The sequence below is a fragment of the Acinonyx jubatus genome, chromosome B2 (genome assembly GCF_027475565.1).
Source record: "Acinonyx jubatus isolate Ajub_Pintada_27869175 chromosome B2, VMU_Ajub_asm_v1.0, whole genome shotgun sequence".
Classification (NCBI taxonomy): domain Eukaryota; kingdom Metazoa; phylum Chordata; class Mammalia; order Carnivora; family Felidae; genus Acinonyx; species Acinonyx jubatus.
The window spans coordinates 124,060,977-124,205,155 of NC_069385.1; the positions used below are offsets into that span (position 1 = coordinate 124,060,977).

The 144,179-nt window shown below is 39.8% G+C and overlaps 2 protein-coding genes, 1 long non-coding RNA gene and 1 pseudogene across 11 annotated transcripts; 2 read left to right on the forward strand and 2 right to left on the reverse strand.

The window, feature by feature from the left end:
- Nucleotides 1-1,152: 1,152 nt before the first annotated feature.
- On the reverse strand, nt 1,153-85,311 carry MYLK4 (myosin light chain kinase family member 4). 5 transcript variants are annotated; one of them, XM_027040170.2, is made up of 15 exons: nt 85,079-85,311; nt 83,195-83,465; nt 25,335-25,413; nt 24,540-24,990; nt 23,037-23,335; nt 21,548-21,653; nt 19,190-19,283; nt 19,007-19,116; nt 17,914-18,055; nt 14,838-14,908; nt 13,908-14,036; nt 13,142-13,294; nt 9,878-9,956; nt 6,015-6,087; nt 1,153-3,318 (listed from the first exon to the last, which is right to left on the reverse strand). In XM_027040170.2, exons 1-14 carry the CDS (start codon nt 85,093-85,095, stop codon nt 6,040-6,042), a joined length of 2,049 nt encoding a protein of 682 aa, XP_026895971.1. In that variant the 5' UTR covers nt 85,096-85,311; the 3' UTR covers nt 1,153-3,318; nt 6,015-6,039. The 5 variants fall into 5 exon arrangements, with proteins under 5 accessions (XP_026895971.1, XP_014929049.1, XP_053079043.1 ...); XM_015073563.3 differs by having other exon boundaries at nt 9,869-9,956; XM_053223068.1 differs by lacking the exon at nt 85,079-85,311 and adding an exon at nt 84,026-84,999 and having other exon boundaries at nt 9,869-9,956.
- On the forward strand, nt 31,599-41,561 carry LOC128315670 (uncharacterized). 4 transcript variants are annotated; one of them, XR_008298680.1, is made up of 5 exons: nt 31,599-31,649; nt 34,319-35,818; nt 36,154-36,378; nt 37,565-38,381; nt 40,164-41,561. It is a non-coding gene; the product is annotated as an uncharacterized LOC128315670 (long non-coding RNA). The 4 variants fall into 4 exon arrangements; XR_008298679.1 differs by having other exon boundaries at nt 37,565-37,697; nt 37,954-41,561; XR_008298681.1 differs by having other exon boundaries at nt 37,565-37,697; nt 38,217-41,561.
- A 17,569-nt stretch (nt 85,312-102,880) lies between the features above and the next one.
- Nucleotides 102,881-103,514, reverse strand: LOC106976142 (NHP2-like protein 1; annotated as a pseudogene).
- A 1,426-nt stretch (nt 103,515-104,940) lies between these two features.
- Nucleotides 104,941-129,736, forward strand: WRNIP1 (WRN helicase interacting protein 1). 2 transcript variants are annotated; one of them, XM_015073565.3, is made up of 7 exons: nt 104,960-106,048; nt 108,222-108,413; nt 109,654-109,895; nt 123,021-123,250; nt 127,485-127,640; nt 128,340-128,419; nt 129,000-129,736. In XM_015073565.3, the coding sequence occupies exons 1-7, from the start codon at nt 105,233-105,235 to the stop codon at nt 129,273-129,275; spliced, it is 1,992 nt and encodes a 663-aa protein (XP_014929051.2). In that variant the 5' UTR covers nt 104,960-105,232; the 3' UTR covers nt 129,276-129,736. The 2 variants fall into 2 exon arrangements, with proteins under 2 accessions (XP_026895973.1, XP_014929051.2); XM_027040172.2 differs by lacking the exon at nt 128,340-128,419 and having other exon boundaries at nt 104,941-106,048; nt 129,000-129,189.
- Nucleotides 129,737-144,179: the final 14,443 nt, after the last annotated feature.

Consider the following 144,179-nt stretch of genomic DNA (forward strand, 5'->3'; position numbering starts at 1 on the left):
GATGAACTTTCCAAATGAGGTTCCCTCAGGTGGCCTGTAATCCTAACTAAGCAAGCACATGTAGGCATCCTGACACCATTTGCCTAATGCCTAGGGTGGGGGTACTGGGAGCAGAAGGAAGAATAAAGGAATGAAATAAAGAATAAGACCCTCATTTCCCTAATATCAAATACATATTTGGATTTTAAAACAAGAAAAAAATTCTACTCTAGTTTCCATAAAAATAGTGAAAATGTAATAATTCACGTATCTTTCAAAACACATTCACATCCAAGTATGCCACAACAATAGCAGCATGCCTATTTACATTTTTGAGGAAAGAAAGCAAAATAATGTCAAGTCAGACAAAAACTAACTAAAAAACAAACATGAGAATTACCCAATTTTGACTTGGAAATCTTTCCCCAAGGTAGTTCAGGTGAGAATCCATTTCAGATGCTTTTATGTAACAAATTAGGGCATGAGCTCTTTTCTCCCTGATTTTTTGAAATAGCAACAGGTTGTGGGTAAGTGTTGGTGTCTTACAAATTACAAAAGGGGCATGCTTTTTCTTTAATCCTTTGTGAGGTTTGTTTCTCTCTAGGCAGTGGGAAGTGCCACATCAGTGCTTTAATTTCTTCTATTTTCTAAAGCAATGGCTACTGCCTAATGCGAGTGAGTGAAGCCATAACGTCCATTAAGTGGGTGGGGGAGAAGTACAGCCTATCAAATCCTAATGACTTCTTGGAAAAATTGATCACAATAGCCCAAGTCTCGCCAGACTCAGCTTCTCTGGTCCATGCTTGCATCTGGTTTGATTCCTCTGCTGTGCAAAGCCCCCTTTCCCATCAAAGTGGCAATCTACCAAGTTACCAGTGCTTGCTGGAGCAGCCACACATGGGTGTGGAGGGAGGGAACAGGATGAACAGGAGACCGAAAATCTCCCATTTCACTGTAACTGTAGACTGTAATAATCAACTCTGCGATGCAAACTATCCTCAGCTCTCATATAAAAGGCACCCCGCTGGCACGGGGATACCTCCCCATCCAAATGTGGAAATTCAACTCCAAATTCAAAGGAGATTCGTTTTTAAAGTAGAGTCTCCTTTCTAAACCTCTTTTTAAAAAAAAATCACACCCACTGACTGCCTGTGTGGGTGTGAATTAATTAGTGGATTGATTTGTCAAAGAAATCGTTCCTTCATTTGGCCTAAGCTGCCTGTCCCACGTGTGTTGGGGTCTGGTGAAAGCTTCTCTGCCAGCGTGAGTCAGGATGAGAGTTGGATGCAAAAGATCTCCTGCTCTATCTGGTAGAGATTCCACACCACAGGACAGAAAACGCCCTTCCATGAGGGGTTTCAAATCAGACCCTTGCGTCTTATTTAGCATTTGAGTGAATGCCAGCTCTCTGTGGTCTGAGTATTAATGCATGCACGGACTTGTATTTTTCCAGCCTCAATGAATACCATCAGCTAAAGATAGCACAGTAATATAACACTTCAGTCACAAGGCTTTGTTGTGTTTGTGTGTGTGTGTGTGTGTGTGTACGTGTTTGTTTGTTTGTTTTTTTAAGGAAACCAAATTAACCATTTTAAGCACAGTCACATAACAGGAACAGGAGAAAACCAACCTTGGATAAATGCATAGGCCAAAGGAAAAAAGAAATGCATCATAATGTAAGAGCAAAGCTAGAAAGGAGTCAGTTTTATAGCTAGCATGACCACTAAATTGGCATATGGTCCTAACTAAATTACACATTTTCTTCTGTCTCTACTTCCCTTTTACCTTACACATGAGAATAAGAACATTGCACATTTAGTTATTCGTGGGCATGCTATAAGCATCCACTAGGTGCATATGAGCAATAATGGAGAAAAGTCAATGCCAGTTAAAACTGCCCTCACTAACATGGCCATCAAGTCATTCTTATTTCATGTCACTGCTATTGTGACTACCAGAGCCTAGAATGATTTACAGCTAAAAATAAAGACATTATTATAGCTGATCTCAACACAGGAGTTATTTGGAAATGGGAAATATGAGGAAAACTTAAGAGGCTGAATAGTGAGCTTGATGATGGATGTGTAATAGGAATTTAGTGTGGCTTTGTGTGGCCTCCTCTTCGTAAAGAAATGATGCACATGTTTCACCCTTGAGAGGCCCGATGCCCTTCTGTGCTGTATACAGTCAGGCTCATGTCCATTATTAAATATCTGTAATGAAATGCCACATGAGCTCCGGAGCAAGAAGAAGCTTCCAACTGGAAGTTATTCTCATATCCAAAGACTGAGCAGCAGTGTTCCCCTCACCGTTGATTTCTGGATGTTCTTTCTTCACAACCACTAAGCCATGTGAGACTCCACGTAGGTGAGATTACCGGTCTTCAGAAATGCTGGAATTTACCCAGAAGCCTGAGTGCTATTTCCCAAGTCATTGCAACACTGGAAGCAAAGCACTGTCCTTCCTTGGCATGCACACGGCCCATGTCTCATTGGTAATGGCAGCATGAGGAAAGTTCTTGTGACTATCAACATTTTTCCAAAGGTTGTAATTCCAAAGACTAACCATAAACAGATACCTCTTGCTCCACCTGTGAAAACCAGAGCATTTCATGCAAGCAAATGTACAATCAGAAGACAGCAGGGAGTGTCTTGTGAAATGCACGTCACGCATTTGAAAGTAGAATCAGCTACTCAGAAGAAACTGATGAACTTGGAGAAAGTTCAGGATATATGGAAGATATAACGTCTGATGCCTCTTGCCTCGGGATTCAAAAACAGTTTGTGTTCCAGAAAGTAAATTATTTATCAGTTGGATTCACCTGATTTCAGACCAAATAAAAATAATAGAGTCTGAGAACTAAATGCTCAAGGGTGTAAAAGACAGAATTTTTTTCTGGCGATATGATGGCCCCCTTTGAAAGGCATAGTTTAAGGACTAGAAGCAGTTTTCTCCCTCTAAATGTATCCTCCAGATTTAAATGTCTCAAATAAATGTCCGGTATGATTGCTCTAATAAGCTGAGAAAGAGAAGAAATAATGTACCCCCTGCCCCAGTGTCTAAAATCAAAAATTAAAAATTGAAAACTCAAGATGGCAGGGAAGCATCTTTCCCATTGTGCACTACCATGGGGTCTGGGGAGTTGAGGAAAGGGATGCAGGGCTTGTCTGCACCCCCTGGACCACAGGACTAGGTGTCCCCCTTAACTGGGCGCTCAGAGTTCAAGTGCAGCGGCTCCACCGCCCCCCCAGGGCCACCCGTCATCACAGGGGTCAAGGCATCAGAACTGCTGATTTTTCCAAAAATCTTCTCAAAGCAGCAGCAACCGCAGCAGTTTTCCTGCAAAGCAAACAAAATATGACTCTTGTTAATTCAGCAGGGCTTTTAAAATTGTAATTAGTTGGTTGTGCGCCTTAGGAAAACCACACATGATTTTTTTATAATGTATGTGTGCATGTGAGAGAAAAAAAGAAACCCCTTGCAGGATTCCACTGCTTACCCGAGTTGGGTTTTTTTTTTTCAGTTTATGCAAGATATTTTCGTACTATTTGCAAGATCGAAGGACAAGGCCTCTTTGTTTCATGTGAGGCACAGCCAGCTCCCCAGCTGCTACCACACCATCCATTCTGCCAGCCTGACCCCGCATCAAAGTAAGGCCACAGATTGCGCGTGGGAAAGATTTTCATTTGCTTTATGACCACGTTTGACATAGGCCCGCACAGGGTTTGCTGCCCTACATCAAACTCTGAGAAGGTGTCCTAAATTCATGGCTCTGAGAAAGTGTCCTAAATTCATAGTTCACGGGTTGGCAAAAGATGGAACGGAAACACAAACGAAATGCCACCAGGTTGATTTTTAGAGTATTTCCTCAATGCATCAAAAAACTCTAACAAATTGCAGGAGATTTATATGCCTCAATCGACATGATGGATCCTGCCTTATTCACAGGGCCTGGAAGTCATTCTTTTTCCACAGGAATAATCTTCAACCACCAGATTTTAAAAATCAATATTATCACAAAGTTGGTTTTACTCACTAGTAAAGCTTGCCAAAAACCCCATCTTATCCTGGCAGGAAATACTATAAAAAATGACTTAAAAAAAATTCTTCTCAAATGAGGCTGCTCTCAGAGTTAATGTCTTAAGCTTACATTTTAATTTGAAAAAAAAAAAAAAGAGTAAAAAAAGTAAACTGGGAGGCACCCACATCCCATGGACCTTAAACAATGCTTCCCAGGCCTGCAGTGCAACCAAGTTGAAATTCTGTGGCCCACTGGAGCTGAGGCCCCCAGAGAGGAAGGCAGCCAGCCCAAGGGACCGTCTGGAGGCAGACCTGACCACGCTCAAAGGTCTCATCAAGCAATTCAACAAAGACAGTAGCTAACTGTGCCAGTGTCATCAGCTCCAATGTTTTGTCCTCCACATAACTGTCACTGCTTGGGCTGCTACTGGCCTACATTGCCTTGGGTTCAAAGGACCAATGTGGCATGGAAGGATTCTACTGCCTCCCACTACCATTTCTTCCTCTTTCTCTCCCTGCCAGCCCCTGGTGACAGGCATGCCTTGCAGTGCAACCTCCAGTCACCCAATGAATTCATTCCTACCAGGCCTCAAAAGTGACTCCAGTGCTTAGGGTGGGAAGGCAGTTTGTGGCAAACCCTTGAGGTTTGTGGTCACCAGAGACAAAATTGCTGGGGGATGGAGGGAGGGAGAGTTCCCCGGAGACTCTGGTGCCCACCACTCACGGGTGAAGGCCAGGCGGTACCTCAGTGAGCCTGACCACCCAGGCCTGGGAGCAGGGAGCGTCCTTCCTTTCTCCACATTATCACAAGGCACACAGCTACCTTCTACTCTTCCAAAAACTTTACCGTCCTTGCTATCTTTGACCCATGATAGTGGCCTTTGTAAGTAGGAAGCACAAGCCTTCCTGCTGATGTTTCATAGATTTCTACATAAGTGGTAGACTGGGAAGGAATGACCCTTACACCAAAGGCTGAGTGCTTTCCTAACTCTGGCCTGGGACTTTTATTATGATATACTGACTTATTTCTACCTGATCTTATTCTACAAAAGATTTCAAGGCAGCTTGTAAGAATATAGAGTCAAACAGACAAACAAAAACCTCAGGACCAGAGTAAATACAAATGAGAATAAAAGAGTAAGACCAGCAGGCAGCAAGAATGCAGACTCACAAGTCATCAGTCCTACACATTTGTTAAAATTGAGCGGTAACAGTGGCCATGGACTTACTGCCCCAAGTGAGAGAACTGGCTTGCTGGAGGGTAAATGGCCCCCCAACAAGGACATATATGTTGAGATTTCTAAAAGTTCTCTGTAATAAGTACAAGGCTTTAGGCTTCTCCTTTAGGGCATAAATTAAGCTAGCTTTTGATTCAATCAAAAGTATTCATGTGTAAATCCATCTCTTAATAATTCTGACAAAATGCTAAGCAGGGTACAGGCTGTGTATGAAGTGGTATGGTTCCTCCAGCTCCAAGACTGGGCCAATACCAGGAAGCAGTTCAGGAAAGAAAAACAAGCATGGGCTTTAAATTCAGGGACACCTGAGAAGTCATGCTGTACCATTTACGTGACTTTGGGGGAGTTATTTAGTATGAGGGTCTCGAGACTGGTTTCCCCATCAACACAAAAAAGGTATTACTTCTTCTGATCCCAATTGTAAGGACTACCAGAGATGGTTTTGTTCAATTACTGGCACCTACTGAGATAATTATCAAGTACCTACTATGTGCCAGGCCCTGGTATCCAGGCTTTGCATGGATTATCTTGTTGGAGCCACTCAACAAGCATAGGAAGTAAGACTATCCCCAACCCACAAAACAGGAAATTGAGGTTTCTGTGCTAGAAAATGGCAGAGCCAGGCTGCACACACAGCAGTCCAAAATTGGAGCCCTCCCCCTCAGCAGAAACACTGCCCTGCTTCCCACATAGTCAGTGCAACACACATTTGGTTTCTTTCTTGCTACTCCCTCTTAAGGCTTGCACAACATCTCTTCAGAAAGACCTGAGACCAACCTTTCAAATGGGCACCTTCCATGGACTATTTGGTCACAAGGTCCTTCGCATTAGAGCAGCAATTCTTCTTCTTCTAGGGAAATCACAAGACATTTGAAGAAGAATTAGAACTTTAGAATTAGAATATATATATATATATATATATATATATATATATATATATATATATATAATTTCATTCCTCACTTCTGATATGAGAACACCTGAAGAGTCAATAACTTCCTACTGGTTGAAAATGCTCTTCAAGAGATGTTCTAGAAGCCTAAACTGTTCATGACCCTCCAACAGACACATTGAACCACCTTCAGGGACCAGCTTGAGCATTCCCCACTTTCCCCTGTCATCACTACCTTTCCTCTCAGAGTCAGAAACAAAGAGCTGAGCACCTAATGACACTTCATTTTTATGTGTGTGTTTGGTCAAAACTCCCTTCCACAAATATTCATGTTGACAAAGCTTGAGGGTCAAGACTGAGACCAGATGAGGACAAAAATGAGTCAGATACAACTTTTGCTTCTTCCAAAAGTTTTCAAGCATTATTTAAGTGCCACAAGAGAGGTTCAAGAAGACAAAAAAAGCACCTCCAGTTTGGGGGTTGAGAAGAACCATCTTAAAGGAGGTGGCATTTAAAGTAGGTCTCAGGCACTCACTAGGATTTGGGCTTATCTGGAAGCAGTAGCAAAGACAGGATGGGACACCTGATATCAGGGCATGTCAGAGCAGGCTGGACGGTTGGGTGTGTTAGTTTGGTGTGCACGATGGGGAATACTGGAAGAATTTATGGTGTGGGAGTAATATGATCAGAGTTGTCATTAATGAAATAATGATTTGGTGAATTAGAAAAGAGATGGGTAGATATGGAATATCAGCTCCTACAGTATTTTATTAGTTCAGCATATTGGAAAAAGGGCAAGAGCTGAGGTTGTAACACTGGGATTGGGAAGGAAAGGTAGAGGCTTATTAGTTCTGGCAGAAAAGAAACAATGTCATATTTGTTCATTTTTCTTTCCTCCAGGCCCAACACATTTATTAAGCCTGCAGTAGGTGCTTGATGGGTTCTAATAGATTTGTAATTTGGGAATGCTTTGTTCCACTCAAGCTGAGAGCTGTTTCTGATGGAAGGTGGTTTATGTATGGATGGTTGGCAATGTAAGAGCATAATACAGAAGGCAGAGAGCTACAGGGCTTTAATTCCTAAGGAAAAATCCTTTTTAAATTTACTGACTGATTATAAGCATGTTTAGTGGTTAATAAATTGTGTTTTAAGCATGAAACAATTAAAAGAGATAAATAAAAGTTTATAAAAGGCTTTTAAAATATAGTTTCAATTTGAATAGTAAATAGTTTGGGGTAAGAGTTAAATGTTCAACATAAAGTTACATTCTGATTTTATAAAACATATCAGAACCAAGATTATTCCAAAAATGAATCTTCTGGAAAAATCTAGTCTCAATATTTCTTTAAAAATAAAATACACTAAGCTTGAATACTGGCTTTCAAGAACACCAAAAATGTACTGTACAGGAAGAGTTCTGGAAATATCATCAGGCCTCCTTTGCCCAGAAGCCCATTATCCAGCAGGATAGTAGAGTAGTGAAGCTCTGCCCAGGTTCCAGAGCCTGCCTGTCTACACTGGGGAGCTAGCTCCATCACTTCCTCCTGGTGAGATCCTGGACAAGTACCCCTGTCTTCGGTTTTTTTACCTATATGAGAATAATAACAACACCTGTTTCAGAGAACTGGTATGTGGATTAAATGAATTATTTTTTGTAAAGCAGTGAGAACAGTGCCTGGCACAGTGCCATATAATTATAACTTTAATGATAACTGACTAGATTTATACAGTGGAATTTGTAATTTTTTTTCAAATCTCCATCGTTCTTGAAATATCAATTTACCTAGGTACCAACAGTTGGATAGAATAACAAAAAGGTGATTTTTGCTGTTGTTATATGGTTTAAAAAATATTTTAAGCACTTTTTAAACTATATAATGTCATTAATTATTGTTGTGGTTTCCATATTGTCCTACCATGTCAAAGTGTTATTTGGACACCAATAAGCTTGGATAAAAATACATTGGTGGAAAATTGGCCCAAAATAGGTTGGTAACCCTAATAAGCAGTTTATGTAGTCTGGGTGAGGTACCAACTAGGTAAAAAGTCTATTTTTACTTGACATCAGTACCAATTATCAAGGAAAGGTATATTCAGACACAAATAAAACTCAGTACTGATGCTGAATTTAGAAGTAAAGTTAATTTCAATAAAAACTGGATGTGGAAAAAATGAGTACCTGAAGCATAGTCATTCCAAGGTTTTTTGGTCACTGAAAAAGCTCCATTCCAAAACCCTGAGGAGTAGGGAGGATGGGGTGCAGAGATGGAGGAAATGAAAGTGTATCAAACGCATATGACTCCAGGGCATGACGGCAGCTATCTTAACCATGCTTACGTCAGACCTTCCCTGATAAGGCCTGAAGGCACACATTGCTTCTTGCCTCTCCCTACATCTTGGCCAGGTAAACATCCTAAATGTTTAGTTGAGTTACTTAAATGTTACACTTTTGCTTCTGTGTTGTTTGTATAATCCACAGGGATGTGGGTGGAGAAAGTCTGGAGGAGGCTGTTGTAGTAATTCAGATGAGGGGTGTCATGGGCCGGGATAACAAACGGGATGAACAAGGTTAGACAGATTCTAGAAGTAATTAGGGAAAATAATGTACAGAACTTGGATATAAATCAAATATGAGATGGGAGGATTGAGGGAAAGGAAGGAAACAACAAAAATGCCCTCAGGTTTGGTTTAGGTCATTCAGTGGGGGGCCATTCTGGGAGAATGGTGGAGGAAGAAGTGAGATGGAAAAGATGAGATCAGTTTAGGACGGAGGAAATCCAAGTGGAAATGTCAAGTGGATATATGCATCTGAAGCTTAGGGAAGGAATCTGTGCCAAAGGGACAGATGAGTTCTTGGACATAAATAGGAATTAAGGCAATAAGTAGATTAGGAATCTTATTGTATGAAGTTATCACAGAGTGTGGGCTCAATTTTTGTCAACAAGTACTTAGGAAAAAAGGGAAAAAAGAGACAAACCTGGAAACATATTCTTAACTACAGAGATCCAACTGAGGGTTGCTGGAAAGGAGATGGGTAGGGGGGAGGGTTAAATGAATGATGGGAATTGAGGAGGGCACTTGGGATGAGCACAGGCTGTTATATGTAAGTGGTGAATCACTAAACTCTACTCCTGAAACTAATATTCCACTGTATGTTAACTAACGAATTTAAATAGAAACTTGAGGAGAAAAAAGATTAAAAACAACAACAACAACACACCAGTACTTAGGTCATCTTCATTCAGTCTTTGGTAAGAGTCTCCTTCACATAGATTTACATTGTTCTCTGGATCAACCTGAGTAGAACAGTTTTTTGGTTCCCAGAGCATACTGAACCAGGTAAACACAAAAGTTAAAAATCTGAGTTCTGAATTAAGGAGCACTATTTATCCTGAATATACACTAACATGTATTTTCCAAAACATTATTTGTTTATATATTCTAGACTATGTATATAAGTATGTGTGCATAGTACAGTGATGTAATTTATTTTATAATAAGTATAATGATTGAATAATAAACACAATAGTTATGCTGAAAGTAATACTCTCCTAAACATCATATTTGACAAAACACAAACTGCTTAATAAAAGCATTTTAAGCAATTCAACACTAGCCCAAGATTTGAAGGCTGTGAGAAATGGAATGAGACAGAAACCCATATAAGGCTGGGATGCTTCTAGCCTCAGATTATCCAAAGATTGAGGTCAGTTAGAAAAGGAGAGGAAAAGCAACAAACCTTGGTTACCTGTGAAATGAGTCTGGAGTGGAGCTTGTGGTCTGACAGCCAGGGGTGCTTGAGAGCTTCACTTGCACTTATTCTCCAACTAAAGGGAGATTCAGAAGGCTGTTAGCAGAGATATACCAAATGAGGCCTGAATCTGCCATTCAACTTCAGCTCTGGCCATTCCCTTTGGGAGACGAGATGGCCAAACGTCAAATTCACAGGCAATTCTACTTTCTCTGGAACTATCATTGATGACTGTAGGTTACCATCAAACCAGTCAGGGTAACAACAGTGGTTAGACAAGTGAGACAAATCATTCAAAATTCTTGTTATTAATTGAACATCTACTTTCAAATACAAGTAACCATTTTTCATGCAATGTTTGAGCTTCATGGATTGAGTCAATGGAAGAATAAATGTATACATACTACTACAAGAGCAAAATGCTACAAGGATTCTTGATAATTGGAAGAGCAATTTATATATTAAAACTTTTGAATAATATGTAGCACTAATTTTTGAATTAAGACATTTTAAAGACTTAAATAGACAGAGAGTTAATATAAGTACTGAGACAGAGTACATTAGATACCTTTGCAAAGAAACTATATCCTTTTGAGACAGCAAACATTTATACAGCTTAAAAAAATAACATGAGAAAGAATTATAGAGATTATATTATATTCTAATTCTAAATTTGGTAAACTTGTCTTGTGTGCTAATGTTTATCACATTAAACTAAATAACCTTTCAACATAAAAACTACAAGAGAGTGTAACAATCTGGAGTCTACTTCTGAAAATGTATCAAGAAAATAATTTCAAGCAGTCATGGAGCTTCAGTTTGTAGATTGCTTCAATAAAATTGTTTCATCAGATAACAAATATTTAAGTATAAGATTTGAAGAGACGATAAATCTTTACCATGAAGGAAAGTTTAATAACTTGGTGAGAGCGTCACCATTGGCAGGACCCGAAGCAGGCAGATGTAATGTTTCTTAAAACTCTTGACCTCTACCAACCTCAGAGGGAAGTGCTATTTTGTTGAATATTATACATTTTCAGTATTGGACCCCCAGAAGCATTCCAATAGCTGATAGTGCCCAAAAAATTATTATTTCTGCACTGTAATGTCAAACTTGTTAAAGTTGACTATTAAAAAGTTAACACTAACACAGTACTAATAATTAAATTCTTAATACATTTCAAGTTTATTTTTGTACATGGAAATGTATTCTATGAGAGTGGTATCAGGTGTTGGCCTTAGTTTCATCCAATAATAATCAGCCAGTTGTCATTCTGCCCAAATGTGCAATTGTCCCTCCCATGGTATTAATGTGACCCTCAGACTGAAGGAGGGGGCAGGACATGGTGCTGGAGGCCAAAAGGCCTCGCTCTAACTCTGCACTGAACTAGCTGTGTGATTGCTTCACTGCTCCCAGCCTCAATTTCCTCATTTAATCCAGAGGATTAAATCAGTAACACATAAAAATATATCTGTAAAATAGATTCTTAGTAAATGTGGATCTTAGCCACCAAAAACTTGACAGAGTTGACACCTTCTATCTGTTCACTGCCTGGTGTTCAGTCATCTACAAATAATAATAGTAACAACAGCTTTGTGCCTTTCCATTAAAGATAAAACCAATGTATTTTCATTACCCCTGTCCTCATACTGACACCACCAGCCTGGCTAAGTTCTCCTTATCCTTTAGGACTCAGTCCTGACCCTTTTCAATATACTCTAACTTTGCATTAACTGCATTGGGTTATATCTTTTTTAAAAATACCTATCTCTTAGATCATGTGTTACCTAAAGGCAGGGACTGGACTTTATACATCTGTTCTCAATGCCCCAGACACATTTCCTGGCGGATTATACATAAAATGCCTCCTTTGTGTCAGGCACTTTTCCAGACCCAATGCCCATGATACTTCTTTAATCCCCTCTCCCCAAATACACCCTCCTATCTGCTCATGGTCATGTTTATTAATAACTTAAAAGCAGTAGAGATAATAAAACAAGGAAACAAGTACTGTTGGCTTTGAAAATCTTAAATACTATTTACTAGTATATATTTTCGATACAAAACCATCTGGGGGCACCTGAGTGGCTCAGTCAGTTAAGCATCTCACTCATGATTTTGGCTCAGGTCATGATCTCATCATTTGCGAGTTCAAGCCCCACATCGGGCTCAACGCTGACAGTGCAGAGCCTGATTGGGATTCTCTCTCTCTCTCTCTCTCTCTCTCTCTCTCTCTCTCTCTCTCTCTGCCCCTGCTGTGCTCTTTCTCTCTCCCTCTTTCAAAATAAATAAAATGAACTTAAAAAAATCTGAAAGAGTGTTTTTGACTAGTTAATCACAATGTCCTTCCCCAACCATAATTCTAAAATGCAAGCACCTATATTTCCAAATCACTCTTCTTCATCCTCTGAATTTTGAATTAATGTGGTTTGAGCATGACAGAAAATATGAGGCCATGTTATATATCACAGTTAAATGTACAGCCTTAGGGGAAGGTTGACATGACTATCAGTTCTGCCAATTACTGGCCATATGATCTTAGGAAAACTACTTAGAGTCTTATCCATAAAACAGTAATGACAATTCCAGCATCTTGGAGATGGATGGAGGTTAAAAAACATGTCTAGGGGCACCTGGGTGGCTCAGTTAGTCAAGCATCCGACCCTTGATTTTGGCTCAGGTCATGATCTCACGGACATGGGATCAAGCCCTTTCTTGGGCTTTGCACTGACAGTAAAGAGCCTGACTGGGATTCTCTCTCTCTTCTCTCTCTCTGCCCTTTCCCCATGTTCTCTCTCTCTCTCTCAAAATAAATAAATAAATAAACTTAAAAAAAAAAAAGGCATGTCTATAAAGCACTTGGCACAGTCTGGCCCACAGTAGGTTCTCAAATGAAATGATAGTTAAGTGTTCACCTACACAGAGCCAGATACATGCTTTGTAGATGTGAAAGGGGTTATGGAAATAACTTATTCCAAACCCTTCATTTTGAGGCCTAGCAAGAGCCCCTAATTGCTACAGCCTCACTGAAAAAGGCAGAAGGAGGGAAGTTTTTGTAGCCCCTTTCAAGCCTCAGGACCAAACCAGTCCCAGACCTCAGTAAATGAGATTAAGAGCATCAAATTCCTTCCATTTACAACTTTGCACAGGCATCGGAGATGTCACTAAGGGAATTCAGGGATTATCTCACATGAATTGTGGTGGCATGTGCTTCCCTATTATCCCTCCTTCTTCCAGAGCCCGGAACAAACTTGGATTACCTCTTCTCCTTAATCAGAAGCTTGGAGATAAACTCTCTGGCTTCCTCTGAGATGTCCTGAAATTTTTCATCCTGTAAGTCCCACCTGCAGGCCAGGATGTTGTTCAGGGTCTCAGCATCATTGTCACCCAGGAAGGGGGACAATCCACTCAGTCTGTAAGACACAGGATCCAGAGTGGGCATTGTTTAAATAGCTTCAAATCCTTTACAGATAATTGCTTTTTTGGGCTCTGTCATTTAGAACTGAGAGAAGGCAAATAACCTGATAATTAAACATAATTCTGTAATGTATTTTTGCAATCAAGAAAATGCTTACTCCCCCCACCCCAGCTCCTAATTCAACACCTGCAGCAATGGAGTCAGCAGCTACACTGAAATATGAATCTCTAAGGACAGCACAACTTCCTTTTTAAAGCATTTACAGCTGCTAAAGTCTGCCACACACTCAGAGGGCAAACACCAGAGCGTCACCCCCGAGGAATAAGGCTAGCATTAGTCATTTAGGAAATCAGGACACCCGTTGTTTTTTAATGTTTTTTAATTACTTTTATGGCATTAGGTGGTGTCCTAAGAGTTAAAGTGATTACAAGTAGACATACATTTACTTTTTCAGGTGATGTGCAGGAAAAGAATTTATTCCTTTCACCCACAGGATCCACAGAGCCTAGAAAGTGACTCAATATGGCACGATGCTATTTACTTTTAAAAGGCCTAATTTAAGGTTTTTATTCATATTTGTGAGTGTCAGAGACTGGAGAACTGCTTACAGCATATAGGCAATGACGCCCACACTCCACATGTCAGTAGGAAAGGAAACAGAATCATAGTTCACAACTTCAGGAGCAAGAAATTCTGGGGTTCCAAAATTCACCTTCAGCTTCTCTCTGGGTTTGTATCTAGAATTTAGGAGACAAAGTGGAGGGATGGAGAAGGTCAATCAAAAGTCAACAATCATAGAAACTGAAAAGATGCAGTCTGTTAGACAAAATAACTTCAGCCAAACAGCAAATTTAAAATACACAGACTTTAAAGGAAATCACATATTTAAGAAATAGTGTTAAAAAATTGTAAAAAACAAATTCCAGTAGTTTAAGAGTAATGATTCATACTCTAAAGCCTTAATAATCTAAAACAGTGGTGGGAAAAGCCAGTCAGAATAATTAGAACACCTGAATTATAACAAAAGGAAAACTGATAAAATCTTTGACATGTCAATGGCTTGAATAAGCCCATATTAATGAATAAATGAAATGCAATAATTTACAATCATTTTATATTCAACATTAATGTGCTGAAGTTTACATAAACTCTTTGTTCACTTAAGAAACTTATGTATACCAGAAACTTTTGCCATCTTGTGTACACTACCTATTTTTTAAAGTAAATCTTCTCTTTACAGATAGAACAATTATAAAAGACTAAGAGAAAATTACAAATTCTAAATTAACGTCTTCAAATTTAATAACTTTACTGTATTAGATTTTAAGTTTTTTATATTTTTTTCTTAGATGCACTGTAGAAACCTCTAAACATTCCAATTCCAAAATCAGCAAGGTAAGGCTGGGATATAATTTTTGTTAAGTTAATTCTAAATAACAGTATAAAACCAAGAGGTATATCAGATTTATCTTTGCAAAGAAAGGGCATCCATCATGCTCCCTACCTTCATTCATGTACCTATGTCCAAATACACATACCTTCTGGCCAATCCAAAATCAATAATTTTTATTTGTTTAGCATCCCGATTCACACACAGGATATTCTCAGGCTGCCAGGAGAAAGAGACACATTAGCAATGAAAACAACCATCATTCACTCAAATTGTCCTCGAACCACAACTAAAAATACAACGATGCTCAGGAAAAACATATCAGGCCTTTCACTTTGGGGCTGGCTTGTCTGTGTGGGTATTTTCTCCTTTAATTATGTGGTGGATGAGGTTGTGGGTACCCTGCCAACCTTGCATTACCCTGCCTGTCCCTCTCCCTGGTTCTGCAGTTTACCATAATGTGTGAGTTCAGTCAGAGGCCTCCTTGAGGAAAGAAAGACAAGGGGGCTGCTTCAGTACCTTTCAAATGGACTGGTGGAGGCTGTCTCAGACTTGACATCTGCCCCCCTAAAATTATTAAGTATGAATTTCCCCTTCTTGGAGGAATATCTTTCCCAAGGATTTATGAGTTCCAGGAGAAATGGCCTGATTCATTTAAACACCCACACTGAGTATGCAATATAAGGTGAACGCTCCTGACCTCCAGAATTTCCCTTTGTGCTTACTCTTTGAGAAAGTCATGTGTAAGAGAAAGGCTTCCCCCCCCGTTCATTCTTCATTCTCAGCAATTCCAAAGTTTTGCTGAGTTTTTTCTCAATGCCTAAACCCTTGACTAAGTGTTCCCTTGGAGTTTGACTCTGGATAGACTTTGCTCTGCCAATCCAACTGTCTTGGGTGAAGAGGGAGAAGCATAGATAGTAGCACTGCATGGAACTCAGTGTTTATAGAATGTCTTACAAGTGTGTCTGTACTTGTTAAGTCTGGAAAACTGAGGTCTGAGAAAAATAAGGAATTTCATTTGAAGTCAAGGTCAGCCAGGGTGCCTGGGAAGCTCAGTCAGTTGAGCATCTGATTTCAGCTCAGTTCATGATCTCATGGTTCATCAGTTCAAGCCCACATCAGGCTCTGCGCTGACAATGTGGAACCTGCTTAGGATTCTCTCTCTCTCTCTGCCCCTCCTGTGCTCCTTCTCTCTCTTTCTCTCTTTCTCAAAGTAAATAAACTTCTAAAAAATTAAAAAAGTAATAAAGTCAAGGTCATCCATAAAAAAAGAAATAAAGTGTTCAAAGAATTGCCTGGAACTCTCAAGGTCTAATTCCAACTCTTTCCTAAGAGCTGGGGTGCATTAGCTGAGTTGCTGAATCCCCCAGATCCTATGTCCTTTTAGGTGGCATCACGGCTGTCCCTCCCCTGTTTGTCTGGGTGGAGAGTAGGTTCAAATGAGATCAGAAACTAAGCACTTTATGAAATGATGTAGTAGTGTCTCCTTATCAATATTCAATGGTCCGTTTGGTTGGCATAATGTCTTTGGAGGCCCTTTTCTAGAATATCTCTAAAACTGATGTCTACAAGTAAAAGCTATTTATAGAGAATGGATGCTACATAAGAACATTTGGTTTCATGCTCAAATAACTGATCAATCATGTATAAAGCTGTTCAGTTGTCAAAGAATACTGTGACATAAAAATATGTTTGCTGAAGGTAAAGAAACAGTTTTGAGGATACTTCAAAAAGTTAAATTTTTTCTAATTATTAAATTAAAGCATATTCATTGAATGAGATTTGTGAAACACAGAAAAATATAAAGAAGACCATTTTTAAGTCACCTTTAATCTCTCCTCCATGGTAACAAGAATTCTTAATATTTTTGGCCATTTTCCTTCCAAGGAGACTTCTGCAAGGGATGAGTGGTCCTTAATGACTCACCCAGCTTTTGCCTTTACTATTATCTTTACCTACAAGCCTTAACTAAAATTGCCCATTGCAAGTCCTCAATCAATGTTATGAAGCCACATACAGAGCTGTTTGACTTATGATAGGTCAAGTCCTAGTTTCAGTTGCCAATCAAATCCCTTTAGGGATATCTGCAGAATATCTATACTCATTGAAAATGCTTCATGAAAATACACATTACAGAACTCAGTTTGTAGCCAAGGGCTTTGCTAATGATTTTTAACCTATGACATTGTCTTATAGACCACTTCCTCCTGCCCTGTGAATAGGAGAGGTAGTGCACATAAATCAAGACAGTGAGGGAAGCCAAATTATAAGAAGAGAGGACCATGGAAGCCGACTTAAGGAAGTTAGATTTGTTTAGCTCTACAATCCCCTATGACTTGCAATAGATGGTATGTTCTATAGAATATGTACTTTATATCATGGTCATGTTGTGCAAACAGGGAAATGAGAAAATGATTGAGCCACACAAGAAGAAGCAACTTATGATACTTAGCCCCAATATTAGAACTGATCAGAGTTATTGAGCTTGGGTCTTTCACTGGTTGTAACTATGTATAGTCCAATTCTAGGCACTTCATAATAGGAGAGAGATCAAAAGGGAAGGGTCATTAAATAAAAGAAGAAAGGAAGGTGGCTTGGCTCCCTGCTGTTCACATAGGCTCCCCACTATGTCCATCATAATGCCACCAGCCTTCTCTGCTCCTTAGCGTTTTAGTTCTACCCTTCTGGCTGCCCTGTATCCCACTCTGCCATAGGTTTCAACCCAGTGCTCTACCATGCCCACAAGAAAACAAATCCCTAACGTTCAGAACCTCCTAAAAATTTGTGAGACTGCTAGGGATGCTTGGGGAGATAGAAAGTTTGGCTACCACTAGTGAATTCTGAGTTAGCTAAAATCCTCCCACCTACTTATTCTAAAAATGAGAGGGACACAACAAGGAGACCATGGTGGTGGTGGTGGTGGTGGTTTTAGTTCTAAACTTTTAGGGAAAGCATCTCCCATATGGATTCCTTTAACACAAGCAAGTTATAAGAATCTGGATAATAGTCCCTAAAGATGCAGACATGAAAATATTAGGGGGTGACAAAAGTTGGAAATGAGGAGATGATATTAAGAATCCAGATTTTTATTAATTCCCAAACATAACACTTCATACCAGCATGGATTTCCCAAGCTGGTATATAGTATCTGACAGGGCCCACTGATCCAGAGGAGGAAGGGGAGGGAGGGGTTTACATTTTATACCATACAAAATATGTTCTACCTTCAGATCCAAATGGAGAATGTACATCTGATGCATGTGTCTTATGCCCTCACATATTTGCTTGATGAACAGGATGGTGTCAAACTCGGTCAGATTGTAGTTGTCATTGATGATGCGATCAAACAGCTCCCCTCCATCCACGCTGAAGAGGGAAGAGGAACAAAGTCCTGAGTCATGAGTCCTACAGCCATTTCTTATAGTGGCAGCCCGGTGTTTAAGCTCCCATAACTCTTCCAAGGAATGTGTGCACAGAGTGATTTCTTCACCTCTGTCACTCTCTCAGTTAGATGATGCTTAGGCTGAAGACCTTAACTTTAGCTATCATCAATTTCACAACTAGAAAGTCTTAAGGTCTCTGTCATCCAGTGGCTGCAGCTCTGGGGTGAGTCCACATCTGCCATTCTTTAACACATAGAAGATAAAGAAGACTCTACAAAGGCAGGGAGAGGAATCCCAAATACCAAATGAAGGTCAAACAGGGTCTTCTCAGACTAATTTCAGTGTTAAAGTGTTTCTATGTGCTTCTGATGCTGGACTTTTTATTATCCAAAATTTCTACTGTACAATGATAAAGAAACCCCAAGCAGAGGAAAGAATGAACCGAATCACAATACTAATTCAGCGTTAGTTAAAGCTACTCATTTTCTAACTAAATACCTATTAATTTTCTATAAAAGTGATTTAAATGAAACTATCTTAACCCTAATTATTAAGAATTTGTTGTGAACTTTGCATTAATGATTAAGTCGAAAATAAAATGTAGGTCAAAGGTCATGTTCCTCCAGGTTAACCAGAATAATATTTAAGCTGGATATTTGACAGTATAACTTCGATATAAAACTACATCTATGCTGTCATTCTACTTCATCTCAGTAAAGTCACACATGGAGATGTGTATTCCTAAGTAATTTTCCTTCTGAAACTGATGCAATTGTCTAATATACACCAATCAGAATCAGAGGTGCACCAAGCATGGATCTAATGACTTCTGAAGCAGGAAAGAGCTACAGCCGCATAGTCATGGGTTCTGTGGGATGATCTGGATGGGTGCATGCATTGGTTCAGGGGAGGGAGGGGCAAGGAGAACACTCACTACTCCATGACCAGCACAATGTCATTCTTAGACTCAAAGGCATCATAGAGCTGAATGAGGTTCACATGATCCAGCTGGTTCATGATGTTGATCTCGTTCTTTACTTCATCCTAAGAAGAAGGAAAGGTGCTTTAGTGAGGCGAAGATGAGGGTAAGGAGAGATCCACGTTGCACGGCCTTTACCTTATCCTTTGTGCCTCTGGTCTTGATGATCTTAGCTGCCAGCTTCAGACCTGTTGCTTTCTCTTCACACTTGTGTACCTGGCCAAAGCGCCCCCTGCCAGAGAAGAGCACGTGTATAGCATGAGGTAAGGCCAAGTGGAAGATGGGGTTGTCAGGGCATTTCTCCTTTGGGGTTTGAATGAGCAAACCTATTAGTGCATCTACTGTAGCCAATAAACTTCTAAAACAATGTCAACGTGTGTCTATCGGTCATGGTCATTGAATCTGCTGAGGGGTTTCCCGGTCCTACCCAGAACTATTGAGGCAAGAATACAGGGTGAGGCCCCAGACTCTATATTTTCACAACGTTCCTTGGGTGATTCAAATGCCCCCTAGAATTTAACAACTTGTGTTATAGAAAAAAATAGAATCTTTCTGAATACATATGAATGTAATAAGCTAGGCTTTGTAAGCATATGAATAATACAGGCTATAGGCGAGGATTGTAAAATTATTCTTGGAAACTGCATATAAATAAAATAATAACAATATTGCATATAGATAAATATAATAAAAATTCATATTGCATAATCACCTATAAAACGTTCAACAGTTTAGCTTGGATATAAATTTATATATACTATGAAAGACAGCTTCTTACAAATGTGATCACATACAGAAATACACAATCATTAACAATTTTAAAATGTGACTTCTTGGATTGTCTGGGTGGCTCAGTCAGTTAAGCATCTGACTCTGGATTTTGGCTCAGGTCATGATCTCACGGTTCGTGAGATCGAGCCTCACATCGGGCTCTGTGCTGACAGTGTGGGGCCTGCTTAGGATTCTCTCTCCCTCTCTCTCTGCCCCTCCCCCTCTCACATGCACACATGCTTTCTCTCTCTCCCTCTCTCTCTCAAAATAAATAAACATTTTTTTTTTTAAATTTGACTTCTTGCTTTGATTCCTGAGTTAGTAAAATAGAGCACAGGTGCCTGCTTGTGCAATGTGGCTATCATGGCAGGGTAGAAAGGGGAAGCTTCCTGAACAACACTGTGAACCTAAGGTCCACCACAGTCCTGGAGAACTGCAGAGGTGAGGGTGGTGGCAATAACTGACAAGGCAGGGTGGTGACTACCACCACATCCCACTCAACTTAGCCACACACCTGTGCAGAAACAGGTGGGTCTTAGAGAATGACATTACTGTAAACAAAACCAAGTGATGACTTTAATTCCAACTACTTTTCCAGATGCAGTCTCTTTAATGGAGCACATAAACACAGCCCCAGGCACCTCACATATGGCTACTGATTAAGAAAATGCCTTGGGAATTGTTGCAAAGCCTCTTCTGCAAAAAACTTTTCTCCTTCAGAGAAACAGTTGCTGGCTTGCCATTAATGTCCCCGAAGACCGAAATGAGCTGCTATGTGGAGTAATGCTAAAGACTCCCATGGCACCTATTCACATGTTAGAATTCCCTTTCCTCTCTCTGCTCTCCCTCACTGTCTTGAGGGGCGTTCTCTCTAATCAACAGGCTGAGGAGTAAAACATTCAGGTGGTTCCCCATGGTAGAGGGCAGAAAAAATATCGAACAGAAAGAGGAAGAAGGGACTTCACAAATATTGACCACACCCCCACTGACCAATGCAGAAACATTCACGATAGTTGCTACGCATATTTTCCATGTGTTGGTAAGGAAATTTGGGGCCTATTAGTAAAAATGGTCTGCTTCCTCTTGCTATTTCACATAGATATGCTGAGGGCAGTAAACTTTATACTTTAGACTTTAAATGACAAAACATCAAAGGGGGGTTGTGATTGACATCGAAGAGGAATATCTCCTAGGAATAAACTTGGTCTCTGATGGGCTTTACTCTTTCTTCCTTCTTCAGGGAGAGAGTGTACATTTAGATGTTTTTCAAATAAATTCTTCAGTGAGGGAAGTAATCAATTGAAGTGGATAATAATAATTAATCCAGTAAATACCTAAATGGAAAACCAACAACAGTGATAAAAAAGATATATGCCACAAGAAATACACTGTGTTCACTCATTTCTACATTTAGTGTCTCCGTTTTCAAGTTTTGGACAGCTTCTAAACCTTCTGGTGACTCACATGGGGTTTGTCCCACTTTCAGACATTACAACATGGGAAGTAAAGCAGATAATAAATGTGGAGTTTAGTCACTGTCCCCACATCAATCTTTCTGACATCAGTGGCGATTTTCAGAAATGGTTAAAATCTCTTAAAATGTTTGTTTATGATGTTTCTGGTTCTCAGGTCAAGACTAGCAAACACTTTATGAAATCTTCAGAATCTGTCTCTTTGAAAACGCTCTTCTTTTGTTGAAAGAGGATTAAATTGAGCATTACTTACCCTCCTAAAATTTCAGTTCTGCTCACAGTGTAAAAACTGTTGACTGCTGCTTGCTTGGCTGTCACGATACGGTGATTGAAGGGGGCAGGAGGAGCTGGGACATCATCTAGAAGATAAGAGGAAAAGAAGGGCCACTTGTTAAGCAGTCAGACCTCTTTCCAGCACCACGATTGGGTCTCAGAATAAAATGTTGCAAAGGGCGCCTGGATGGCTCAGTTGGTTAAGTGCCTCCCTTCAGCTCAGGTCATGATCTCATGGTTCATGGATTTGAACCCCACATCGGGTTCAGTGCGTCAGCTCAGAGACTAGAGCCTGTTTCCAATTCTGTGTCTCCCTCTCTCTCTCTCTGCCCCTTCCTCACTCTGCCTCTCAGAAATGAATAAATGTTTTAAAAAATTAGAATAAAATGTTGCTCATTTAATAATAAAATAAATGATCCATTTATTTTATTCCTAATAATCCTGAGAATATATGCTTTTATTTCATATTATGATCTGTAATTCATGTAGGTGATACCTGACATCTTTGAGAAAGAATATCAGGACCACAAAACTATGGTTTATACCATCTTCAGAACAACTTTTAGAAATGTCACAGTAGTTGAAAATCTCCAACTGCAATACGGTTCACATAGGTGATCCTCCCAAGCCCAAAATGAAAATTCGAACATGAGAAACTGAGCCACGAAAAAAAAGGCACCATTGATAATATCCATTATTTTGATTAAAGCAAAGAGAGAAAGATGAAAAGTTTTTTTTCATGTCATTGAAATGTTTGATATTATTATATATTACTTTCCAAAATATTTTAACCTTTATTTAAGGTACATTAAAAGCACAAAGATGAATTTTTCTTGGCTGGAAATAAAAGAACCAGTAAAGCTGGCTAAGGACGTATTATACAGCTCTCAAATTTCCCCTAAGTGTTTAAACTCTAGTCCACACCCCGATTGGTTCTAAAACACATACTCAGTAGTATTGCAGTATTCTTTCTACTTTTCCATGGCTTGCTTTCCATGAACCTATTCATTTCCCCATTTATTACTTATTTAAGCGTCTACCACAGGCAGCTTCTTACATGCACACAAAGGATAAAAAGGGAGGTGAGTAAATAATAACTTTGCCTTCAGAACTTTAAATTTATTCAACATATAATTCTCGAGCACTTATCTTGTGCTAGGCACTCTGCCAAGTGTTAATATTTTTAAAAATTCAGATAATAGAAGTCTCCAGGAAACTGACTTGATATAGACATTCATCTCTCACATCGTAAAAATGCTGGAAACTAAAGAAGTCATGAAAGAATTCTCTTGGTGGCATTCATCTCTTCAGACAAAAAAAAAAAAAGGTGATTGAGTTACAAACACAAATGGCATCAGTATGGCATTATGTCTCCTTCAGGCTGTTAGGCTAAGTGAAATTTAGTTGGAAATGCTTGCTGGAAAAAGGTTAAGAAGCTTCAAAAGACTGAAACAAAAGCCATTTCCTACCCAATGGGGTCACCAGATCTTGCTGTCTGGAGGTCTTAATTCCAGCAGATTCCAGGGGGTTGCCTTGTAAGCTCCCCTGGGCTTGTCTGGTTTCCTGTGTCCTAAATGCATGTCCTTCACCTGTACTCGCTACATCTATTCTGCTCTTTTTGTTGTCCTCTTTGATGAAGCACTCCTCCGTCACCCGCCGCTTGCTGCTGCCAATATGCTTCGCTTGCTCAGCATTCTGGAAAATGGGTGCTATTGCTGAATTTTCCGGGATTCGTGATGTAAAAATGGCTTTTACATTGCTGATACACCTGGAAAATAAAATCCAGCTGCAGCTCTCAAAGATTCAAGGAGATAACTTTCAGATGGTCAAAATTCTTAGAACTAAAGCTTCCTTAACAGGGTGTTTTGGTGAAGGGTCATAAGCTTCATGATAGAGAGTTGGCTGTTTCAGCATTTGGGATAAAATAGAGCAGTATGCTTCCCCATCAAACTAAGCAGCACAAGAACAGGTATAGATAACTACGATCCCAGAAACTCTCCCTGATGACCTCATTGTGCCCCGCAAGTTGTCCACTGGCCCTTTACAAGAGTAGTCATTTTATGAATACCTAGCTAATTAGATCTTCATTTTTTTCACTTCCTTTTCTTATAGAAGAAATTACTAAATTAAAGTATAATAAAGGATGCAATCATCTCTCTGAATATTAACAGAGAGATGTAAACCTTTATTGATGAAAGAATTGAACTAACTTCAGTTTTTTAACAGCTCCAGACCTTACCAAGCACATCTTTGCAGTGATGGATTTTCTTAATAAACAATAGTCTTTATGTTTAATTCTTACAAAATTAGATTTTTCTCCATAATTAGGTGTCAAATACATTATTAATAAATGAAATAAAAATTATATTGTAATTCCCTAAAAAACTCACATATAATTTGGACACTCTGTCCAGATAGATTCTGTGATCCATTATAACATAGAGTAGTTGATTATAATTGGCTGAATAATTCTGCATTTATATGTGAAACTTTGCAGTTGAGGAAGAGTCATTCAATAATCTACTTCTTACTCAATCCTCAAAATATTCTAGAAAACAGACAATTTATCATCTATAATGGGGTGGGTAAACTTTTTAAGAATTAGCTTTTTAACTTACAGATAAATCTGATCACTATTCAATTCCTGATCTTAGAAAGGATGTGCTCCATATTGCTGAAAATAAGAACTTTTTATTTGATCTCTAGAAAATATTGATTGATAAAAATCATTATCTTTGCCTATCAGTTGGTAGGAGAAAACAATAAAAATGCCTGAAAATTTCACGGGCAAGAAGAAAAAGTAATAGCAAGAGAACATGGCCAAGAAAAACCCACAGAAGCTGGGAAACCGTTTTCTAAACCATTGCTTTAAAAACTCACTTCAGTTATTCTTTTGATATGGCCTTAAGTTTCAACAGCACATAGATCTACCAAAAACATCAGTTGTAGGTGTGTGATGCTTTAAGCCCTACCTTTCATAGAATTGATCACCATTAGTTTTATCAACATACTGCTTTTTATTTGAACACTTGTCCAACACTGTTTCATTTGCAATTGCTGGTCCTCCTTTTTTCTCAACTTCTCTTTCACTAGTGTCTTCCTTAGAACGAAGCCCATTTTTCTCTCCTTTGAACACTGGAAGTTCATTTTTATCCACAGAGGCTTGTTTATCATCTCCAGCACTAATCTTTTCTTGTCTGTTCAGTCTCTCTGTGCTTGAAATGTCTCTTGTGTCTATATTTTCTCTTGACTCTATGGAATTTCTTAGGGCAAAATCTTCTACCTCGTCTTGAGGTCTTTCTGTATGAAATGTGACAAAACTTCTCTGAGCTAGAGAGGCATTGGTCTTCTCAGAATTTTTCTTGTTGAGTTTATTAACCTTTTCCTTCTCAGAGGAGAGCTGGTTCTTCTGGGAAGATCTCTCTAAAAGCCACAAAATATTTTAATGGAGGACGCATGTGATCAGTATAATTTTGTCTTCACATAATGGCATTTCTATTCATGTTTCTTTTTATCAGAAGATATAAGCTTTTGAAAAGCAAAGTGTAGGTGACCATGACCAATTGACTGACAGCTGGGTTCCCAAAGATTTTCTAGTTAGTAATTAGTAGGACCCAAAGCCAATCAGATAAAGATATTCAAACAGCACTTCTCCCGACAAAGGGCTTTATGAACATGTGACTCCCTCTGAATAAGAAGAATGACAACAGGACTGTCATACCAGAGCTTTCTTGATCCATAAATATCTAGTCTTCTAAAGATGTTACCTGTGAGGGCCAATGTCCTTTTGCCTTTGATAGGTGCCGTTTCCTTCAGCCCAGGGTGTGACTGGGCCTTCTCCTTACCCTGTAGATACACAATTGAGTAATTGAAGTCACATATTAATTACATCAGGGTTTCTCAACCTCAGCACTACTGACACATGGGGTGGGTAATTCTTGGTCGTGGAAAATGTTATGAGAATTATAGAATGTTTAGCAGCATCTCTGTCCTCTACCCACCAGATGACGATGATACCTTCCCTCCCAGCTATAATATCCAAAAATGTCTCCAGAAATTGCTAGTGTCCCCCAGGACAAAATCATCCCAGACTGAAAACCACTGTATTACATGATTCAAATACGGAAAAAAAAAAACCCACTAAAATTAATAGTAATTTAGAGAGCAGGACAGTCTGAATTAATGAAACCCTTCATTTCATGTATAGACTACAATATTTGGAAACAAATGGACTCACTATTTTGAAAAAAAATTCTGTTAAACTCTGGCATTGTTTGTAAAAGAAGGCCCATCTTCGTGACTAGATTAAAGGATGTTGATAATGTATGTGTCACTTGTGACCTCTGCTTGTATTGTCTTGATATGGTTCACATATAAATCAAATGAAAATGAGAGGATATATCTGAATAGGTTTTATAAACCAGAAAGCAGAAGACTAAAGTAAGTAAGCTTTCATAAATGAGCTTTCACACTGCTTAAAACAGATGACCCCTTTCCTAAGCAGATAAACATCCTTCTCAGAGTCCTGGCTTCTCTGAATTTGCTTAGCAAACTTTTCTTAAATGCCATATAAAAGGTAAATATTAGCCCCATCCACCCAAATAATCACAAAATTCTGAAGTTATGCAATGTAAATTAATGAAATTGTATGAATGCCCAAAGAATCAGTCTTCTTTTCTTTGGAAAGAGCAAAATTTGCCTTCGGGTGACTTGCAAGCATGAAACGCTGTGTAAGCGCAGCTTGGAGTCTTCAAGACAAACTGCAAATGTACTTTTAAATAATCCAAGGGACAATACCATAGGTTCAGAGCATTTCCATTTTTCATATAGAGACCTGGAAACACAGAGATATGTTTAGTAAATCTGTGTAAAACCAAAATTAGAGATGAGAACCTCGGAGTCTGTAACTTCTTTTAAGTGAAAGTGCAGGAAAAATGTTCTTCCACTTGCTCAGGCAAAGCCAGTTGCTCTCTTCTCTGCACACAGCACTCAGTTTATGTGCCCATCCCAGAATCACTTCCAACACTTTTAAACATTTTTTTTTCCTGTCAGTTTCCCACTAGCTTGTGGGCCTTAAATGGGCAAAAAGACTGATTCATCTTTGAGTCCTTGGCACTTAGCCCAGACACTGAAATATAGTGATTGATGGTGATGATGGTGGTGGTGATGATGTCGATGATGATGATGGTGGTAGTGAAGATGTCGATGATGATGACAGTGGTGGTGATGATGATGATGATGATGACGACAATGATAATGATAGTGGTGATGATTTTGATGATGATGATGGCTAATATACACTAAGCCCTGTCTTCATACTAGGCATATTTCTAAGCATGTTATTAACTCTGTTGATTCTCATAGCAACCCTTTGGGATAGAGACACTATTAGCCCCATTTTATAATGATATTGGGTAATTTCTGAGGGTTATATAGTTCAGAAATGATTTAACCAAGATTATTAATCAGTTGTCTACTTCATTCTGTGCTCTTTCATTTTTTTTTAATTTTTTTAATGTTTATTTATTTTTGAGAGAGAGAGAAAGAGACAAAGCATGAGTGGGGGAGGGGAATAAAGATGGAGACACAGAATCTGAAGCAGGCTCCAGGCTCTGAGCTGTCAGCACAGAGCCCAACACGGAGCTCAAACTCAGAAGCCGTGAGATCATGACCTGAGCCAAAGTCGGCCACTTAGCCAACTGTATTCTGTGCTCTTTCTTAATTACTACATTGTACTGTCACTTATTTAAAAAAGATAGAGGATTATAGGCAAGATACGTTGTTAGTATTTACTGAATATCTATCACACAGCACATACCACAAGAGATAAGAAAGAAGATTAAGAGACAAGGGTGTAAAATTGAAAGAAATTAGTAGAGTGAAGAAATAAATATTTGTCAGTCAAAAGATTGGAATTAACATAAAAGAGAGGCAAGAGAGAGATAGAATTTAAGTCCAACTTAGAAAATAAGTCAATTGGTCAAATAAGGTAGTTTAACAACTATCTTATCTGTGTTTAAGATATTGTATAATTTTGTCTTTTAGTGTCTTTCAGTGTTTCTCTTTTGAAATGAAAACTCCTGGTGGATAAGCATTGTGCTTCTGAATTTATTCTTGATGACATGAACATAGGTAGACTTAATAGTGAAAACTGGTATGTATCAATCAATTTCAGTTCATCAAAATATGTAAAATTGAGAATTTGATGGTAAGACTCCATGGAGTGCCAAATCGATGAACATTTGCCTCTAAGGTCATCGAAGTGTTGGTGGCAAATGACCACCAGTTGTGCCAACATTCTTTGGGTGGAGCAGTCTGAGGTGACCAACAGGAGAAGCTGTCGATTCTGAGGAATATTAGAAACTAGCTTCCAAATGAGGCTGTTATTTTTCTTTGTCAATTACATATCACATATGTTTTACCATTTAAATAAGGTAAGAAGGTCTTTATTCATTGCCATAGGCTATTATATTTTCATTTCTCTATGTAATACTGACATCTAGAGGAACTTTGAACTGAAGCGTTTCCAAAACACAGAGGTTGTATTTCTCCTTTTCTGTTTCTGGGCAGCAACTTCAGTACAAAGAATTTTCACTTTGTGTTTCTCTATTACACACAGAAGTTGCTAAAATAGGAAGCACAAGTCTGTAGATACAACTTATTCAAAGATGAACATATTTTCTACTGATGAGAGAGGACATAACAGTGCTATCAAGCATGATATTTCTGTAAGGATTAATATCACCCTCTGTTAATGGATAAAAATCGTATCAGAGACTACGTTCCTCTGCTAAATTCACACTGATTACCAAGATGAGCAAGAGGGCCTCATTTCACACAAATTCACTTATTCCTTCACTTAATAAATACTTCTATATCTGCATATGGATTCCTTTTATAATAATCCATCGATGCATTTAGAATGACATAGGGAAGAAAGGGGACCCAAAATGGGCAAGTATTAAAAACGTAGTTTTGCTCTCTCCACTCTGTACGGTTTTCTAGGCTGGTGTCCTGAGTGCAGAGTATGTACCCAGAGTGCATCCAAAATAGTCTTCAGGGAATGTAAAGGAAACGTTAGAACTCATTTCTATTTGTTTTCCATTCTTTTAAAATTTATACTTTACATATTTTTTAAAACGTGTTAATAAAATTGAACACATATATAATTTATAAGTATCAGTAATATATGTAAATATAAATGTAAATATATGTATAAATGTATAAATATGTATATATGCACAAATGTATAAATATATTTTATATGTATACAAATATATTTATATATATTTGTATACATATAAAATATATATAAAATACATATAAATACATAAAATACATATAAATATATATGTATAAATGTATAAATAAATGTAAATATATTTATATTTATATGTAAATATAAATGTAAATCAGTAATATATTAAATTTACTCATAAAAATAAATATACATGTACTGCTTATCAATGTACATAATTTATAAATAAACCTATTGGGATACACTTAAATGTATGTTACTGATAACAGTGAAAAATCAAAATAATTTGGAGACCATTTACCAGATAACACTATTCCTTACATTCTGATTTCCTGAAATATGTGTTTTATTTTATTTTTTAATTTTTTTTAATGTTTATTTATTTTTGACAGAGAGACAGAGAGAGAGAGAGAGAGAGAGAGAGAGAGAGCATGAGCGGGGGAGGGGCAGAGAGAGAGGGAGGCACAGAATCTGAAGCAAGCTCCAGGCTCTGAGCTGTCAGCACAGAGCCCAACGCGGGGCTCGAACTCACAGACTGCAAGATCATGACCTGGGCCGAAGTCAGACGCTCAACCGATTCAGCCACCCAGGCGCCCCTTGAAATATGTGTTTTAGAGAAGAATTATTCTTTTTTTAATTTTTTTTATTTTTTTATTTTTTCAATATATGAAATTTATTGTCAAATTGGTTTCCATACAACACCCAGTGCTCATCCCAAAAGGTGCCCTCCTCAATACCCATCATCCACCCTCCCCTTCCTCCCACCCCCCATCAACCCTGTTTGTTCTCAGTTTTTAAGAGTCTCTTATGCTTTGGCTCTCTCCCACTCTAACCTCTTTTTTTTTTTTCCTTCCCCTCCCCCATGGGTTTCTGTTAAGTTTCTCAGGATCCACATAAGAGTGAAAACATATGGTATCTGTCTTTCTCTGTATGGCTTATTTCACTTAGCATCACACTCTCCAGTTCCATCCACGTTGCTACAAAGGGCCATATTTCATTCTTTCTCTTTGCCACATAGTACTCCATTGTGTATATAAACCACAATTTCTTTATCCATTCATCAGTTGATGGACATTTAGGCTCTTTCCATAATTTGGCTATTGTTGAGAGTGCTGCTATAAACCTTGGGGTACAAGTGCCCCTATGCATCAGTATTCCTGTATCCCTTGGGTAAATTCTTAGCAGTGCTATTGCTGGGTCATAGGGTAGGTCTATTTTTAATTTTCTGAGGAACTCCACACTGTTTTCCAGAGTGGCTGCACCAATTTGCATTCCCACCAACAGTGCAAGAGGGTTCCCATTTCTCCACATCCTCTCCAGCATCTATAGTCTCCTGATTTGTTCATTTTGGCCACTCTGACTGGCGTGAGGTGATATCTGAGTTTGGTTTTGATTTGTATTTCCCTGATAAGGAGCGACTTTGAGCATCTTTTCATGTGCCTGTTGGCCATCCAGATGTCTTCTTTCGAGAAGTGTCTATTCATGTTTTCTGCCCATTTTAGAGAAGAATTATTCTAATGAGCAGGTACAAGGACAAGTACATAACTAGAATGATCAGTTCATTTCTTGCAAACTACTTTCTAGAGGTCAAGATTCATTGCTTAATGACCATTTTCACAATTTTGACCAATTGTATGCACTTTGTACTCTTGTCTTCATGCAGTTTCACTGACTGCCATAGAATCAAGAGCTGAGCAGGAAGGCAACATCCACCTAGAAGCATGTGCCCACCTACCTGGGTACACTCCCAGGTGCAGAGTCCTTCACTCCCGCCGCAGACCACAAGCCTGTCCCAGTTGTACCCTACAACTCTCCCTCCCCTCAAAGTTGTGGGAAACCAAAAGGAAAATTAGTTCACGTGAACAACTTTGCCTCATTCTTCTTCCATTTCCATTCAATAAAAATCAACTTTAAATAATCTTTCTGAGGGGCGCCTTGGTGGCTCAGTCAGTTAAGCATCCAACTCTTGATCCTCAGCTCAGGTCTTGATCTCAGGGTCATGAGTTCAAGCCCCATATGGGGCTCTGCACTAGGCATGAAGCCTACTTAAAAAAAAATCCAGGGCACCTGAGTGGCTCAGTTGGGTAAGCGACCCACTCTTGATTCTGGCTCAGGTCATGATCTCATGGTTCCTGAGTTCAAGCCCCACATCAGGTTCTGTGCTGGCAGTGCAGACCCTGCTTGGGATTCTCTACCTCTCTCTCTGTCTCTCTGCCCCCCACCACTTGTTCTCTCACTCTCTCTCTTGCAAAATAAATAAACTAAAAAAATAAAAATAAAAAGATCTTTTTAAAAAATCTATCCTAAAGTGGATTTAACTTTAAAAGAACAGAAAGGCGAAATAGCTGTAGCCTCCTCTGGACGTCCACAATGCAGTGATCACTTTCCAGGTTACTGTGTGTCACTTGACAGGCCTGTCCCCCTACTGGGGCATGGACCCTTCTCTTCACCTTTTTTCCCCCAGCACCACACGGGGGTCAGATTCTGAATATGCTTGGTGAACCCATGTGCAGTAAAGGAAAGAAGTGCCTGCAGGACCAGTGTACCCTCAGTCTGAGAACATTCTTTAATCAGGCTGCGTCACTGAAAAGCCTGACTACCCTAGGCACCATCTGAAATGCATCCCTGTCACTGATGCTCATATCCTTTTGCGTCACTTAACTGATGGTGAGTGATATCCACAGCCCTGCATTTGGGGATTACGGTTGCCATGGAAAACTGTTTTCTTAACATCACAATGGCACATGACTACACTAACTGCATACCCTGAGCTGAGGGCTTTTCATCTCACTGCTTGTGGAGATGCTGAGATGAACACTTTTTGGTAATTTTAACCTAATGCCTAGAAATACAAAAACAAAATTTTAACAATTTATAATGACTTTGTTAAACTTTTTTTAAGTTTATTTATTTATTTTGAGAGAGAGAGAGAGAGAGAGAGAGTGGGGAGGGGCAGAGAGAGAGAGATAGAGGGAGAGAGAGAATCCCAAGCAGGCTCTGCCCTATGCAGGTCTCGAACTCACAAACAGTGAGATCAAGACCTGAGCTGAAACCAAGAGTCAGATGCTTAACTGACTGAGCCACCCAGGTACCCCAACTTTGTTAAACTTTGATCAGGTTCATTATCAGGGAGAGGAAAAAAAACAGAGACAAAAAGAAATACAAAGGAACGTTCATAGGAAATATCAAAACTACATATCCTTGCTTGAGTATGGAAGATAATTTTAAAGTTCATTTGTAAAATCTATTTCTTTTCATCTTCAGGGCATGCTCAAATTCTTGCACTAAATGAGAAAACTCCCTAAAGTCCCTGACTGATTAAAGGAATGTTAACAAAGCAATAACCTGTTTCATGGTCCATAGGGACTGGCATGGAATAAGGCAGGACAGAATCCAATTGACTGAATCCAGGAAGGGAAAGTGTTAACCTCAGCCTCAGAACCTCCCTGTGCTACTGAGAACATCAGAGATAATCAAATAGTCACCTGAGAAAATAACCCTGCCAGGAAAATTAAAGTCTTATGATGTATCCACTGACATGGACAGTGCTTCATTCAGAAATCGAGTAAATAAAATTCCTCGAAGATATATATCCAAAAAAGGGCCTGAAATTAAAGATTCATTCAGGAAAGTCTAATTGGGCCATCTTTTCAGTTGAAGATACGTAGGTTATTTTACTTTATGATCTGTTGAGCAGTACTATATTAAAAAAAAAAAGTGTGCTACCACATTTAACTGTCTCCTCTAACAGGAAAAGACTGAATAGGGAATAGCAATGGTCAAATGAACTGTATGAAGTTATTCTTTATTGACTACAGACTTCCCTTAATTTAAATACACTTTCAGGTTTTCTTATTCCAATAACCCCCTTGTTCTGGCAAGACCATGCGGGCCTTATGTTCAATCCTGAACAAGTGTACAAAGACCAGCAGGTCAGGGAGTGGCAGACCCCTAATATTTGCACCGCCATCTCAGCGGCCAGGCTATGGATGGAGCTACAAATCAGTAAAAAAAAAATCTCTCTCTTCCACTCTATTCAGCCTGCCTCTGTCAATTTCAGAAGAACCAGTTCAAACAAGTTAAGAATCTTCACCTAAATATTTAGTCACATTAAGCACTTTGATCAAATAGAGTGTGCTTCTTCCTCATTTTATGCCTGATGGATAAGCTTACCAAAAACATCTTATAAATAGACTCATGTTTTTTTTTAATTTCCCTTTCATTGCCAACTTTCTGTCCTCCCCAGACAGAAAATGCTGAGCCCTCTGACTTAAAACTGCTCATTTTTCCCAAACTACCAACATGACTTTGGCTGGCCACACATGCCATCCCCCACCTTCCAGGCCCAACCCCTCCTTTGCTCTTACAAGGTCAAAACTTTGAGGGAATTAGGTGTTTGAAAATATTTGATGCCTGGGTCCTGCCCCTATAGAGGGGGTAGGGATGGACACTTGGGTTTTTTAATATCCTCCCCTGCCCCAGCCCCACAATCACAGACACACCCCCCAGTGACTCCAACGTTCTGCAGGTGTTGGGAGCCATTGCCTCTGTGTACTCCAGCCCAGCTCCCCTCTGGGTTGTTTTTTTTTTCTCCTGAGTCCTTCTTGCCACCCAGGCTGCTGTGCCACAGTTTTGAATGATAGTAATAACCCTGGAGATGTGGTGTTCCTCTAACTCCCAGATCCTCCCACCCACCAGCAATGGTCTTTGATCCTCTCCCCCACGGATTATCCAGCAAACCACTGCCTCTTCCTTGCCAACCACCCAGGGACACATGTGTGGAAATTAGCCTCAGGTAGACTGCCCCGGAGACCACAAAACCTCCCCTCCAAAAGTGATATCAGGGGCATCCAGGGAGGGCAAGCAAATAAAAAAAAAAAAAAGCCAGCATTTCCAACCACACCTGAAATCCTCTGCCTTGCTTCCTGGTCAGAGTTTAGTAATTGAAAGTGATTTAATTCCTCCACCAAAACGGAGGTGAGCAGAAGAGGAGAGGACTTGGGTTAAGTGGAGAATCACCACTTCACAGGGTGTAGAATTATTTATACCACTTTACACAAAAGCATATCTGAAACCATAAATGGTGGCATACCTCTGCCTTCTTGGGATTCTGCCACCAGAAAAGCAAGCACCTGAGCATTTCAAAAACTGTGCAGCGAGGTTCCTAAGAAAGTGCAACAATGTGTGTGTTTGTGTGTGTGTGTGAGTGCGCGCGCACCTACACGTGAGACACACGGAAAGAGAATAACCAATTTGAAATCCAGGTATAAATGGGATTATAGCTCCTTGATATTCATTTGATTAAAACGAGTCTTACCAAGTTTCCTCTTTTATATAAACTACACAAGACTCAACCTTGGAATGTTTTCACATGAAGTTTACAGTGTTTTTTCATCACCTAATAAAACTCTTCTATTTCTTCCTGCCGCAGACAGTTTTACAAGCATTCATTTCACATGGTGTTCTCAGTGTGCTTTTTAATTTTTATTTTAGGTTCACTTTTATCACTCCATCTCCTGTCTCCTGCTCTGAGTAAGCAATCTACGTTTTTGTGCAGCCTCTGGCCACAGGCTGGCTCATGGAGGTGTGTCTGCTGGCAGAGGCTCCCAGGAGCTCAGTGCTCCTCAGGTGAGGTGAGGTGTGGTCCCGCGGGTTGTTAGGGAAGTTCAGCGATCTGAACTTAGATTCGCGGAGCAAAATATTTTACCTCCTCGTAGTTTGCCTTTCCATATCTTGCCCCTCACGGCAAATTTGGCAAGCACGCTACAAAGTGGCTTTAAAAAGCTGTCTCTGAAAAGCAATGAGAAGCTGCAAAGCTCTTAAAAAGTCTCTGAATTTGGGATATGTAATCCAAATTCAGTAGCTATAAACTAAGCAGCCATGACTATCCCCAAACATTTCGTCTAGTCTGTCCCACTCAAAGTAGGTCCACGCACAACAGCAACATGGGAGCTTTTCAGAAATGGAACTGCTCAGCCCCTCCCTCCATTTATCCAATTAGAACCTGTGCTTCACCACTCCCCAGGTGATTTCCATGCACGTTCAAATTTGAAAAGCATTGGCCCAGGTAGCATCCTTAATGACTTTGTGGCATCCTTAATGACTTGGAAGAAATATTTCACAAAATATTCGTCATGGCCGCTTGTATTTGAATCTTGCCTCCATCCACCAAAAGACAATGTCATACTTTGTTAAGCTCTCGAGGGAGGATCATGGAGACAGCAGGAAGGAGCCAACAAACACTCAGCTGGTCTTGAGGGCAGTGGCCAGCAGAAGTCCAGGACTGTGTAGAATATCAGTGGGCTTTGGGGCGCCTGGGTGGCTCAGTCGGTTAAGCCTCCAACTTCAGCTCAGGTCATGATCTCACAGTTCATGAGTTCAATTCCCTCCTCAGGCTCTCTGCTGTCAACACTGATTCAGATCCTCTGTCCCCCTCACACTCTGCCCTCTCCCACTTGTGCTGTCTCTCTCAAAAATAAACATTAAAAAATATTTTTAAAAAAAGAATATCAGCTTTGAAGAAGGTCCAGAATATTGACACTGACCCAGGAGTCCTGGCAGGGACTCAGAAGAGTATGCAAGGCTTGATATCATGTGTCTAGAATGTTCCACTAACCTCTGGGGTCTCTGCCAAACTTAGGCCTCACAGAAAAGCAGCATTAAGGTGTAAAGGTTCTGTTATGGGCTGTTTGTGTCCCTCCTAAATTTATATATTGAAGCCCTAACTTCCGGTAGCATAGTGTTAGGAGGCGGGGCCTTTAGGTAATAATTAGGTATAGATGATGTCATGAGGGTAGAATCTCTATGATGAAACCAGTGTCTTTAGAAGGAGAGGATGAGACTAGGGCCTTCCTCTGTCTCTCTGCCATGGGAGGATACAGGAAGAATGCAGCTGTCTGCAAGACAGGGAGAGGGTTCTCATCAGAACGAGACCATGCTGGCATCCTGATCTCACACTTGTAGCCTCTAAAACCGTGAGAAAGAAATTGCTGTGTAAGTCACACAGTCTGCAGTATTTTGTTACAACCACCTGAACTAAGGTACAAAGGTAAACTCTAGAGAATCAGGAATATATTCTGATCAGCTCCAAAATGAGAAGAACACAGTAAGAATTATTAATAGAAGTGCTAATAACTTGGTTGCTGTAAAGGGGACTATCAACTTTAAAAGGAACAGAAGTAATTTTATTTAGCCCTGTTCTTGCAAAAGAAAGATAGTACATAACCTCTGATACCATCTTAAACCCTCAATTTATGCAGAACATAAACACCTTACTGAACTCTTCATGTTTTATCTCATTCTTTTGTTTTATTATGTACATATAGGAGAATATTCAGCTGGCACACTGGTACCATACCAGTTATTAAAATAGGGAAATACTTCCATACTGGTTGGTAAATAGTGGGTGTCCTGAAACCTCCAGGAGCCCCCTCTCCCAACTCCTGACATAACCACCCTCAGGACCCTCATGCAATAACTTGAGGGTCAATATTTGGCATGGCAGAGAACTTCAGTTCTCCATCCATCCATTCCAGTGCAGTCTGATCTGAAAGGTAAGTGACCATGGACTCCCAGGTATGAAATTCAGCTCTACACCAATGAACATGAATATAAAATGAGAGCCCTTGACCATAATAGTAGACACATAGCCATGTAATTTTTAATATTGGATTAAAACTTTTAAAATTATCTGTGCTACCCCTGAAAGCTAATTATTAGTAGGAATTGAAAATGTGCCTTGACACTCAAGGATAAAGCAATGGCTGATGAGTCAAAAGGAAGTAGGGGAGTCTCTACCAACAACAGCTTTGTCCACCTTAGACCTTGGGACAGTGGTCCTGAAGTTTACAAATCTCCTGCCCCAGAGATTCTTAGTCAATAGGTCTGGGCTGGAGCCCAAGACCATTTTTCATAAGCTTTGGATGTCGTTCTATTGTAAGTGCTCCAGGGTTCATACTTTCAGAAATGTATGAAATTCTTACTTGTTATGCAAGCCCTTACCTTAAGAAGTTTCCCTTTGTGAATTCTTCCTTGAAACACTCTGGTCCCACATCCTTCTACCAAAAGAAGAATCTATCTTTCTTCCACCTTTATTAACCATGCATCCGTCAGGTATTTATCATACTGTGTTGGCATTATTTGTTTGCAAGCCTGACTCTGCCTGGATATCTTGGTATCTCTGGCATCTAACTCAGCATATGGCAAACACTAATTGATACACTGGTTGATTAGAAAGTAGGGGTAGGGGCTGATGCTGGGCAATATTTACTGAGCATCTCAACCAATTATATAAAATGTTTCCTTAAGGGGTGCTATAGCACACCCTTTATGATATCTTCCTCAGTATCAGACTTTGTTGTCTCACCCTCAGGCTCCTGTGGCACCTAGAAGTTCCCACTTTCATGTAGAGAAACTTGTTGGCCTGAACCTCTAGGAGAAAGCTTAGAGTCTTCTTAGACCTTTGAGTAAAGTTTTAAAGGTTTGTTTTACCAGTAACATCTGAGACTCCACCCTCAGTGTAGGTTATTGAGGTAGTTTACCATTTGATTACCTTCTCAATAAATATCTTATAGCTAATAAAAATCAGAACATGTACTATAAACATTCATTTCTTAAAGCATATATTTAAGATCCATTATTCATAAAACTACAACTATAACTTTTTAAATATGCTTTAACACATTAGCACACAGAGACACTTGAATACTTTTTTTAAAAAAAGATTTTATTATTTTTAAGTAATCTCTACAAGCAATGTGGGGCTCGAACTTAACAACCCTGAGATCAAGAATGGTATGCTGTACTGACTGAGCCAGCCAAGTGCCCCCAGGAGACACTTAATGAATACTTTTGATGCTAGAAATGAAAAAAGGTTAGATATTGTTATTGCCACATTTTACTTCATTATGATTATGGAACTTAATTTTGCCACAAGACAAGAGTAAGCAGTAGCTATTTCCTTTGACATGTCTGATTGAACTTCTTTGTATATCACCTAACTCAACATTAAAATAGGTGTTAAATAAATGCCTTTGCATTTTACAACTGAAGCCTTCACAATATTTCTAATGGTGATTAAGTAGCGGGTCTAATTATACATCACATCCATTACTCTAATGCTCCTTTAGCTCTAAAGCTCTATGATGCCACAGAATCAAGAACAAAGCTTGCCACAGTTAAAGAGCACACTCTGAAGCTTCACATGCTGGCAAGAGACTGCTTCTCAGGTGCTTTTCCAAGTAGCTTCACTCTCAGCATCTATTTTCTGTTGTGATGATGATTTAGTAATAGCCAGTGTCTTTATGGCAGATCATGGAAAAAAAAAGTAATGTGTGTTTGTTTGGTTTGCGCTGTTTATTTAGGTCTCCAATTCTCCAATTCTCTCCCAAAGCAGGTGAGGGCTTTGCTTCAACCACAGTAGTCATGGTCAACATGGAAGGAGTTCTCTTGGGGATTTTATCAACAAACTTTCCAATTTGCCTTACTAACAAGGAGAAGGCAGTGTGATGGGAGTAGTGCCCCAGTTCTACTGTGTCTTCTTAAGCACTGCTCCGAGGTAGTAACAAGGGATGTGGGGGATGGGTTTGTAAGACAAGCCCCTCCAGTTCCCTTTCAAATTCATGGTCTCAGGCAGCTTTGGTAGTGTTTAAGTAGGGACCTTCATTTGCTGATTCATATAAGAACGATATTCTTATTCTCAAAGGCAAGAGATTGCTATTTCAAGAAACAAAGGCAAAACAAAGCAAAAAAAAAAAAAAAGGCAGGTTTTTTTTTGTTGTGGAAATCAGTTATTTATTAGCCATGATGGCTAATGGCAGGACGGAAAGGAATCTGAAAGACCACCTTAGATTTTACATCACAGATTTAAATTATATTTTAGAAAGAAATTAATGGAACGAGTTTGCCTCACAATCCAGTGGGTTAGATACATAACTGTTTCATATTCCCAGTCACACAATTCACCACACACACAAAAAAAGACAATATTCTAAGTGTTCCAAATAAGACAACAAAATAGAAAACTTACTAAATCATAAAATCCATTTTGAATTTGGCGAGACCTTAAAGAACATTGTGGTATGTGTTACGGATACCTAACTCACAATCAGAGACAGGAAGTCATGAAGGGAGAGCTGTCACACACACCCTACTCATTGCAGCTTACATAGTCCAGCAGGAAGAAGGAAGATTTCCTCTCAACCTGGCAACTGCCCTTACCTGCAGCCAATAAGAGGCCACCTCCACTTCTAAACTTTCTCCTCTCTATAAAAGGACACTCCTCCTGTGTTCTCTGTATTTACAATGAACTTGGAAAAACCACTCTCCAAACTGGAAATGAATCTCTGTCCTGATATTGGAGCTACACTTTAGATGTTCAACCTCACTACCATTAGTTTTTTCATGTTCTTTTATTTATTTTTATTTATATTTTAGTTAGTTAATATACAGGGCAATATTGGCTTCAGAAGTAAAATTCAGTGATTCACAACCTCACCACCATTAAACAGCCCCTACCTCAGAGTACTAAAACAGTTCAAATAGTGAAGGTCTCCAATAAACCTCAACAGGTTTCCTTCTGCTTAGACCCTCAAAGATATACCACCTTTCCTCCTTAGTTCCTCCACCATATTGATTTATTTGGGCCAAGATTTTTTAAAAAATATATCATGCTAGAAGTTCTTTCTCCTGAAAAGGAGAAATAGTTCTAGAATTTCAGAGCAGCAACCAAAATAGCCAACTAGGTAAATCCCATGACCCTCAGTATCTTTTATTTGCTCTGACCCTGATGGCCCTTAGAACTAATTCCAAGAACAGTAACCATTTGTCCCCTTTGGATGAGCTACCACCCTCCTTATGGGTAAATCCTCAGCTGATATTGACAGAATCCAGTGTACCTCCTACTAAGATCCAAATAGATCCCTCAAAAGCTCTCCCCATAATTTATTAATAAAGAGGCCTCTCAAGACATTAAGCAATAATAAAAGACCATAAGGGTCAGAGCCCCATTATCCCCTGTACCTATCCCTGCAACACTTGTATTTTACCTGTGAAGAAACCAAAGGGCCATAGATAGAGGCTTGTCCAGGGCTTCCAAGCTATAAACATTATTATAATCCCTCACCATTCTATTGTCCCCAACTCTCACACTTTATTAACCCCCAACCCTACTGAGAGCAATTTTTTTTCATGACTGATTTATGTAGTGCTTTCTTTAGTGTTGCAGTAGATAAAGCTGGTCAATATCTTCTTGCTTTTACTTGGGAAGGATAGCAAAGCTACTGAGCAGTAATGCCAGGGTTTCATGGAAAGTCCTTCTTATTTCTCACAAACATTAAAGGCTGATATCAAGTTCCCTGGAGGCTCCACTTTAATACAATATGTGGATGACTTCTCTGCTTCTCTTTCCAAGCCTCCTCACAAGAAGATAGCATCTATGTGCTAAAACTCCTAGCCAAAAAGGGATACACCATCTCTAAGGAGACATTACAATTTGTTCAAACTCAAGTTCAATATTTAGGACATCTAATCTCAGAACAAGGACTTCATTTGGATCCAGACAATTTTCATGGCATCCTGAACTTCCCAAAGCCTCAAACCAAATGTCAACTGTGAGGTTTTCTTGAATTGACAGATTATTATTGCAACTGTATCCCAAACTTCTCCTTATGGCCCAACCTTTATACACCTGACCCTATCATCTAGGAAGATCCAGATGACATAACTTTCCAATGTCAAAAGAAAGTTTAATAAAGCCCCTTGCTCTTGAACATCCAAATTATCAGCTCCCTTTCTCCCTTTTTGCATACAAAAAAGAAAGGAATGCCTGAAGCCTGGGCATATGCCCTCCCTATGCCTCCCAGCTTCACCTGCTACTTACTGTCTTTTTTTGTGAAGGCCACTGAGAAAACAGTCTTTGCATCCCCTTTGCTGTGAAAGCTCTCCTTACCTTTCGTCACACTCAGTTTCTTTCTATAGGCTATCTCACCTCCTATGAAATTCTACTGTGTACCGCCCCTTATGTTACTTTTGCTTGTTGTAATAACCTTAACCCTGACACTCTTCTCACCTCCTCTACCAATTAAACCACCCATAACTGCTTAATACTGACAGATCACCTTCTTGCCCACATGATGACTTACAGGAAACTTCTTTGGATAACGGTTGACTTTTCATTGTTCACTGATGGTTCTTAGTTAAAAGATGAAAATGGCAAATACTGTGTTGGGTATGCAACATCAACTCCTTCTGAAGTAACTGAAGCAGCACCCTTGCCTTTGGCTACTTCACCCTAACAAGGAACTACAATCACACACATGGGTCTATGTTCCAGCCAAAGGCAAAACTGCCAGCATTTACACCAACAGTATATATGCCTTTGGAGTGGCTCCCAATTTTGGAATGTTATGGAAACAATGTGGCTTCTTTACTTCCAGTGAAGATAAAATTAAAAGCAGCCCTTACATTCAGGAATTACTGGATGTCATACTCTTACCTGCTGCTTCGGCTATTATTAAAATCCTGGAGCATTATAAACTTGACTTTCTGGAAGCTAAAGGAAAACATCTCACTGACATTTCCATTTAAAAATGCTATCCTCAAAGGGTCTAGAAGTCAAATCTCTGTCATGGTGCAAAGGAACTCACGTCCAGAGAATAATCTGGAGAAACTGACTAGAGACACCCAACAGTAAAACAAGATTGGCAATCAAATGGTTGTTAGTATGATAAGAAGAGAAACTTCTCCAAATACCTTGGCCAAAAGTATTGCCATTGGGCCTTCTAAATCTCAGATCCACTCCCTTTAACTCATAAACTCTCACCCTTTGAGACAAATACTGGGTTCCTGATGCATCTAGCTTCTCCCTTTTCTGATCTGCACGTAATAAAGGAGACATATGTTACTGTTGCAAAGCTCTAATTACATCCCTTAAAAATAATCATACTCTAGTAGGGCAATCTTTTCACAGCGCACTCCCAGGAGACAAAGACATCAAACACCACACTCTGCAACCTAGGAATTTTGCTTATAGGAAGAGACATCTCAAAAAACCTCTTTTCAAGCACACTGGAAAGGCCCTTACCAAGTGTTACTAACCAATCCTCATGCCACCAAACTGCAAGGAGTTGACTCTTGGATCAATGTTCTTCATCTAAAGAAAGCCCCTGACTAGAACTACACACCAACTGGTGACCTCAAATTAAAGATTTCCAGGAACTTAAGCAGACAGCTTTCCCAAGATGACAGGATCAGGCCTGTTCTCCTTTCTGCTTTTTCTCACCTTGTTTTCTCTTTCTCTGTCCTGGAAAGACATTTCCCTTGCTTTCATTTCCCAATCCATCGCAGAAGGAGGAAACTTTTCTGATTGTTCGGAAAACCCTGATCTGGCCATGACAGACGTGATCCTTTAGTCTTCCCCATAGCAAACTTTTCCTTCATTCCCAATATGACCTCTAATAATACCTGCACCCCTCCAGGTGTTTCTTACTGAGTCAAACCTCAACAACCACGTTCTCCTATGCCTTGCTTTGACCTCTCCCCATTATAACTCCCAATGCAACTAACTGTACCTATTCCACCCATACAGTTTCCCATTCTCCCTAATACCTCAGGTCTGTGTGCAGTAGCAAAAGAACTTCCCTCTGTACAGCCATCAAGAATAAAGTCCACATAACAGAATGGTTTCTCCTTAATTATTCCCCAAACACCACTGACCCTTGACTTGGAAGAACCAATCAAGTAATTCCAAGTAATGGTACTATTAGTAATCAGCCCCCAATAGGAATTTTATGTGCACCACCTGGTTTAATCGTTGCATGTGGTGAATTGGCCTCTAAATGGGCCTGTGAATGTACCGGAAGATTTGATTCTAACTGTTCCTGTGGCCATCCACAATAAATTGGAAGCCTCCCATGGTCCTCCATTGGTCTTTTCCATTAAGCTTTTATCACCACCTCAAATGGGAATTCATAGGACATATACATGACTCTGTATTTGCCTCCTTTGGAAGGGCACTTATCTCTTCTGTGCATGTTCACGCCAATGAACAAATAATTAGAAATCTCTTTCTGGAATTGGGAAAACTTACTTATTCTACCACTATGGCAATAACGGGCCAACAATGATCACCTAGCTCATAAGTCAAAGTAGTTTTAAACAATTGCATAGCACTTGATTACCTACTTGCTGAACAGGGAGGCATTTGTGTGATAACAAACATGGCCTGTTGCACATGGATAAATTCCTTCAATTACATAATATTAGAGGAACAAGCACATTGGCCACAAAAAATTCCACCTGATGATCTATGGTACTTTGATCTCTTTAGCTGGCTTGGGCTTCTGGTTTAGGACTATAATACAAGCTGGGGTCACTATTCTGCTCCTCATCTTATTTTGTATAAACATGGTTAAAGCTTTGTACCTGTTGCCTGTTGAACCTTTGTAGTAACAAAGTACCCAATATGGTGATGCTGACTCAGCGCTTCCAGATGATCCCCAACACTTACAACTTTGATAAGATGTAGACCTTGGATGGGAAATGCCAGAAAGCTCTCCCTCCCCACCCTTGCTTGTTTTCAAAATATGGCCTCAGTGTCTTCCAGTCTATGTACTTTCCTTCCAGCATGGGATGTGACATCTGGAAAAGGTCCTTCCTGGCACCAAGGGACAAAAACGATTCCAATAAGGAATAGATGATCCAGAGAAAGATCTTTATCAAAAGGGGGAAATATGAAAATGTGTTAAGGAAAACCTAACTCAAAATTGGAGCCAGGAAGCCTGTAAGGGGGTAGTTCTCATGCTCATGGCACTTGTCACAGCTTGCAAAATCCAGCAAGATGAAGACTTCCTCTCCACTAGCAATAGCAAGCTGCCCTCACCTCCAGCCAATGAAGGGCCACCACTTCAATTGCCTGCAACCAATGAAAAGTTGCCACTACTTTAAACTCATCTTTCTCCAATGAACTTTTGTTCAAAACAACCCCTTCCTAACTTCCTCCTTTCCTCTATGAAGAGACACTTTTCTCCTTTGTTCTCTGGACTTGTCTATGGTTTGCCACAGTTTGCTTGTCCTGAATTGCAATTCTTCTGCTTTTCCCAAATAAACTAGATTTTGCTGGCTGAATCCTTTACCTTTCCCTTTTAAAAGATTGACAGCATGTAGCCCAGTCAGCTCAACTAGAGATGAGAAATGAGATTCTACCCAATTTCACCTAATTATAGGAGATTTTAATAACGTTAAAATGTTTCTGCTAAAAGGAAAAGTTGATATTACTGGTGATTTTTTCCACAACACCTTCATCCTTAAAAATGTAGAGGTGGCTCAGTTGGCTAAGCGAGTCTGACTTTGGCTCTGTTCATGATCTCGCAGTTCGTGAGTTCAAACCCTGTGTCGGGCTCTGTGCTGGCAGCTGGGAGCCTGGAACCTGCTTCAGATTCTGCATCTTCTGCCCTCTCTGCCCCTCCCCCACTCGTGCTCTGTCTCTCGCTCTCTCTCTCTCTCTCCAAAATAAACATTAAGAAAAATTGGGCGGGGGAGGGGGGAACCCCTGAGTGGCTCAGTCAGTTAAGCGTCCGACTTCGGCCCAGGTCATGATCTCATGGTTCATGAGTTCAAACCTTGTGATGGGTTCTATGCTGACAGTTCGAGCCTGGAGCTTGCTTTGGATTCTGTGTCTCCCTCTCTCTTCCCTTCCCCCACTCATGTTCTGTCTTTCAAAAATGAATAAACCTTAAAAAAATGTAAAAGGACATTGTGGCACACAGTCTCAGTCTTTATTTTCTCTCATTAAAAATCTACCACCACCAATAAATTTTTTGAATGTACACATAGTCTCAGCGTTTCATTTGTTGTTGCATACCAGTTTTCTATGATGTTTAAAAGTAGTAGGCAACTATAGATTATGTTAGGTATTGGCATAAGCATTAATCTATGTTTTCTTATTAGACTGCTATCATGAGAAGTACATAGTTAGGTCAAGTAAGTTTTAAAGTGACTACTTTTGTCTGGAGGAAAAAAATCCCTGTCAAATAAGACATAATGATGGATGGGATTAAGAAAACTCTTCAGCCTTAGACTAGACATCCCCTGAGAATAGGGAGCAGCCATTCTTTACTTTCCTTGGCTTGTGAAGAGTCCCTCTTGGAATTCTGTGTGAGGGGAGAGGTGAGCACTATCATGCACACCATATATTTCCATAGGAAGCAAAAAACAATTGCAGACTTGCTCTTCTGCCTTCCTGGAGACTGTAGGCTAGACTACACCCAGATAACAATAAATAAATAAATGCCTATGATGAGGTGACAGCTGGTCTCTATGGCAGAAATGCATAATCAGTGTTGGAAAGTTCAAGTGTGGGTATTCCAAGAACAGGATTAAAGTCTGTTTTCAGTTAGGAACCTCATATAAAAGTGTGCTCCATCTGTGTTTACTACATGCAGCTGCACCTCTCTCCAAGGGCGTAATGAACTTTTTCTTCTTTGTGAACACTGACTTACACTCAAATGTAACAACCTTAAATAATTATCACTAGGAAAATACTTGTGTGAGACAACGTAGACCAATACATGTGTGCTCTTCCCCCATTTATTGAAAGGTACTGCATACTTCATATTCATGCGCCCAGCTATTTAATCAGATTCCAGAAAATAAATCTAAAGTGTGAAATGAGAAACTGCTAAGAGAAAAAAAAATAGAAGTAACTTTTTCCAACTATTCTGATCATATCTCATTATGTTCATGTATTAAAATTTAGGCAATAGTCTAAATATAATTGAATTTCACATGTAATGAGAGCAGTTCAATTTGGCACTTAACAATCACTATAAAAATTTTCATTTTGATTTAGTTCAGTTACAAGCAATATAGTTTTCAAACTGACCTCATTACTGGTGGAATACATTTACACAAATATATAATGTACCAGCAAAATCGGTCAACTCTGAACATGAAAAGTTCTTCACATGCTATTACTTTGCTGTTGTTCATTTTCTGTTCACTCCCACAAAATTACTCATATTGGCACCAATTTCTCCTATCTAACAGAGAAGTAGTGTTATTTAAAAATAAGTAAGTTCCAGGTAGATGTTATAATAGCATTAAGTACATTTTATGAATTTTACTTATAGAATCACCTCAAAATTTTCTCTACTAAAAGTTGTTACAATAAATGTCAGTCAGATTCAGTTTTTCCTTTGAATTTTAAAGAGAATTAACCAGAGGAGAGTTACAACTCTATGAAAATCTACATTCTATAAAATGGAGACTCACCTGTAAAAAATCCTGAATTCAAAATCCTAAAATGTGTATTTTTTCAAGTGGTTAAATAACTAAGACTAGTTTATTATATAATAATGAAATAATTTTAATTAAATAGCATACCATTCATATACAGTTCATAATCATGCATATTTTTATTAAATATTGTTTCCATCAATAGTGATTTAACCAAATTAATGTCTGCAGAGTATACATAGCCTTTCCCCCTAGATGATCTAATATCTTTATTAAAACTTAAAAATAGGAATTGTGATAGAATTAATCCTACCCTAATATCTAAATAATGTTTTATTTTTATAATTAACAATGTTAGAATAAGTTCCCTTCCTAAGTTCAAGTTCTAATCAAACAACACCAGCTCCAAACTAGAACCTGAAAAAGTTGACAGTGAATATATAAACATACTTGTGCTTAGAAATAATAGAAGTGTATGCTTACAATTGATATTGCTGAATGAAAACTCCATTTTTAAAAATTTGCCTTTAAGCATTATATTTTGCTACATTCTCCTTCAATGATTTTATGGATCATTTTTCAGACAATATGAAAGAGTTGACTTCTACTTATCATTTAACTTCAAAAACTTGCCATATAATGTAGGCTTCATTGTCATAAATTTTGGCTATGGGGAAAAAAAAAATCATGGCTCACCCTTCCATTTCCTCTGCTAACACAACAGAAGCAATTATCCAATCTCAAAAAGTATCCTTGCTTTGACTTAAGCCATTAGTCTCATTAGCCTTAGGGAGCTCAGGGGTAAATTGGCTACTCCTCACCCACTTAGGGATTCTGGCAGCTCTCAGCTCCTCACAGGGGTTGTTGTTTTGTTTATACCCAGGACTATATGTTCCAGTCCACTTAATCTTTTGGCTTGTTACTTTGTACTCCAACTCATAACCACAAGTTCTGATTTCCTCCCCACATGGTTCCCTCAGCGCTGCAGTCTTTATATTATAGGAAGGCCTGGGTTCACCTTCTGGCTTCTACACCTCTGTATATTTTCCTGCATAGCACACAACCTTGAAAACACTATCTGGTTTCTTTCTAAATGAGCAACTCTCATATGGCACTTTTAAAAATATCTTAAAACTTTAATATCTCTTGGTAAGCCATGTACCTATTAGGTTTCTGATGGTTCCTGTTCTCTTAGAAGAAAGATCCTTTGGTTTCTTCAGCTTAGACCTACTCCCATTAACCGTACTTATTATTTATGCATAATCAGAAACTGATATCTGTGTGACATTTTTTCCCACTTTGGCCATCATAACACTCTTACCAGTCTTTTCATCTACTGGTATATTTGACATCTAAAATAAAAGCTGCCCTAAGGAATAGCAGAGAGGTCCAGGCAGCCTAGCAGTTCTTACTTTACCCCAAGCCTATGGATCCACAGCCCACTTGAAACCGAGGTAAATTATACACTTGTAAGTCATGGGAACAAGGTTCAAAACTGAAACACATATTATAGGGCAGTGACCCTCTATCCTAGCTGCATAATAGAATTACCTGGAGAGTCTTTGAAAAATAGCAATACTGGTTTTTCATGCCAGACTAATTGTATCCAAAACTCTGGAGGGAGGCCCACACTTTGGTATTTTCTAAAGGCTTACAGTTGTCCGATTTAGCAAAGGAAAACATAGGTGCCCAGTTAAATTTAAATTTCAGATAAAAAAAAACACTTTTTTTTAGTATAAGTATGACCCATACAATATTCTTATACTAGAAAAAATCATTATTTATCTGAAATTCTATTTTAACTTGTACCTTGTGTATTTTCTCTGGCAACCTATGTGACTGTAATGAGCAGTCAAGAGTTGGGAACAATTGTCCTAGGGTTAGCTTTCTAGGGTGCTATCCCTCTAATTTGCCATGTTTGTCTTGGTGGAAAGTGAATTCTGTTGCCCCATTCAAGACTCATCTTTCAGATTTGGTTAACTATGGTTTAATTTACCACACTTTAGTAGTATGTGTTGCAGACATGCTAGGATTTGACAACAGAGAAATAAACTAGATACTGTCCCTGTCCTCAAAAGACCATTCCAGAGGTGAAATCAAACCTTCCATACTTGAACCTATATTTGATTAAAATAAGAAATAATTTTTTAAAAATATTTACCTAAATAGTAATTGTGTTGACATTTCTGTTTATAAGAAAAGTCCATTTGGAGCAAGACTTACAGGAAAACGATTCTTTAGAGTTATCAAAAGTACATTCTTAAAAATGAACTTTTAAACACTGGTTTAAAGTTTCCCTCATCTATAGGTTTTCTGGCACTGATGGCCAATTCCAGTGTTAAATGATGCCTTCCTTCTCCAGGCTGCTTTCAGCTTTGGTGCTGTTACAAGCTCTCAAGCCATGCAGTTCCTTAGAAGATTTGAAGCACATTTTTTAATATTTTTTAAAATTGGTGTTTAAAATGTTGAACAGGATGAGATCAAGAGACAAAGAGCCAAGTATTTTGTAATAGCATCACAGCTGGTATCTTAACAGCATGACAAATAATTTGTTACCGACAATGTCCAAGGTATGGAAATCTGCAAGCCTTTTATTTTCCAAATCAGAGTGGTAAATTTATTCTCATATCTTGCACTAACTCATCTCCAGGTGTGTGTTCTTGAGGGGGACAGATAGGCTGGACTTGCGGCCAGTCTGCTGGACTATGCGTAACTGCACACAAGCATGTACACGGGTCTAAGACAGGACCCGTCACCCTCCATGTGAGCCACAGCAGAGAACATGCTGAAAGCCACAGGTCTACATTGGTATCGATCTGTTCATTCACACATATGGAGTATTGTTTTGTAATTAACCACAACTTCAGCTAGCTCTTCTGTTACCCAGTTTACATGCCTCTGAATTTCCCACAAGACATGGCAAGAAACTCAATTGCAGAAATTTATCTATATCATGGCATTCCCACACCAGCTAGTAACTCAGGAGAAAAAGGAATAAAATGAGTTTAGCATGACATTTTCTTGCAAGTTACAGATTTTCATTAGTGTTTTGATATGTTGGCAAACCCCTACCTTTACCCCCAGATGGTACTATATACCAAATATTCTTAACTACCAGTTATCCCAAATGTTTCGTTAATTTCTTTTCCATATGTCTCAGTATAGATGAAATAAAATGAGAGGGAAGAGTCTCTTTTTATTTTCAAACTGTGTGTTAGTATGATGCAGGAGGAAAATTTTCTGGTTGTCATGCATGAGATTTTCGGGGGGGGGGGGGCGCTCAGCCCCATGGAATGAACATAATTGGGTATGAATAAACTTTAACAGGGTGGTATTCTCTGAGAAGCTATGAGGTGAAAAAATGCATCTGAGACAGACATTCAACATGTAACATCCACTAATTAAAAACAGTTTTTAAGTAATGCTTAAAGTTGAGTATCTTTGGTTTAAAAAAAAATAAGCAAATTTTAAGGTATTTAATTTTAAAGTAGGCTCTGAGGATTTTGTTACACAGAGCAAGATACTAACATACTTGTTTCTCACACTAACTAATGCTCTTCTGTCCAATCACAGTATCCTTGACAAAAGGTACTTCTGTACCAATATAATTAATAAAAACAAAGATTATATATTATGAATGGGAACATGTATCAGAATACATATCAGAATTGGCCAGTATGAACTAAGTTTTTCTCATCTTTTTTTTTAATTTCTTTCAAATGTTTGTTTATTTTTGAGAGAGAGACAGAGTGAGTGGGCGAGGGGCAGAGAAAGAGGGAGACACAGAGTCCAAGGTAGGCTCTAGGCTCTGAGCCGTTAGCAGAGGGCCCAATACAGGGCTCAAACTCACAACCCGCGAGATCATGACCTGAGCTGAAGTCAGATGCTTAACCAACTGAGCCACCCAGGCGCACCATATCTTTTCTTTTAAAGCAGAAGAGGGACTGCTGTTAACTGATTTATTTAAAGAAACCATCACCATATTCTCATCTAATACTCACCGTAATCTAAAACCATCAAGCACTGATATTACTCTCACTGTAACAACAGCTTCATCATGTTCTGGGGCTCATATTCATCAGAGGCCACCTGAGCTGATGGATGACCTCTGTGGAGAGAAGTCTTAAGTCTCAGCTGGTCCCCTTTTGTCCATCAATGGTGTTCACCTGCTGTGTTCATAAGTATCCATGTGCTCTCTCTGACACGTAGGTCTCATTGGTCTCAAGTTGGCAAATTCCAGAAGAGGGACCATTTATGCGTAGGCTTGCATATTTGCAAATAGCCTGATGAGCTCCGCCCAGACCTGTGTGTCTACTTCAGGCCATTTAAAATCCAGTAGGAAGCCACCAGTTAGTCAAAGCATATCATCAGTGATATAAAATTTCAAGTGATCTCTGACTTGAGCTAAGCAGAACAACAACAAAAACCTAGAATATTCATTAGTCTAGCATATTCATAATTTGAGAAGTTGATTTTAATGATCAAGAAAATCATAAGCAATGGTTTCAAACTTAATTTAAGCAGAATTAACCAAACCTGATTTCTAAGGGTTTCGAGGAGTACTAAGTGGTACCCTGAGGTGAAGAAGGCCCCACTGAGGTATGCTTGTCTTCATAGAGTCAGATTTCTACTCCCTGAACACCAAGACTTTATGGCAAAAGGGCCAGATATAAGCTACTCTGCCACTGCTCAACAGAGTACCTTGCTTCAAGTCATAAACAGTCCTGAAGAAAGCAAGCTATTCAAATCCATGAAATTATAACTCCTAGATGAGGTCATCTCCATCAAAATCAATTATTGATCTATAGCCAGGATGCTGGGTTCTAGTCCCATTTCTGCTCACCAACTGTGTGCCCTGAGGAAGGCATTTAATATCTCAAAGACCATGTTTCTCTCTGCCAAATGGGCTTACTTTCTACTTTCTAGATCCAAAGATTACTGTGAGACTAAGATACAGTGACAAATATGTAAGTGTTTTTGGAAAAAGAAAAGCAACAAAAACACTAACTCAATTTAGTCTTCCTCAAACAAGCATTTTCAAGTGTCTGCACAAACTGTGTTTGCTCTGAATCCTCTCTCTACTGCCAAAGGGGAAGTTTCTGTGTGTCTCTACATCTAGTCTGTCACCACTGCTGAAATAGAAGGAGTGTCCATGCATGACCCTGACACTTGGAAGAACACTCTTCCTTTTACATAAGAGTTTGTACAAAGCTGCCACTGGCATTATGTTAGAGAGGGGGAGTTCCCCACCCCAAGAGTCAGGACAAGCTTTAACTGTCAGGAATCCCCTGGGGAGGTCACCAAGGACCAGCACAGCCAGGTGGTGCAGGGTTTCCCAGCCAGTACCTTTTAAAGGTCGTATTCCATATTTAGGCCCAAGGATAGGCTGGCAAATGTGCCCTGAGCTACAACTCAATAGAGAACTTTGTGTGTCTTCAAAAGAAAAATAAGTCACTGCCACTCCCACCTGAACCTAGAATAAAGAATGATTTTTTTTCAAGTGAAAAGTAATAAAAGCCAAAACCACCATGAGATACGACTCATCAGGATGGCTACTATCAAAAACAAAAATGGACAAACAAAAACCAGTGTTGGTGAGAATGTGGAGAAATTGGAACCTTTGGGCCCTGTTGGTAGAAATGTAAAATGGTGCAGCTGTTGTGGAAAATGGTGTAGCAGTTTCTCAAAAAATAAACATAGAATTACCATATGATCCAGCAATTCCATTTCTGGGTATATACCAAAATAATTAAAACCAAAGACTCAAAGAGATATTTGTATATTCATGTTCTCAGCAGCATTATTCACAATAGCCAAAAGGTGGAAGCAATTCAAGGATCCATTTACAGATGAATAGATAAACAAAGCATGGTCTATACAGACAATGGGAATATTGTTCAGCCTTAAAAAGGAGGGAAATTCTGACAGAGGCTACAACATGGATGAACCTTGAAAACTTGCTCAGTGAAATGAGCCCATCACAAAAGGACAAATAGTGTATGGTTCCACATATACAAGGTACCTAGAAGAGTCAGATTCATAGAAACAGAAAATAGAAGGGTGGTTACTGGGAGCTGGAGGACGGGGAAATGGGGAGTTAGTGTTTCATGGGTTCAAAAGTTTCAGTTTTGCAAGATGAAAAAGTTCTGGAGGGGCACCTGGGTGACTCAGTCGGTTAAGCGTCCGACTTCAGCTCAGGTCATGATCTCACGGTTCATGAGTTCAAGCCCCGTGTCAGGCTCTGTGCTGACAGTTCGGAGCCTGGGGCCTGCTTCAGATTCTGTGTCTCCCTCTCTCTCTGCTCCTCCCCCAGTCATGCTCTGTCTCTCCTTCAAAAATAAATAAAAACATTAAAAAAAATTTTTTTTAAAGTTCTGGAGATGGATGGTGGTGATAGTGGCACAACAATGTAAATGTACTTAAAAGCCACAGAGCTGTACCCTTGAAAATGGTTAAGGTAGTATATTTTATATTTTACCATTATTTTTTAAAATCATAAAAGCTAATATATGTTCTTCTGTTTGGGAATTTTCTGAAAAAAAGTAGGCTAACCAGACAATTGTGGACAGAGAAAAGGGCTATTAAGGCTGTAAAGGCATGTTAAGGTGTCCTGGCTCCATTAGAGGTCCGAGCCCAGGAGAGTTTATCTGCTCAAGGAAAAGGAGTATATCCCTACTGGGCATCTGTCAAAGCTTTCTGCTGAGCTAGTCCTGCGTCAAGCTCCCAGTCTATAGTTAAGGATCAAGATCACAAATACATTGTTCTTCTCTGGTTCACCTTTGCAGAAATTCATGTTCTCTTTCCATTTCTGCAAGAGGTACATGTTTGCACCGTATGGAAAATGAAGGTGTTTTCCCTGCCAGAGAAGGAGATGTTTGCACGGTAGAAGAACTCAGAGCATGTGTGAAACTAAAGTTCCTTGGCAAATCCAAGATTTATGGAAACTTTTCTCTACTAGCCAGGAGCCCATGGTTTGTAATGCACACCCACTGCCCAGGCTCCCATGACTGACTCCTGCCGCCATGAATTTTAGAGACTTCACACTGCTCAAAGGTCTCAGTTCCCCAGCTCCATTTCTAAAACAAAGAAACAAACAAAAACCCCTCTAGTAAATGCTTCTTTGTAAATGCAGAATAACAGAAATGAAAGGATTCTTAGTAAGCACTGTTGATAAGTGGATTGCTTAAGCTAGATAATTATCTTTTTCCATATTTCTTTTCTTCTTTCCCAAAAGATTTGAGGTCATTACCACGTAGTTAGAACATTTTAAAAGTTGGATTTGGTGTTATGGTCAATAATTTTAAATGACAACAGGTTTTTTTTATTTTTTATTTATTATTTTTGAGAGAGTAAGCGGGGAAAGGGCGAAGGGACGTTGGGGAAGAGAGGATCTGAAGCGGCTTCTGTGCTGACAGCAGACTGCCCAATGAGGGGCTCAAATTCATGAACTATGAGATCTTGATCTGGGCCAAAGCCAGATGCTCAACCCACTGAGCCACCCAGGTGCCCCAAATGACAACAGTTTTTATGGAAATTAAGTCTGTGGAGGCCTTTTCAAGGCATCATAATCAAAATATCATGAATCACCTCTTCTTTGTTTTTTGTTTTTTTTTTTTAAGTTGAAAATAGACTTGTACATACTAGCAAGGATGTGTTTAAGCATGATCCTTTTTGGATAAATCTTTAAAGCATTTGCATATGTGCTGAAATGTGCATAAAAACTTCTAGAAGAAAGCACAAGAAATGACTAACAGTGTTAACTGCATAGACAGAAACATGAATTGGGCCCACAGAGTAATCTCTGTCCATTTTAGAGTTTTCTGTACAGTTTGAATTTGTTATCCCAAGCTAGCACGTGTACACATATATATTCATTCATTCAAGATAAAATGTTGGGTATGCTCAGAGGAATAAGACAGAGCCCCTGACAGAAAACTCTTTATAACCTAGTAAGGGACACTGATAATAAGTACATTATTAAATAATTATCATGTATGTGCTATAATTGTTTAAGAGCCTGGGCTCAGGGGTGCCTGAGTGGCTCAGTTGGTTAAGCAATCGACTTCGGCTCAAGTCAAGATCTCACCATCTGTGAGTTCAAGCCCCGCGTTGGGCTCTGTGCTGACAGCTTGGAGCCTGGAGCCTGCTTCGGATTCTGTGTCTCCCTCTCTCTCTCCCCTCCCCCGTCCATGCTCTGTCTCTCTCTGTCTCAAAAATAAAATAAAACATTAAAAAAAATTTTTAAAAAAAGAACCTGGGTTCAAATTCTGACTTGGCCATTTTCTAGCTATGTGATTTTGGGTAAACTACTTAATCTTTCTGTGCCTCAGTTTTCATCTGGAATAGGATAATAATAGTTGCTACTTCATCAAGTTTTTATGAGCATTAAATGAATGAGCATATGTAAAGCACTTAGGACAGTGCTGGGCTTATGGTAAGCTCCCAATAAACCCCTAATATTATTATGGGAAAGATGCAAGATAGGCAATACACCAACCAGCACAGTGAAAAGAGGAACTTCTTCTGCCTGGGTCCTGGGTACCAAGGTTTTGAGGTGAAGATGCTGCTTAAATGAGGCCCTAAAAGATAAATAGGTTTTTGCCAGGGGAATAGGAGGAAAAGAACATTTTGGGGAAAGAGAACAGTGTGAGAAAGGGCAGGGAGGTGTGGCTGCCTGGACAGCAGCCCAAAATAGGCAATTTGAACTCCTGAACTTTCCTTCCAGGAGTGTCTCAAGGAAATGAAAAAGAAAGGGCAACTTTGTTCGTTTTTAAAGTCCAGTACGTAATATGTGTAAAGTCTGACCCTTCATATGGCATTTCAGACTCACTTGTTAAATTGCTTTTTTATAGTCTTCTTGGTAGAAGTTCACACCTGATCAAACATCTGTAAATTAACTAGTATAAAAAATGAAAATCGTGAAATATAAAGCAGATACCTATGCAGACCTCCAGAGCACAGATACGCAAGATAGAGCGGGCCTCACACCTCTGCAATCCAATTTACACCTGCTTCTGGGGTCGAGTCATTTGAGACACACTGTTTGGTATTGGGAAACAGACCCCTGACAGGTCCACCTCAGCACCAACTAAGTGGTATTCAAGGCAGAGGTCCAGCACATCACACTCCCCCAGTTGTCCCCAACTCTGAGTTTGGACCATGACCTTGCACTCCTCAACTCAAAGTCACATTGACTGGGCACCTACGTGTGCAAGACTCTGCACTAAGGGGTTTCTTAATATCTCAGTCAATCCTCACAAGGAGCCTCTGGGAAAACATTTCTGATTTCCTTCTTGGAGGGGAAAACTGAGCTTCTGAGAAGTTAAGCAATTTTCCCCAGTTCCTGGCCAATAGTTAGGATTTGTATCCATGTCTTCTTAATCTACATTCAGTGCTCTTTTCGCTATCTGCTTCCGCCTCGGAGAAATGCCCTAAGCTCAGCATGCCAAGATGTCATAGAATTAAAGAGAGTTAGAGATGGAAGAAATCCTGGACATCTAGCCCACACACTGAGAACTCCCTTGCTGCCCATGATTCCAGATGCACTCTCAGCATTGTCTACAGCCTGTGTCATAGATTGCCCAGGCAACATCCCTCTCCCATCTTCTAACAGAGACTTGTGCTCTTAGATAATGTGCTGCATTCTTCAACCTCCTTTGGGGTAGCCACTGAGATATAAGCATAAAAGAATAAAAATCTTGCAAGAAATTTTTTTGCCATTCCATTGTCCTTCTTTCCTCAAGCTTCAAGAAAAGCAGATATCATGTCAGGAGCTCCAGCAACCACTTTGGGACCATGAAGGAAAGGCCAGAGAATTTCAGAGATCTTGGCTATAAACCAACACATATGGGCTTCTTTATCATGAAGGTCTAAATCTTTATGTGTTTAATCCACCATAGCTAGAGCTGTGTTTCTAAAAACTACATAAAATTCCTAAGTGATATAGTGGCTAAAAATTAGCATGAACTGAATGCGTGACTATTGTTCAAATGTTTGTTTATACTGGTGTGGTTGGTAAAATTCAGACTTACTTGAAAGAATCGCTGAATAAAAATAGCTTTCAGTCATGTATTTTCTCAACAGGAAATAACAGAAGTATAGTTGCTATTATGAGTCTGTGAACTTTTTTCTTTTACATTAATAAGGTTGGAAGTCACTAATCTCATTAGGCCTTAAAGTGACTTTGTAAGGCTACTTGGCATTCTCTTTGCACCATTCCACCAGCATCACTTTGGATTGGTATTGCAGACAGATCTTACTAGTAAGGAGTGAGCAAAAGTGGGAAGTTAATTTTGAGCAAAAGTCTTGGGGCTTCTTAGGGAAAGCCAGAACTCCTCACAAAGAAGACTCTTCAAAGGGCAGGAAGTGCAGCTAAATCTTGGGTTATATCCTAGAGTCACACCCATCCACAAGGGAGAAAACACTCTAGTCAATTTTGTTCATAAAAATCAGCACATTGAATGTTCATTATTGAAGAATGAAAGAAGGGAGGGAGGGAGGAAGCAAAGAAAGGAGGAAAGGGGGAAAGGAGAGAGGGTGGAAGGAAGAAAGAAAAGAAAGAATAGAGGGAGGAAAGAAAAGACCAATGGGTAGTATTAAAAAGAAATAAAAGAATACTCTGTGAACTGGAAGACTGAGGCACAATTTCCCCATCTTTTATAGTAGTCCCTGAGAGTATGAAAAGAAGGCCACCGTTTCACAGGTAAAATTGTGAATTTGAAAGCAATTAAATATAGTAATTTTTCCCACCTAGCTACAGAATTGAATGTGCCAAATAATTAAGTATTAATTGACTGTGAAAATGCATGGCATTTTATAGCCCTTAAATTTCTTGCCTGTGTTTAGTGATTTATTAATTATAAATGACATGTTATATTTCACAGTTTGTCTTTCTGTTATTTTCATTAGACTAAGTTCTTAACAATTCCAGGTTCAGGTACCTGGGAAGTCTATTAAAAAAAAGTATGAAATTTGTTTAAAAAGAAGTGCAAATTTAATCCAGTTCTTTTAATTCAGTAATACAAATTAATAGCTAATAAAGTATGGTTCAAGTACATGCATATCAGATTCACATCAACAAGCAACATTTGTAATCAGAAGAACTAGTTTGTCTTTCCACATGTAAGTTCTAATAATATCTTTGAATATTTTCTCTCTTACCTAGGTTGCTAATCTACAATCTTGTTTACACTAATTTTTTAAATCAAATCCTCTCTCTGCCAAGTAGAACAAAAGTAAACTTTAACCAAGTCCATTATCACCAATTATTGGTTAGCAAAGTTTGACTACATGAGGTTTTACTGTGTAACTGACTATATGACAGTGCTGTCATATTTAATGAAAATTTGGGTTATTTTTGAACTAGTAACCCCTTATTAGAATAAGAAGTGAAATCACTGCTAATATACCTGAAAATATATCAATAGGACCTTTCCAGTTCAAAACTCACCTTTTCAACATACTCTTTCCTAAACTCCACACTCTGCTCCTTCCTTAAACTCCATTAAAATAACAGTAAAGGGATTTGTGAAATGACAAATACACAAACACACAGTAAAAAAAAAAAAGAAAGATAACACTGATAGAATTTTGGAAGCTGGAGGCATAAGCAGGAAAGCTGAATCTTAAGACAAAAGAGGAAAACATTGAGAAGTATCTTAAATTGTCCCACAAAATCCCATAACATCACCTGGAATGCTTCACATATATTGATCTCTAAGTCCTATTCCCAAAGATTATGGTGTAATTGGTCTGGCATGTGGCCTAGATTTTGGAAGTTTTTCAGATTTCCTAGGTGATTCTAATATGCAGACAAGTTTTGGGATCCCTGCCCTAACATGAAAAACAGAGATTTAAAACTAATGAAACAAAGCAATTAGAGGAAACAGAGATTATGCAGAGAAAAAAAATTCCTAAAAAACTCACCAATATCCTCAGAGAAATAACAGAATGTATAAAATCTATGTAACAAGAACAGGATTCATAAAAAAGAAACACTCAGAATTAAAAAGAGTTCTTGGAAATTAATACCATACAGGAGACAAGAAAATTTTTTAAAAGTTTCCACAATAAGGAAGTAATGTTGAAAGCAGAGCAGCCAGATATATAAAATAAAAATGAAAGGAAAAGATAAGAAATTTAGAAGCCTAGACTAGGAGATCCAACATTCAAATACTAGGATCTCCAGAACAAGAACAAAGAAACATGAAATTGTCCAAGAAAGTTTCCAAGATTGAAAGATGTAAGAGTCCAGCAAATATCCTGCACAGTGGATGAATAACATGTACAAAGTCTATCATTATGAAATTTCTGAATATCAGGGACAAATAGAGAGTCTCACAGATGCTAGAGAGAAAAATATATGCCTCATACAAAATATCAGAATTCTGAACTTACTTGGACATTTCCATAGAAATATGAAAGCTAGAAGACAAACTATAATGCCTTCCAAATCCTGAAAAGAAATTATTTCTAATCCAGAATTATATGCCAGATAAACTATTATCCAAGTGCTTATGTAAAATAAGGCATTTTCAGACATGTAAGATCTCAAAAATATTACATCCCTCCATCACTTCTCAGGAAACTACTAGAAGATGTGTTCTATCTAAACAAAGTCATAAAACAAGAAAGAAAAACAAAGCATAACTACCAGATGATACCCTATATAAGAGACAGGATCTCTCTACACTGATGGGGAGTAGAAATCCTAGGATATCAACTGTTCTTCAGGTTTAGAGGGCAACCAGTGTAGAATGGATTAAAGTTCAGATTGATCAAAAGTCTCTGGGAGAAATTCCTTTAAGAAGATAAAATTGATAGGATAACTAATATATATGAAGATTTGTAGAAAAGGTTTAGAAAGTTAAGTTTGGTTTTGATACATAATACATTTTTTTAAATAAACAAATTTTTAAATCAAGGCAACCAATAATCCAGGAAAAAGAAAAGGCTGAGCAAGAAATGAAAATACACAATGAAGCTCTACATTTCTCTGTCATGAATAGAATTTTCAAAATCACAATAATTGAAACACTGAAATTTTATTTAACCAAAAATTATAATTATATTGGGAGAAAAGGTGTGTGTGTGTGTGTGTGTGTGTGTGTGTGTGTGTGTGTGTGTGTTGGTGTGTGTGTTGGAAGTGGGAGACGAAAGAGACTTAATCCTTGTCTTTCTACAGCATTCAATGAAAGAAGTCTAACTATGAAATGAAAAAATAACATATACATGTTATTTAGACATATGAAAGTAAGTAACAAAAGAATCAACTAAAACAAATGAAAATGCTTACCTCTGATGAGGAGGAAATGGGGACAATAATGGTAAGGACTGCTGTTTCTCACCAAAAACATTATATAACTTTATGACTTATGGGAATGTATAATAAATATTTTAAAATATATGAAAAATATGAAGATTTTATGTAAAAATATTCTATGTATCTTATATATAAAACATTTTAACTCTGAGTGAGCCACCCCAGTTTTAGCATGACAACTTGACACCCTGTTATATAACCTTAATAATTCACTTTTACATTTAATAATTCACATTTTTTTCAATGATATACCAACTCCTATTTTTACTTCTCTAATTAAAAAAATAAAAGTTATGTGATATCTGATAATTCTTAAGATGACAAAGTAAAGTTTTAAATGTAAGCTTTCTTATCTCTGGAGCATCAAAAAGAGCATATATTAAAGCTTGAAGTGAATTTGCTCAAGCAATTCAGCATTCAAATATTTGGAAGTACAAAAGATGCAAAGATCTCAATAAAATTGGATGACTGCCCTCATCCTGGGCTATCTTGAGGTTTTCTTTCTCACTGGCACTCTACAGTTTGCATTTTTTTTATTTAGAATCAATTTTCCATAGTTCTTCATTCATGGCTTAGTCAAAACACCTCATAAAGTGTGGAATTTTTGCATCCTCAAGAAGAGCTCAAATAGAAGTGGTTAGGCTATGGGTGACTCTGGCTCTAGACATATCTGGCTAGACAGACACCTTTCGTTAAGTTGTTAGCATTCAGGGGAACCTGGCTATTTCTGGGCCTTTCTACACAAATTTAATTTTGACATTCCTGATATTCTTTACACTGGCTTTCTGCTCATTTTAAAGATGACTTTATCCTACTTTAGTCTCCCTGTAGCCAAGAATGATGCTTCTCCTTCTCACCTAACACCTGTGCTGGTGAGCTAGACACAGAAGGGACCAAACCCCCGGATCCTGATGTTCCTGCTCCTAAGGGTCCAGTGGGGGGTTGTTTTCTGTTAGGATTATGTTAAGGAAAAACAACAGAAATCCCAGAAGGTTTGGATTTATAGGAGCTATGAAGGGGTGCTCTGACTTTGAACCAGCTGAGAAGAAACCAAGCAGAAAGACATTTATAGATCCTTAGTCACCCTGTGCTGAGGAACAAAAGTGTGAAGGATCACTGAGAGCCATAAGGGAAATTATGGAGGAAAGAATAAAGTTTTTTTTTTTCTTTTGCCAAGTAAACTCACACGACAGAAATCCATCCTTTAGACCTTTATGGTCAGTTGCTAAGTAATACAAGACATTTTAACCCACTCCACAGTTCATTATTTTCTGGAGATCTGGAAGGAATCCATTTCATGGAGTGAACACATGTAGAACAATCTGGTCTGCCTAACTTTCTAAGTACTGTATGTAGCACAGCACCAGAGATGAAAAATTCGTTAATATCTTGATGATGATAAAGACTAACAGGGAAATATCCTCATGGAGAATCCTCATATTCTATTAAGAAACATAATATTTCAAGTTAAAGTTCATGACACAACTCAAGCTTACTAAAACTATATATAAAATTTTAAATATACTGTGTAGCTAAGTGAGATATTGGACTTAACATCTTTTGAATTAAATCTTGATATGCAAAGTACTTTTAAAAATAATCTCATGTGTACTGGGGGAATATAAATCAGAATTCAACATATCTCAGGATTCAATATTTTAAAAAATCAAAGAGTTTTATACTTTGTGACTGTGTCTCATTCAAACCCTTTTTATAATATCACTGACAAATGTTTGTACAGCTACAGGTTCATGATTTCATGATCATGTTGCAGGATGGAATGACCTCAGTGTTTGGAAGGTCTATTCTTACATACCTTGGTCAACATTTCTGGTCTCATCTTCAAGACACTGACATAGAGTTTACCAAGTAGCAAACAATGGCCATGGGTGCTGGGCTGCCTTCTTTTGGCTGACTTCTTATCCTTATTGGTTGCACATACTACCAAATGTTTCAAAGAGTTAAGGGGCACTAAAGCATTTCTAACAAGACTAGGAAAAAAATCAGCATCTCCAGTGTATTTAGGAAACGTATCTTTTAAAAGTCCAAAAATGGTACTGAGGGTCTACAACTATAGAATTGCAGAAAAGTACAATGTTTCAAGTTACAGACAGCTGTAATAAAAAGCAGAGAAGATGTAGGAGGTGAGAGGAAGGAAGGAGCTCTGGGCACACAAAGCCATAGCCATGTGCCAGGAAATAGTTGCAAGTGTTTCAAGACTGTAGGTGAGTGGTTTTCGTGAAACCAGATCTCAGTGTTAGGTGTCTGCTTAAGTAAATTCCATCCTCAGTGCACTCTCCTAGCCACTGAGAAAATACTTGCTCCAACTTAGAGGACACAAAAGCCCTATGCAGAATTGTAAGGATATTACAACAGATGAGAAAGCACATTGAAAAGTAGGAGTGAGTAGCTCAAAGGAACCCGAGACCAAAGTAGACCTCACACCCCTGGCTTTTCTTTACTATATAATTAACCAAATGATAACTCAAGCGAAAACAAAATTCTATGTAAATATCTTAAAACTGGATTATTACCTTACAGCAGGAAAGACCAATTTTGTGGTATATGATACTTGGGAATTATAAATATGTGTCAGATTCTGTTACCTGAAATGTGGCTCTAGTAAAGTCCACTGTGTGGTTTCAGAGAGCATAGATACAGGCAGATGGGTGGAACCCCAAGGACATGAAGAATTTGGCAATCTTTATTAATCTTAAAGAACTGGCCCCATTAACTAAATCAAAGGCAATTGCTGCTACTCTTTAAAACAAAATACAGTAGATCCAGTGTTCTGCCTCAAACACAAAAACTTTGTATTCTACTACTCCAAGAGTCTAGACACAAAGAAGGAGAAAGACACCAGGAAGCCCGTTTGGGGTAAAAATGGAAATTGAGAAGAGTGGGGAGCATGTCAGGGAAAGAGGCTGCCCTGGAGCTGGTGGCAAGGAGGCACTAGAAAGTTCCTCTTCTCCTTCAGAGTCTCAGGGACACAACCTACACTATAAGTAGGTGGGAAGCCCCCCAAGGACAGGCATTTTTTCATAGAAAACAAAAGTCAGTGTTTCTAAACGTTTAGAATACCTAAGAATCACTAGATTCTTAAACATAAGGATCAGAAATTTTTCACGTGTCTGGGATAGAGCTCAGAAATTAAAAAAAAAAAAGTGACCTGGTTGCTTCATATATTCTTCTCCTTTTTTTTCCTTGTTGTTGTTGTTGCTATTATTATTATCCAGCATTTACTGAGGACTCAACAATGGCCTGACACTGCCCTTGTTCAAGCCATCCCAACCTTTTAAATGTTCATTTTTCTTCCATTCCACACACAAGTAAACTGAGGCACAGAAAGGTTAAGTCATGACTCCAAGGCAACTTGGGTAGTAATTAGCAGAGCTGATACCTCTATTTTTAAAAGTTACCCAAGTGCCACAGTTCAAAACACAAAGTCCTAGCAAGTGGCATCAGACAGTGGGGGGCAAATCCTGCTGCAACATGCTTTGTTTCTTCCTATTTGTTTCAAGGTTGTTTTTCGTAGGTAAGACACAGGTGGTGCAATGAAATCTTACTCTTTTCTGTACAATGGGAGGTTTGTACCTTTCCCCTCTCACACCTGTATTTTCTTGATCTTCAATTAGTCGAGCCCCCACCTTCCAATCAGTAGACTCTCTGACTTCCTCCACCCATACACACCCCGTTCCAATGAGAGAGAAATGGAGAACATTCGCAGTGCACATAGTTGCAGGTTACTGCCCCTCTGCCTTCTGTAGCTGCCTCCCCATTGGGCTAGTACAGTGCCCAGCATGACAATCAAGTCATTGCTGGTCCCCCATTGGTGCCTTCGAGCAATGGGTCCTCGGTGCCCCCACACCCTCCTGTGGTCCAGTCCACCAACTGCCCTCACACCTGGGCTCTCCAGGCTCCAGGGCCTTCCTTTCACAGCCACAGTCACAAAGCACATCATGTGTAGCCTTACTTATGGGCCACACCCCATGACTGTGCAAATAAAAGTACAGGAAGCCCAGAGAAATTTGAATTTCAGATAAGCAATGAGTAACTTTGGGGTATAAGTATGTCTCAAATAGCGCATGAACATACTTATACTAAAAATGATGCATTGTTTATCTGAAATTCAAATTTCACTGGGGGCCTGAACTTTATTTGGCAACCCTACCCCAGCCTCTGCCTACAGCAGTGGGCCAGACCCCCTCAAGGAGAGGTTCTCTTTCGGCTTCCTTGGATAATTTCCAGACTGGAGATTTCAGGTCATCAGATGTGTTTTAATAACTTTGGGGAGAAAAGCAAAGGTCTCATTTTGTTTCTTTCTAGGAGGCTCCTCCTCAGGGGCATTTTTCAGCATTTACCCACCAAGACCATTGGGAGAGAAGTTTTTGACCGACTACAAAGGAACTCGTTGAAACCTATCCTAGAGGCAGTGGTTTCTGTGATTTTTTTTTTATTATTTACATAACCCAGAAGGGGTTACTCAAGCAATTCTCCCAGCAGGACCACTGGGCCCAAGACAACTTTTTACCTCCATCCAGATGGAGATGCATTTGGCAAACGCTAACTTTTCTTCTCCCTAAAGCACTGCCTTACCAGGAAACCCACTAAGCTTTTGCAAATGCATGATTTAGATTCTCAAGAATGAACTCTTAGCAGTTCAACAAGAATGAATGGACAGCAGACTAAGAACAGGTTCTACATTCCAGCAAGACATCCACGTTCAGTGAGTGGTTCACACACCGAACAAAGTTGCCCTTCGAGGAGGCAAATGGACTGAAAGCCAGTGTGTTCCCTTGGCTGAGCCTAAGAGATGCCTTTTTCTTCTCTCATAAGTGAGGTCACATGACCAAGATGTCAGCTCAAGGGGCATATAGAAGAATGTTCCTGCAAATCTACTGCCCTAGAGGGAACACTTGTTAAAATTTTGCACACAGGTACTTTTCCAGCTTGGAGTGACTGCATGTTTGAGAAGAATTGCCCAGCATAGGGGAAGAAAGAAGGAGAAAACATGGATAGGAGGCAAGTCTCAAAAACCCAGTTTTGCTTAGTTGCAACATTGAATAAAGGACTCCAAATAGCCACAGGAGCAAGTCCTTATGTGGTTAAAGGCTCTGGCGTTTGCTTAAGAGCCTAATTTTCAGTCCACATTCTCTTACTCAGCACTTTTAATCAAAATAATCAGTCCAGTGTCTGAGGAGGAGCAGGGAATGAATAGGGCAGTGTAAGAATCCCTTGTTGCTAATGAAATATTTAAAAATCCAGGACAGGGATGGCCTGTACTATTTAAGACAGAGGAGACTCTTACCATGCCCCTCCATACCCTGTTTTTTTTATTTGCAAGAGGAAAAAAATAGAATTTATGCACCTTAAAAAAATATGAAGTGAAAAATTATCCATTAGCACAGCAAAGACCTATTTCCAGGAAACAGGTTTTAAAAGAAAATTCTTGACGTCCTGAGGTTAAAACCAGGAGGTGTCATGACTTTGAAAGTGAACGATGAAAGAGCCACTGTGTCCAGGTGCAGTGCAGGCTTGCCTCGTTTCATCTGTTAAGGGAGGCTGGTTAAATCCCTGGTTGTGGTCCAAAAATATCCTGGCAGTTAGCATCTTACATTAAAATTTATAAACCACGAAAGACCTTTTCTTAAAGAAAAGTTAATTCAGACTGGATAGCCTGGAAAAAAAAAAAGCATTTAAAAGGGGTAGTCATCAGAAGTGGTTATATGGAAAACTAGAGGTAAGTAATGCTTTTTACTCCTCTAAAACATACTAAAAATATAGCAATAGTAATTTCAGAAGGAAGGGAAATGGCACCAAGTATAATTTCATTTCTAAGAAGTCCCAGGAATGAGCCCTGGAACTGCCAGAATTAACTTTTAGGGGTGACAAAATAATGGTAGGGATATTAGCAGGAAATCAGACTTGTCAAAAGGATGGAAACAGGCTAACCTCTGGTATCTCCACTCAAGCCAGCTAAGAGGTTCTACTCTAAGATCTTGGTTAGGCAGGTCTGGAAGGGCACTCAGCCTTTCCCCTCCAACTCTTTCTGCTATGCCTCCTTCTTTAATTCACCTTTATTGACCACCTCCTGTGTGCTGCCCTGCTCTATGTATGCTTGCTCATCCTACAGGTGCAAACTGAAAAGCACCACACGCTCAAAGATACCTTCATGAATTACCTACAGATTAGGTAAAATCCCCCATCTGTGCTTCTCTCCACCCTCAGCACTCTTTTTAATGGCCTGACTTCCCTGTGAGATTGTGGGAGTGGAGGGGAGACTTTCTTTTACTCACCACATAACTACACTCTCCATCACCCGCCCAACACCCACCCATTGGGGTGCCCAGTGAAGACTGGCAAAATGAATAAACTCCAAGCTCTGTGATTCCAGTTTCATAGGCCTATTTTATCTGTTTTCATTCCAAAAGGACTTGGAGATTCAGCTCCTGAGTTGGAGTTTTAAGGGGGATTGGTAAAGTAGAGAAAGTGACAGCAAGGGGAGGGTAATCATAACAATACATGGCCATGACATGGTCCCTTCTACGTGGTAGTGAGCTTGTCAACAGGGAATCTAACCCATGGCCTGTGGGTGACTCCATCTCTGCATAAACCCAGGTGAGGGGAGAGAAAGCCCTAAACAACAGCCCCCTGCAGGTTCATCCAGCAAGAGGTCAGCCTGGAGCAGCCTGCTGGCTCCACTTGGAGAATTACAGTCCCCAAGCACCATGCATGAATTTCCCAATCTTGTTTTCTTCCTGATTCATATAATCAGACATTTCAACCCCAACTAAATGATCAGCTTCTACAGTAACAGTAACAACAACATTAACATTAGCTACCACTTAGTGAGTACTCACATATCAGGCATAGTGCTAAGTGTTTCATACACAGTCCCTACATATTCTGCATAGCAGCCAGCATGAGAGCAATATTATTAACCCCATATTTCAAATACCTACTCAGCAAGCTACAGGAATTGATAGAGGTCCAACAGCTAATCATGATGGGTACTGTAAATCCCATTTCTTTGGCCTCCTCTATAGATCCTAGCAGGTATCTGGGCACTTGGGAAGCATTTCATAAATCTTTTCCAGTTGGCCTGAGCAGAACGGTACATTTCCTTACATTTCTGGTGACAGTAGTTCCCACGTGGGCCCACACACAGCCAGAATCCATCTGAGCTGGACTCTGGTCTTGACAGAGTTTATTGGACAGCTCCACAGTGACCCTAGGAATGCTGTTCTGTGCCAGGCCATGTGGAGTGAACCCTGAAGCTGCTGGAGCTTTGGGAAGAGGTGGAATCAACATTCTGGGAGGTGAGTGGAACCTTTACTGCTAATGCCTTAAAACTGAAAATCTAGAGGGTTTTGCAGGAATGGCCAAAGGGACTGCACTGGTGCTTTATTTCTGCTGAGAGTGACCTCACACTGAAGAAGGTTTGAGCTTCACTCCACCTGACCTTGGCTGTTCCTCCCAAACATTCTTTCACATGCAACCTTCCTTGACCCTCTGTCCCCAACTGCTCTCTTGATCTATTTGTGGATATGTTTAGGGCTAATAACCCTGGGGTTGAATTTCATTCAGTGTCTCAAGTACATTCAAAGAAGGCTTGCTTTATTATAATTATTTAGACAGGGACAGGTCCCTCTACCAGCTTGCACATCATGCAAAACAATTCTCAATTCTTCTTTAAACCTTTTATTATATCTTTCTTCTTTTCACATTATTTTTAATCTGTTCATTTTATCCTGAATGAATCCTCTTTTGCTACCTTAACTACCTATTGCATCTTCTACCAAACTGTGAAGAAGCCAGACTTCTCTCTTATCTCACTGGATATGAGAGAACCAAATTTTTAATCCTACAAAATATTTTTTATCTTAGTCTTGATGTGACTAATATAAAGACATAAGAGTTATGGTGGAATGGTAATACATATGTAAATTATATATATATTTTCCATGAATTCATAATCCCCAGAGACCAAGATACCTGAGAGACTTAACAAGCAACAGAGGGGTCAAGAAACTCAATAATATCAGCTGACATTTATGTAACATTGATTCAGAGCAAAAATCAACTGTATGTATAATTTCCAGCTTATTCTATAGAAATGGAAACTCAAGTGGTCACAACACTAACTTAAGAGGTAGGGATTATGAGTACTCAAGCTAGATATTTCTTTTTTTTATTTCATCTTTAGATAGAGTGAGCATGAGTTGGGGGGAGGGGCAGAAGAAGAAGAAGAAGAAGAGAGAGAGAGAATCTTAAGCAGGCTCCACACTCAGCATGGAGCCCAATGCAGGGCTCAATCCCACAACCCTGGGATCATGACCAAAGCCAAAATCAAGAGTCAGATGCTCAACCCACTGAGCCACCCAGGCAACTCTAGATATTTCAAAGTTTAGTATCTTTTTATGGTCTAACCAACCCGCAGCAATGACACAACATCACCTTCTTTGTTGCCACTTGGCATTTCCTGATATAAACAAATTTAGGAATTGAAGAAGGGAAGTGAGCTGGATATTAATCAAATGGCTTCCCTAGAACAGTGCTAACCACACTTCTTACAAGAATCCCCTGGAGGGTTATTAGAAACACAGATTCCCAAGCTCCACTCATGGAGATTCTGGCCCAATAGTTTTAGGGGGGCTAGGCATCTGTCCATTCACCAAGAATCCTAGGTGATTCCCATCTTCAAAAGATTTAGAGAAATGCTGCCTTCAAACAGTGGTTGTCATCCCAGACAAACAAATATCAGAGAGTTACATAACGTGCTCAGAGTCAAGGTCACTTATCTAACATGAATGGCAAAGCCCAGATGGACCGACAAACTCCAGATACCAATGACCTTTTCACTTGACCCTGAGAGCTTCTGAACCGTAAGCTATCCTAAAACTGGCAACAGCAGAAGGGGATGGATCCAGTCACTCCACACCACACGTGCTCATGGTTACGTGCTAGAAAGCACCTGCAGAAATAACTCAGTTATCAGATAGATTCTCACGGATTAGTCCTTTACTCAGCACATATGTGGCTTTCAATTATACTGCCTGCTGCTTTGCCGACAAGAGCAGACTAAGGAATTTCCATGACGCAGAGTCTCATCAGAGGGCTACAACTTCTCAAATGGGCAAGGAACTTGATGTCCACACCCGTCTCTGAGAGGACCAATGTGACCTTCACAGGGAAGGCAGACCATGCCTGGCACTTCACATGCTCTCTCACCCAGCTAATCTTACTGGACAGAGTGCAAGTTTTGTGTTTTGTCTGCCTGGGAAATCAAATGGAAAGAACTATTATTAGACATATTTATTTTATCAAGGAAAATATGCTCTTAAGATGTTCAGGAAAGGATATTGCCTGGTTCCCAAGAAACAGCTGGAGAGACCCCTTGGAGGATACACACATATACACATGTGTCCTGAGTAGATATGCATGTATGCATATGTAACATACATATCTGCTACCTAGGTAAACATATACTCATAAGTGCAATAGTAAATGTTTATTTCAGCAATTTTTTACAGTAAACTTTAATTAACCCTTCATTTTTCAATTGCAGGAGGTAACGAATATTCTAGTGCTTCTCAAACTTTGATGTGTATGTGCATGTGCATCCAGAGACCTTAGTAAAATGGAGATTCCTATTCAGTAGGTGCAAGTTGGCCCTAACAGTCTGCATCCTAACAAGTTCCCTGGAGATGCTGATGAGTCATGGATCACGTTTTAGGTAGTAAGATTCAGGTTTGTGGTGAATGACTATCTTCATCATACATAAAATAGCACAACTGTCAAAGGTTAGAATATATAAAATAAATGAAAAAAATAAAAATAAAAACTATATTCACGGGCTCCTAGGTGGCTCAGTCGGTTAAGTCAGGTCATAATCTCACAGTTCGTGGGTTTGAGCCCTGAGTCCGGCTCTGTGCTGACAGTTCAGAGCATGGAGCCTGCTTTGGTTTCTGTGTCTCCCTCTCTCACGTCCCCTCCTCTATTCTTGCTCTGTCTCTCTCTGCCTCTCAAAAATAAATAAGCGTTTAAAAATATTTTTAATTTATCTTAAAAACTATATTCAAATTAACTTTTTTGGATAATTAATTCCAAAATGGGTTTCAGAATCTATGAAATGTCCCTTGGATATAATTATACACAATTTTCACCCAATTTTATTAGAGCAATTTCAGAGTACAAGTTGATAGACACTTTCAACTTGAGAGAAAGAGGTGGCAGATAGCCTTCTTCTCCAGAAGGAGGCAGCAAGCACCAGAACTCCTGGTATTCTCTTATCTCAGACATTCTGATCTGTGGGTAATGAAGAATGATGCAGTACATCAGATCATGCTGACCTCTCAAAATTGGTTCTGCCAGTCTAGAAATGATTAAAATTCCATTCAAACACATCCTCTTAGATATTTTTGAGAAAATGTCCAACACCAATATTATTCCAAATATTCTGCAATTTGGAGGTTGACTCTACTCATTACTTTGTTTAAATATTTGAAATAAGGATATTAATAATTATCTTCACTTCTAAGGCTTAAAATATGAAATTGCTCCTAAAATGTGTTGGTAATAACTAGAGCACAAATGAAAATGGACGTGCATCACACAGTTGCTATGAAGGATACAAAGAAATCTAAGGAATGATCCCCACAGGCAAGGAGCCCCAGCTTTTTTACAAGCAGAGACCCAACCTATGAAATAATTATTGCCAGAAAAGACACCAAAAATATCCACACAAATGGCACAGGTTGTGATGTAGTCAGTGCATACTTGGTGGGGGTGGGGAGGAAGCAAGATGTCAGATAAGAATCAATTGTGGGAGGATTTGAATCTAACCTTGAAGGACACGAAGGATTTCAAAAGGCATAGAAGAGAAAGAATGAGGCAAGGTGTGGTGAAAATAAAGAAGTGGGAACAGATATTAAATATGGAGGCCACATCTCTGTGCCAGGCACCAAACCATTTGCTAACAGATTAGCTAATTTAATCCTCCCAATTATTCTGCAAGGTTGGCATTCCGACCCATTTTGATGAACCAAGGACAGAGATTCAGGTTAAATAACTAAGGTCACACAGCTGGTAAGGGGTCCCATAGGGATTTGAATCGGGGCCTATTTGATACCAGAGTCAATAATGAATCGTCTCTAAACCAGTATTCCCCAAGGTACATCTTAGGGCACCCTAAAACATGAACGTGAGTCAGGAAACAGAAGAGTTCAGTGGTCAGATCAATTTTGAAAGCTCTTAGGATAAATTAGAATGCTAATGTTTCAGATATGACCTAACATTTATTGAATGCGTCCCATGTGCCTGGTTAAAATGGTTTTGTTGTTTTAACAAGGGACTGCTCAGAGCCTTTAATACTGTAGGTGCATCCAAGAATTTCCAACATTATGTGTTGGGGAATAATACTAATAAGCCCACAGAAGATGATATGATCATGCAAACACAGTATTAAAATAGAATGATTGGAAATAGATTGATAGGCTTCAATTAGAAGTCATTACCTTCTGGTGCACAAGATTAAGAGTTAGATATTGTTCCTGGTGACTTTCCATTCTTCCCTTTATCCCCTTTAACCCCCTAATAACTTCACTGTAATATACAGCTCTGTTCGTAAACTGTGTGGCCTTCTGAGCTTGGGACCAGGGATGGTCTCAGGGTTGAAGACTGGACAGGTGGAGAATGCAGCTTGTCCTGTGATATCGGACAGCTAGGTAAGACAGTTATAGTCACTCACCATTTGAAGTATCAAGAGACAAGGGTGCTGGACAGCACACCAGTAGAGTCTCTCCTGCCCCTTTTGTCATAGGGGTGATAGTACTTGTTGTAATTTGAGAGTTTGTAAATCTTTGTAAATTGTATCTGTGTCAGGCTTGACGGAGTCACACATTGCCTGTCTCCTGTGGCATACTGAGTAATGTGTCCAATCAAATAAATGGGCTCTGTCTTCTCTCATGTCCTAGTAAGCCCATGTTACTAAATCCTTCTGTATGTCAAATACAGTTGACCCTAGAACAATGTGGGGTTGGGGCTGCTGATGCCCTGACAACTGAAAATCCACATATAACTTTTAACTCTACAAAAAATTAACTACCAATAGACTACAGTTGACCAGAAGCCTTACCAATAATACAAATAGCCAATTAACACATATTTTGTATATTATGTACTATATTCTTACAATAAAGTAAGCTAATTTAGTTTATGATTTTCCAACCTTACTATATGTTTGAGAGAATAATACTTCCAATGTATTCTCTCTCCCAGCTTCCACTGTGTTCATGAACCAATGCCTGACAATGGCTGACTGCAGCCACAAGACAGTTTCTTCTGATCATAGGATCAGAAGGATTAGCCTCAAGTGCTGTTAACGTCACTGCACTGCCGCAGTGACTTTTGCAACTTCTCTCCACTGGAGGCCACTGTTACATCACAGTTCCAGAAAAAAAGCCTGACTCATGCAAAAGAAAGTGGATCGTTTTTTATCCATCAAGTCTGACTATGTTGGAATAAATAGAACAAACAAGCAAAACATCATCAAATGTGAACTATATTTCAGATAATGTGAGGATAATACAAACTGCCCTTAGAAAATTCATCAGAGACCATTTGTTTTCAAATACTTCATGTTTAATTTTTTAAAAATTAATTCCAGTTAAATTTCCTACAAATATAATTTTCCTTTTCATATTATTGGGAAAGCTAACCCATCCACGGGATATCATGGTATATAGTTGCATAACTTTGGGCAAGTACCTGACGTCATTAAGCCTCAATTTACTTTTCTCTAAAACAGAGGTAACAATTATACTAAATCCATTGGACCATTGAGATTTAACTGAGATGCTCTATGACAAGTGCTTAACACAGTGCCTGGGACACAATAAACATAACATAAATGGTAGCACTCATTATTATTATCCATACTGCCAAACAGGGTAGTGCCTATAAGCCTTAAATGAGTCCTTATTTATTTGTAAACAGCTTAGAACAGGGTCTGGCACACATGTAAGGGCCACTTTCATACTTGTTAAATAAAATAAGTAAGTAAATAACTAGACCCAAGTTAAAGTATAAATCCTAAATTGGCAAATGCAAACACAGCCTTAAGAATGGAGAAACTAGGGGCACCTGGGTGGCTTGGTCTGTTAAGCATCCGGTTTCAACTCAGGTCATGATTTTGCAGTGCATGAGTTCAAGCCCCACATCGGGCTCTGTGCTGACAGCTCAGAGCCTGGATCCTGCCTTGGATTTGTGCCTCCCTCTATCTCTGCCTCTCCCCCACTCGCACTCTCTCAAAAATAAATGGACATTTAAAAATATTTTTAAAAAGAATGGAGAAACTTACCTATGTTATCATATTAATTCAACATACCTATTCTGGAAGGTTGGGAAGAAAGTAAGACCTAACACAGGTCACCATTCATGTTTAAATTTCCAAATAGCTAGAGATTTCCAAGTGGTCTAAGGAAGATCCTAATATCTCTAATATGTGGAGTTCAGACTGAACAGAAAAGAGCCCTTTGCAACCTAAATGCATATCTTATGAATGATCTTGTTTCATCAGTTTCTGCCTCTTTTTGATACCATCAACCATCAGTAAGTGAAACTATGTGTGTCTTTGAGTTTCAGGTATCTTCCCTCCAAACCAGAACCATATCCTGCAACGATTTGGGGACCGTCCCCACAGAATCAACAGGGTGTCTTCATGCAGTAGAAACTCAGCGATTCTTTTTTTTTTTAATTTTTTTTAACGTTTATTTATTTTTGAGACAGAGAGAGACAGAGCATGAACGGGGAAGGGGCAGAGAGAGAGGGAGACACAGAATCGGAAGCAGGCTCCAGGCTCTGAGCCATCAGCCCAGAGCCCGACCCGGGGCTCGAACTCATGGACCGCGAGATCGTGACCTGAGCTGAAGTCGGACGCTTAACCAACTGAGCCACCCAGGCGCCCCTCAGCAATTCTTTATTGAGTAAAGTAAAACAGTATATACGCACGAATATCTAAATGACTTTGACACAGGCTGATTAAATACATTTACATTCCTGTTTCATCAAGTACATTTTTAAGGAAGACTGGCTCTTTACAAAACAAAACAAAAAATTCAAGTGTCTGGTGGTGAAAAATGCTATGATTACTGGGACATTTTGGTGCCACTGCCTTATTTTGTGCTGAGGTGCTAGCAGTTTTACCCACCACAGCCTTTTCATCATCAGTGCAAATGTCAATGCAGTGAAAAAGGCACAAATATTCAAGTTATTATGAAAATAGTTTTGAACTTGCAGACCTCTGAAAGAGTCTTAGGGACCCTAGGGAGGCCCAGGAATTTCACTTTGAGAACTGCTGGCCTAGTGGATGATGTTCCAGTGAAAGACAGTGCCAAACAGTGTAGACTCATCATGTGTTCCCCTTGCCTGTTCCATCCCCTTGCTTCTCTTCCTTGGGCACCGTGGCTTCTAGGACCTTCCTTAGGGGAGAGGCTGGAATGGGGGGATGAGCACTTTCTGAAGCCACACCTGAGACACTTTCTAAAGCCCTCTCCAGAGAACTGAAGGGACTTGAGTGATTCAGGGACATGCAAAGCCCTCTGGCAGAGTCTAGGAGACTCAGAAACTCCAAATAAAATATTCAGCTCTTATTTCCTCCTCTCTTCTTGTGTCTAAGGGAGCTCAAAATCCCTTTCAGAATCTGGAACGATCCTGTAGACCAAATATATGCTAGAGACAAAGATATCCAACCCGGAAGTGGGCCCCAAGAATGACAGATGCTCTGGAATTGAGAAGACAGCAATTCTTGCCAGAAGTTGCTTATTATGGCCCACATATAAGAACTCTGCAGTTAAAAATTCCAGTGGTATACCTGCAGGCTGGCACTCCAAAAACAGCAGAGCAAAACTCAACTTAGAATTGAATGGCTGGATGTGGGAAATACTATTATAACACTTGTATATTGCACAGAAGGTAGAGTCATTTCTTTTTTTTTTATTTTTTTTTACATTTATTTATTTTTGAGAGACAGAGTGAGACAGAGCACGAGCAGAGGAGGGGCAGAGAGAGGAGACACAGAATCTGAAGTAGGCTCCAGGCTCTGAACAAGCATTCAGCACAAAGCCCGATGTGGCTTGAACTCACAAACCATGAGATCATGACCTGAGCCGAAGTCGGATGCTTAACTCACTGAGCCACCCAGGCACCCCAAAGTAGAGTCATTTCTTAAGGACACAAGAAAAAAACACTTAGAAATTAACATCTTGTCTCTATAATTCATCTTGGTACTCACCCCTCACCCCAATTAGGTTCAGATAAGCCCTAAACTTTATATAAAGTGGAACAACAGGAAAAGTTTACAACCCTGTTCACTGCTTACATTTAGAATGCCCAATTCTAGAAGCTAGAGGTCTAGTAGACAAATCAGAGGTTGGGCTCACACACCACTCATTCTAGCTTGCTCACTGCCTTATTTTAGAATTTCCTGACACCTGGCCACTGACAGGAGCATTAAACCTGCTCTGTCACAACCTGAATCTTCTTTATTATTATTATTATTTTCACATTTATTCCTTTTTGAGAGACAGAGCATGAGCAGGAGTGGGGCAGAGAGAGGGAGACACAGAATCCAAAGCAGGCTCCAGGCTCTGAGCTGTCAGCACAAAGCCCGACATGGGGCTCAAACCCACGAACCCTGAAATCATGACCTGAGCCAAAGTCCAATGCTTGATTGAGCCACCCAGGTGCCCCACAACCTGAGTCTTCTAATTGGGCTCCTTGCTGCTCAGATTCCTGGCTCCTGAGCTGAAGCTTTGGGAGAATTGTTCATAGAGGGAGAGCCTGAGGCACTGGAAAATTAAGAAGCAGGATGCTCCTGCCTAGAAAGAGGTGGCGCCAAGACAAGATGCCAGCAGGCCTGGCTGATGGCCAGCCATCCTTCGAGGCAGGCCTGCAGGAGTCGACACGCTGCCTTGCTCTGGGCCGGCTGACCCAGGTAGCTGCTGTGCTGTGTCCACGTTGGAAATGGCCAAGAGGGAACCTTAGCAGCAACCATGCAAAGTGCTGCCCACCCTCTCTGAAAAAAAGCTGGCTCAAATAAAACAAAATGTGTAAAGAGCAGCATGGAAAACACAGTTGGAAGGTAATTCTGGTTTTAAGAAAGAATTGGCCCTCCACGTACTGAATCTTGGGCAAGTCCATTTTACCTCTCTTAGACTTTGAGTCCCCCTTTCAAAGAAGGATTTGGATGAGCTGACTGCCAAGATCCCTTAAGAACTATGTTTCTAGGTCCCTAATCTTTGAGACACTGACTCCATACTAGAGCACAGGTCTTTAGTGTCCCATTCATTATGGAAATACCACAATAACCTGCACTCATTAGAACCCTCAAGTAGGCAGAGCCAGGATTGTGCTGGTATCCAAATGAGCACGAATCACGTCCACGCAATCAATGGACTAGCAAATCAGACACTTTTCCTGAAGTCAAAGTTGTAAGTGAGGTTGAAGCATTGTGTGGGATGTCCCCTGAGAACCAACAATCACCTACGTGCGTGCAACTGAAAGTGCTAGGATTTTAGTCACCCCATGTGACAGCTCTTGACCAGTGGGGATGGCCCAGTGCATCAATGCTCCCCACACCCCAGTCCTACCAGTGGGCAGCTCTGAGGTCATCCAGCCCGTCAGTGGTCAGCTTGTCAATGTGAACTTTTTAGGTCTTCTTTCCTTATCTATTTCACACTCTCCAGGCCCCTACACTTAGTTGCTGAAGTCAATTCCAAAAATAAACCATCTATCTACATGCTTTTGTCTTAGCTCTGCTTTCTGATGGGATCTCAAGACTGACAATGTGGAGAACATGGGTCCAAGCACAGAAAAAATGCTACATAAACTTTACCTATTACCAATTCTCTGTGTATCCACTATCTAGAGGAAAGACTTTGGATTTCTCTTCTCTCCATGCTGTCCACTCATTACCAGTTTCTCTGGTCTTTGTTATTGTTACTGCATGCTGGGCAGAAAATGAGAAATAGAGTAGAAAGTACAAAGTGGCACAGGGCAAAGATGTGGAAATAGCTTCTTGAGTCCAGGTGTCCAGAGACTGACTTGGGATCATGTCATTGCTAGGGATTTGGGGTGATTTAAGGTTGTAAACTAACAAACCATTTTTTAAAGTTTATCTGTGTGCATTATTGTATATCTGAATATCTAAACCATAATTTCACTCTAAAATTTTTGCTAAACATTTTAAATGATTTGATATTGTGAACATATTAATTGATAGGGGTTAAAGTAGTATGCAGATATGGCAAAACCCATGAAGGTGTATGTGAAAAACTGAAGTCCTGGAAACACTAATAGATAAATATGATTTTTACAGCTATAGTGTTTTAGATAAATGGATAAGGACATATTCTGATCAATTATATTTAGGAATTTCTCTATCAATATGTTACGCATTTTCTTACTTAGGAACACAGACTTGATTTGCAATATTTATATTTTTTACTATATTGCTATAACTTTTAGAGAAAATAAGATTTTTTTCTCATATTACACCAAATAACATAAAACTATCATAATTTTAATTATTCTGAGAACCTGAAATGACACAAACAATATGAATCATCTGTGTGTTTGGTCCAGGACACCCAGAATTTTACATGGGCAAGTATCTGTACCTAATGTGTTGGAAAAAAAACTTTCAACTGTTTTATGTTCTGAATGGAGACAGAGTACATTAACATCACAAATAGGATTCTCTGATGCCCCTATAAAAGGCAGTTTCTAGAACTTCTGTGTTTGTAGAAATTTCTAAGACAATAGGTTGTCCACATTTCTAAATAACCATTAGCAATGCAGAAAAAAAGTAAGAGGATATATTATAAAATCTGACTTAAAAGACATTTTCTTTACAGTTCAAAAGTTACAAAAACTTTGAAATACATACCCATAACACTCCCAATTAGCCCATATATCTTATTGACCTTGTCATTGGGAAATACTACGAGGGCTACTTTCTCAGAGCTTGGGTGAATAACTCATTCTTTTCCATATTGAAGATGAAAGCCCTCATGGTATTTCCCATAGGAATCTGTTAAGCAGCCAAAAATGAGTAATGTTTGGACAACAGTGACCAAGTCTGAAAACGCAAACCTAACGGTGCTATTAGGTCAGAACTAAAGAGACTTATAATGTTTTATGATGTCTTACTTTAAAAAAAAAAGTCTATTCCTGTCTATCCATCTTTCTCCCATCTCTTTTACCTTGTCCTCAACTAAGATATATCAGATAATAAACTATTCCAAGGTTTGGCAATTCCTCTGAAAGTGAACTTAATGGTCCCCGAAATACTTACTGTGTCAGGGTCCCACGGAAAAAGGCTCAGGGCCATTATGAAAGCCTGACACCTGGTGCTCTGCATCCTCCAACCCCACAGGGTACTGAGTTGGTGGTTTCTTATTGAATAAATAAATATAAAGAAGGCATTTGCATACAGGTATACGGATATATTGCCCAACTCCCCTGGAGACATTTTTTTTTAACTATAAATCATGCGTTCGTAATGAGGGTGTAAAAATTGGTTGTTTAGGTAGGGTGAAAAAAAACCTTATTCTTTTTATGTATAAAACAGGTTGACCTATAATATGTAAACAGGTAACAGTGTACCTGTGTGGTTCAGATTTCATGGGAAGGGTTCCACCAGGGGGAGAAAAGTCTGAAATCTCTGCAAAAGGAGTAGATGGTAATGAAACAAAGCTGAGAGACGCCACTATAAGTCCCCTTCCTATGATTCACGCTGGTTTCTACATTATCTTCCAAACTGTTTTACACTGAATTGAAAATAACGTATCTTATGCTAATTGACAGAAGAATTACATCCGTGGAAAAAGCTGTTTCCCCAGCTACAGATACCCTCTCTTGGGAAGTGCTAAAATCCTTAGAATCTGAATTATTTGTCTTCTTTCAGAATTGTACTATTCTCCTGGCTGAATTCCATTCCTGGAATAGCTGCGGCATCACGTGAAAGGCATTATCGGGCAACAGTTCAAAAGAAAGAGCATATAGACTGTGCTAGCAAGCTCTCCCAGGGGAGGTGGTCACTCTTCAGATGCTGGTTTCGCCATAGACATGATGAGGGGCATGGACGTTTTGCTTTTGTGTTATTTTATTTTCGTTATTAAGTCATATAATAGTAGGGTAATGAAGAGATGTTGACATTATTCAGCTCTCAAAACAAAAATAGATCACCAACTTTAATATGCGCCAGGAATGGCTGCTTTGAGGTTCCCCGAAAGTTGGGGCAAGTGTTTGGAATGTTGAAATGTGCCACATGCCACTATTATTATCCCAACCCCTCCTAAGGCAGTAGTAGTCTCAGGCAAGGATTAAGACGGGACATGCATTCCGTCTCCTCTGGCAAGCACCACTCCCTGGTTGGAAATAGAACAGTAAATAGAACAGCAAAATGAATCTGTCGTAGTTAAAAATGATGTTACTACCTGTGTGTCCTCAAGAGCAGGAGACTGTCTGTGACCTCCCCGTGTCATCATGGACCGGAACACACGCCAGAGTAGGGAAGATGAGATAAGGCACACACTACCTACAATCCAGATGTCTTTTCTTCTAAGTGCTAAGTCCATTCTCTGGGAGCAGCTATAGAAGTCACTTGGCTTATATGTTCCTTCCCTCCCCTGATCTAGCATAAGCACGTTTCCAAGCACATGCTTATTACATGCTCTGTTCTGAGGAGTAGGCGTTGCCGAATTGCAGAAGGTTCTTGCAGGGTCCTGCGATACGTGTTTCCAGTTACGTGATCAACAGATAATCTGCCTCTTTAAAAGGAAAAATATGATGACCTGTGTGACAGATCTGAAACAGGTGCAGGGGCAGAGAGAGACCCGCTGGTGACAGTTGACACCAACTCGAATTCTCTTGTCCCCAGTTCAAGGACAATTAGCACCACAGAAACTGGCATCTGCCTTGATGGCTGGGCTACTGCCAAGGAGCTTTCTCCTGCCCTTACGGGCGAGGAGCAAAGAGATGGGGGTGGGGAAATGCAACCTTAAAAATCACAAAACCTCCACCCTCAGCTATGTTATTTTGATATCTAAGTAATTCATTATGAACACTACTGATGGTACAATTTCACAGTGGTTAGTCAGGAAATGCCACCTGCTATTTAGCACACCAACTGCAATCAAAATAGGGAGATCCACACTTTGCTCCCACCCACTCTATCCCCTTCACATCCTGTCAATAAACATTTTATTTTGTTTGTTCTTTGGAGAATTTGCACCAGGCATTTAAACATTCTGCCTCTGCTAGGGTTATCCTTATTTTCTTCCCCCACATCTTTGCCTTCCTCTCCTGGTTGGGACAAAGCCTTTCAGATGGAGGATTGGAACCAGGGTTATTCAGGAGGGTAGGGGCAAACCAAAGGACAAGGATGTGAGCATAGATAATCTCAGGCATAAAAAGTAGGTATGTGTACAATAAATAGGGGCAGGCAAAGGGAGACAGACAGAACCAAATGGAAGAGTGGAACTCTGCTTGGTGGGCCCTTTTGTCTTTTATTAAACAAATAAAGTCTGTGTGTGTGTGTGTGTGTGCGCGCACGCGCGCGCGTGCACACACACAGACACTGAACAGTAAATTATATCTTAGGGAAATATAGCAGGGGCTATTTATATGGGTAACAGAGAACTCACAAAAGAAGAAAACTTGAATTTGATTACATATAATCAAATTATATGTAATCAAATTTGATTACAAATAATCAAATTACTAATAATACTAATTAGAGTTATGGGAGTCATTTATCATTCGTGAGTTCATGTTATATACACAATAGCTAGTAAGCTCATCACTCATTTTTTTGTTTTACTTAATTTCAACGCCGTATTATATAGGCTTAGAACAGACTTATTATGGCATATCTGCTAAAAGTTTTTAAAATTCAGGGGCATCTGGGTGGCTCAGTCAGTTGAGCGTCCAACTTCAGCTCAGGTCATGATCTCACAGCTGGTGAGTTCGAGCCCCACGTCGGGTTCTGTGCTGACAGCTCAGAGCCTGGAGCCTGCTTCAGATTCTGTGTCTCCCTCTCTCTCTGCCCCTAACCCACTCACATTCTGTCTCTGTCTCTCTCAAAAATAAATAAACATTAAAAAAATTTTAAATAAACAAATAAAAGTTTTTAAAATTCTACATTATCTAAGTGATTTTGAACACCCTCTAGAACATAATACAACAAGAAAAGTCATTAGAAAACAGAATAAGAAAGGAAGTAGAAAAATAAAGTGAACAAAACATAGTAGAAAAGTAGAAGATGTGGTACTTAACAACTTCAACAAAAAATAGAGGAAAAGAAAGAAGATAGTCAAAATTAGTCTAGTGGAGGAAAAATAAGTGAAATAGAAAAACCTGGTTAAGTGCAAGAAAAGAGAATGAACCTGAGCTTAACCAACCTAGACTAAGGAGTAAAGACTCTTCTAGAAAGAAATTGCATCTCAAGCCTTTAAAACAAAGCTCCCACTTCACTAGAGTATCTGAAATTCAGAGTGAATTCTTTTTAATGCACCACAGTGAAGTTTTCTACTATGATCAGCAATGCTAAGCTTCTCAAAAAGAGAAAGAATAAAAGAAAATAGGTCTTCTCCACTTATGGAAAATTACGACAGGCATTTTTTATATAGTCCCTGGAGAGAAAAGACTGCTATTGCGAAGATTTACTGAGGCTGCAGCAGAAGATGGAGACATGTCAATCTAGCTCTGTCTACATACCTGCAGACATCTGAGCTGCTCGAATGCCCTTCTCCACCCACCCACTGCCAAAACCTGCTCCTGACCCTGGCACCCACTGACTGGGCAAGCCAGAGCCCTCCAACACTGCAGCCTTGGCAGCCACAGAAAGAAGAAGAGCTCTGTGTCTCCCATTCGTGTCCCATCCCTCCTCCACAAGGCAAGAGAGAGAGGCAGGCAAATTTATTGCTGACATCTCTGGGCTCTCAGCCATTTACAAAGAAGAAACTGAATGGGACATAGGGAGCAACCAGTCATTCCTTTCCACCTTCTGAACAGCATCCACTGCAGAAGCGAAACCAGGAGGCCCACATCACATGGGATATCAGAAGATGTTCTTTTAGGGTTTCTGAAAAGCAACATTCTCAGTCTTGTCCTCAAAAATATCCTAAAATATTTAATTTTCAAATCATGTGATATCTAATATTCTGGAGCAGTTTATCATGAAAACAATTCTTCCTAACAATGTTTCTGTTCCAGCTTAGCACCATCTCACTCTTTAAAGATATTTCCTACCTGTAAAAATTATAGCACAGAACCCAGAGAAAAACTGTACTAGAAAAAATAATCAACTTCTTATAAACTATTACCGGTAGTTGGTTATTTCAAAGTTATCCAAGAAGATTGTTTTGTCTTCTCTGTCCTACCAAAATTAATGAACATAAAAAAGAATGCTTCTATTTAATTATTTGTGTTTTAACAGCCCTAAGGAGGAAGTTCTTCATATGTGGCTTCAATTTTGTCTGCGGAAATTTCTTTTTGGTGTATACTGAACAAGATATTAACTCATAGGGAAAGTGGAATTCTCAGAAAACCTAAGCTTCAGCCCAACTCATTTCTTCTCTCTGGCACATTCTATCATTCCATATTCACTGACAATGAAAAGACTCGTCTGCCCTGTATACCTAACAGCCCTATTCATTGTCCACAGCACAGTTAGAAATGTCCTTCCTACCCGAACAGTGCTTTTCAGAACAGTAGCTGAACAAAGAAGGATGTTTCCCAATCCTGCCTAATAAGAATCACCTGCTCTGGTTTTTAAAAATAATCATTCCTAGCCTTCAATCAGAATGCAGAATTCACCTCTATAGATCTGTTCATTCTACAGACATTTTGGGGACCTATTCTGTGCTAGTTACCAGGACAGTAACTAAGAGTCCAAGTATGAGTGATTCAAGGTCTTGACCTTGAAGGGTGGTGTCTAGAGAAAAGTGACAGACGTTCAGAACAATTGCCTGTACTAGAATAAGACACAGGCAACATGCTGAGAGGCCAATGCTGGGCCAGGAGCTGCACTTCCATGGACCCATGAGTGGCAATTACTGAGTCAAGGTAGAGAGCAGATTGTTGCTGGAATGCATTTCTAGAATGCTTACCATGGTGACAGATACTGTGCTACATGCTTTATATACATTATCACACGTAACTTCCTCAACAGACATCATCCCATTACTCTGATGAGGCAGCCTCTTCTTGATCACCAAAGATCAAGCAGCCCGAATCAGGCTCAGAGCCTCATTGTGCACAAATGAGGACACAGGCATAACCTTCAGGGAAGGCTTGCTTGTCCCCATCTCTGACTGTCACTGTCAACAGCTATGTCACCTATACTGTGAGGAGCTCATGGTCTTAAGGAAATTAGAAGCTTCTTCTGCAGAGTGATTGTGCCCCTCATAATGCTTCTCTGAATTTCATGCCCAAAGCAATCCTTTTAAATGATCCTTTTCAAGAAAGATGTGTTTCCATAAGTTCAATTTCAAAATATCAAAGCCACTAACCACAACGAGGAGTATCCAGCTAGTAGAGATGCATATTCAAAGGCCTCTCAACTATTTACCAAACTCAGTCATATAATCTACAACACATTATCTTCAGTGAAACAAAATGAAAATTTCTTACCCATAAATGTTCGTTAATTCTTCACACAAGTAACAAAAATAAAATTTGTTACTGATTCATGTAAGAATAGATAAAGTAGCACTGATACTTTTTACAAGACGAAATTAGCACGTAATTACCTCATTCTTTCCAGATCTTGAATCCTGTTCACTAGAACTTTCTTCCAGAAAACATTTCACTTTCTCAACCTTTTCCATGCAGTGGAAAAAGGCCATTTTCTCCAGTGTGTTACTGTTATAACATGTGTTGATTTCTTCCAGCCTCTTCACTTTTAACATCTTGGTGGTGAGACCGATTAAGTTACTGTCTGGAGTGTGGTTTTCATCTCCCTCTGTCTCTGATTTGTAAATTAAGACGCAATCATGAGCTTTGAGAGTGCCTTCCTCTTGACTGAAGAAAGAAAGAAAGAAAGAAAGAAAGAAAGAAAGAAAGAAAGAAAGAAAGAAAAGAAACAAAAGTTCTCATCAGTTATTCACATATTTGACTTTTGGGGAAAATGACCAGTGAGAATTTTGAAGTCCCTTCTATTTAAACTGGAGAGGAGATCAAAAATTAGGAAGAGAAATGCTAATGTTAATATCAAATTTCAAATGCTAGGACTTAGAAAGAAAAAAGGATTCTCCCCCACCTTTTCCTATAGAAGCAAACAGTAAGAAGCAAACTTCATTTTCACTGGGTGACTAAATATTTCCCTCATTGCATAAAATAAGATTTATATCAAGTGACCAGGTTAAATATAGAATATAAAGTTTCACTGAGGTTAATTGGTATTGCAGCCCACCCCCTGAGAGGGAAGGGCTTCTTCCTGTGGGAGGATTCTCTCGTGTTCCCTGGGAATTTTGTCCCCCTCTGGGGAGTGATCTCCACCAAATGAGCCATTTCCAGAGCTGTTCTCTGCCTACACCAGAAAAGTTTGGTGTTTATTTTAAAAAAGAAATTTCCTGGGGCACCTGGTTGGCTCAGTTGGTTAAGTGTTGAAGTCCAACTCTTGATTTCGGCTCAGGCCATGATCTCACATTTTATGAGATGGAGCCCCTTCCTGGCATGGTGACAGCAAGGAGCTGTTGGGATTCTCTTTCTCTCTCCCTCTCTCTCCGCTCCTCCCCCTGACCCTAAATAAATAAATAAATAAATAAATAAATAAATAAATAAACATTTAAAAAAAATAAATTTCCTCGCAGCCCTCTCACGCAGATAACAGATAGATATCCAGATAGCTTTCTTTGCATTGTCATTAACTGCTAGTTATCAAGAAGTTCAAATCCTCGTGCTTTCCTTGAAATACTTTCATTACAAATTAAGTAGTTCACCTAGTACTGCTCTGATACTACAGATCTACACTTAGGTATGTGTCCACACACTTGATAGTGGGGGACTTGGGGAGAAAGATTGATTTGAATTTACCGCTGGTACCCCACTGCTGACTGCTGAGGCCCCCTGCTGGAGATGTTCTGAAAATTGCTTCCAGCTTTTGCTCCAATTAACATCATCTGCACTTATCTCCACAAGACTTCATTTTTTATTTTCTCAACTCATATAGTAAAACTCATACATACTTCGAGTTCCAAATTATTAAAAATAGATGCTCTACAAAATTCTACTTCACTACACAAACACCTTACTTCAAACATTAAAATGTGAATAGTATCAACCAGAGTTCAATACTACCTAGATTAATAGTAGCATTCCTTCAAATTGCCCTGAAACAAAAGTCATTAAAATAAGGATAAAGATACATAGTTATTTCTAAGGCAAACTATGACTTAAATATAATATATAATTGCAGATGGTACCCACATTGGATCAGGAAGCCACATAAAATTAACATATTAAAAAGAAAACAGGTCCAAGATATAATAATTTTGCAAAGAAATATTAAATGCTAAATGCATGGAGTTTGGAAATATTAAATGCTAAATAACATACAACTTGTTATTTAAGGCAACATAGAAATAGAAGTAAGTGTGAGAGGTTATAACAATGTTTTAAAATAGAGTAATTACCATTTATAGGAGGACATCCTAGGGTTTGGACCACTTCAAATGCAGAGTATGATTTCTGGCAGATAACGGGAAGTTTCTCAGAGTTCAGAAAGACTACAAAGTTCTCTGGTAAAGGTCTTTATTCTCAGTCAGTATAAGTCTTCTGAAAAGACAAGCATCCACTCTGAAAGGAAGTATCCTCTCTCTCAAATGCCACTTTGAGCCCCTGTTTAAACTAATATGGTCCTTGATCTCATGTTGCTCAGCTGTTGCCTTCTTAGTCAGATGGGGAAGAACATTAATTTTAGACACTAGGCTTTTCAAGGCCAATGGCTCCATTTCAGAGGTCAGGTAAGGAGAGGATGTACTGGGAACAGTGGATGAAATATCACCTTCACCTTTTCTTCTCATCAGTGTGGTAATACTCTCAGAATTACCAAGCTGCATTTGCCTTTGGCCCTGTTCTTCTGCCCCTTTTAGACTCATGATGATTTAAGTGCTCATTCCCAGCCAAGAAGATTCTGGGTGTGAGAATCCCACAGCCACCTTTGTTTGCCCATGTGACACTTTGAACATACACAACTAGAATATGAGAGATCTTTTGAAACCTTGACTGATTAAAAAAACAAAGCTAGTAATACAGACAATCACACAATTCATCAAGACCTGGAAACTTTTCACCTCTTTGGAGGCTTAGCTGATCCCTCCACTCCTCACCCCAACACCAGCCTCTAGTGCTCTCTTACTTTTCCAAAAGAAAAAAAGTTATTATTCTTAATTCAGATCCATGTGTTCCATAATATAAAAATATATGTTTCCATTTTGAGTAGCATATAAAAATTATAGCAAAATCTTTATAAAGTAAAACTTAGGTGTTTTTCTAGGATTGGAGAACTATCCTTTAGGAGGAGTAACTAAGCAAAATTAGACATTTTTTAAAGATAGATTATTTAATAAGGTGATTATGAAAAGACAACAGATTTGAGGTTATCAATTTTTCCCAGAATAAATTGTGAAAAAGTGATAAACTGATAAAATGACAAATCTCCTGCCAAAGAAAACAACACATGTGGCCTTCAGCTGATTTGACTGTAATTTTCACCTAGACCATCCAAACAACAGGATCAGATTTTCCATCCCCTCTGTTCCAGCAAACCAGCCACAGGCTCCAATGAACCAGAAAACAACAAAATCTTCACCTTTGCTTTTTTTTCTTAATAAGTTGTTTTATTTTAGAGTAGTTTTAGATCTACAGAAAAGGTGAAAAGTGAAAATATAGTACAGAAAGTTTCCTAATGCCCTGTACCCAATTTCCCCTATTTTTAACACCTACACCGGTCACGATTAATGAACTAATGCTGATATTAAACTCCACACTTCACTAAGAGTCTATGAGGGTTTTTTTTCCCTAATGTCCCTTTTCTGTGCAAGAATCTCATCTAGGATTTCAGATTCCATTTAGAACCACTAGAATTTGTGATGAATTGGGTCTGGGGTGTGAAAGAAAAAGGATATAGACAAGGGTGACTTTCCAAATTTTTTGCTGAGTATTTGAAGGAGGGAGTTGACATTAACTGAGATGGAAGAGGATGTGAGAGGGAGCAACTTTTCTTGGGTGGGCGGGGGGGAGGAATCAGGAGCTCAGTTTTTGATACGTCCATTGGACATTCAAGTTGAATAAATTGTGAAATAGAAATCTAGACTTCAGGGAAGAAGTCCAGATTGGAGATAAAAATTTGGAAGTCATCACATGTAAATAGTTCCATGCACAATATGTATTGAATAAATATTTGTTGATTAATTACTAGAGGGAAGCTTTTTACTTGTGTCTATTTGTTATAAAAAAGAAAAACCAATTAAAATAATCCATGCTACTTGCCTTCTAAAATTAAATGACAGTAGTCCACTTATGCTATGTCATACTGTCTCCAGCTTCTGATAGCACAGAGGACAAGCAACCTGGTATAATACTTGACCACCAAAACAGAACAAAACAAGACAAAAAACCAGGTAATATATGCATGTCCATTATGATCTATCTGCCTAATCTTAGCACCCTAAGTCCATACCCATAAAATAATTGGAATCTCTTAAAGATACTTCTATGCTTGAGAAAGTTCACAGTAAGGCTATCAGCAGATTCAGTGATACGTTTCCTGGATAGCCCTGATATTTTGAAGATATAAACCCTTAAAAAAAAAAAACCAACCTCAGAAAAACCATATTCCACAGAGTCATGGGAACTGCAATTCTTTTCAAGGGACATTTTCATTAACTAGCAAGAAACTATACTATCAGAAAAGCCACACAAAGCCACACAAAGTCACACAATGACTATGTTCTGGTTGGCATTCAAACAAGGCTAGATAATGCTTATCACTTCTATTTGTACACAGCATTATGAATATTTCCAGAACAACAAAGCCTCTTGAACATGTATCCATAAAAGTGGAGCAATCTTCACAAATACCAAAATGCAAACAAAAGACTTCCCTGTTATCCACATAACTATTGAATTTTCTTCCTTTCAAAAACCACCATTGAGAATGACCCATAAAAGCAAAAATGGATAAGTTGCACTTCATTGAAATTCAAAATTTGCTCTTCAAAAGGCGGCATAGGAAAATGAAAAGACAAATTACAGACCTAGAGAAAATACTGTGAAGTCACACATTTGATAAACGACTTGCATCCTGAATATACAACAAACTCTTACAAATCAACAATATAATAACAATCCAATTGTTTAAAATGGACAACTGATTGGAAAGACATCTCATCAAAGAAGATATATAAATGAATGGTTACAAAGCACACAAAAAAATGCTCAAAGTCAGTCATTAAGGAGATGCAAATTAAAATCACAATGAAAACATTTTACACCCACTAGAAGAGCTATAATTAAAAAGACAGACAAGAGTAAATGTTAGCAAGGATTTGGAGTGCCCAGTACCCTCATCATACATGTTGGTGGGAAAATAAAGTGGTACAGGGTGTTTTGGAAGACAGTTTAGCAGTTTCTTTAAAAATTATCTCCCATGTGACCTTACAATTCTTTTTCTGGGTATCTACCCAAGAGAAATGAAAACAGGCACACTCAAGGCTTTGCTCATGAATGTTCATAACAGCAGTATTCACAATAGCCAAAAATCGGCAGCTACCCAAATATCCATCAAATTGGTCCAATGAATAGAAAGAGATGATGTGATACATCCATTCAAATGGAATACTACTCAATAATAAAAAGGAATGAAGTACCAATCCCTGCTACAATATGGATAAACAAAAATATTGTACTAAGCAAAAAAAGCCAGAAATGAAGGCCACATACTATATAGTTTCATTTGTTTGAAATGTCCAGAGAAGACAAATCTAGACACAAAAAGTAGATTAGTAGTTGCCTGGGTCTGAAAACAGGAACAGGGATTAACTGTAAGCAAAATCTTATTGGGGAGATAAAAATGTTAAAAAAAAAAAAAAAAAAAACCACTGTTCTGTGGTGGTAATTGTCCAACTCATGAAGCTTCGTAAAACATGGCTGGATTGTATACTTAGAGTGGGTGAATGTTATATGCAAGTTATACTTCAATAAATTAATTTAGAAAAAAGAAAGCCTAGTAATACGATAAATAAAAAGTAAACTTGTTCAAAGAAAAAAGAACAAAGCACTGCTGAACATTTATGGTAACCAAGCTTTTCCAGGTGACTGGAATCCAATTATACCCAAACTTGTTGGGTTATCTGGAGCCAAAGAAAGGGAAAGGGGAATGGTGAGTGGGGAAAAGTCAAGACTCTTATTCTTCTGGGATGAGCACCACATAATGCATGGTTTTGTAATTAATAGAAAAATCAATGGCAATTTAAAACTAAATTCTATCTCATTTTATCTCAGAATACTTGAAAGGCTAATGATGTTAGAGAACATCACGATGTATTTACAACCCAGTTTGATATTAGGCCCTTAATATTTCCAAGTGACAGTGAATAAGTAGCTAAATTCTGTGCACTAAAAAATAAGAGGGTTTAAAAAAACTAGATAAAAATATAAATGGAGCCATTTAAAAATTAATCTCCTCCAAAATATTAAGTAATGTTTTAGTTCATTACTTCTGTAATGGTTTCACAATTTGTTCATCTAGTTATATCCTTTTTTTACTTTCATATAAAATGTAAATGCACGTCACTGAGTAAATATACTGTGGATAAAATAATACGTGTGAAATTCAATAGGAACAAAGTACATTGTGAAAATACTATTCATAAATAAATTTCCAAGGCTGACATGACTTTCATATAATTTTTGTTAAATATTTTTCCCTTTCTCTGACTTATTTATTACAACTTAAAATTCTCTACAGAGAATTTACATGACTAGAACAATGAATCTCCATATACCCTTCACAGAGATTCACTAAATGTTACACTTAATGTACTATATTTGCTGTGTCTCTTTTCTGAGAGTAAGTTACAGACCACATGAACCTTTATCCCTAAATACATTAGCATATGTCTCCTGAGAATAAAGACACTTTCTCACATAACGGGATCCATTCACAAATTACACAGCACATTTAGCTGGCATGTCTTTTTAGTCTACTTTTATATATTCAAGAAACAATCACGCAGTCTTTTTTTGTTTTTTAACCCTTCATGACATTGACATTTTTGGAGACTCCAGAACACTTTCTTCACAAAATATCTCTCAATTTGAATTGCCTCATTGTTTCTTCATGTTTGAAACTGGGCAAACCATTGAGCACGAAAACCACACAAGTGATGTGTCTTTCTCAGAACGTCACAACAGGTGGTACATGGTGCAGCTTGTAGTATGATCGGTTATGTTAAATTTGGTGGTCTGATTAAGGCGGCATCTGCCAGTTTTCTCCAATGTAAACTTACCCTTTTTCTTTTTGTAATTAGTAAGTAACTGAAAATTTATGGATATCCTATTCTCCAATAGTCTATCATCCTAAGAGTTTAGTGTTTACTCTTGCCTATATCAATTATTCCCACAGGAATTATTAAGTGGTGATTTTCTAATTCTATCGTTTCTTCTACATTTATTACTTGGTATTCACCAAGAGAACAGCTCCCCAACTCTATCCTGGTCCCCTTTGCTTATTAGTGTCACCATGAACTTGTGGATTTTTAAAAATGAATATATGTCCCCTATATTATTCATTTTGATGCTCAAAGTTTTCCAGATTTGGTCCATTCAGGGCACATCTGAGTGAGGTCCTTGTACTTCTGACATGCCACCATTATTTTTTGAGTATTTGCTTACTTTCTGGCATAACAAGTTGTTCAAAGCTCACATTGTATATTTCCAACTCTATTTCTATAATCTGCCATTTCTCAAAGGAGTCCTGGTTCCCTTTAGAGAATGGTATTTAGAAATTAAGAGAAAGACGATGGGAATGTTCTTTGATACTGGGATGTCATTGCTTCTAGCTGGTTCAGGGACAGAGCTAGGAAATATAACTTTTTAAAAATCATGAGTTCATACCTGTATATTTCTAATTCCAACTCAACACTATAGGATTCTTTCTTCCCCTTCCCTCATTCCTTATATGTATCTCCCTCTCATTATTTGGCCCTGAAAATGAAAAAACACAATAAAATGCTTGCTACAAGGTAAAATTCATGCTACTGTGTGACTATTCTAAACAATGAGGGCAAGTCTAAGAGTGTTCACACCCAATTTTTAAAAACTCCATTCTACAGCATGAATCATCATTTTCTTAGTTTTTGGAATTGGAGGAAGGGTATATTTATGTTTACATTCTTGGGAATGCTTTTCTGCCTTCTAAATTAGAAGTGAATTTCAGGAGCTAGAAGAAGCTTATGATAGTAACAGGGCATGAAATTACAGAAGTGCAAAGCCTAAGTCATGCTCTTCTGACCAAATGTTGGTCTGCTTTTCCCAAGAGAGTAAGGTTCAGGCAAGGAATTTTCCATAGGGAAAAATACTTCAGTACAGAGGGTACTAGTGGCTGATGGGGAGATGGCTGAAAACTTCACATACTTTTAGGGATGTGTTATTTCCTGTTAAAAATAAAACTTGTATTTTTAGGTAGAAAATAGATAGCTATTATGTAATGGTTCATAACAGGTTCTTAGATTTTATGCTATATGCTCAAAAGCATTGAATTTGTGTGTGTGTGTGTGTCTGTGTGTGTGTGTGTGTGTGTGTGTGCAAAAGGACCATAGCAGCTGGCAAAATGGTAAAATGGCATTATACAGAAACATTTTCTGGGTGGGCATAGAAGGATGAATACCCTCATATACTTCTGATTGGAATGGAAATTGCTATAATCCTTATGGAAGGTAATTTGGCCATATCCTCTGACTCACAGTTGCATTCCTAAGAATTTTGCCCCAAAGAAATAGAGTTGTAAACAAAAAAAATCTTTGAAGTCATCCATGATGATGACATTATTTATTATATTTCAAACCCTAAAAGAGAAGTACAAGTTGGTTAAGTAGATATGGTACTTCCATGAGAAAGAATATTATGCTTTCATTAAGTCACATGTAGAAGAATGTTTAACAATATGAGAAAAGATGAATGCGAAGGGAGGAGGGGGCAGATTATAGAATAGTATATGAATGAGATTCCAGTCTTGACTAAAAAAAGATACTCTATAAATATATAGATGAATGCTAATACAGATAGACACAGTTTGGAAAAATGGGTAAGGTTGCTACACCCAAATATTAACAATGGTTATCTCTAGAGTAGGGATGAGAATTAGGTTTACACTTTTCAAGAATTGCAAGTTTTTCTAAAAACATGTATTTTCTTTTTAAGCTGAAAAAAATTCTATTAAAATAATAAATGCCATAATAAAGAGACATCCTAGTGGGTAAAGCTTGTGCTTTGAAAACAGCTTAGGCTTGCATTTGAGATTTACTTGCTGTGTGAACTCAGAAAAATTGCTCTGTTTTCCTGAAGCCAGGTTTTTTTCATCTGTTAAATGAAAATAACATTTACCTTACAGGGTCACTTAGATATAAGAAATGAGATAAAAATAGCTGATGCATCAGAGAGACTTGATAAAATATCAGCCTTTATCGTTATCATTGGTAATATCATTGTTATTAATATTACCAAATCTCATTTAAAAATAAAAGATATCAATTGAAAAACTTGAAGTTTAAAGTCTAAGGAAGAAAAATACTCCTAAGTATCTCAATTTTCTTAACCACAGTATAAGATCACTTACTGTTACTGTATGCCAGGGCCTTTTCAGCCTATGGCTACAAACTTGAAATATATTTTTCATTCATTGGAATACACACATTTAGAAAGTACATACAACTATACATACAGCTAAGAAATAATTATAAATCACCACCAAAACTAGAATATTACCAGCATCCCCAAATCCCATTCCTTTGTCCTCTTTCTTGAATTAACCACTAATTTGAGTTTTTTATAATTATTTCTTTGATCTTCTTTGTAGTTTTGCCACTTACATATGCACACTAAATACATCGTTTTGTTTTGCCAGTTTGGGATTTGTATGTAAATGTATTCATACTCTTTGTATCTTTTCGTCAGTTAAAGCTTTCTGTGATTCGTCATATTATTGAGGATAGCTGTCTTTGTCATTTTTCATTGTTGTGCAATATATCAGGGTATAAATACTATAAAATTTATACATGTACCCTACTAATGATGAACATTTTGGATACTTTCGGTGTGGGACTTGTATGAATATTATTATGTATACATGATGTATATGTATATTTTCAATGTATACACCAGCATAAACTCCTGCCAACACTATAAGAATGTTTCTGTTGCTCCATATCTTTAACAATAACTCTTTTTTTAATTGTTTTAAATATATTTATTTTTGAGAGAGAGAGAGAGAGATGAACCGAGACAAAAAGTGAGCTAGGGAGGAGCAGAGAGAGCGAGGGAGACACAGAATCCGAAGCAGGCTCCAGGCTCTGAACTGTCAGCACAGACCCTGACATGGGGCTCGAACTCAGGAACCGTAAGATCATGACCTGAGCCGAAATCGGACACTTAACCGACTGAGCCCCCCAGGTGCCCCATCTTTAACAATAACTCTTACTGATCTAGTGGATGTACAATAATACATTATTTTTTGTTTATATTGCACTTCTGTCTACTGAAGGCCTGAGAACACTTTCATGTGTGTATATAATTTGGTTTTTGTCTTTTATTAAGTGCATATTTCTTTGCTCACTTTTTATTCAGTTTACTATATTTTTATTACCATGTATTTTTAATGTATTTTATTATTACTATTAATTAAATTTAAATATTTTTAAATAATTTTTTAATAATATAAAAACTGTGCTTGACAGTAATGTATATTACAGATATCTTCTCCCTAGAAGGCTTATAAAGTCAGAGAAAGAAATAAAGGGTGTGAGGATTTTTTGGAAAAAGAGAGAAGGTCAATATCACTCAATAACCACATAACGTTGATGGTGTGCATAACCATGAACATAGATGTAACACTGAGTAGAAATGATGATAGCAGACATCCTGCTTCTGTTCCTGATTTCAAAAGGAAAGGTTTCTCCATTTCACAGTTAAGATTAATATTCGCTGTAGAATTTTTGTGGATTCTCATTATCATATTAAGAAAATTCCCTTTTAGTTTTCTAAGAGTTTTTAAATGAATGGATGTTAAGTTTTATTAAGTGCTTTTATTTTTGTGAGTCTTTTGAGATGATTGCATGATTTTCTCCTTTAATCCATCAATGTGGCTATTTATATTATTGATCTTTTAGTGTAAATCAACCTTCAGTTTTTGGAATAAATCAACTTGGTTATTCGTTATTATCCTTTTCATATATTACTGAATGAGATTTGTTAATATTTTATTTTTAAGATTTTTCCACCTATAGTTCTTGAGTAGGATTAGGCTGCAATTTTTCTTTTAAAAAAAGTCCTCATGGGATTTTCAGCCTTCTTTCCCTTTTAATATATGCATTTAAGGCTACAAATTTATCTCTGAATATTGTTTTAGGCACATTTCTCAGGCTTTGAAATGTAATATTTTTGTATCCTTGAGCTCAAAATATATTCTTATTTCCATTCTGATTTCTTCTTTGACTCATGGGTTATCCAAAATGTGTTTCTTTCTCTAAAGAAGGTCTCTCTGTCCCTTTGCCAAGCCCTGGGAGCACTTCTCAGAAATTCAGGACTTAACAAATTTTCGGCTTGAGGCTCAACCCAGGAATGCATGACCAGGCTGCAAATTTCTCACAAAACTGAGCCTGCTAGCACATTACTCAAAGATAGGCACTTTTAACATTATTGTCTCTGTGCTCTTGCTCAGTGCCGAGGCAACCTTCCCCAAGGTCTCACCGGAGTAGTTATGGGGAGCTGGATTTACTTCTCATTTACTGTCAGCATCAGGGTATTGCACTTTGGAGGGTGCCAGCTTAATGGAGGAAGGTCTAGTAGACCCCTCAGCTTGGGCAGACCCCAAGCATGCCTACTGTCATCCTCACCATGAAATCACAGTCTATGCTCTTTTGTGTCTGGCTTTTTTCACTCAACATGATGCTTGTGAAAGTCTCGTATGTTGTTGCATATATCAGTAGTTCATTTTGTTCTATTACAAGGTAGTATTGCACTGTGGGAATTGACCACAGTTTGTTTATCCCTTCACCTACTGATTTACATTGTTTCTAGATGTTTTTTGTTTTAGTTTGGTTTCGAGTTTTTGCTGTGAAGAATAAAGATTCTATAAACGTTCTTCTACAAGTTTTCTTGTGGACAGGTTTTCATCTGTTTTCAGTAAATACCTAGGAGTACAAGTGCTAGGTCACAGGATGAGTGTATATTTAATTTTATAAGAAACCAAGAAGTTTTTCAAAGTGCTTGTACCATTTATGCTTCTACCAGCAACGTACTACCAACGAGTGAGAGTTCCAGTTGCTCTACATCCTCACTAACATTTGGTATTGTCAGTCATTTGAATTTTAGTCATTCTCATGGTCGTGAAATAGGATTTCACCATATTTTTAAAAATCAACATTGTTGAGATAAAATTTACATAAATAGACTGCACTCATTTTAAGGGTACAGTTTTATGGGGCGCCTGGGTGGCTCAGTCCGTTGTGTCCAATTCTTGATTTTGGGTCAGGTCATGATCCCAGGGTCATGGGATTGAGCCCTGCATCAGGAACCCGCTTAAAATTCTCTCCCCACTCTCCCCTGCGCGCTCTCTCTCAAAACAAAAAAACAAAACAGGACAGTTTGATGTTTTTATAAATATATACACCTGTGTAATCATCTCCTCAATCAATATACACCATGTTGCTATTGATATCCCCCCAAATCCCTAATATTCTGTCACCATTAGTAATCCCCACCTCTCTGCCCCAGATAGCCACTGATATAATTTCTATCACTAAAGATTCGTTTTGACTGGTTTAGAATTTCACATAATTGGAATCATACAATATATACTCTTTTGTGTCTGGCTTCTCTTTTATTCAGCATATGTTTCTGAGACTTATTTATCTTGTTGTATATATTGGCAGTTTATTTTTTTACTGAGTAGAATTGCATTGTGTGACTAAACCAAATTTTGTTTTTCCATTCATCTCTTGATGGGCATTTGGGGTATTTCCAGTTTAGGGCTATTATAAATAAATCTGCTATAACCATTTGCATACAAGTCATTTTGTGGACATGTTGTAGACATTTTTTCATTTCTCTTGGGTAAATTTCTTAGGAATGGCATCAATGGGTCATGGGGCAAGGGTATGTTTCACTTTTTAAGAAAATTGCCAAATGATTTTCCAAAATGTTTGTACCATTTCATACTCTTATAAGCAATACATGAGAGTACCAATTGTTCCTTGTCTTCTAACGCTCAGTATTGTCAGTCTTTTTTTTATTTTCAGTCATTCTATCAGGAATGTAGTGGTATTTCACTGCCATTTTATTTTGCATGTCCCTGTGCATGTATCATGTGTTTTTTTGACGATTCACGTATGTATTTTTGTGAAGTATTCTTTTATACCTTTTCCCCATTTGAAAACTGGGGTGTTTTGTCTTAGTATTGAATTGTAATAATTCTTCATATATTCTGTATATAAGTCCAGTTCAGATATTTATGTATTGAAATATTTCTCTCAGTCTGTGGCTTGTGTTTTTACTTTCCTAAAGGTATCTTTTGACAAGCAGATGTTTTAAAATTTTGATGAAGTCCAATTTATATATACATATATTTTTAAATAACTAGTGTTGTTTGTGTTCTTCCAAAAAATCTTTGCCCCAAAGTCATGAAGGTATTTTTCTATGTTTTCTTGTTGAAGTTTTATTCTTTATTCTATTCTTTTATTCTTTCTTATTAAAGTTTTAGCTTTTACATCAAGGCCTGTGATCCACCTTGAATTAATTTTTGCCTGTGGTGTAAGGTAGAAGCCAAAGTTCATTTTTTCTCTTTTGTTTAATCACATTTTGACAGGATCATTTGTGACCTTCACATTAATCTTTAATGCCTTTTTTTAAAGGTCTCTGAGATTCTTCTTTGCAATGCCTCACTCTACCAACCAGTCACTCACTAAGCAGCTCCCAATGTATCCCTTACTTATTTCTGAAAATTCCTCAAAGAGTTCCTTAAATGTGCTACAATCTGTTCTATCTGCTGCAGTCATCATGTTGTGCCTGCAGGGCTCTACTATCCTCGCATAGTGAAGGCCAATCAAAGCTCAGGAGCCTCCTTAAAGAAGTCTGACTGCTGGCACTGCTCATGGTATCCATGGTGCAGACATCAAAGTCTGTGCTGTGAGTGCTGTCCACAGTTCTCCTTAAGGTGTTCCTTAAGCTGCCCATCCACAGGGGCCAGAGCAGAGCTGGGGAATATGGCCTCCTCTCCAACTCAGTGATGCTGGGTCTTCTAGCTCCCAAAGAAGCACCATTTATGCCCAGAACATTCAGTTTCTCACAAACAGTTTGCTCATCTTCTGGTCTTCACCCTTCTCACCATAAGGTTTCAAATGCAGTTTGATTGGCAAGAAAGAAACAGATGTCATGGTATATCCTCCACGTTCTCTTCTGTCTTCCATTAACAATCCATGTCTCCTGGGGTGCCTGGGTTGCTCAGTCGGTTGAGCGTCCAACTTCGGCTCAGGTCATGATCTCACAGTCCGTGAGTTCGAGCCCCACGTCGGGCTCTGTGCTGACCACTCAGAGCCTGGAGCCTGTTTCAGATTCTGTGTCTCCCTCTCTCTCTGAACCACCCCCATTCATGCTCTCTCTCTGTCTCAAAAATCAATAAAGGTTAAAAAAATTAAAAAAAAAAATCCATGTCTCCCAAAAGCAAGTTAGTCTTACTTCCCAGTGGCGATTCTCCACTGTTCTAGGTGATCATCTTATTTTCAACCTGAGAAAAAGAAGTATCTTTTTTCTTTATGGAAGTTTGTCTAAATACCTCCATATCAGCAGAAAGTCTTCACCAAGACTTTCCATACCTAAAAACCTACCCAGGTGATTTTTTTTTAATGTTTATTTATTTCGAGAGAAAGAGCACAAGCAGAGGAGGGGCAGAGAAAGAGAATCCTAAGCAGGCTCTGCACTGTCAGCACAGAATTCGATGCAGGGCTTGATCCCATGAACTACGAGATCATGACTTAAGCCAAAATCAAGAGTCGAACACTTAACCAACTGAGCCACCCAGGCACCCCTAGTCAGGCCCCTAGTCTTTTTACAAAAGAACCAGAATGCTCCAAATGTGAACCTTAGGAGAAAAGAGTTAAGTCTGTACTTTAAGCCTGCCTGATTGGTTTTATTCATGGATTCCATTCAAGTACATTCCTAGTGTCTACTACATGTCAGGCATGGGGCCTGGCCCTGAGTGTGCAAGGTGAAAAACTCTATCTTATAATGGAAGCACAAACAGGATGCAAAGAGACATGTAAATGGGCAATTATAATGCTATGAGGTATCCATTATAATAGGCAAGGTGTCAAAGGGCACCAAAGCATATGGCAAAGAGCATCAAAGCAATCTGGAGGGTCAGGGCAGGTTAACAGGACTTATTTAAACTGAAGAGTAAATAGTAACCCAGATATAGCAAAAGTCTAGAAGGAAACCCTAGGGTGAGGAAGATACATATGTGTGAAAACATGATGAATATCTTTAGTGTTTTTACCATTAAACATAACAATGGCTGCTAGTTTGTGGCAAAAAAAAAATCTTTTTAAGGAGGCATATTTCTCTATTTTATTGGAAGTTTTTTTTAATCAGGTATTAAATTAGAATTTTGCCTATGTTACTTCAAATTTCACTTTAGAAGATTAAGAGACCTGCTTCCTCCATTAATTTAATAATAGCTAGTACTGGCTAATGTAATTCAAAAAGAAAACAAAATAATAGATAAACGTATTGAAAAGAGACAAGAGTATTGTTCTGACATCAATTCTCTGACACCAACTGGGTGTCCTGTAATTCTTTTTACTTTATTTTATTTTATTTTAAATGTTTATTTACTTTTGAGAGAGACAGAGCATGAGTTGGGGAGGGGCAGACAGAGAGGGAGAGAATCAGATGCAGGCTCCAGGCTCTGAACTGTCAGCACAGAGCCTGATGCGGGGTTCGAACCCACAGACTGCAAGATCATGACCTGAGACATCGGATGCTTAACAAACTGAGCCACCCAGGCATGCCAGGTGTTCTGTAATTCAATTCAATTCTGACAACCATTAACCAGGTTAGTATCAGACACCACAGGCTAAGGGAAAGTTCTCCACAAGACTGCCCTCACTTCAGACACCACCATCAATCTGAGGAGCTGCACTCCTGACCAACTGAATACAAATCTGAGGGTTCCCATGATCCCCTCAGTTTTGGTAAATCACTAGAACAAATCACAGAACTCAGCAAAAGCACTCTACATGATTACAGTTTGTTGGTAAAGGATATACATAATGCAGCGTCTGGAGGGCACCAGATGCAGAGCTTCCATGCCCTCTCCTACAGGGACAGGGCTCATCACACTCCCTGCCCATCAGTATGTTCGCCAACCAAGAAATTCAACTGGGCCTTTGTGTCCAAAGTTTTTACTGGAGTTTCATTATGTAGGCATTATTGACTGAATCCCTAGACACGTGATAGAAAATCTCCAATGTCTTCCTTCGCAGGTCAGTCTGAAGGTCTAATTATGTGTTTGGCCTTTCTGGTGACCAGCCACATTCCTGAAGCTATGTAGGAACCCATCAGAGGCAACTTCATTGGCACAATAAAGACTCCCCTGTCATTCAGGAGATTCCAAGCATTTTTGAAGCTCTGTATCAGGAACTAGGGACAAAGTTCAGATATATCATTTTTATATTATATCCATAGAAAAATCACTTAAAACTAATAAAAGGGATTCAAAAAAGGCCAAATATGAAATGAATTAATAAAACTCAATGCATTTCTTTTATACCAATAAGACCAGTCAGAAAATAGAACAATCCAAAGGCCTTATTACAATATCAGGAAAATGTATACAATTTATCAGAATAAATTTAATAAAAGATGCGGCATACATTCCAGAGGATACGGGGGAATGTCAAGAAAAGAAAGGAGCATGAGGTTGGGTTAAGGGAGAGGAATCACAAAGCAGGAAGAACAGATAACCATAAAGCTCACTTCTAGGATGGTGAGTAAAGGTGTCAGGGATGTTTCACGGTGGGATTAACGGGATTCGGAATGTCCAATGTACCTTGGGTATGAATATGAGGAGGCAAGATGAGGAAGTTCAATAATACTTGTGGCTGCTGAATGGAGGGCTTATTTGATGGGAATACATCATTCCCATACTGACTCTGGAGAAGGGGGACAGGGAAGATGGTTACACTGCTCAAAGTAGACTGACAAGGCCAGTTGAAAACAATAAAGTTAAGCAGTGGGTTATTAAAAGAGAAAATTTAAGCCTGGCTGTTATTGCTTTACAATGTTCTCATTTCCTGCAACCTTATAATACAGTTCAAATTTATCTGTATCTCTGATTTTAAAAGAAAGTTTAAATTTGGTTAGAAAAGTTGGTATGGTAGATTCATTTTATTTTTCTACCATCACCATCTAGTGGAGAAAACTTTGAACTTCAGACAGAATGAGCTAGGGTTCAGGAAAAGAAAGAATAGAGGCATTGTGTGTCAGGTACTACACTACACACTTTATATTTATAAAGTCATCTAATTCTCAACTGCAGGTCATGTAGTGCCTCATGGAGGTAGGCATTGTTGTTCCTCTTTTAGATTTGGAAACTCAGTCTGAGAAGTTGAGTACCTTGCCCAAGGTCACACTGTGGCCAGCTCAAACCCACATTCCTGAAGTCCAAGTCAAGTGCCATTTTCACCTCACAGTACATCCAAATAGCTCAGTTTTATTCATGGAAGTAAAATATACAAACACATATGGAGAATTTTGTCTTTTCTTTATATTTTTCCCTCTTTCTTATTATTTCTTATATACATATGTCAATATATAATATATATGAGCAAAGTATATATGTTAAAAGAAAATAAAATTATACTATAGAGTTTTGTAGCTTCTAATTTTTACTCCATATTACATATTTTCCCATTACAATAAATACTTTAGATTTACTCATATATACATACTAGGTAACAATAAAGACAGACCATATGTAATCATATGTAATGTAAATATACAGTGTAATCTTGAAATGCATTTCAAAAGACTGGTAGAAGCTGCTAAAATATTAATAAAGCTGATCTATGAGTAGATATTTCTATAATATGTATTATTTCTAAAAACAAAAACAAAAAGAAACATTTTAAGCCTTACAGTTACCAAAAGGAAAGAGAGTCAAGAAACTTCACAGTTGTCTAGTTTATTGTCATTATTTAAAAATAATTTGCCTGTGTTAGGGGTGACCATATATGCCTATCTTTCTATAATTGTTTAAAATTAAGATACCATATTACATTTCCATCTTTAGTAATACTTTTCTCACAATCTGTTTTGAAAGCAGCCCTACAACCTGAAGGGTAGCAGGATTTGCCACACAAAAATATACCACTTTGGCAGAAGGATTACAGTTGACCCTTGAACAACAAGGGCCTGGATGGGGTGAGTTCATTTACATACGACTGGTATGTGGAATTTAAGAAACAAAACAAATAAACAAAGGGGGGGGGAGGAGAGAAGCAAACCAAGAAACAGACCCTTAACTCTAGAGAACAACTGATAGTTATCAGAGGGGAGGTGGGTGGAGGATGGGTTAAATAGGTGATGGGGATTAACAAGGGTACTTATGACAAGCACAGGGTGCTGTATGGAAGTGTTGAAATCACAATACTGTACTATACTGTAAATGGATTTTCTCTTCCTTATGATTTTCTCAATAACATTTCTCTAGCTTACTTTATTGCAAGAATACAGTATATAATATATACAACATATAAAATGTGTGCTAATCCACTGTTTATGTTACTGATAAGGCTTCCCATCAACAGTAGGCTATTAGTAGTTAAGTTCTGGAGGAGTCAAATGTTATGCATGGATTTTCGACTGGAGTGGGAGTGGGGTGCTCCACTGCCCCTAACACTGCAATTGTTCGAGGGTCAGCTAAGTGTATTTTGAGGTGAAGGCAACTAAGAAGCAGCAGATACAAGAAAACTCTCTACTCTCCCTGCTATTTGCCTAAAAGCAGAACAAAAATTTGTAAAGGTGCTCCCCGCTTCCCTCTTTACCAGAAAGGACACACAGTATATTAGTTACCATAGATAACTCTAGACCCTTATCAGCCCACAGATGGCATGAGAGGATCTACATAACAAACTTTACTTACTGGTCCTTATCTTCAATTAGTTTCCCATATATTGACCTCCCCACAATTTGCCACTCTTGAAACAGTCCTTTTCCTTTGTCTTGTCACTCCTCTACAAATTTATTATTCTTTTAAGATGCTATATAAGCCCAAGTTCATCACTAAGTACTTCATGTGTATGAGTGCTGTACATGTTAATGCATTTGTTTTTCTCTTTCTTTTTTAAACTGGAATATGAATGTATTTCTTTATTAGGATGCTCACAAGAATGGCACACTAGCACTGTCCTTCTGATGTGATAAAGAATACATACATCTGACCCATATTGTGGCAGGGAGGGGTAAAGGCTCTCAGAACTGGTACCAACTATCCACTGAAGACATCTCCATTCACCAGAGAGGATGCTTCTTGAATCCGAACATATCTGCTGTAGCTTCCACTCAGGTCTCCATGACTTGCCCAGACTGCATTCCAGCATCAGTTGACTCTCTTTACTCTTGCCACTTTGGAATCCTTCAAGACCTAGGTCAACTTCCCCATGTCTAACTGGCCCAGGTGCAGCCTCTGGAATTCTGCAGCACATCTTTGGTAGGCTGCTGCCCTGGCACCCTCAGGGGCATGTTTAGGAGTTGGAAGGAGAGATGGAGGAAACACATTACCAAAGTAAATGGGGCAGATTAGCAAATGACACTTGGACATACACCTAACAATCTCACAGGATACATGCTTTGTCCCCAAATGATACATAATCCCCATAGAGAGCAAACGTGTATGGAATGATTTTGCACACCAGGCACAGAGGATAGAAGTGAATGGTGTTTACATCCATCATGTCCTACACACAAAAGGAAGTTAGTGCCTGAAAACTGGAACCAGATCTCTATCCTGGCTCTTCCCTGCCTTTGAATGGTGTCACCACTATGTTTCCGCCTGTGCTCGGCATTAGTTCATTTTTCAAATGAAGGATAAGATGGCACACAGAGTAGAATGGGAGATTGGGCTGGGGTTAATACATGCATAACAACCTATAAAACAAAAATAATACAAAAAAGCAAAAACCATATTTAGTACTATAATGCAACAAGAGAAGGTAGCTGGAGATACTACATGCTAACACAGACACTATGACACATGTCCCCAAGGGAAGAACTCAGTGTGGAAGGAGCAGAGGCCACCGTTTTAGACTGAGTCTTTGAATGGACAGCTGAACGGACTGGATTTGCTGCTTCAGCTGTGAGCCTTCTTTGATGGTAACAGAAGAGGTGATGATAGTCCTGGAGAGCCCACAGGCCCACCCCAGGGCCCGCTTGGAGCGCACAAACATGTAGGGCACGTTCTTATCCTCATATAGCAGTGGAAGGTGCAGGATCATCTCCAGCGGCTCAGCATCTGCAGCCATTACAATGAACTCAGAGTTGCCTCTGCTGAGGGTTCTGGTGGCTTCATTAGCTCCTTTCCAAAGCTGTTTGTAGTTACATGACTGCTGAACAAGGCCCAGTAGTTTTCTTGGTGAGGTGGGTGTCTGTGAGGGAGTAGGCCTTTGGATTTATCTCAGCCTCAGTCACTGCAACTCCCAGGTCCTGCCACCCATCTGGGAGAGCAGACACATCAGAGCAGCAGCATGCGCCTAGGAGCTGTTTTTCTCTTTTTAATCTGCCTTTTGTAAATTGAATTTACAGGGGCCAATAAACGTAAGATGGATAGAGGGAAAGACGTTTTCTCTCCTTCAGAACCTTCTTTTCTAAGTACTTGGCTTCTGTGATGTTCCTGTGATGGTTGCTCTGGGGATAGGTAAATTTCAGATTATGACCACCAAAGAATAAAGATTCTTAACTCATTTTAGCATACCTTTTCTATTAATCTTATTTTTCCTTTGGGACTAATCTAGTTTGAAAAACCATGAAAAATCAGATCTCACACCTTTGCACAATTACCAGGAAGTTGGGCCACTACACACTTTACAGCCAGAATCAACTGAAACAATGCTTCCTTTACTCTCTCTTTTGATTACCACCTTTTATCTAATTCTGGTTCTTTGTGAGTCATTCCTCTTTTTGTAAAATCATCTTATATAAAAGACTTATAAAATCCTTAGGTGTTTGCTTTGGGACAAGTTTCATGGAGATGTTCTTGTGCAGATTAAATAAAAATCCCATACTTGTCAAGTTTTAGAAAAGTGCACCCTTTCCTACAATTCATTATTTTTTCATTCATTCCCCCTCAACTTATTCTCTTCCAAATTATACAAAAAAAAAAAGAAAAATGCATGCTTCTGATACATTTTTGAAGGAGAGCTTTACAGAAAGTAGAAAATCACAAAAAAATGGTAACCCTATCATTCGAAGATACACAATACCACACTTGGATGTTTTAATCTCATTTTTTTTCCATTTATGGTGGGCATTTTCTATCACTGCCTATAATGTAACTTTAACTGGCAATAAAATAACATTTTATTGCTATGGGGGTAAATATGCCTAACTTGATTAACTCACCTCATTTAGAACTAAGTCTAATTTTTAACTATTAAATATAGAAGACAGGAGACAAGCATCTAAGTTTGTGCTTCAGGTAAACGGCTCGTGGGTAAAAAGGTCAAAAATCTAAAAGAGAGTGAGGTGTAGGATGTTCTCCTTATTTGCATTTCTCTGAGGTAAACATTTTTTTTTTCATACGTGTAGTTGTTGCATTGTTTTCTTTTGTTCCGGTCCTTTGTCCAGTTTTCTTCTGGAGCGGTTTGGTATTTCCCAATTTCCCTTTAATTACCAACAACCTGAGGGGCCTCCTCTCCCCGCCCGGCCGGCCCCACACGCCCGCTGGGTGTGAAAAGCCGCTTTCCCAAGAGCAATCTCGGCGCCTTTTCACCGACTCCTTTCCGGTGTCACCGGCCTCGAAGGGCGCGGAGGGAAGCCGTTACCGCCACCGCGCACTTCTGCGCACGCGCAACCCGCCACCCTCACGGCCCCTCACAAAGGTGGCTCTAGCGACCGGCCGGAAGTGGACGCTCAGCGGTCAGGGCGGGGTACTGTGTACTACACTTCCCGAAAGGCTGCGGCAATACGATGCCAGCGGCGGCTTGGTTGAACTGCCGCGGACTACACTTCCCGACGCACCGCGCGAGACGTTTCCAGCGGCTGCTGAGGTAAACGGCTGCGGACTGCTCTTCCCGACGCGCCGCGCGAGACACCGCCGGCGGCCGGCCGAGGGCGGGCCGACGCGGGAAGCTCCGGACGTGAGGCATGAGCGGCGCCCTCCCTCGGCCCGCGCGCGTTCTGCTACCTCCCCGAGCGAGGGTCGCGCGGCGCTGGGCCTAGCGGCGGGCATCTCAAGCCCTCGGCGTGAGCAGGGGCTGCTGCGACCGCGCCGGGAGCCGGCGAGGGCGGCGGCCACCATGGAGGTGAGCGGGCCGGAAGACGACCCCTTCCTGTCGCAGCTGCACCAGGTGCAGTGTCCTGTGTGCCAGCAGATGATGCCCGCCGCGCACATCAACTCGCACCTGGACCGCTGTCTGCTGCTCAACCCCGCCGGGCACGCGGAGCCCACGGCCGGGCCACACCGCGCCGGGGAGCGGGCCAAGGGGCTCTCGCCGCCCAGCGCCAAGAGGCGGCGGCTCTCCGAGAGCTCGGCTCTGAAGCAGCCGGCCACCCCGACGGCGGCCGAGAGCAGCGAGGGCGAGGGCGAGGAGGGCGACGACGGAGGCGAGACCGAGAGCCGGGAGAGCTATGACGCGCCGCCCACGCCCAGCGGCGCCCGCCTCATCCCCGACTTCCCGGTGGCCCGCTCCAGCAGTCCCGGGAGGAAGGGCTCGGGAAAGAGGCCGGCGGCAGCGGCCGCCGCGGCGGGCAGCGCATCTCCGCGGAGCTGGGACGAGGCGGAGGCGCAGGAGGAGGAAGAGGCGGTGGGCGATGGCGACGGGGACGCCGATGCGGACGGCGAGGACGACCCGGGCCACTGGGATGCCGACGCCGCCGACGCCGCTGCCTTCGGAGCCAGCGGTGGGGGCCGCCCGCACGCCCGGTCGCTGGCGGCCGAGGAGATTCGGCAGATGCTGGAGGGCAAGCCGCTGGCGGACAAAATGCGTCCCGACACGCTGCAGGACTACATCGGGCAGAGCAGAGCCGTGGGGCAGGAGACCCTGCTCCGGTCCCTCCTGGAGACAACCGAAATCCCCTCTCTTATCCTGTGGGGACCGCCGGGCTGCGGCAAGGTGAGTGCCGCCTTGACTGAAGGGTTCCGAGTATTGATCTCTACGGGGTCGGGCGTGCATCTAACGGTCCCAGAGCCCTGGCAGAGGCCGTCCCCGAAGAATCCGCCCGTCCACCCTGGATATTGAGATTGAGGCCTGAGTGCAGGGCCTCAGGTACCATCTGAGCCCGGGCAGTGCCTGGCCCACAGGTGGAATCAGTGATGGGTGTAGAAAAGACACACCCCGCCAGATTTGTAAGACACGTTTTCTGGTCATTTTCAAAATGAAGATGTCTGAATTCATAGGTTTACAAAAATATTTGGACTCTTAGATTTGATCTTTGTGTTCCAACGTGCGCCCCCACCCTCCCATTAATGACCCAGTTCTCAAGGAAACGACATGTTATAAATTGCAGAACATTTGTATATTCTATTTGTAGGTATATGGGTTCAGCTTTGGGGTGGGGGGGAATCAAAATTTGTTTTTGTTTGTTTCAGTTGTGTTTCCTTCCCCTCCCTGTAGCTGTTGGTTTATTTTAACTGATTTTTTTTATCTTTGAGAATCTATTTATTTAACAAGACTAATAGAAAACTCTTTTCCTTTTGCAAATTGTTTTGACCTAGCATTTCCATAACTCTCCTCATAATGCCTTCTACTTTAGAGAAGAAACATCAATGCATTTTGATGTCCATCTTGTTAGGAACTAGCACATGTCCAGAGGAAGGCAGTTAGGATACTGGGGTCTGTAAGACATGTCATTAGAAGAATACTTAAGAAACAGTGGCAGAGTTAAGCAAGGTAGAGAAGGCTAAGAGGTGTTTAAATACTTTTTTCTATCCACAGAAAGAGAGAGGAGGATGAGCACCAGTGAGTGAAAGGCAAAATTCAGGATCAGAGTGTAAAGAGGCTCTCATAGCTTTGTGACTCAGACTCCTTAGTTAGTATACAAGGGCTTTAATGATTTTTTTCCCAGTTTTTCTTTCCAGCTCCATCTGCATCTTAATCACACCTTCCTTTGCTCCAGTTCCTAGAATGCATCTTGCTCATTTTGTGTTTTCTTCACACTGATACTTTCCCTTTGGCCAGGAATAAATCAGGTCTATCCCAGATAATATTTTACCATGGTGGTAGATTTAGTAGTTACCCCATTTAGGAGACTGAGCAGGAGTATTATTAGTAGTTGTTCATGAACTCTGCATAAGATCATGAGCATGGCTTATCAGCTGTTGGTGAACCAGATGGCAAGAAAAACTCCCTAGGAAAATGAGTAGGGTGAACTAATAGAAGATGCCAGGCAAGAGATGTAATGGGCCGCTCAGTGTAGTGATTGGTGATCAGGCACAAGCCTAGGCTTATGTGGTATGGGAGCCTATAGGCTGGGGTTTGATGAAGAAGCAGCCACAGTATCTAATGGTACCATACAAATTTTAGAAAATAAAGTGCCACCTTTCCATTCATTCAGGACCAAATTTGTTCTCTTTAAACATAGTTTTTCTTTATTCCTATTCTTACTATTATACTTTACTGCTAACAATAATAATGATGTTAATAACAGCGTATGCACATAAGCACATTTATGGGGCACCTGGTTAAGTGACAGTCACTGATCTCGCCATCATTTTCTCATGACTGCTAACATGATCCGAGTGCTATTGTTTCATCTACTTCCAAAGTAGACATTCAGAGGTGGCAACTTGCAGTGCTCTTAAATGCTAGGGAATTGTCATTGGTCTTACAGTGCAAGGGCTCATTCCTTTTCTAGGCTTCACTGATAAGTTTCCAGTTGTAGAATTGATTGATTCTGTGGTTCTGACTCACATTTCTACACCTAGTCCTTCAGCAATAATGCTTTCTTGGCTGGAAGAGGTCACAGCTGTCACTCAGGCTCTGCTAAATCAAGACAGCCACCCTTTATGGGGATTCCAAAGATCTTAGAGTCCCCAAAAACGGAATCAAACAGGGTTAGGTGTAAAGGAGAAAAGGTCAGGATTAGCCTAAGTTTTAGCTACTTTCCTGTTTTATTTTTAACATTTTTTTTAATTTTTAAAATTGTGGTATGGTATTTTGGATTGTATCTTTGCTGCTGAGCATTCTTAAGAGTTCAAGTTGCTTGGTAAATAGTGCTGATGCTGCTTGTGTTAGTACCCATGGGTGTCTGATCAGCTTTCCAAACTCTGTGTGTCATATTTTCTAGACCACTCTGGCTCACATCATAGCCAACAACAGCAAGAAACATAGCATAAGATTTGTGACATTGTCTGCAACAAATGCCAAGACAAATGATGTGCGAGATGTCATAAAACAAGCTCAAAATGAAAAGAGCTTTTTCAAAAGGAAAACCATCCTTTTTATTGATGAGATTCATCGGTTCAATAAATCTCAGCAGGTATATTAACTTCTTTCTACGTTTTGGTCATTATGAACATAAACTATGTGAGGTCACTTTGAAAAGCGTAAAAAACGCAAATGATAAGGACTGTTGTTATTGTTAATTTTCTGTCTATAGAGAGGTTTAGACTATCAGTCCATCTCCTTTGAGCCTGTTTCCCCACTTCGTCTTATTGGGTTTTTTGTGGTTTTTTTTGGTGACAAGAAAATGCTTTCTCTATATGATAAATGAAAGTATTAGTATGGCCCTGAGCTATACATATCAGAAAAGCAGCTTGGGATCAAGTTTATCGTTTTTACAGATTTTGAATCTAAATATTAGGAGTCATAGTAAGCAGTTTACCTTGATTGTAAGATCATTATTTCAACATTTTTAAACTTCTCTCCTACACAGTGTTACTTTTTCATTTTCAAAATTAAAGAGTGTTTTCTGTGACCTTAGGTTCTCAGCAGGGTAAATGTTACAAGATCTAATCATTACTATTATTTAAATGGCTTTCTGAAATAAAAGTACAAGGACAATTTATTTCTATAAACAAAGCCAAGCCATTTTTGCATTCTTTCTAAATAAGCATTAACTTTTTTTTCAAGTATACTTCTTTCTTTGATTTATTGCAGCTTTTTAATCAGAGAAAGAAATATTTTACAAAACCCTACTAAGCTTTTGTTCCTGATCTGAATCTCTTTTTAAGTGGACCCTTCAGAGTTCTGACAGGATGTTATTGCTCTAGGTTTCATTAGACCATTGACTCATCTTAGTATTTCTTCCCTGTAAGGCAACATCCAGTGTTTATATAGTCACCAATATGTATTTACCAGCTTTGTTAGGAAGAATAACTATTATGATTGAGTACTCACAAAGGAAGAAAGTTTTAGAAATCCTAATGTGTTTGTGTTTTATTAGACTTCTACAAATAAATAGCTGCTATATTTAAGCTATCTGGCAGGATAGAAGATACTTTTCTAAGTAAAAAAAATCATTTATGTCGAAACTACATTAGAATTCTACTTTGGGCTATTAGTGTACCAGCAAATGGCCAGGCTTAGACATTCATATTCTAAAAGATGTGTTTTCAGCTTAAAAAGCCTGAGTTGCACTCTCCCAACAGTGCATCCATATCCAATGAATATAAAGCTGTTCCAGAATTCAAAATTAGAAGGAAAGAATAACCAACTTACATAGGATTCTGCAGGTTGTTGACTGGAATCAATTTCTTCTGTTTTCCTCCCATGATTAGGACACTTTCCTTCCTCACGTGGAATGTGGGACGATCACTCTGATTGGGGCAACCACGGAAAACCCTTCCTTCCAGGTCAATGCTGCTCTCCTAAGTCGCTGTCGGGTTATTGTTCTTGAGAAGCTTCCCGTAGAGGCAATGGTGACTATTCTAATGCGAGCAATCAACTCCCTGGGAATCCACGTCCTAGACTCCAGTCGTCCTACTGACCCTCTGAGCCACAGCAGCAATAGCAGTTCAGAGTAAGTTGACTGTGGGCAGTATCTTGGGGGCATACACCTCCCAGAGAATCCCCTGGCAGAGGGCCAGAAACGGCTGGATGGCAGTAAGGAGAGGGTGGGGACAAAGAAGAAATGTTGATCTAGTAATGAAAACAGAAGTAGAGGGAAGTGGTCAATTATACCAACAAGTGTATCTTTGCAAGCACTTCTTTTAAGATGGATTTTATAGCCCTATACAGGGTGCATCTAATTTTTCAAGCTTTAACATCATTTTGCCTGTTGTTTTAGTTTTTGGGTATTTGCTTTTGTGCTTAAGGATTTTGTTCTTTTCTAACACTTTTTTTAAAAAGGCTTGGAAGACTATGAGAAGGCTTATTAATTATTTTCTTTCATGAAATAGACCTACAGATCTTTCGAGATTTGTATTCAGATTCCAATTTCTTTTTTCCTGCACTTCTCTTTTAGAAATACTAAGTAAAAATTAATGTGTTATCAAACATTTTAAAAATTTTTTTGGAATTATTTTTGCACACTTTAAAAGTCAAACTCAATTCTATGAAAGTAAAGAAATTTTAACTGAAAATAATACATTAAAAGCTCTTTCTTCCTTTTGGCAATCTATTCCTGTATCATGAGTGCCACATGAGTTCATTAATACATAGAGTATATATGGTGTATAATCAATTAGATTACTTGGGTCAGAGGTTTTCTTTATACTCAAATATATTCTTCAGATGTCATTTATTCATGTGTCAACTGAAATAACACGGTGGAACATAATCTGGTCTGATGAGAGACTAATGCCTGCCTCTTCATGCTCTGGACCCCACAGCTGCTGGTGCCTGCCCTGAGGCCAAGTTCTGGAGCCACTCTTCTGTGAGGATTAAAGTACAAGACATAGTTTTAGATTCAGGGTTTAGGTTTCAAAAGTCTCTCCCTGTGTATTTGGCCTCTCCCATTTGCCTCTGTCTCTTGGAGGAGGAATTATGCTGTGCCTCATGAAAGCCTTGAAACATGGCCAAGGCCCTCAGGCACAAAAAGTCACATCATTTTAGGGTGGAATTGTGATGGCATAGCCATCAAAATTATGGCTAAAAACACATATGGAACCTGCTAGTATCAGTTAATGTACTCACATCTAGTATAGCTTTCCTTTCAACAACATTTTTACTATAAAAATACATATAACCAAGTGATAAACATGATAAGAAAGGGGGGGAAATATCCCAACATATTTCTGTGTATTTTTTTTCTGTGTACTGATTATCGTAATATATCTACAACTTTATATCCTGCATTTTTATTAATTTAGGGTAATTTTATTGATTTCATTCAGGTCATGATTTCATGGAATTGTTGTTCAGATACCCTCAGGCTTTTTTCTCCAATCACTGCCATGCCATAATTAGGTGAAATGAAAAGGACAGTGGAAGAACCATGGAGCTCATTTTAAAAAGGATTTTTGCATCTTAACAGGATCTCTGAGTCATTTGCATGCACATTAAAATTTGAGAGGATCAAGTGAAAGAATTAAGATTTCTCTTATTGAAACTGGGAGCCTGATACAAAAGTGAGCCAGTGATCCTTAATCTGCTAAAATTGAATTTCAGTCAGAGAAAACCTACCATGTCTAATAGGTTGTTTACTTTTTCCACTATCCCTCATTTGAAATTGATGCTAATTATTACTTATTTTCATTCACTTGTTTATTTTGTTATTCCCATCCCTCCCCTTCCTGGGGAGGGCTAAGAAGATAAGAATTTGTCCTTCTTATTCAGATTCCCAGCACAGTGTCTAATGTATATGTGTTTAATAAATGCTTTGTCGATGAGTAAATTCTGACTTTTAATATGAGAGAAGTAGTTTAATTTTGATTTTGGAGTGTGTAGCATAAGGGTTGATTGCTCCATTGCTCAGGTATCAAGAACCTTTTTCTTTAATATTATTGTCTAAGCAAACAGTGAAATCAAAGTTTATTAAACTTGAATAATTGGTCTACTTGTTAGCAATTCTGACAGGAAAGTTAAGTTGGGAAATGGCATAGGCCACAGAGAGAACTCTTGTAAATGACTTCCTAACAGAAGCACCTGACCACCCCAATTGCTGTGGAGAATTAAAAATGGATTTTATTTTCTTTCAATTTTAGGTAAAATTAAACTTTCACGTCTATTGACTGGCTTCAAATATATATACATTCTTGTGGGTGTAAGTTAAATTTGGTTACACTAATCCAGCTGGAAGGATAGGAAAGACTTTTAACCCCAAGTAATTACTTTCTCTGGGAAGCCATGAGTGCATTTGTAGTCTTATATTTTGGTGTCCTAGTTTACAGAGAAGTCTAGACTGTTTCAGGTTGTAGATGAGATGAGCTGAGCAGGTACTGGTCTGAAAATGAATCAAGCTGATGCTTACCACCATTCTTGATTTTTCTTGAGGAATTGTGAATTCTTATGTAGTATATACATTTGTACATGACATATTCCCATTAGAGTGAGATAAAGGGTTCTTTTTAAGCTTTTCCCTCTGTGTTTATTTATTTAACATAAATTGAAGGCCCTGCATATGCTAGGCCTTGGCTGAGTATTGAAAAGCACATTCCTGAGCCTTTAAAAAGCTTAGTGTGTGATAAGGAAATAGAAGAGTAAATTGGCTTCCCAGGGACATATGACTGCAATATGACCAAGGAGCAGTGGGGGATAGAGAAGACGCATCTAGAATATGTGAAATCAAATATTTCACCTGCTGGATGAGGGAGATGCTGAGTTAAAGTTCGGAGGGTAAGCAGAACTTAACTAGATGAAATGGAAAAGTCATTTTGGCAAGGGGATACAGCATGTGAAAGGCAAGGTGGTAATAAATAGTATGATCCATTCATTATGGCTGAGTAGAAGAGTGGATGTGAGGAAGTGATGGTCAGTGAAGCCAGAGAGGGAGGCAGAGCCAGATTATGAAAGACTTGTGCTCTGAAAGTAAGGTGAGTGATGTGGAGAGCTATGGGAAACCAAAGAAAGTTTTTGAGCAAGAGAGTAAGTGACATGCTCAGCTCTGTATTTTAGGAAGAGGAGTATAGCATTGGAGAGGATGGGATGAATGGAGTCAAGTCCCATCTTCCCCACCCCTCACCAGGCAGCAGGAAGACCAGTTAGGAAGCTATTGTAGTGATGCCGAAGACAAATGACAAATGCAGGTGACTTGAACAACAAAGCCAGGATCTGCTCTGAAAAATTGCAAAATCAGGTCTGTAGGCTTGGGTGTGAGGAGGGAGGAAAAAGGAGTGTCCAAGATGACTTTGATACCCAGTGACTGGACAAGTAGTTGTATGCTTGAAAAGAAAGATACATGGAGATGTGGAGTTCAGTTTAGGACTTGTTCAGTTTGTGGGGCCTCTGGATGATTCATATGGAAATGTTTTCTAGGCAGTTAGATAAAGAAGTCAGGAGAACAGTAGAGATGTTTGAGCCCAGAGATTTGGGAGCCACCGGCATTTCAGGGATTGTATATCCCATGTGTTTGAATAGGAGAGCTAAAGAGGGCCAGGAAATAAGGGCAGTGAGTTGAGGACTTACCAGCATTTATTTTGTAAGAGAGGAGACAAAGTCCAGAAAGATAGAAAAACCATAAGGATGCTTCAGCAAGGAGGGAGTACTCAACATTATGGAACCACTTAGGATTAGGTTGGGTTGCATATAACAGGGAAAAGAATCAAATTAACTGGCATAACCAAGATAGAACTTTCCTTTTTATCTAAGAGTCTGAAGATAGACAAGTGTAAAAAATGCAGTTGCTAGTCAGCCTCATGGCATCCTCAGGGACCTGGGCCCTTATCTTTCTGCTCTACCACCTTTAGCACATGACTTCAACCTCATGCCCCAAGGAGCTCTAGCCATCATACCTGCATTCCAGGGAACGAGATGGAAGAAAGGCATCTTCCCTATACTCTCCCATGTTTACCACCTCACAGCTTTAGTGAAACATCTGCAAAATAGTACTCTATTCAATTGTGAGTTGATTGTGAAGAGAAAGATAGAGATAAGTTGGTAAGTTATGTTGAATTATCTGTACCATGACTCTTTTGGTTTGTATGGGTAGTCAGTAGTGTTCATGTATTTTGCTAAGCATTTTGGTCACGTGATACAAACAGTGAAGCATGTTATCCGTGCACTGGGTTAATTTTGGAGACCAGGAGAAAAAAAAAATCCATGGTCTATTATCCATTGAGCTTGTAATGCTGGAAATGAGGAAGTGAACTAGTGTTTAGTCACTCCAAGAACTTGCAGCTCTGAAGGATTATAGATTCCACATAATAGGACACATGCATATCCAAAAACCCCCTAAAGAATCCGTTGTTTGTGGGCCAGATAACATGCATTCATTTCTGGATATGAAGAGAGAGAAGTGAGGAGCCATGATTGCCTTGTCACTAACCAGGCAGAGTTCCAACAGTTGGTTGGAAGAGTTAACATGGCTCTGTCCTTCTGACGTGAGGGTGCTGTGGCTTAACTCAGACTGGGGCTTTTCTCTGATCACAAAGAGGAGGACCGAGACAAAACAGCTGTAGGATCATTTGGTTTGTTTTTATTAATTAATATTATTATTAATATTATTACCTGCCTTTCAAAAATAACCTTTTCTAACACTGAATGGAAAGAAAGGTAGTGGAACACTAGAATAGGAAGTACCAATCAGGAGTTACAGGTTTAGTTAGAGTGGATTTTAATAACTCTCCTTAAAAATAATTTGATACAAAGAAAGAAAGGTACATTAGCATACATTATAAAAATTACAACAAAAATAATGGCAACCAGAAACATCAATCGGTTAACAGACCTTGTATCTGTTTCCTGTTCCTGCCATCACAAATTTTGGATATCCCCTGCCTTTTGAAAGTTCACATTACACCACTTCACATTCACAAAAGACCTACATTAATACCTATTGTCATTAATGGAAGAAATTTGAAGAGGATTTTCACTCTTCCCCCCAAAAAAGGCAAAAAGCAAAAACAGCATTCAACACTTGTTTTACAGTGAGTCATAGAGACAATGCCCACCTAGCAGGGAGAGTGGCGCCACCAGGCCCCTTCCCCGGCAGCTACACTCAGCATCTCGGCATCCTGCCACTATAGTTTTGGATTATGTCTGTGAGCATGTGCTTTATCTCAGTCCGTTTTGTACATCTGTTGGTAAGATACCAGAAAAGCCTAAGAGAGGTCACTTTTTGGGTTTGAGAACACTAAAAAATTTTCATTATAAACTAATGGTAATTGCCTCTTCAATGCCATTTTGCCTTGTGAAAGGTTTCAAGGGTGAAACCTTTTGGGTGGGGGGAAAACCTGTACCACAAACTGGGTGGCCTACAACAATATTTTTATTGTTTTATTCTCTCACAGTTATAAAGACTCTGAAATCCAGCTGTTGGCAGGCCACATTCCCTCTGAAGGCTCTAGGATAGTCTTTCCTTCTAGCTTCTGGTGGTTCCTGGCATTCCTTGGCTTGTGGCAGGATCAATCCAGTGTCTGCCTCCATCTTCACATGGCAGTCTTTGTCCCTCTGCCTTCTCTTTTATTGTCTCCTGTGAGGACATTTGCGATTGAGGGCCCATACTAAATCCAGGATGATCTCATCTTGAAATCCTTAATATAGTTAAATTCACAGGTTCAGGGATTAGGATTTAGGCACATCTTTGGAGGCCACTATTCACCTCACTGTTCCCTAGCAGGTATAAGGTATAATGTAATAAGGAAAGATGTGTGCCTCCATGGGATTAAACACAAAGGGGATTTATGTCTGTGAAGTTTAGGTTCTCTCTTTTTGGAGAAAGTAGTTTTGTTTTGTCTTACTTTTAGTCTTGTTATCCTGGAAGCAGCAGAGTTGACTCTGCCTTGAAGATTTGCAATTCTAGAGAGAATGCTACTGACTAGGCTAGTTAAAATGATTCTTACAAGAAAAATGTCTAATGTTTATTGAATGTTCATGATGTTAGGCACTGCCCTAAGATTTTATGTCTTATTTAATTCTCTTTGATGTAGGTATTGTTATCTCCTTTTATTAGGTGAGGAAACTGAGGCACATTGCTTGAATGCAATGGAGCCAGCTTCTGAAGGCATGTTTCTAACTACAGTCATCCTTCAAGACGTAATTTGAGTTGGTTCCAGAGCACTGCAGTTAAGCTAGTGAGATGAATTTTTGGCTCTCCATTGAATACAAAAGTTATGTTTATACTACACTAGAGTGAGTTAAATGTGTAACAGCATTATGTCTAAAAAAACAACATACCTACCTTAATTTAAAAATAACTTTACTGCTGAAAAATGCTGTCCATCATTTCAGCAAGTCTTAATCTTTTTGCTGGTGGAAGGTTTTCCTTGATGTTGATGGCTGATAACTGATCAGGGTGGTGGTTGCTTAAGGTGGGGTTACTGTGGCAATTTAGTAAAATAAAACAGCAATGAAGTTTGTTTCATTTGCATCAATTGACTCTTCCTTTCACAAACAGTTTCTCTGTAGCTTGTGATGTGTTTGATAGCATTTTACCCATAGTAGAACTTCTGAAATTGGAGTCCATCCTCTCAAACTTGTCACTGCTTTACCAACAAAATTATCTAATATTCTAAATCTTTGTCATTTCAACAGTCTTCGCAGCATCATCAGCAGGAGTAGATGCCATCTCAGGAAACTATTTTCTTTGCTCATCTGTAGGAAGTAGTTCCTCAACCATTCAAGTTTTGTCATCAGATGGCAGCAATTCAGTCACATCTTCAGGTTCTACTTCTAGTTCTCTGGCTGTTTCCACACCATCTGCAATTCCTTCCTCCTCTGTAGTCCTGAACCCCTCAAAGTCATCTGTGAGAACTGGAATCAGCTTTTTCCAAACTCCTGCTCATGCTGATATTTTGACCTCTTCCCATGAATCACAAATGTTCTTAAGGACATGTGGAATGGTGAATCCTTTCCCGAAAGTTTTCAGTTGATTTTGCCTGATCCGTTGGACGAATCACTATGGCAGTTCTAGCCTTACGAAATATTTTCTAAATAATAAGACTTAAAAAGTTGAAATGACTCCTTGATCCATTAGTCACAGAGTGGGTGTCATGTTAGTGGGCATGAAAACAACATTCTTCTCCTTGTACATCTCCATTAGAGCTTTAGGATGACTAGGTACAGTGTCAACGAGCAAGAATATTTTGAAAGGAACCCATTTTTTCTGAGCAGTATGTCTCCACAGTGAGCTTAAAATATTCAGTAAGCCATGTTGTCAGTAGATGTGCTGTCATCTAGGCTTTGTTGTTCCGTGTATAAAGCACAAGCAGACTAGATTTAGTATAATTCTTAAGGGCCTAGGATTTTCAGAATAATAAATGAACATTGGCTTCAACTTCAAGTCAGCAGCAGCATTAGCCCCTACCAGGAGAGTCATACTGTCCTTTTAGGCTTTGAAGGCAGGCTTTGGCTTCTCCTCTCTAGCTATGAAAGTCCCTAGATGGCATCTTCTAGTAGAAGACTGTTTTGTCTACATTGAAAATCTGTTATTTAGTGCAGCCACCTTCATTAGTTAGGTCTTTTGGATAACTTGCTACAGTTTTTACATCAGCACTTGTTACTTCACCCTGAACTTATGAAGATGGCTTCTTGCCTTAAACCTCATGAATCAACCTCCACTAGCTTCAGACTTTTCTCCTGCAACTTCCTTACCTCTCTTAGCTGTCACAGAACTGAAGAGAGGGTCTGGCTCTATTAATTTCCTTCAAGAACTTCTCCTTTGAGTTGATAATTTGGCTAACTTTTTAGGGTAAGAGGCCTAGCTTTTGGCCTGTCTTGGCTTTCAGCATGCCTTCCTCACTAAGCTCAATCATTTCTGGTTTTTAAAGTGAGAGACATGCAACTCTTCCTTTCAGCTGAACACTGAGAGGCTACTATAGGGTTATTAATTGGCCTGATTTCAGTATTGTTGTGTCTCAGGGAATAGGGCATCCTGAGGATGAGAGATACAGGAATGGCTGGTAGGTGGAGCAGTCAGAACTCAAATATTTATCAGCCAATAAATTCTCTGTCTTATGTGGGTGTGGTTTGTGGCACCCCAAAACAATTATAGAGTAGTAACATCAGAAATCACTAATCATAGAGATAACAAATAATAATGAAAAAGTTTGAAATATTGCAAGGATTATCAAAATCTGACCTAGAGACATGAAGTGAGCAATTGCTGTTGGAAAATGACACCAATAGATTTACTCCATGTAGGCTGGCCACAGACCTTCCAATTTGTTAAAAAAAAAAAAGTGTAGAGTCTGTGAAGTGCAATCAGAAGCACTGTAAGGGAGATGTGCCTGTACTCAGTTTAGAAGGGATCTAGGAGCAAGTGAAGCGAGTTACTTTCACTTAGTACCAGGCTAAAATGCTACTGGTGAGGGGCACCTGGGTGACTCAGTCAGTTAAGCGTTTGACTTCGGCTCAGGTATGATCTCTTGGTTCGTGAGTTCGAGCCCCGCATCAGTCTCTGTGCTGACAGCTCAGAGCCTGGAGCCTGCTTCAGATTCTCTCTCTCTCTCTCTCTCTCTCTCTCTCTCTCTCTCTCTTTCTGCCACTCCTCTGCTCATGCTCTCTCACTCTCAAGAATAAACATTAAAAACAATTTTTTAATGCTACTGGTGAGTATTAACATTCTAATGTTTCTCTGTGTTCCTTTGTATGAGAACAACACTTTTAATTTGTAAAGGATTAGAAAAAAAAGATTCTCATCTAAAACTTAGCAGTAGTGCCCTTTTTTTAAAAAATTTTTTCTTGTTTGTTTATTTTTGAGAGGAAGAGAGCACAGGCTGAGCTGTCAGCACAGACCCTGACGTGGGACTTAAACTCACGAGCCATGACATTATGACCTGAACCAAAGTCGGATGTTTACCGGACTGAGCCACCCAGGCACCCCAGCAGTAGTGCCTTTTAACCAGATCTATACACCACATTTATCAGGAATACATTTTGAAAATATAATTGACCCCTGAACAACATGAGTTGGAACTACATGGGTCCACTTATACACAGATTTCTTACAGTAGAGTACTGTAAATGGATTTTCTAAATAATCTTTCTCTAGCTTTATTGTAAGAATACAGTATGTAATAAGGATGACATAAAATATGTGTTAATTGACTTTTTGTTATTGGTAAGGCTTCTGTCAACAGTAAACTATAGGTAGTTATGTTTTGGGAGAGTCCAAAGTTTTATGCAAATGTTTTTTGTGTTGGGGGTCATTGCCCCCTCACCCCCACATTGTTGAAGGATCAGCTGTTCCTGTGCCCCAGGGATGGGGTTGGGGGGGGGGGGGAGATCTGTCCCTGGAGATTTTAGAATCACTAAATCTGTGGTTAGATACATACATCTGTATTTTAGGATAGTTCTCTGTAATCTGATGGACATCCCTGGTTGAGGACCACTGTTAGGCAATTGTTACCCTGACCATGGAATGTTCCCTTTTCTTTAGTGAAAGATTCACAGTGTATTGTTTTATAACTTAGGGAGAGAGTTTAACTGAGCCATACATATTTTTTTTTGTTCTGCCATGAAATAACAGGTACATTTTCACTTATTTCACTCCTCCTCCAACTTAAACATCCCACCATCTAAAAAGAATTCTCCAAATCTCAGTATCAACCACCAGGGAAACAGTGTACAGAAAGATTCAGGCCCTTGGAGAAAAAAGGAAAGGAGGAAGTTGTCTTTGCAGCTTGCTTCCCATTCCTGCTAAGACCAAAGTATTTTTCTTCATTTAGAGAAATGAGGCTAAGTCTTTTATTTCTACATCTGTAAACTGGAAATATCTTTTCCAATGCACTTATTTTAACCATTTTTTAAATTATGGAACAGTGTTTTACAATATAATTTATTATCTATTTCTTAGGAGGATACTGTGAAAGTTCAGACACTCTATCCCCAAAGTAGATTTTGCCTTATTTAATTCCGTTCTAACTTGGAAAGTTACTTCCAAATGGAAAACATTTTATAGGTTTATGCTTAAATTTTAAAATAACATCTTTGGACTAGGAGCACTCTTTCAAGATAATTTGTACAATAGTTACTATCTGCTAAGGAGTTTTGCAAATCTCAGTATAAATATTCCTTATTTCATTGTTCTTGGCATGAGCACTCTCATGTGTTCCCTCTTCTAAGATCACAAGATATTTTAACACATTTTATTAGTCTTCAGAACCAAGGTAGTGTAAATTGGGGTTCAAGGTATATTGGAGGATAGATAGAACTTTTTGAACATCTGTACAGTGTTCTTAATGGCAAATTTCCATTAGGTAATTTGCTTGTATGACCATTGTGAGTGCCTTCAGCAGTCGCCTTTTATTACTTGAACAGAGTTGCTGACAGATTCATTTGTGTTTAAAAATACTCATCATTTTGGACAGGGGTGAAATTTGGAATGTGGAACATACCAAGGGGGAGAAAGAATGGAGCAGTGGGAGCCTGGGTGAAAGCTCTCAGCTCTGGTTTTACTGTAGTAGCTCTCTCACTCCCTGTGATGCCAAACGTGATTTAAAAGGATACCAATAGAATAACTCGGACTTTAATTAAGAGTTTAAAAATTAAAGGAAGGATCCTATTTTCTAACCACATAAAATACCCATTTAAAGGCCCATTTACATTATGCTGTTTATATATCTATGGAGCAGTTTGCTAGTTGGCTTCTTTCATAATTAATAAGGCCTGCTTGCTGACTGTATGAGGACCAATGGAAATGGGGCAGGATAGTCAATGCTGGGGTATATAAGGACACCCATCTATTTTCTGTCCCCAAAGCACTTCATGCCACTAAATATATGTAGTGGACAAATTCATAGCAAGAGGATATGTACCAAAATACTAATATTAAGGTAGGTAGGTAGGCAGTAGGTAACTTTCATTCCTTTCTCTCTCTCTTTCAAGTTTTATGTACTATACATTTTGTAAAAAAAAAAAAATTCAGAGTTCTGAATAGCTTGTTTTTCAAAATATTATATAATTGTTAAAGATGCAAACTATAGTATGATCTCAGTTTTATTTTAAAATTTAGATACAAAGTTGATGGTTGCATGGGTAGATGGATCATAAAGGAAATTCAGCATAATACCTAGTAGCTATTATCTCTAGGTGGCGCAGAAAAGGGTTTTGTTGTTGTTTTAATGTTTTTTCATATGTTACAATTTTTAAAAAATAAACATTTCACTTTGAGATTGTGGGAAGAAATTGAAATTAGTCCATTCATTGTGCAGATATTGAATGTCTATTCTCCATCAAGCACTAGGGATGTAAGAAAAGAATAAAACATAATTCCTGTCCTTGAGGCCTCAACATTTAGTGGAGATAGATGACAAATGTGATCAACAAATGGCCCAACTCCATTGGACTGATGGCTCAGTCAGTTAGGATTGATTAGGGCTCCTGCTTTACTCTTTTTCCTTCCTGTAAATGATCTTGTGGGCTCTTTGTTGCTAGGAAGCTTTCCAAAGAGGTAGAAGGCTTTGCTTTTGTTAGTTCTGAGGCTGAAATTAGATGTTCAGGCAATTTTGTTGCCTCTACCCCCTCCCCTCACCTCTACCCCCTCCCCCCGATACACACACATGTGTGCACACACACAAAGACAATGTGCTGTAACCAGGCCCCAGGAGTGCCCTTCCCTCTACCACACTCAATCTGTTAGTCCCTCCTAACACATTTTCTTTAGTATGTGTTGTCTGTCATTTTCTTCCAGATCATCTAGAATCTGCTAAACAGTGTATGTTTGAGAAATGCTTCCTTGGCTTTACAAAGTGCCAGTGATGTGGGCCTCGTGTATGTTTTGAGTATCTGTCTGGTGAGGAAGGGAGGAGGTTGGATTTCTAAACTGTAACCATGACTCTGGGGCCCAGACAGCTAGCTGTCAGGAGTCTGATGAGAGAGTCATTTCATTATCAAGCTAAGACAAAACAGGTGCCTTATGTGTGGTGAGAGATGAGAAAGTGGAAGTCTTGGCTTTGATAAAGATGGGGTGAGATGAGGCAGTCTTTAAGATGTTAGAAACATCTTTTAATGAATGAAATGCAACTTGGTGTTATTCAAGCTATTCACCAAAGTTAAGTAGTAGGTGATGGGTGTATGATAAGGAATTATGCATGGGCCTTCATAGACAAGCTGGGTCCCCTTTCATGGACTGAACCCCCCTCCCCACCATCCCTCCTTGACCCAGCCCAGTAGGTGCCTGTGCACGGTTTTCCAAGTAGCTGATTTGGACAGTCCTAATCAGCTTATTAATTACTAGAGACATTTTCAGCTGAAAGTTGGCAGTGACATGGGGGAGCTGTAACTTTGAAAAATTATTTTTTGTTTTGCAAATGTGCAGCTAACAGCTATCCAAGAATTAGGACCCTTCTAGGTAACTAAATATGTGAGATATTTTGTCTAACTAGAAATAGAAAAGTTTACTGAATTAGACTTGACAATAAATCCTAATTAGACCTGTATGCAGGTCCACATTTAGAAATGTGATGGTAGGTGCCTGACCTAAGGTCTTACAGCCAAGTTCTGTCAGAGTCTTCTGTTAGATACCCAGGCTACTGACCTCTCTGCTACTCTGTGTAGGCTTTATGTAATTAATACCTAACCTCTTGGAAGCACGCCCCAGGCCAGAATCCCAGAGGCCTGCTTCTAGTGCCTGTGTCCAAAGTAGCTGGGAACCTGATGTGTTTGTAAAATGAGGGAATTGAACTGCATGATTTGATGCTGGCCCTGCCCTGTTTGGAAAGTGATCTGAGCACACCTGTCTTGTCAGGTTGGGGACTGTGTTTGAAGTATGTTTTCTGTACACTATAGTGAAGTCCTAGTGTTCCTGTGTTTTTCACTTTTCTGTAGGATAGAACCAGAGAGACCACATATCTTTCCATGTCTCTGTCATACATGGCTTATATGTGTGTGCTTACACAGTAAAATAATCGTGACTCAAGGTCAGTTCTCCGTCTAGGTAATGCTTAACATTGTTGACAACATGAGTTAGGGAGAGAGGGCAGATGCCTTGAACCTAACTAAGGTAGCTTTTTAGTGACCTTGCTAAGACACAGCAGTTCTGTAAGAAGTATTACAGAATAAGTGCAGAACATGAAAGTGGTAGTAACTAACCATGCTTGTGTTGCAGGCCATCCGTGTTCATAGAGGATAAAGCAGTAGACACTCTGGCTTATCTTAGCGATGGGGACGCCCGAGCTGGATTGAATGGACTGCAGCTGGCAGTGCTGGCCAGGTTAAGCTCTAGGAAGATGTTTTGTAAGAAGAGTGGGCAAACCTATTCTCCTAGTAGAGTTCTGATCACTGAAAATGATGTGAAGGAAGGCCTCCAGCAATCTCATATTTTATATGACCGAGCAGGTAAGTAACCGAAATGTGAAAAGAGGGAAACTTTAATGAAATAAGTTGTGTCCATATACTCACATCCCAGGCTTCTGACTTTCAGCTGAGTTCAAAACATGAACTTGATTCTCAGTTGGATCTCCATATTGGTAATTGAATTAAACCTCCAACTCAGAGCCTGATTTCAAAGACCTAGCTTCCTGACCTTTCTTGTGAGAGGCACAGAACAGAAGCTGTCCTGATAAGAATTGAGAGCTTTCATGTTTGAAATTGCAGGCTTCAAACTTTCCTTATAAGGTAGGTTGGTATTTTTCCATTACTCTCTGGTATAGTGCCTTTTAGAATACCAAGTATTTTTGAAAGCCCCTACATTCACAGTTGATAGTAATTTTTGTGATCATTTATAATGGCAGTAAATAACAAGAGGACTTTTGCAAAAAGTGACTTATTTCTATTAGTTTAATGAGAATTAAAATGGTTAATTTCTAGAGTCTCAACTAAAAATGAAGTTAAATGGATCTTGATATGATGCTTTTAGTTTAGTAGCTTTTTTAAAATACTAATTTTGCTGTGTACACTTTTCTGTTTTTATAGCACTGCATTTACAGTTACCAGATTTGAAAAAAGTATTAAATGTCATAAGCACAGCACAGTCATATCTTTTGGTAAAAGAAATGGATGGTGAAGATAGCATACAGTAGTTTAGGCTGGACTCTGGGGCTTGTGTATTTGTGTGATTCTGGATAGAATCATATTGTAATAACTGGAATAATTTCCATACCTTTAAAAGCTATGCCAGAAAAAGAAGCTGAGAATTGAACATTCTAGATATCATGTAGGCAGTAGTACCTTGTCTAAAATATTTCCAAATGCTTTTTGATGATGGAGAATACTTCTTACTGGTTTTAGAAGGGAGGTGGAAGAGCTTAAATGACTTTTGGTTCCAGGCACTGCCTCCTGTTGAACAGAAAACTATGTGACTTTGGGGAAATGACAGAAGCTCTTCAGCCTTAGTGTGCCTCAAGTGATTGGGGGTGGGGATGGGGGGTGCTAATAAGCACTATGGACATATTAGTAAGGACTTCTTAGAGGCATTTAACAAATAACCCTGTCTACTTTCTGATGTGAACGTGCCTCTTGACAGGACCTCTCCTGGCAGAGCTCAGAGATCCCAGGTGGCCAGCTATCTGTGCTCCTGAATGTCATATGAATGCTTAGAAAACCTGAAAGGTAAAGCATTCTAGTCTTGGAGCTTTGCTTTACTTTTGACCAAATACAAGAATTGGGGACACAAACAAAAGTTTAAATTTTAAGAGGCAAAAATATTCCCACATACTGGACTCTCCATTGTTGGTGTTCCAACAACAGGAGTTCTCTCCCTGCTTGTACATGTCCTAAAGGAGATTCTTCATTTTGACTGGATGGATTGGAACTATTTTTTCACATTTTATCAGACTGTCATTTAAAAACCAAAAAGCTACCATTAAACATAACATTAACTAGCATTGAATATTTAAGTATCTTGTACACATTGTCTTTTTTTTTTAATTCTCACAGTTACCATAGGAGGTAGTTATTATATTCCCCATTTTACAGATAACAAAGCTTGCCTTAGTTCACAAAACAAGCGGTAAAACTCATTCTTAACTCCAGGTGCCAGACTGGTTCCTAGGACTGTGTCCTTCCCCACTCCAGCCCCACCCTGAGGTCACCAGTTTCCCACTAGAGTACACTCACACAGTAACACACACTCACGTGAGTACACTCACACCCATACACACACAGTGGATGTCAGACATGTCATAGGGTTTCTACTTCTCAGGGCTCATATTCCATTCAGGGGAGCCATGCACAATGGGGACCACTTTCTCTGTGGCTCTTGTGCTGCCCCAGGAAGGACTGGGGACATAAGACATAGGAGGCTGCCTGGGGTCGGGCCTTGAGAAACCACACATTCTACAAGTCAATTCTTAATGTGACCATCCCTCCCCTCCCCCCACCTCCAGCATACTCCACTGTAGCGTAACATCACAACCATGGATCTGTAGATGCTCATACAGTTCATATCCTAGAGAATTGTTCTCTTCCAAGCTGTGTTCCATAAATAGGGATGATCGAAGCATTGCCCTGGAAACCTGCTAGCTTATACTCTTGGGCCTTTTTATAACTCTGGTGAGACAAAAATCCCCACCCCCACGATTTTAATTATTTCTTTTAATGTCATCTAGTGTATAGCTACTCACATGTAGGATCCAGTAACTAGCTCAGATATTTCTGCATCAGAGTAAAGAAACTTCCAAATGAGAACAAATTCTCTGCCTTGCATTAAGGTCAGGATTCTACATAAATAACTTGAAATTTTAGGTTAAAAAGTGGTATATGATAAAAGCAAAAATGAAAGCTAGCCTAGAGCGGTATCTAATGCTTACATGTTTCTGGAGTGCTTACTGCATACCAGGCATACATTAAGACTCAATCCTATGAACCACGTAATCTTCTAATCCCCACATTACAGCTGAGAAGCCTGAGGTGTAGAGAGGATCAGTAACTTGCCCGTGGTCATGGCTAGTAAGTATGGCACTCAAACCCAGGCTGCCTGACTTTAGAGCTCATGCTCTTAACCGTATTTACCTTTCAGCGTTGACCTGCAGTAAAGGCATGAGAAAGTAATGTTTGTGTCAGGGAGATTCGTTGCCGTCTTCTCATTTACATTTGACAGAAAGTGAAGCAGAAGTGGCTTCTTTCATCTCCCATATATCCATGAAACGGTCAGGTCTATGAATGAGGGGTGTGCCAGAACCTTGTGGAGTTCACCCAGAACATTCTCACAGCCAGTCTCCGTGACATTGTGACTTAGCTGAGGAAGCCGTGAGCTAGAGGACAACTCTGCTTGTCCACAGAAATCTGGTGGCTGAGCTGAAACCATTGATCTGCCTTCTTCCTGAACAGCAGGTGCTCAGGTCCCTGCAGTTAGCCTCTTGGGTCTTTCCTCCTTGACAGGCCAGCATCTTGTCCCATGAAAGCCATAAAGGCCAAGTATTGTCTTACCAGCATGGTCAGATGCTGGGACTTGTTCCCGGGGCTCAAATGCTATGCAGAGCAGGTCATGATCTCACTGTCCACGTTGGTGCTTGCTTGGAAGGGCTAATACTAATAAGAATAACCCCCCTGCTCTCTCTCAGGAAGAGGCTGCCCTCTCCTCGAACATAAGGAAGAGATGATGGTCAGAAAATCGTGAAATGTGTGCAAATACAAATATTTAGATAAAATTTTCTCTTCTTAAATATGTTTTTTAATACCACATTTCACTGATTTGTTTACATATGAATCCTGGGTGAAAAGTGGGAGGAGACCAAGTGATGAGGGCAAGGGACTACAGTGCTTTCCCGGTGAGAGCTGTCATTCCATGTGTCTGCCCTTCTGGGATCCTACCACATGGGCGTCCCAAACCAGATTTAAATGACCACAGCCTTCAGATACCAGAAAGGCAGCTGAAAAGGACACTGAGGGACAAAAGGGCTGTAACAGCTGTCCTTGCCACTTGACTCTCCATCCTAATGGCTACAACCGGACCCAGGGTCAGTTTTCCTCAAAATGACAGGGGGGCACATGGTAGAACTGGAACATCAGAATCCCTCTCCTTCCTCGCTTGGCTGTGGCAGTCCAGTGGGGCCCCGGAGAACAACCTCTCCTCGCCTGGTCTGTACTCCCTCGCCGCATGGACAGCACAGGTTCTGCGGCAGCCTCCTTCTCTGAGTGGACCAGGTTACCAGACAGCCCCACGGGCCGTACGGGAACTGCATGGGTCTGCTCCATGCCCATGGCATTGCACCCTCCCGCCAAGCAGCTTGAGGATGGCTGTCAGATCTCACTCTCCCCAGGCTTTCCTGGGTCCCTTATCCAGGCTTCCTTAAAATCAACCCAGTGAAGGGGCGCCTGGGTGGCTTGGTCAGTTCAGCGTCTGACTTCAGCTCAGGTCATGATCTTGTGGTCCGTGAGTTCGAGCCCCACGTCGGGCTCTGTGCTGACAGCTCAGAGCCTGGAGCCTGCTTCAGATTCTGTGTCTCCCTCTCTCTCTGCCCCTCCCCCATTCATGCTCTGTCTCTCTCTGTCTCAAAAATAAATAAACGTTAAAAAAATTAAAAAAAATCAACCCAGTGAAGCAAACCTATGGCTCAGATGACCCTCCTGTGAGCTTTGTGTGTTCCCACTTCTGGCCCACAGTTGAGCAAGTACTTTTTGTGGTGTCTAGGAGAAGAGCATTACAACTGCATCTCTGCACTTCATAAGTCAATGAGGGGCTCAGACCAGAGTGCCTCCCTCTACTGGCTCGCACGCATGCTTGAAGGAGGAGAGGATCCGCTGTATGTGGCAAGGAGGCTTGTGAGGTTTGCCAGTGAGGACATAGGTGAGTGTTCTGGGAAGGACCCGGACCCTGGTGTTCACAAAGGATGGGGTTGCATGGTGTTGGGGGCAGGAATGCTGCTGCTTTTTGGCCTAAGAATTTCTTGGTATGATGTGGACAGGTAAGGAGAAGATAAGAAGACAAGTGTGGACTCACTGGTTTATTTCTTGGCATTGAGTATATACTTTTGAGTATCTATGTTCCTAAAGTCATCACTGTTTCCTCTTCAGTAGTGATTTTCCTAACATGAGTATTGAAATAAAATATTTTAAATGCTTTGCAGTCACGTGTTCAGGTTTTCAGTGGACACCTCCTGAAACAGAAATGGAAGGTTCTAGACACTGAAGAAAAAGATTAGAAAAGCTTTACTTTTCTTTGATATTAGTAGATGTTTTGGTTTTCATGTGTCTGTCCTTGTGACTGTGTCTGCATGGCCTTTGCTCCTCATGTTTGTTGTATATACTTCCTTTTCCTACTAGATGTAGTTTTTATCCATGAGGAAACACTTTACCACTCAGTAAATATTTCTCGAATAAGCTAATGAGATCAGAGAAAAGTCTGTCCATTTTGCTAAATGGGATTTTTTGGTCAACAAAGTCCACAGGCAGTGGTGGTCTCTAGTCGCAGCAGCTCGCTGACTGGCCTGGGTGGGAGTGTGCACTGTGACTTAAACTTTCCTCTGTCTTTCTGTGTGTGTGACAGGTCTGGCAGACCCATCTGCGTTAACACAAGCAGTTGCTGCCTACCAAGGCTGTCATTTTATAGGCATGCCCGAATGTGAGGTAAAGTCTTCAGCCAGTTCTTTGTAAATCAGTTCCTTTCTCTTGTGCTGTGTCCCTTTGTGGATTTGAACATCCATTCTACCGTCACCTTTAATGTGTGAGCCCACTGAGGAAGCTGCTTGGCTTTTTAACTCTCATTTTAGAAGCTTAGACACTAGAGAGAGAGGAGACCTTAGGTGTCAACAGCAGAAACTTTTTAGTAGTCCTGGTTGTGGAGGAAGTGCTCAGGCTTTCCTGGGGGCAGAAGTGTTGAAACAGCTGAACAGGAAGTTTCTGTAAGTTCACCCACAAACAGAGCAGCTTCATATTTATCTGTTTTCTGCGTTGGGGTTTTAACAACAAAAAAATCATTTAGTAGAAAGTTCTGTTTAACAAAAAAAAGGATATCATTGGTCTAGTTCACCTCGCGCCTCCTGTAGGAATTTCTTCCCATCACAGGTGGTTATCTGGGCTGTAGGCAAAAAAGGGGGTAATAAAAGCATGGTGGGAATCTTTTCAGAGTTAACTAGAGATGTCATAAAATATTCCACAAGACAAACTTTCTGGCACCTTCATAATAAATGTTTCCTTCTTGCCGTAGGTGCTTCTGGCCCAGTGTGTAGTCTATTTTGCCAGAGCCCCGAAGTCCATTGAGGTGTACAGCGCGTACAACAACGTCAAAGCCTGCCTGCGAAACCACCAGGGGCCTCTGCCCCCCGTCCCGCTGCACCTGAGGAACGCGCCCACCAGGCTGATGAAGGATTTGGGCTACGGCAAGGGCTACAAGTACAACCCCATGTACAGTGAGCCTGTGGATCAAGAGTACCTGCCAGAAGAATTGAGAGGAGTCGATTTCTTTAAGCAGAGGCGATGCTGACTCTTGTAGGCTTTGATGGCAGAAGGATGTGTCTGTTTTTTAGGGAGAGAAAGAGTAACTGGATTGTGAAGTTGGTTGCCTGGTGGAAGTTCAGAGAGACCAACATTTTGTGCCAGAAATGTCAGAGTTCTTAGGTGGAGGCACATGTACTTCAACTAAATGTGTAACATTGAAATTGTGTTCATTTGCACTCTGTGCAATGGTTATGCTTATGAAAATATCTGGCAGCTTTGTGCAATGAATTAATGTTATAAGGAATTATCTATTTTGTCATAGTATTTAAGTCATAATGTCATTTCAGAATTCAGTTCTGTAGGATTTTTTTCCTTTAAAAGATGTATATTCAGGGTAGTTTGAATTGGTAAAAAAAAAAATGTAATTGTGATTTAATACTGCATAGTGTTTTGGGTATTTTTTTTATATGCAAAGGTCTTATGAGCCAATAAAACTATTTCAAAGTACTCTTCAATTCTTTCATGTCTTTGCCACCTGGGATCCTAGCTACCAGCATCGGTTACCATCACATTTTGGTAGGTAAATACTGTGAAAGAAAAATTCCCAGAGGTGAGAAGTTTGGAAAGCTTAGTGACAAATCAGTGTATCTTTTTGAAAATCAATTTTAATTTTTAAAGGAATACATAGAATTTTAAATGGCTTATAAAAGAATCCAGTAGTCTGTTCATGCCTCCAGTTTCTTCTTGCAACTCCATGTTTATAAATGATACATTCCTGTTTTACTTTTGTGTTTCCTAAACTTAAATTTACCACACACACACACAGCTTAGTTGCCTTTGTACCTACTGCTAATTCTTTCCAAACTACTTTATAGCCATCCCCAAGGATGAGCCCATCAATCAGTTTGTCAGTTCTGTTTACACCTTTGGTGTGATCCCTCCAGGGCAATGCTACTGCTCTCTGGAATGCTGCACAGCTCCTATCCTCGGACTTCCTCTGCCTTTCTCCTAAATGAGAATTCCTGTTTTCTCCATGGTATTCCCTACCTTCTTGGTTTGTTCCATCATTTCTGCACAACACATCCTTTGCTAGTTTTACCAGGCTACAGAGATCGTGAGATTGCATTGTGCGAAATCCCTCAGACTGGACTGGTTGTGCTTTAGTGCACAGTTGTCATCCCAGAATCTCCCTTTCTTGTGACCCTGAACATCTTTGCGCATGCCTCACATGTTCTGGTTTGCAGGATTCTATGCTTTCCTTTTTCTGCTTAGGTGATCCACATGCTTTAGTCGCTTTATGGAGCAAGGATGCATAGGAGGCAATTATCCTTAGATCTTAAGAGTCTGAAAATGCTCTTATTCCACCTTCAGACTTGTCTAACAGTTGGGGAATAAATTTTAGGCTGGGAATTGTCCATTGTCTTGTTCTTTACCATGTTACTTTCGAGAAATTTGAAATTCTGATTTATGTCCTCAGCAAGTGGACAGAATCTTTTCTCTTTATTCCTAGTGCTTGGAAAGTTTGCAGTGGTTTTACTGGGTGTTTGGTGGACACTTTCAATCTGGAAACTCATTTTGAGTTCAGTTCTGGGAAAGTTTATTTAATAAATATTGAGTGCCCCATGCTAAGCACTCTTTTTGGGAACACATTAGTGAAGAAAGTCAAAATTCCATGTTCATCAAAAAGTATGAAAAATGGCATTGTAAAATGTCACTTAATGATAAGGGCTATGGAGAAAATAGGGAATAGGTGGGGATAGGTGCTCATGGTTTTATTTGGAGTAGCCAAGGTAGACCTCATCAAGAAGGAAATGTTTGAGTCAAAAATGAGAGGAAGTGAGGGGCATCTGGGTGGCTCAGGTAAGTGTCTGACTTTAGCTCAGGTCGTGATCTCATGGGTTCAGGAGTTTGAGCCCCGCGTCGGGCTCTGTGCTGACAGCTCCAGAGCCTGGACCCTGCTTTGAATTCTGTGTCTCCCTCTCTCTGCCTGTCCCCCCGCTCTCTCTCTCTCTCTCTCTCTCTCTCTCTCTCTTTCTCTGTCTCTCTCTCAAAATAAAAAATAAAGAAGGAGAGGAAGTGATTATGCCATTCATGTACTTGGGAGATCATTCCAGGCAAAGGGAACAGCAAGTACAAAGGCCCTGAGGAAGAAAGATGTCTAGGAGGCTCAGTGCCAGTAAGAAGGTCAGTCTGATTAGAGGAGAGGAAAGGAAGTAGTTGAAGTTGAGAAAAGAAAGATGATGTGGGTTTGGACAGGTGGAACCTTTTTGGTCATGGGAAAGACTGGCTTTTACTCAAGGTTTCTAGCAAAGGAGTGTTACAATGGGACTTAAATTTTGTAAGGATCACCTCTGCTGCATTGATGAGGAAAGGCGGGTAAAGCGAGGAGAGTGGAAATCAGAATTTGCAGTAATCTAGTGGAGATGATGGTGGATGATTGCTGGTGGTGAACATGGTAAGTGGTTTGATAAGGAATATATGTGAAGGGAGAGTCTGCATTTTTCTCACCTCCATTTTCTCTGGTGTGTCGGGAACTTCACCCTCTTGAACTGGTCCCTGTCTCTGTCTTCCCTCATTCCCCATCCTTTTGTATTTTTGCTCTACCTTCTGGGAAATTCCTCTATTTTCATCCCTTCATTTTTACCATCATCATGTTTTAAATTTCCAAGAGCTCACTTTTAATGTTCCCTTTTTGTTTGGAGTAGCCTGTGTTTACTTGCTGACTCATTTGTTTGATGACTGCTTTCTCTCTAAAGGATATTAAATTTGTTTTTAATTCTCTCCCTATGTATTCTCTCCTTCCTTTTTTTTTTTTTTTTTTTCTGTTTGTTTTGGTCTCAATATTTCAGACTGGAAGCTCTGAGCCTGTGGTGGGAGTGGACTCTGATCCCTGCTGAGCCATGGAAATTCTGAAAGTCTGTGTACTTAAGCTCTTCTTGGACTGTTTAGGGCCCCCGAGAAACTCTTCTTTTTTCCTGCTGAGTAGGTAAAGGTCTGGCTCCCCGTGTTCTCAGTGCCGTGTAGGCAGTCCTTGCACAGCAATCTGTGTGCCTATGTCCCCTTGATCTCTGAATATGAAACAGTAGCCAGGGCTCCAACTCAATCCGGGTCTAGTTCAGAATTCTCCAGTCGCCTGGAAAGGAGAGCATACCCACCACTGCCCAAGCCTTTGAGACACCTGCCACATAGATCAGGTGGGTTTTTGGCTTTCCCTACTGAGATCTGCCAAGTCAGTTACCACTTGCCTGCCATCTTCCCAACCTCTAATGTTATGGCGCCATTATCACTTGTTCTCTCCATATCAAGGGTTGATGGCTTTTAAAGATTCCTTTCCATGGTTCTTTGTGGGGTGAGGGTGCTTGAGAGAAAAAAATTAGGTGTGGGTTCAGTCCATCATCTTTGTGGATATTTAGGATATTTAATTTAAAATTAATGAAAATATTTACAGCTCCCAGCCACAGGAAACAATTCCAACTCAAGACCTGAGGAGGCAAGGGGAGGGAGCTGAGAGGAAACGCTGAGACTGCCTTCTGACGAGGATTGTGACTGTAAATAGAAGTGGAAGAGCTCAGGAGCTACTGTGCCTCTTGGCAGATACAGGGGAGCAAAGGGTCGCCTGGGTAGTTCAGTCAGTTAAGCATCCAACTTAACCTCAGGCCATGATCTCACAGTTTGCAGATTTGAGCCCAGCATCAAGCTCTGTGCTGACAGCTCGGAGCCTGGAACCTGCTTCAGATTTTGTGTCTCCCTCTTTCTCTGTCCCTCCCCTGCTCACACACACACACTCTCTCTCTCTCTCAAAAATAAATAAACATTAAAAAAAATTTAAGGGGCGCTTGGGTGGCTCGGTGAAATGTCCGACTTTGGCTCAGGTCATGATCTCATGGTTCATGGTTTCAAGCCCCGCATCCGGCTCTGTGCTGATGGCTCAGAGCCTGGAGCCTCCTTTGGATTCTTTGTCTCCCTCTCTCTGCCCCTTCCCTGCTCATGCTCTGTCTCTCTCTCAAAAATAAAACATTTTTTTAAGAATTTTTTTAAAAAATGAAATAGGGGAGCCAAATTTCGGGAAAAGAAATGAATAGCCTGACCTGTCTCCTGCCCTCTGATCTCTTGCTGTTGCCTCCCATTGACAGAACCTACCCAAAGCTTCCCTGATTGAAAAGGAGCATAGGAAGGGTGGAAAGTGGATTTAAAGGAACAAGTGGTGAATACCTAGAATAGACAGGTCTCTGAGGCAGAGGTGCAACTACTGTATTTTAGAAGAAAGTTCTGTATTATTGTATACCTTGAGAACCAGAGAGAGTAGTCTGAAAAACTAATAGTCCAAGAAAATGGTTGGATGTTAATACATGAAAATTAATAGGTTCGGGACTACTAATTATAGACAGAAAATATACCAAGAAAAATATCCCATTCTCGGTAACAGCCGGGGAATAGACCATAGTCTCTGAGGAGCAGGACCAGCGTGAAGAAACTGCCATACTATTGCGACATAAAACTCCAACTAAAGGAAAGGCAAGTCATATTCCTTAACATAATTTTATTATAAACATAACTTGTAAACATTACTTAAACTTGTTTTTATATTCCCATCGTGCTTCATGTTTAGAATGTGATCAGTACATACTTGTTGAATAATAAAATGAGTGAATAAGTAAACTTCAACAAGCTATTTACATAGATGTCTTCAAACAGAAGTCTGTCTTTGATACTTCCGTCCACCAGGAGTCAGGCTTCAGCCGTGACCGATGAGGCAATGCTTAAGTATCTCATCAGAGCGTCCACCTGACACAGGTGGCCACACTCAGCCAAGACTGGGTTCACTATTTGAGATTAGCCTCATACAAGAATAAACAGTTTTTAAAAGAATTTACTTGATTACAAAAGCATGTGATCATTGCCAAAAAACTTAGAGGGTACAGCAAACAAACATGCACACACAAAAAAATAATAAAAATCAATTTTGATATTTCTTCTCAATGATGTCTACTGTTAACATTTTAGTATATGTCCTTCGGGTATTTTTCCAATGGGTGTGCGCACACGAGCGTGTGTGTGTGTGTGTGTGTGTGTGTGTGAAAATTGGAAGCATATGTCATCTGCTTTATAGCTTGCTTTTTCGCACCTCACCACATGATTTTTCACATCCTGAAATTAGTCTGTTAGCAATATGACATTTAATGGCTGCATACAGAGCCACCAGGGGGCCACACATTTTGTGTGTTGCACGACACCAGCTGGGCCATCCACACAAGGTATGACACGGTGGGCACTGAAGAACTGGATTTGGTAACCATCAGAGAAACAGAGAAGAAATATTCTATGGGTCTTGAGCCACTTCCTTCTCCTTTGCCTGCCGTCTGGACTTGCTGCCCTCTTTTCTTTCCTGACCTTGGCACACTCCTTCCCCCCACCCTCCAGTCTACACAGTATAGCTGGGGAGGAAGGAGACCTGTCTGATCTCCTACCATCAGCCCTTTCTACCTGCTGCTTAAAATCCTTACATGGTGTTTCTCTGCTCTCGGTATAAAAACAAGCCCACGATCTGACTCCTACCACCTCCCCAGCCTCACCTCACCCCACACTCCTGCCCTCTAGCACCCCAGCCCCTGGGTCTTTCAGCTCCTCCACCAATTATTGTAGAGTGAAGAGCATGGGCCCAGGGATCTGTCTGCTTGGGTTCAAATTCTATCTGTGCCACATCTGTACTATGTGACCTTGGTCAAGGTTATCACCTTTGTCACTTTCTTCATCTGTAGGATAGGGATCAAAATAGTGTCTAATCAGAACGGGGATTACCTGATTTAAAATACATATTGTTGAAAGTAATGCCAGGCACATAGTAAGTGTTCATCAAGAGTTAGGTATGACTGTCACTCATTCTGACCTCAGCTGAAACATCACTTTCTTAGGAAAGCCTTCTCAGACCCATCAGGCCAACGGTGCTTTTGCTCGCAGCTCTGTGAGCACCTGTGGTTTTCCAGGGCTGCAGCGTGTTGGCTGGATATTGCTCTGTTCCTCTGGACTGTGCAATATGAGAGGCTAGTGCCTGACCACATCCTCTTTCATTTCCTTCCCTGAGTGGCCACACTGAACCGGGGAGGCCAGCCGGGGGAGGCGGATGGTTGCAGTCTTCCCAGGGACACTTGACACTTAATTTTGGCTGGTGTCAATAGTTGCAAACATGTGTACTGACTGCTACGTGTTGGGCACTATTCAAAGTGTTTTACATTTCTGATCTCAATTTCCAAAATAACTATCTGAGCTAGTATTGTTATTACGTCTATTTTAAATATAGAAGAGGGCTTTGGGTCTTAGGGAGGTTTAAGTGACTGTCCCAGGATGACAGAACCAGGCTTGAAACCCATGTGGTCTGGCCTGCTCGGCCATTTTCCCAGGGATTCTCAACTCTCATGTGCCTCAGAAGCACCTGAAGTTCTTGTATAAACCCCAGAATTTCTGTCAGTCTGTGATGGGCCCTAAGAATTTGTGTTTCTAGTAAGTTCCCAGGTGATGCTGTTACTGCTGGTCCATGTGGATCACACTTTGGGAATCACTGCACTATGCTATGCTACCCGACATCAGTGCTCTAGAAAGAGGTTTCTCAGTGGCAAACAGACTCTTTTCAGACCAAGGGTAAAAATGCTAACCCGTATACTCATTTATCTTTTCTTTATTGCTATAGTCAGGGATTTATGAAGCCATGAGGAGGCCTGTCCAAAGTCTTCATGCCAAGTGGGCCTGTCTCCCTTCTCTCCCCACTTTTCCCTCAGTCCCTTCAAATAGTTGCTGCTAGTTTTACCCAAGTGCAACTGGTTTAAGCCATCCGCACTTGAAATTGGTACGTGAGTGGGGACACAGAACTGCCAAGCATGTACCAGCCAGGTGGGCCCAGGGGCAGGCCAGCTGATACCCAGAGGAAAGGGCCTCTGTTTCCCATTCTCATGGAGGCACCGCATGGGCTGGTGGGCCCTGAGGGAAGACAGTTTTGGGGGCAAGATTATTTCTGTGTGTCTTGACTATCCTGATGAACTTTTAGCTTCTACTGAACACACAGCTTTTCCCTGACTTGGCTCCTTACTGAGGAATGAGATATATGGACCTTATCTTGCAGCCAGTGAATTCTCTGTCTGACTGGCCACCTCCTCACTATTACAATGAGAATAAACAGGTATCATGATCACAGAGAGTCTCTCTCAGTGGGCCGAGAGCATGGAGAAAGTCAGACCTGACCATGGATATGGGAAGCTTGAATCACAAGTGCACACACAAGGAAGGTTCCTTGTTCCTCAGGAGGAGCTGTGCCCCGGTTAAAACCAGCTTTGAGGAAGCCAGAGTCCACACAGCGATCTCCTTGGGCAATCTGCAAAATTATAGGTCTGGTATTTCTTTACCATGAGTGGGAGTTACATAACCGTCAGCCTTATGACACACACATATTTTCTGAAGCAGAAAGTATTTCTTCCATTATCAATTTTTTGAAATCTTGCCTCAAAATCCAACAAAAATGTGAAGTCTTCCCTAAACCAACCAGTTGGAATTAATTGATTCCTTCCTCTGCTTACATCACACCGAGCAGCCAGCACTGAATACAATTGTGTCTTTTGGGATACGGATGATACCAATAATCCGAAGGCAGTGATAGCAATAATCATATTAACTTCACAAGTCCTGTCTCTTACTAGGTTTTCAGCAAGCATGTGTTTAGTTGACATTAGTTGCTAGAGAAGATAGTGATATTCAAGAGTAGATATCTTCCTTATCTCAGTTGGTGCAAGTGTGAGACTTCCCTGACTCAGGTCAATGGGCCAGTCACATCCTGAGCTGGTTTTCCCTGTCTGGCTTGCTGGACTCATGTAGAATGACTGAGAATAATAGTGTGGTTTAGAATAAGGCCATGAATTTTCTACTTCTGCACTAAAATAAATAAATAAATAAATAAATAATCAATCAATCACAGGATCCACCTCCTTTTTGCGATATATATATTTAAGAAATAACCTGATTGTAATGTCAGTGTTTCTTTACCTTTCCATGCTGTTTTAATGGAGTACAATAAAAACTATATAATTAACATGATTAAGGTGGTAAGTCATAAAACAGATTCAGACAACTTCTGGGATCACAGAATACTAATTAGTCTCCTCTAAACCTCCGCCTCCTTATCTCTTAAAGGAGGGTAGATTATAATCATCCCTAAAAACTCATGCAGTTTGAAGATGCATGCTTGTTATTCACATCATAAAACCTCTTAAAGGAAAGTCCCCCTTTCGATGATGAGTCATTTAATTAAAGTGCACATTGTAGATCCTTCTAGCATTCTTCAGTTTTGGGAAAATAAGATTTTGAGACAAAGCCATTATCCAATCTCTGGAAAGTCGCATAAATTCCTTGGGTCTCAGTCCTCTCAGCTTTACAGCGAGGATAACAGTGGCTGCTGGGCTCACTTTCACTTTGGAAGTTTCTTATGAAAGTCAAGTAAGGTAACACAGGTAGCAGGTACTTTATCAACTGTCAGCATAATCTAAAAATAAGGGACTGTTAAATTTTTTTTTGGCCCTTTATAGGTGAGGGTGTTAAGAAATATTAGCAAGTATCAGAGTTCTAACACCATGGAAGTCAGATTTTTCTCATCAGCCTGCTTGATGGTCACACAGGGATGGAAGGCACTCCAGAACACTGATAAATACGGCCTCCACTCCTGTCTCCCTGTCTCTGCATCACCCTGCGGTCTTAACCACTTCCTCCACTAATGGCCCTGAGCAGCCACAGACTGGAATGAATTTCTGCTCTTTGCCCTCCTTGGTGGTCTTAGCCGAAACTTTCATTGCCTATTTGCCTCCAACTTACCATTCTCAGAATAGGAACTTGGTGATGGTGTGGAAATCATGAAAGATCAAAGGAGAGGAGACCTCAGGCCAGTTCACATCAGGAACTTCTTTTCTAGTTTCTATTGTCATATGGGTGTCACAGCGGCACAGAGGACAGAACGGGGAAGACACCAGAGAAGATGTTACAACACTGAGGTTTAGGAAGTCTTTGCAAATGTTTTCCCAAGTCATGCTTGAACTGGGAGTGTCATTTGACTCCAGTGTGGACAATAAATCTTGTGGGATTCTGCAGCACAGCCAGCTCTGTCTTCTCGGTCAACATTACTCAAAGTGGGGCTGCCCGCCCAGCAGTAGCCTTGAAGCCTGTGAGGAACGCAGGGTGTGAGGCTAAGGGCTAGGGTCCAGGAGTCTGTTTTAACGAAGTCTCAAGTGATTTCTGTGCCTGCTAAATTTTAAGAAACAATGTTCTAAGTTCTTCTAGGACATAGTGGTCCCATAATACTAGGGAAAGGGATTGTGGCTCCGTAACAGTCACATAATATCGAATAGCCAATCAGGTTCTCCAGATTCTTCTCGATCGTCTCAGGAGTCTCACTGGGACTTCCCTTTCCATCTACCTAGAATGCAGAGATCTTGCTCATCTTCCCACAGTCCCAGGAAGTTTTCAGGGAAGCTCTGGAGGTCCTAAAGTACAGGGAGGAGGAGAGAACAGATGGCTCCATCACCCACCCAATCACCCAACTCCAATCACCAGCTAGAAACCTGGTGCCCATCTCCTCTCTTCTTTTCCTCAACTCTAAATCTCCTCCTAGAAAGAAATGTCCAGGTCACACCAAGGCTGGATGTCCCTCAGTAGTGAAAACTCTTACTCAGATGTTGGTATGTCCACAGCCCACGCTATTACTTACTATAATAACCCATTCCTTCTGGATTTGGGGGAAAGATACTAGGGGGCCCTGGGAATGGGAGGAACTATGCGGGACAGCCCCCTTGCTGGGCCCCACAGCACTGACATGGAGCTGGTTGTGTCTGTAGGACCCAGCACACAGGGCGGAGTCTGAGCCATTAGTGGTATTTGCAAGTTGACAAAGCAGACCCTCAGAAGAAAATAAAGGAGATGAAAGGAAGTGAGCCAAGTTGGACTCTGAGGCTCTAAGGCCTAGAAGCCCAAAGTTAAACCCATTCCTGCAGCTCTGCAGAATTCACCCTGGTTTCACCCTGGCACCCTCATCCATGAGTTCAGACTCTAGGTGACAGAAGCCTCTGAGACTCTCCATGCTGATTAGGGTGGGAGAGAGGGAATGGCCCCAGTGACAGGAATGAGCCAAAACGTGTCCCTGCAAGCTTATGCTAGGTCCAAAATGGAATGTGTCCTCGGTTCTTCCCTTCCATCCTCTGCACTCTGCCCACCCCACCCCAAGCAGCCCACAGGCCAGGGCAGAGCAGGGTTCCCAGGAGCAACCCCTCTGCCCTCAGTCCCCAGTGTGCATGGGAGGTCTCCAGGGGACAATACACCTGCTGGAGGGAGCAGGGGTGGATTCACTCAGATTTATACAAAGAAGCCATCAACCTGAAGGCAGGGCACATGTTTCAGTCATCACCTGGATTCATCAAGGGTGGGATGTTGTCTTCTAGTCCTTCCCCAAGTTGCTTTAGGTGATTCTGGGAGCAGACAGAGAGGGAGCCATTTTCCACTTTAAAATCAGATTCCACTGTGACTGCAAGCTTGTGAGTTCCACTTTCTTTAAATGCTTCCCTCCTCTGCATCCGAATTTGTTTAAAGGACACAGTCAACTTCCTTCAGCATCAAAATACTTTTAAGTAAAATAGTTATTAAGATTTAAAGATACATTTATGAGACAGTGAATAAGTAAATATTATTTTCAACATAAAATTCATGTAAAATCCTCTGTTGGATTTTAATCCTTGAGTATAACATGTCACAATATGGATAGCTACTGGCTGAATTTCCATGTGTCCCCCTCCCTGGCAGTGGCCCAGAATGCACTTACAGAGATTTTCTTGGGCAGTGATGGTGGACACCTAGAATTTTGTGAACACAGACCAACCATTCCTCTCTTCAAGGACATTATGCTCCTCTGCTCTGAGCATGTAATTTGAAGGGAAATTGTGCCTTCTGTATGCCCAGCAAGCCCCGGCCCCAGCCCAGCAAGCCAAGTTCCATGCACTCGGCTTTGTTGGGCGCCTGATCTTCAGGCCCTGATCCCTTGGCCCCAGTTCTTCCCAGATCAGAGAGGCAAGCCCCAGATCTTCCTTGGTCATGATACTTGGATGCGAAAATGGGTTTCCTGCTTTATGAAGAAAGCTCATATGAGGAAATAAGGCTGACCCAGGGAAAGACATAAGCAGAGCGAAGCCTGGGAGCATTGGAGGCCTCAGTGAAGATGCTCTGAGGGCAGGCACACCCCTGCCATTTCTGTGGTAGCTTTAAGTTTCCAGTAACCCCCCCCCTTTGTTTTTAATCCAGTTCATCATATTGGGCTTCTGTAACCTGTTGACTAATGAACAGCATGAGCTCAAGAGCTGGGATGGGGAGGATGTAGCAAGAAGTGGAGGCCATTACTCAGCTGTGACTCAGGCACTGTCAGAATGCAGTGGATAACCGACAGGTCGAGGGCGGCTCTCAAAACCTCACACCCAGTTTTATTGGTAACTTGGTATTTCAAATTTCCTATTTAAAAAGCTCCAATTTTGTTTTGAAATGGGGACAAAGAGAAGGTCTTTGTCTCTGAGAACTACAAAAGTCTAGTAGAAGCATCTTTCTCCCCTATAATTTTTTGAGTTCAAAAGCAGCCAGGGTCATCTGTTGCTCCTCTCTCCCTCTTACACCTGTCCCTCTTCTCTCCAGGCCTATCCATCTGTCCCTAGCACATTCCCTGATACCACAGTTGCTCACCAAGAGGTGCAGAGGAGTGGTGAGGAGAGCATGGGGTTTGGAGTCAAATGTGGATCAATTCATGGCTCATTAGAGCTACACTCTGGACCTCGGTCTCTTCACTGGTGTAATTGAGTTAATGACACCTACTTACAGGGCCAGAGAGAAGTGGAAATAATGACTATAAAATGCTTAGCATGTAGAAGGTGTTCTGTTATCAATCTTGAAAGACCCCTATGTAATAACCTTTTCTGAAAGTAAAGATTTGTTTTCTGATTCTGGGTATTTTCAAAAGTGGGCAATATTGTTTCCATGTGCTGGGACTGTCCAGATATGATTTTCCCTTCAACTTGTGAAGCCAGGTGTGCTAGATATTCCTTCTGTGATTTACTTCTGAGGATCCTTTCCCTTGTGTTGTTAAAACAAACAGAGCTGGCTGGTGGTCTTTGTTTTAGCCTTAAGAATAAATTCCTTATAGATAATCAATGCTGCCTCAAATAGCATCATAGGACTGTAAAGGAACTTCTGAGTCATTTAATCCAGGCCCTACAGTATCACCCACTGCCCATGTGACAGACATTTGACTATGGTAGTAAAAGAAAAGATCAAAATCACAGTTACTTTGACAGATCATTTGTTCAGTCATAACTTTTCCATTAGTAGACCTAGTGAACACCATTCCATAGTTAATCATCTTGATAACAGTCGTGCCTACAAAGAAAATATAGCACATTAAAAAAATAATAAGAGTAGGCTTTTACTAGAGACCTTTTCCTTGAGAGGGTTTTACTTGAGACCTGATTCCTCTCAGTGAGTATGTGATCAACAAACAAAGTTAACTCCCCTACTGGCTCTGTGCACTTAAACAAATGCCCATGACTTAATGTAGTTCATTCAGTGGCTGGGGATATTCCAGGTGTGCTGGAGAATGGTCTAGAAAGGTTTCCTTTAAAATGAATGTAAAAGCAAGAAGTAGGAGATCAGCATGCCATTTCAGAATCATCTCCACCTGACATGACAGCACAGCATCTCAATTTATTTTATTTTGTTTTTTGAGAGAGAGACGGAGCATGTGCATGTGAGCTGGGGAGAGGGACAGAGGTGGGGAGAGAGAGAGAAAGAGAGAGAGAGAGAGAGAGAGAGAATTCCAAGCAGGCTCTATGCTCATGCTCAATGTGGAGCCCAATGCTGGACTTGATCCCATGACCCTGGGATCACAACCTGAGTTGAAATCAAGTGTCAGACACTCAACCTACTGAGCCACCCAGGTGCCCCTCAATTTAAATCCCTATCTGGTCATTGGACATGGTTACCCAATTGTATTCATGCATTCATTCATTCATTCACTCATTCATTTCCTTCCTTGCTCCTTTGATGAAGATTCCATGTAGGGAATATAAAAATCAGCAAGAGAACTTCCAAAGTAAGATGGCAGAATAAATATACACACAACTAAATTACTTTCAAATATCATTGTAAAACAGTTGGTACTTTGTGTCAGATAGTAAATTTGCTAGTAACAGGAAGGTTTGGTTTGATGCCATCTCCTGAAAGCCTCTCAATCAGAATTCATCTTTCTCTTCTTTACACTCGAACAAGACTGGTACAGCATCTTTGATACAATAGTACTTTCCATGGTCTGTTTCCTCTTTTAAATTACTATGATATGAAGAAGGTATAAAAAATAAATAAGATGTGGGTCTTTGCTCTCAAGGAGTTTACAGTCTATTAGCAGCTTTAAGATGGGCACCAGTGATCATTTAAAGAAGTATCTGGTAAGTGTTAAAGGAGGTCACACAAAGAGCAACAGAAGGCCAAGGATGCAAGCAAGAATACTGCCACACCAGGAAGAGATTCAGGTGGAAGAGGTGGAGGTGACAGGGGTCTTGAAGGTTAAGTAGTATTTTGACAGTTACAGAGGGTAGAAATCAGCATCCCACAAAGAGGAAAGGGCACACCCAGTTCTGCTTTAGTGTAGAAAAGGATTTCTCAACCGCACTGCTATTGACATTTGGGATCAGATAACTCTTCATTGTGGGGAGTGTCCTGGACATTATGGGATGTTTAGCAGCCTCCCTGGCCTCCACCTACTAGATGCCAGAAGCACCTCCCCCCAGTCACCACAACCAAGAATGTGTCCAGATATTACCACACATCCCTGGGATTGGGGGGCAAAATTGCCTCAGTTGAGAACCCTGGTATAGAATATATACACACACACAAATGCATACATACATACATACACAGTTTTTGCCCTGTGCTGCTGTTTGAACTAGGTCATGTCCTTCAACTTGTCTGAAAGTGGGAATGAAGGTAATAATGCTTAAAAGATTATAGTAGACATTAAATAATGCATGTAAAGTCTTTGGCACATAGAGTTATTATTGTTCCTTTGGTTGGTGGATCTTGGGACTTCTTGAAGATTTTGGAGCAGGGATTGGTGTGTTCTTAGCTGGATTCTTTTTAATCTTTTGGCATCAAAGAATGGGTTGATTGGGGACTATTAAGCAGGGAAAACTCTAAAGGTGTAAAGGTGTAACTGTAGAGCAGACAACATATAAAAAGGGCCTGAACATAGATGGTGTCAGTGGGGATGGAAAAGAAGGAATGGCTGTGGGAGAGGGATTTTAAGCAGCTTTATTGAGCTATATTGACATACAATAAACTGCACATGTTTAAAGCATATAATTTGCTGAGTTTGACATACATATAAACCCAGAAATCCCTATCACCATCCAGATAGTGAATGTATTCATTAGCCCCCCAAATTTCCTCATTCTCTTTTGCAATCTCTCTCTCCCTACCCCCAGTCCCATCCTTGTGTCCCCACACAACCACTGATCTGCTTTCTGTCACCTTAGGTCAGTTTACAATTACTAGAATGCTTTATAAATGGAATCATGCAGTATGTACTTTTATTTTGGTCTGGCTACTTTAATTCAATGTAATCATTTTGAGACTCATCCATGTTTTGAGTATATCAATAATTTGGTACTTTTTTGCTGAGTAATATTCCACCATACGCCACAACTTGTTTATTCCTTCACCTATTGATTTACATTTGGGCTGTTTTCAGTTATTACAAACAAAACTGTTATGAACTTTTGCATATAAGTCTTTGTGGGGACATGTGCTCTCTTTTCTGGTAAATACCTAGAAGTGGAGTGGCTGGGTCTTATGTTAGGTGCGCATTTAGCCATTAAAGAAATTGTTTTCCAAAATG

Excerpts from the sequence above, each read along its gene's own strand:
- MYLK4 (XM_015073563.3), bottom strand. Across the intron at positions 24,991-25,334 it reads AAGGACATTGGCCCTCACAG|AGAGATCTTCCCAGAAGAAC; the intron begins GTAACATCTTTA and ends TGTGGCTTTTAG. Across the intron at positions 23,336-24,539 it reads GGTGATCAATTCTATGAAAG|GTGTATCAGCAATGTAAAAG; the intron begins GTAGGGCTTAAA and ends TTTATTTTCCAG.
- WRNIP1 (XM_015073565.3), top strand. The coding sequence starts at position 105,233 with ATGGAGGTGAGCGGGCCGGAAGACGACCCCTTCCTGTCGCAGCTGCAC. Across the intron at positions 106,049-108,221 it reads GACCGCCGGGCTGCGGCAAG|ACCACTCTGGCTCACATCAT; the intron begins GTGAGTGCCGCC and ends CATATTTTCTAG. Across the intron at positions 108,414-109,653 it reads GGTTCAATAAATCTCAGCAG|GACACTTTCCTTCCTCACGT; the intron begins GTATATTAACTT and ends TCCCATGATTAG.